A 110,798-nucleotide genomic window follows, 5' to 3' on the forward strand; every position below is an offset into this window, starting at 1 on the left:
CTCGGGGTGTAGGATTGTGGGGGACAATACAAACCTACGCCGTTGCCTGAGTACCATCATAGTTCAAAACCTAAAGCAGAAAACATTTCAGTGATACCAATACTGTTGTAAAAATTTAGTGCCATGCTTATTTCTAGGCAATGCAACATATTTTAATGTCTGTGCATGTTTTACACTGATATCATCAGCAAATTATTGACTTTGCTTGCTTTTAAGGCAAACAAATAATATATAAATATATATTTCTAATATGAACTATATCATTCTCAATATTGAGAGCATTGAACAAAATCAGAGCGTAGAAATGAGGGAAGAAGAAAGGTATGGGGAGCTGTGAACTTGTGACATATGGTTGTCCTGTCCTGTGACTCCACAGAAGTGTAGTGTGAGATGGATGGAAACAGAGCAGAGTAGGAGTGAAGAGATGGGAGAAGGAAATTTGGGAGGGGGGGATTTCTGCTGTATTTTGCTATGCCACTGGACTCTAAAACCAGTTCCTTCCAGAGAGAGCAAACAGGCTGTAAGAGGAAATATGTGGGCCGGCAGTACATCGACGTCACTGCTGTCCAGCTATTTTGGAGAAATACGTAACATAACTTCTCAAACACATGCACACACGGAGGCTTGCACACACACACAAACACACACACACAATAACCAGGACCAGGAGGTGGTTGTACGCTCTGTATAGACACTGTCACCTAAAAGGGAAAAGAAAACAAGCAAATATAAAAAAAACTCCCAGAATGATTCATTGAAGTATTTGACTAGTGTACTTTTTGTATAACTAAACCCTAGCAGTCCCAACACCCCAGCAAACATTAGCTTTTTATTTATCAGACTTTTATCTTCCTGTCCAGTCACTATAGATATAGCCTCACTATGAAGTGTCTTATATTGTTCTGTTCAGGAAGTCTGGGGCTACTTGCAGAACTAATAACAATCTGACTAACTGCTACACTGACAAAGTTCAAATACAGATGTATTTATTTTTTGCTTGAGTCCCAGTCTTTCATGGATTTATTTAAATAATCTTTAGCTCAAACCATTCTGTCTTGACAAAAGTCTTTGTAAAAGACTTCTTCCCGAGGCCCCTTTGGGATTTGCGCTTGTCTCACAGACACAGCTCTTGCTCAGCCCCCGTTAATCACATAGACTTATGGTTATTACCAACAGATGCACAAGAAAAAGACAAATCCAACCCAAACAACTGTAGTTCAAACATACAATGGTTAAAAGTCCAAATCATGCCACCACCGTGATGGATTCACTTGGTTAATGTGACCATCGAATATTTTCTGTTTTGGTTTCCACACACATCCGTATCTCTCCTGAATAAATCACTGAATGGCATAACTTGTCTCTGTCTCCCCACTTGCCTTGCAGTTCATTAGTAGTGCCCCGTTAAAAACATGGGAAGTAAAAGAATGCCAATGTGCTGGAGTTTCTTTTTGCCACTGAGTGCCCTGGCCTTTCTTTCACAATGGGCAGTGGAAGGTCTCCTGCTGGGTTTGCAAACCTTATGCGTTGGCCGAGGCCTGAAGCCACAGGAAGGGAAGTGGCACGGTCTTCCCGTGCTGTATCCTGGGCAAACAGCAAAGAATCACCACTTTCTTTTAAAATCTCCTGCTTAAATGTGCCTTTCACAGTTGCCCATCACAATTAAATAATTTATGTGGAAATCACTTCAATCCATGCCCATGTCCTTGCTGAGCTTCTGTTACTGACTCACTTTGTTTCACCTCTTTCAGCACCCTGTGAAAGTGTGTCTGTATGATCCTATGTGTCCTGGAAGAGACCAGAAAATGCAATTTCTATCTTTAGAGTTAAGTTTAGGAAAACATACAATTGGGCATTGTTTTAAAATGGGGGGTTACTATACGTTTTAGGCAGTAGGGTTAGGAATTTGGGATAAGTTAAGTTTAGGCAATACATTTAAGTTGTTGATGTTAAGGTTAGGGTTAGTTTAAGGTTAGGTTTAGGGCCAGAGGATAGGAGACATAAATTAATGATTCTCCCCACAAAGATAAAAAGACAAACGTATGTGTAGTGCTAATCCTTTAATTTCCAATTGTTGTTCATTTAAAAAATTGCTGACTAAATTGTCAATAAATTTTACTGCTCACCACTGAGAGTGTTAAACATGTGACCATGTTCACTTAATGTAAAAAAACTCTTTAAAGTGTTACCTTTTAGGTGAATTGTATCAACATTCCCGTAGTTGCTAGTGACATAGACATTGGTTATTTAATTCATACGTTTTAGGTCATACGCACTTGAAAACTCCCACACTAAGCAAATATGATTTTTTACATAATACCAAGCACATGTTATACAGCCTTATTTTGAGGGCCTAGTTTTAACCTAATATGGGGCAGAGTTGGCCGTGGGTCTGCCAGGAGGGTCATTCAGAATGTTCTTTGCTGTTGAGCAACGCAGGGTTAGCAACCTTTTGGAGGAGATAAAGAGTGTTAGAGAGTTCCTGGAACCTGTCCTGACATTTGTAACCACTTTCTAGAAGGTCCTGCATTTGAGTACCTCAAATTGGACTTGAGGCATAGTCTCTACCCAGCAGATGGAGCCAGTTCCGTCCCTCTGGAAGGTGCCCCCCAGCTGCTTAAAGGACTCTGACAGGTAAAGAGGTGGTTAGGGTTTACCTTTTTTATCACCGAAATGTTCACTCCTACACTGGTTGACGAAGGTGCCAGTCTTGACACAGTAGTCCTCTATATCAAACATGCTCCTTGAGGTCATCCAAACACAGTATAGTGGAGATGAATCGTCCAGCAGGTTTTCTTCTAGGACTTCTCTGTACTCTCCAATTTCTTCTGTCATTCTCTGTACTCTCTGTTTTCTTCTGTCATTCTCTATACTCTCCATTTTCTTCTGTCATTCTCTGTACTCTCTATCTTCACAAGCTTTCAAGGCACTGGTGCAGAGAAGTATTCCAGATTTACTTAGAATTTTCCTTTGATTTCATGATGTAGTTTCTATTAGGAATTGTACTAAACAACTATGGCAGGTGTATTTAACCTAAAATCATATGCACTCTGGTGGACTCCATTCTAACACTAAGTGCATAAATACTCACGCAATCAATTACTTTCTGTTTTATCTTTGTAATTAATTGTGAACAATTTGAAGATCATGTTTTACACTTTGACTTAATAGTCCCATATTGAGACAGCAGTTCTTTGTACAACCTGCCTTTTATTAAATATTAACACAATAGTATGAATTTAAGGCCTCTGTATTTGGAATAAAACAATAACCATCCAGATAAGGTCTTATGACACCAAATGTGTGGTATTTATTAAATATAAACAGAAATATATTTGCTTAGGATGTTATTTGACATAGGACCAAAAAAAACAACAGCCATTTGTTTGTGACTATCAAATAAGGTCAAATAAAATCGAAGTCAAAACCAAACACAGACACTAAATACTGGCACACTTAAAAAATAAACGTCTAAAACACTACATTATTACAAGCCTTATACAGCTTAATAATCACAACTCAAATGGGTGTAACAGCACAACTGTACATCTGTGGGCTAGCGGAACTCTTGTACCACTTTGTAGTTGACTAACAAAAAGAAAATAAATATTCTGTCCTTCAGTCATCCTCCTCTTCCTCCCTGTGGTTGATATCTCAGCCCACCCCTTGCTTTGACAGATGTTCTCTATCTGGTTTAGTTAAGGTCAAAGATCATAGTATAGCCCACGCAAATGTTGAAGGAGTTGCCTTACTTGTCATGTTCACCCAAAACGATGACCAAACGATAAGCCAAATGTTCATTAAGATGTTTATTAGGATATTGATATAGACAATCACCAGTAATAATTCAGGACCACATACACTTATGACACTTTTGTGTGTCTTACCAATGTAGAAGAGTGGTAAAATAGAATGTTTGCTAAAGCCAGTCCTCCCTCCAATTTGTATTCACAAAGGTGCTTTTAACCATGAAAATATGTAAACTCATTTTGTCAGATCTAGGAGAACACAGTTTAAATTTGGCTGAAGTTTTACCTGGCCTAAATATCAAATCATAAATCTTTTTGTAATTTGTCTAACTAGATCCTTGGAAAATAAGCATGAACCATAATTATGTGCTCTTCCAAATATTTATGGTTTCTGCAATAAGAATATCACATACTGTACAGTGAATTATTAACATATATACAGATTATATATACGGACCTTATTCAGATCAACAACAAATAATATGCATGTCAAGGATTCAGATTAACAGCTCTTTCACAGTTTATTTATGACAGATGTGATAGGTTACTTTCAGCTTCTAAGGAAATGATTGGTTCCCGTAGTGATTCATCAAAACGGATAGTAAAGGAGGGAGATCTCACTAAAGATGTAAGATGTCACTAATTGGGAAATAGCCAGAGCAGTGGTTATTTTATTATGAGAACAAATATGTTCCTCACTTGCTTAAATTATCCCAGCAGAATGCTGTAGTGGAATTTTATAGACTCTCTGTTCCTCTGCCGCCTGGCTGTGGCTGCTGTCAGACGGGTCCTTATAAGGTTGTTCCTGTCTGTATGATGTCAACATTGTACAAACAGGACAGTTAGATTGGTGGTGGTGGTGTATATCTGCACAGTTTGTTCGAACAAAGTTCATGGATATTATATTGGTCACAACAACATTGCTTCCCTCAGCCTTTTACCATGTGTTGCTGCTTGGTATAGTGTCATGACTATTACACTATACAAGTTAGTTCAGACAAAAAACATACCGGCTTCAAAAGGTTTTGGTCTACTTGGAAAGTAAGTCGATAGCTCAGTTTTAGAATGTCATAGAGACCAAGCAAATGAATCACTACTCTAGTCTTTTGCTGTGTTTATTTCAAGCTTGTTTCTATCACGAGCCATTCCAGAACTTAGCCTGCTGTATGTACTGTAACCAGGATCAAAACACTAACAATAGGTAGGCTAGTTTTATTTCACCACATACCCATTTGATTTCTTACATATTTTTTAACCAAATTATTTTGACAATAATGGATTTATGGTGACAGTATAAGAGCTTTTGTCTAGAAATCAATGGATAGCATACAATATTGCGTGTGTCAAACAGGTAGGTCTCCTCTTCCACTTTGTTAATAAAAAGAAAAAATGGTTAAAAAAATCCCTTCTTGTGGTTAGTGAAATACATTTTTGTAATACATTTTGCATACTCCTGTTTTCAGCACCATTCGTTGTTCACCTCAATTTGATTATGCCAGGCTACTACTACAAAGCTATCCCTGCTTGCCCTAGTTGACAGTATGCAGCATGTTTCCTTTTCATGAATTTAGGTTAAAATTTTGTTTGAATTATTTGGGTCGAATATGTTTTTTCCTGGGGCATTACTTTTGGGTTATTTTAAGTCCCCAAGATTAAGCTATTCTAATTCTTACAATTTATATAATATTAGACAGGAAGTAAACAAATGCAGCACAGTTTCGGCCCGCGGGCCCGGTCTTGCTATCCCCAACTGTTCAAGGCTATTGAACAGTACTGTTTTGGATAAGCATCAAAGAGGTAACTTGGAAACAGGCACTGGTCACTTTAAGAGAAAAGCCCGGGTGGAGCTATGTTCAAGCATTGACCCATGCTTATAAAATGATAAGGAACCGCAGCAGAGCAAAATAATTTCACAAGCGATTGTTGTTATAGTAGATAGCACGTGCGAGTTTTGTTGTCCTCAAGAATCGACTACACTGGATTGACATCGTAATATACAAACCTAATTTAGTTTACTGGGAATACCTATTATTTACGCAGTTGATTACTGTAAGGGTAAGTAGCCTTTTAAGTTGATTTACGGTGACTGTAGCTCAATACAACAACATTAAAATACCATTTGTTTATTTTACTATAATAGTGAATGCAAGCTTTATATGGCCGAAGTCAAATTATTGTGTCAATGAAACAATACATTTGCATACGACATAATGCGTATGATAAATAAACTTTGAAAACGGGAATACATTAATGGATTTATGTAATTTAGGTGTGATTCGTAATGAGTTACGGTTCAGCATAGCAGGCCGAGTCTGTGACCGTGTGTTATTCTGTTCGCCTGAGGAGAAATATCATTGACTGGGTGGGAAAATTTGACCATGACAAAATTTGATTTTTAACACAGGCACACGTTTGCCTTCTTTATATCAATATAAAACAATAGAAAGGAATGCGTTATTGTTATTTGTTATTATTATTTCAGCGTTGTTATTATTTATTGTTATTTTCCCGACATGTTAATAGGCTAAATTATAATATTAAAGTGCCTTATTGTGGTCATATTTGAATAGGATTTGGAATTTTTCAGTAATATGCATTGACTTTTTGTTTCTAGACCTGCTAGGCCGCAAAAATCACAATAGTATAGGCCTACAGTGTTAAACGTGCTTTGAAACACCTAAACTAGTGTCAGCTGTGTACTCCCCAGTATCCCATGGTTTGTTTTAACACCACGGGATGGTTTGAATGCTGATTGGTTTATAGCCGTGGGTTTACTATGGGTACACCATCACATCGCTTGGAGTGCTCCTTTTGCATTGATGACCGGTTTATAAGGCATCTTGAGGGTTTGTGATACTATTCACAGGCTATGTGCTGTGTCCAGGCACGTGTCATACCTAAGAACAGCTTTCAGCTGTGGTAAATCGGACATATACCACACCTCCTTATACTACATCCCATTATTGCTATTATGCTTCTGAAAATTGTCTTAAAATATTATATTGGTGTGATATTGCTCAAGTGACAGTACCACTGTTCTGCACTTTTCTCTTTTCTGCTTCCTTTAATTGGTGCCATAGTTCACAAATGGCTGAATGCCACAAAAGTGTGAAATGTGATTGATAGTATAGATGGTACCTGTATCATTAGGTATGAACAGTTTATTGTTAACAACCTCAACCCCTGCCACTTGTCTTTCCCTGGGCTGGACTACAACTCATGGTTAAAGCCACGGATTAACAACAAACACCTCTTCTACGTGGTATCAATGCAAACTCTGTTTTAGACCGGTTTCCCTTGTTTTAGGCCAGTTTCTAGATGCCAATAGTGGCAAAACCATACCGGGAGCAGCAAGTACTCTATCTTAACCTCTCTCTCTCATACCTCGGCCATTCCTGGATGTATCCATGGCATGTCTCTGGCCTGACCTCATGGGAGAGTTTGCTGGGAATCTTAGGCCTAAACAAAAACAGCTATTCATGGCCGAGAGTGGCCCCATTCATGAACACTGAGTTATTTGCTGGTAGAATTCCTTATTGTTTGGTTTCTTGCATCTCTGTGCTCTCTCCTGATGGAAATTACACCAAAGGTGGTTTCTTGTACTTGTAAAAGGCAACATTTATGTAAATGTTCAGATTTTGGTTTATATCTTGTGTAGAGAGTTCTTCATGTATGGTGCAGCCTTAAAAGTTTAGAATTATCAGTGGCGTATGAGCGTATTTCGCAATTTTGGAAAATTGAATGGAAGGCTCACAATATGTCCTACGTAATACTTCAACTCCAATGATTAATGTCCGTTTGGTTAGCTTTTGTAACAGCCTTTGTTACTGAGAGTAAGCATTCTAGCCAACACATGCTGTATATTACAAAGCTCCACTTATAGTCAAAACAACATAGCAAGCGTAAAGGATCACACAGTTTTATATATTTATTAATAGTTATTTATTTTTTCTCACTTTCCACAACTTTTGATTCTATTTTATATTACCTTGTGTCATCCAGACACATTAAAAAGAAGAAAGCATCTTTTTGCTAGACCATTATTTGTCTTATCATGAGGTAAATATGGTATAAATGGTCTGTAATAAAATAAAAATAGTTCTAATTTGTATGAGTAATGATATGGATGTCAAATACATTTGTGAGTACAGGGTTGGGATTTAACAGCCTGGGTCAATTTGACCCTCTAATATAATGTGTAACCAAATTGTTAACATAACACAAGGGTTAAACCAGGTGGACATATGCACACAATTGAGAGGTGGGACCGTAAATTATCCACTCTGACCATGCTGGCCACAGACCCCAGACATTTGCAGATTTTATTTGAATAATTTAATTTAAAATTATACTTTTTTTTTTTTAAGTTTTTTTTTAATATCATTATATTAATCGTTGTCACACCTATTCAGGATTTAAAAACATAAAAAACAACTGTGGAGATGGTTAAAAAGGTATTGTTTTTGCCCAAAATAACTTTGGTAGATTAAGGTGTTTGTCAATTTTTGCATTTTACACACACACACACAGTGTTGGCACATTGTCACACTGTGGTAGTTTGTCATTTCGGAGCTTGTTGCATAATGGCCACTGTTGAAAGGGCTCTGTTGAGGCCCCTTGGTGTGGGAACAATGCATTGAAGCATGACTACTGAGTACAGAGGGCAACGCACGGCTGGCCCATCCTCACAGGCCTGGGAGGATATGAGGGAGTGGAGAAATGGATCAGCTCCGCCCACTGTTGACCCAGAGGTTGTGCAATGCAACCTTCATGCCTCAGTCAGACACAGCCTTAAGCTCAGTAAACCCACTGTTAGTTGAAAGAGTATTGTGGTTATGTCATGGTTGAATCGGTTATGGGGTTATTTTATTTTACGGTTCATTTAGTTGGTGTTTGCGGAGACATTATGTTGTGAAATGGAAAGTACATAGTAAATGTTTAATAAACAATTTAAACAACTTTGTTGTTGAAATACCATGCAAATGGAAAACTGCGAAAATTTGAAATAAAGCTGAAAGAAATGGTTAGCACACTTCAATGTTTGCAAATTTTCTCTTTCCCTTTCTCTCATATGCATGCAGCTAACAATGAAACAGGATCACTACTACTGGTTGGCTGGAGTTCAGTAAGCAGATGGATAGTGTTTCTGGGGATACTGGGTGTTTTGTGGATCGACATGTACACAACCTTTAAGGCTTACTAAGAACACATGACATGAACAAGTGAGTTGGTGACCCTTCACTGTAAGTTACACTTACAGAGATTATTAGAATTTGATGAACAATTCCTAATTATTGAACCTGTGTAAATACTTAAACATTTGTAACTCACACATACCTAATTCATTCAAATTGTGGAATTGATACCGTTATGTCAATGTTTGTTTTAATATTTACAGTATGGTTATTTTGACCCTGTTCATGAAAGTAGTCAAAAACAATATAACGAAATGCTTGAATTAAAAAAATTATTGATAGGCTAAGTCTATGTACTTTAACAGCTATCCTGATGGTCAAGTGCTAAATTCAATAATTCTTCTTGGTGTCATTGTTTTCCAGCCTGGCTTTTAGCCTGGATGCAGATGACCCCATGCAGCGCAGCCTGAGAGAGTTTCCTCAACACCACCCGGTATCACACTGCATAGACAGTGAGTAAAACAGTTTGTGTGAGGACATTTGTAAATTTGCATTAGCAAACACTGTTCATGTCAACTTGTCTTAGGCTGTGTTTCCACAGGTTGTCCAATTCTGATCTCTGATCCAAAGCCATTCTCTGACCACTGGAGATTTGTATTTGCTTCCGTGTTGATACTGGAAGGTGGACTTGATTGAATTGAGCCAACAGTTAAATTGAGTCCCTGAATAGATCAAGACTGAAATAGTATGTAGTTATCTTCAAATTTCCCACCAATGTGGCACACGTGGAATGGTCCCAAAATAAATGTTTGCACTTTTGAAACAACTCCATTGTTTCCTTATGCCGTGTCAGCTTAAAGCTAAATCATGTGCACCTAAAGAATTTGACAGAAAAAAATGAATACTACTAAGACCCAGGTCTGCTGTAGTCTTTTGGCCTCAGGGATGGGGGAGAGAGGAAAGCAGGTGTATATCTCTGTCTGTCTGATAACTGGCTGTTCCTGACCTCTGAATCGGATGTTTCCTTTCAGGGTTGTTCTTCAGGAAGCTTTAGAAGGTTATGTGACACTTCTTAAAGATTGCCACTTGCACTGCTGATAAATGTTTTTTCATCTACTCTGAGTGTTGTTGTGGCTGATGTTTTTCAGAGAGCTGAGTGTTGGTGATGGGGACTGTATTGGTTGTTTGTTTCCTCTCAGAGAGTAGTCTCTCTGTCGAGGACATTTCCCTATAGTGTGGTTGTTTTACTTTTTATAATCTCTTATCTGTTTTGTGGGAAGAAAGAAGAATTCAGGTATTTAAATCCTGTGTCTTAACTCTCATTTATATTTCTGTCAAATTTGACTGCACATTGTGAGTATAATTGTGTGTCTCCAGGTATAAACAAATGTGTGGACAGACATTTTAGTGATTTTTCTGTTTTATCTTGCTGCTCTGCTAGTTGTTTTGGCTTTATAGAATAACACCATGAGTTTCTGAAAATGTCCAGGAACTTTGCTGTGGAGATGTAGGGATCATTGACTTAAGGTAGGGACTATTTTACTACTCTGTAGACAAGCACTATGGTCTTGTAGTGGATGCAAGCTTCAACTGAAATCAGTGGAGTTTGTGGAGGAGGACGGTGATATGTGAGAACTTGGGAAGGTTGAATATCATGCAGGCTGCCGGTTTTGGATACATTGCAGGGGAGGAAACATGCAGGGAGCCCTACCGTGAGTGAGTTGCAGTAGTCCAAATGTGAGTTATTATTACTACATGTGCTACCTGTGATGTTGCTGGGTAATGATTATTGTAGACCATGAACTGCAGGAGCGAGTCACAGCCTTGATGTTTGCAGAGAATTACATGGTGTTGTCTAGGGTTACACCAAGATTCTTTGCCCTTTGGTAGGGGGATACAGTGCAGTTGCCAACAGTGATAGAGAGGTCTTCAAGTGGACAGGCCTTCCCTCTGAGGAAGAGCAGATCCATTTTGTTGAGGTTGCGCTTTTGGTGTTGGGCCAACATCCAAGCTGAAATGTTGGCCGGACAGGCAGAATATATACAGTGGATATAAAGTTAAAATTGTTAAAATGCCAGGTTTTTGTGATGATTTAATGTGACCTATAAAGTGAACAATTCAATTGAAAACCAAACAGAAATCTTCGAGGGGGACAAATGAAAAATAAAAACCTTACAACAACCTGGTTGCATAAGTGTGCACACCCTCTTATAACTGGGGATGTGGCTGTGTTCAGAATTAACCAATCACATTCAAAACTCATGTTAAATAGAAGTCATTACACACCTGCCATCATTTAAAGTGACTCTGATTAATCACAAAGTTCAGCTGTTCTAGTAGGATTTTCCTGACATTTTCTTATTTGCATCTCAGAGCAAAAGCCATGGTCTGCAGAGAGTTTCCAAAGCATCAGAGAGATCTCATTGTTGAAAGATATCAGTCAGGAGAAGGGTACAAAATAATTTCAGAAGCAATAGATATACCATGGAACACAGTGAAGACTGTCATCATCAAGTGGAGAAAATATGGCACAACAGAGACATCACCAAGAACTGGACGTTCCTTCAAAGACAAGAAGAAAACTGGTCAGGGAGGCTTCCAAGAAGCCTACAGCAACATTAAAGGACCTGCAGGAATTTCTTGCAAGTACTGACTGTGTGCTACATGTGACAACAATCTCCCGTATTCTTCATAAGAATGGGGTATGGGGTAGGGTGGCAAGACGGAAGCCTTTTCTTACAAAGAAAAACATCCAAGCCCGGCTGAAGTTTGCAAAAACAAACATCAAGTCCCCCAAAAGGAAAATGTGTTATGGTCTGATGAAACCAAGGTAGAACTTTTTGGCCATAATTCCAAAAGGTATCTTTTGCGCTAAAACAACACTGCACATCACCCAAAGAACGGCATATCCACAGTGAAGCATGGGTATTGTTTTTTTCAGCTGGAGCCGGGGCCTTAGTCAGGCTGGAGGGAATTATGAAAAGCTCCAAATAGCAGGCAATTTTGGCACACAATCATAAGGCGTCCGTTAGAAAGCTGAAGAAGAAGTTCACCTTTCAGTATGACAACAACCCATAGCACACATCCAAATCCACAAAAGCATGGTTTCACCAGAAGAAGATTAACGTTTTGGAATGGCCCAGCCAGAGCCCAGACCTGAATCCAATTGAACATCTGTGGGGTGATCTAAAGAGGACTGTGCACAGGAGATTAGGAGCGCTTTTGCAAAGAAGACGTGGCAAATATTGACATGTCAGGATGTGCCATGCTAATAGACTCCTACCCAAAAATACTTGAGGGCTGTAATAAAATTAAAAGGTGCTTCAACAAAGTATTAGTTTAAGGGTGTGCACTTATGCAACCAGGTTATTGTAAGGTTTTTATTTTTTATGTTCCCCCTCAAAGATTTCGGTTTGTTTTTCAATTGAATTGTTCACATTATAGGTCACATTAAAGGTGGAAAAGGTTCTGACATGATTTTTTATCATCACAAGAACCTGGCATTTTAACAGGGGTGTGTAGACTTTTTATATCCACTGTATAACAAAATCCCATTTGTGCTGTATGTCAAATATTACCTTTTTTACTGATGGATGTGATGTGTTGAAAGTTATTTTTATTTGTCTTTACAGTCGGGACCTCTGGGCCCCACCATCCACTGGATGCTAGCAGCCATAACTTGACATCTCGCCCCATAATGCCCTGCACACCTGAGGGGGACCAGGTGGTCCCGTCCTTCCAGAGATTATCAGTGTATGAACAGGGTCCATCTCGCACACCTAAGCCGCTGCCCCCTCTCCCTGACCTGGGGGATATCTCTTCAGATGAGGCAGCAGACAGCGAGGTGGAATTCTTCATTGACGAGAGGAGCTGTCTTCTCCCACCGCGCTGCTTCCCCAAGGCCCCGGCTCTTTGCTACGGAGCCCCCAGGCAACGCACCGTCAGAGCCTGTGGTCAGGTCAACTATGCATTACATGATCGATCCCCTGGGACTAGCATCTCAGCTAGCTTTGTGGGTAGCAGCTCAGCAGGTGTAATGGCTCACAGCATGGCTATCTCTGGGGCTAGCAAGTGGGCAGGCAGTGAGGCTAGTGGATGGGCAGACAATGGAGGTAACCGTGGAGACCAGGAGCAACAGATGCAGTTTATGAGACACCCAGAGCCAGGGTCAGTGGTGCTAGCGGCCAAGGACATCACCAGCAAGCAGCCTGATCGGCCTCAGCGTTCTAGGCTGCGGCGCTCTCACTCCGGACCAACTGGCTCCTTCAAGCCTTCTGGCATCCGCATGTCGTGTCACCTTCACCACCAACATGGCAGCTGCAGGGGTTATCCCCAGTTGGACAAGCCAGAAGTTCCTCCCCGAATCCCCATCCACCGGTACCCAACCAAGATTGCAGATGGCCAGAGCTGCCACGTTGCCGAGGACCAGGACAAACCTCCTAAAGTCCCTCCTAGGGAACCGATTGTTCCACCTTGTGGTTCCAGTTGCACCCCGAATCCAAAGACCCTCCCCGTATATGTGAATGGAGTGATGCCCCCTACGCAGAGCTTTGCCCCCAACCCCAAGTATGTTAGCCAGGGCCCCCAAATGCTGCAGCAGCCCAGAGGGGGCCAACCAGAGAACTTGTTGGGCCCACGCTCCCCCTGTATTGTGCCCATTATGGAAGATGGGAGGAAAGATAGTGCCACGCACTATTTTCTGTTACCACGACGGCCATCTTACATGGACAGGTTAGAGCGGTTCTTGTGAGGTGTCCAGCAAAAGACAGAAACACTTCAGTTGATATAGACCTTCAGCATATCTAGAAGCTAACCCAACACACTAATGTCCATCTGCAATTAGACTTGATCCCAGAGTGCCCAGGTTCAGAGTTGCCTACCCCTGCACGGTAATGGGGGACTAGTCCGCCATTTCTGATGTACCCTTAATTCAGGCTGGAGTGCATCCACTAAAATTCACGTTTGCCACCTTGCTGTATATGAAAAATGTTTCTGCAAAGAATACTGTCTGGAGTGTTTGTGTTGCGTCTGAACTGTCACTGTATTGTGCTATGTGAGCAAGTTTTTGTTAAAATGTTTAAACTATTGTTTGTCATTCTTTTGCTTTAGCCCTGACTGTGTTGCTAGTTGACAGTGTCTTGCAAGCCCCATGGGTGATGCAGGGATGTTCTGGTCCCATTATGGCCTTGAATTTTTTTACTGTTACATCAGAAAGTTACCACTTAATCTACAGTGCCCTCCATAAATATTGAGACATTAAAGGCAACATTTTTTTGCTTAATTTTGTTTTTGCTATGCACTCAAGGCATATGAAAATATGATTGAAAGAGGAATATGAGGCAAAAGTGCAGAATAGCTTTTATTTCTGTCCATTACCAACTAAGAATAACAACACTGTCCGAGTTCCATTATGTGAGCATAACAGTGGGACATCTGGCTCACAGGGGTTTCTAATTTAATTTATTGTTCGTACATAAAAGTGAATGTGTAGTCTGTTCCATACTTTGCTTCTACATTTGGAGTCAAGCATGAAGACAGGAGGGCTGTATATTAAAAAAAGCTACTGATTTGGATGCTAAAGAAACAAGGAACCATATAGCAAAAATTTTGACATGGGCAAATCAACAGTTTGGAATGTCTTGAAAAATAAAGAATCCACTTGTGTGGGTCAGCCAATGAAAACGACCAGGTCGGCCAAGGAAATCAACCACAGTTTAACACTTTGTGACAACTGCTGAAGTAAAAAGGGCTTCATGAAATACATTTCATTGATTGATTGATTTATGACCAGCGGTGAAACACAAGCCTTTCATTTGCTGAAGAGGAGAATAAAACTCCCCAAAACAAGCAATGCCCCTGACGCAAGCCCGGCCCTCCCTGACGCAAGCCCGGCCCTCCCTGACGCAGGCCCGGCCCTCCCTGACGCAGGCCCGGCCCTCCCTGACGCAGGCCCGGCCCTCCCTGACGCAGGCCTGGGCCTCCCTGATGAGATTCTGTTTGTCGCTCGGTGGGACGTACGTCATTTGGGCCGTCAAACATATGTTGTCCATTCATGCTCGAGGTTGACTCTGGTATGTGCCTCCCCTTGACCATGCTATGATCTCTGTTCTTTGAAAATTGGCAGTGATTTGGTTACCCACTTCCTGCCTTTAACAATATTTAAAGTTTTGCTCTTAATTTCAGTATTTGAATTGTACATGATTCTGAAAAGTATTGCTTTGATGTGATATGCTAAGGGTGTGATATTAGTTTGGGTTATACTTCCATTTATATGTTTTCCTGACATTTAATAAGTAAATGCTGTACTTGAGTTATGAGTTAGTAGGGCTTAATATAATTGTTGCAATAACATTTTGTATAGTTATTGATGTACTCTACAACTTGATAGTTTGTAAGATTGTATTGCGCTATGCATTTATTTTGACGAGCTAGAGCTTTGATATTGGCCAATTCCCTCACTTAATTATCTACTATATTGTATCAAATTAATATAGGATATTTACTCCTTATTTTTGAGGTATGAAATTATGGTAAAAGAGGTTTACCTTTCATTCTGGAAGTTCCAAGACCTGTTTACATGATGGTACTTGTTACATTAACAGACGGTGAAGCATTTAGTTATTAGGGTTGTTCTCATTGTTAGATACTGGAGAAAAATGTTGAATTATGTTGTCTTTATTTAAAAAATATATATATATTTAATAAATGTTTTTGTCAAAGGGTATTCATTGAGAGTTTATGACAAATTATTCCACTAATACATGAAATGGATCTATAATATGAAACAGTTGTAACACCATACACAGATCTTTATTAAAAGGATAGTTGGCTAACATTTCTACCATAGTAATGGCTCATATTTCTTCTGTTTAACATTGCTTACAAACTAGCAAAGTTGGCAACTTAAAATAGTCACAGGACAGACACCATTCTTACAATGTATGAGCTGAAACAGGAAAGATAAAATGTTATCACAGCATTAAATGAAACAAAGACAACATAGGCCAGAAAAGAGACAGTGTGTAACATTTGTGTGTTGTCGTACCAACATGACAAGTTCTCATAGTGTTATCATTGTTTAATATAAACATACCTCTCCTATCGTTGGTGTTCCTGGTAGCTGTACTGCAATCTGGCAAACTGATAGCAAGAGAGCATCACTTCCTTTTGGCTCTATTTAACCCATAACAAAATCTGTCCTGAAGACTGCTAACAAGTATGGGGTTATAATGTTATAATAATTCTATACATGTTCATATACATAGGTTTATGTATCCAATTAAAATATTTAAAACCTGGAAAGGTTGAACCTTTTCATTGTTTCATACTGTACATCTATAATGTATCTGTTCTGACAATTTAAATTTTGGAGGACAGTACCTATAAGAGATGTCACTTTAAGAGAAGCAGTAGTATTATGGGGGGACATGTTTGAAGAGTATAGGTTAGGACTGTTTATAAAAATGTCAATTTGCAGATAATGCACACTTTCATACTCACACATTTCTATCTTGCTTTTAGTGCTGTCGAATGAAAACAGTATTTCTTTGATCTTTATATTTGTAGGATAGTTATAATATTATTTATTATTGTTCGCTACAGTTTACTTATCTATAAGCAGGGCTGTTGAGTGCTTCCATTAAGCTTCATGAGGCTGATTTGTGCCCAGTTTGCAAAGAATTAATTCTTTTTAAGCAAATATCCAAGAACTGTATACTGAGTAACTTCTCATAAAGACTGGTGAATCACTATTGTTCAGTAGAAAGTCAAGCATATTTAGGCTGCTGGTGAAGTCCGAATAGAAAATCTTTCATCACAAATGCCCCACCAGTTGCCCACCTGATGCCACGATTCTATAAATAATTTATTTTAAATGTTTTCAAACCAATTAATCTACAAACTGCAATGGCTTTACTGGTCCTAAGTATGCTTTTAACAATGAGAATAAAAGGTTTATTTGTGTGGACTGGGATGGTTCAGTAGTCTTAGACGCTGAATCCAGTACGGCTGGAACATTAATTTGAATCAGGCTCACTGCTCATTCAGCAGAAAAACTCTTCTCTGTTTTTTCTCACTTTCCTGTGCAAAAAGTATTTTAAAAGAACTGAACTGAAAGGTTCACTTGATTTTAGCATTTCAGATTTTGAAATGTCTAACTGAGACTCTATCTTAAGCACCATCTAGTGGTCAACAGTTGACAACGACAACCATGGAAATTGAACTAGTTTCTTAATTAAAACCTATCGTTTTGGTATTACCCTTGAACTAAATGTAAGCCCTAGAATTTAGTATTCCCCTGTTAAATGGAGTTCTAACCTAAATATCGCTGTGCTGATTTTTTAAGCTATTGGAGTCCCTTGTGTGTGAAAAATTTAAGGAGTTTATATGTCAACATATGACATAATGGATGGCATAGACAGGAAACACTGTGTCTCACCCTTCAGGTAGTCTCATGGTGAACTGCTACCTGGCCGCAAATTATGTTTCCAGATTTGAACCCTTGGTGCAGCTGTACATCGGAGATAGTGGCTTTGAACGTGGGAGGGATTGCCAAAGGACCTATGTTGTTCACCATCTACGTCAATAATGTAGGTTAAATGTGTCAAACAATAGTTTTCAGGGGCCCCTAAATTGCCCTGGAGCGAAGTCACTGAATTGCAGTTGGCTGTGTCACTGCGATACCAGGGTTTAGATCCTTGAGCCTAGGGGTCCCACAGAGGGTTGTGGAATTGGCCAACATGTATGGGTTTGGGTGGGTTATTAATCAAATATACTTGCCTTGTCACTGCACACTAGCAACTCCTTGTTTTGGTTTTGGTCCCTGTGAGCTCAACCAAGGTAGAATACCATAGAATTTGTTGCTTTGGGGTGCATAAGGATTCCTGAATAGACTTGGTAGTGGTGTGATTAGAACCAACGTGGTTGTCACCAGACCCGGAACCAAGGTATGTTTTTGGGTCATTATAGAGGAACTTTTTACATGCATGTACCATGGGGCCCAGAGTTATTTTTATTAACTCCAAACTCTCATCTATCACTGTACCCTCTATTGGACAGTGGGCTGGCCTTCCCTAGCTCACTGAAGAGTTATCCATTGTTACATAGTCCCATTATACATTGATGGGTGGTAAATATTGCCTGCACTCTCACATCTGTATTTCTTTGGTAGTGCATATGCCCTGTAATGGGCAAGGGAAAAATGGTTCAGATGGAACCCATTAAAAGTACAACCCAGCTAACTACTACAAACAGGTTGACAGTCCTCAGTGGTCCTGCCCATACGGCCATAAAGCTTTGGTATACTAGAGGTGTAAAACCCTTTGTAGCCTTTGAATGCAATATACTGTTAGTCTTATTGGAGCCTGTGTGTGGAAATGTATTGGTTGCATGTAATATATTTTTGTTGCACCTTGGCCAGCCATGGAATTGCTTTTTAAAATGTTGTATCAATAAATGTTACTGTGCTGAGGAAGACCGTTGAGTATGTTGAGTAAGCTTGTATGCTGAGTGAGTGATCTGTGGGTAGGAACTAAAGGGAAAGCTGGAAAGAATGTGGGTCTCTGTTGAGAGAATGCTTTAGACTTAGACAAATCGTTGAAAAGAGGGGCATAGAGCATATTTTCGTAAAATATGTATTTAGCCATTGTGATTACATTACTCCAGACAGACTCAAGCAAAACTATTAAAAAAATTTAGCAACCAGCCTGCACATTAGCGATCAGATTTGTTTTTGTGTGATAAGCAGTTGTAACAGTGTCTTGTCTAGCTCATTGTGTGCCCTGTCACTGTAGCTATGGTCAAGGAGTTAATAAGGGATAGAATTAGATTTTTCAGACTTGGGCCAACTAGTTAATCTAAACATTTCCAATCTAAAATCAATAAATGGAATGAAACACAACAGCTGATATACATTTTTGATAAGGCCTACTGTCGCCTAGCACAGGAAACAAGCCTGAATGATACTAACATAAATACAAACATTAATGACCAGAAGACAGATCTTCGGTTATTGCTTTGACTTAATATTTCAAATATTTTTCCCTACAAAACTTTGCGTCTGAAATATTTCCCATTTAAACTTTCTTGCCGGTCCATCTCAGTTTGCATTGACTTGTTGCCTCCTCATACTCTCTTCACACACTCACAGTATTTTCCCTTCCACCCTAAACCACCCTGGACTAACTAATCCTGTTCTGGTCTTTTTGGGTAAGAGAAGAGGAGGAGACAGGTGCTGTAATACAGTGTGATAACTGTTAGTCAGGAATCTACAGTGCCCCATTAATGAAGTAGACAATGTCATATGGTGAACAGCAGGTGGCAGTATTATATCAGAAACCAAAAGAGTTACTAAAGACAGTTAAAAAGCACACTCCAGTCACGTGATTACTCTGTTCAAATTGCCACGCTCAACACACACACACACACACACACACACATTACCATCAAATCACAATTCAAGTCCAAATGAGGTTCATGCAGCAGGCCAGGAGGGTTGGTGAGGGGGATGCACTGCTCTGTTGATTTCAATAGGCTAACATCAGTTATCCGTCTTCATTTGTTGTTGGAACAAATCATTGGGGTATGACTCACAAAATTGTGACATCACATGATACCAAAAGCTCCGGGGATGGAGCGTGCCTTTAAATGTTTGCATTTATTTTAAAACATTTGTTTTAGCAAGTGAAACCAAAGATCTCTTTTACAGGTGACTTCAAAACACACAATATGGTCAACACTTTACCATTATAACAGCAAAACATTTTTTTTTACTTCAATTGGTTACTGCTTGAATTTGTCTCAAATTAAAAACAACAACTTAGTTGCAATTTTTATTTCAATTTCAATTTTCTGTTCTTCCTCAGCATTAATTGCAACCTGGGACCTGCACCAAAATACACTGTCAAGCTACTCAAGTTCGCCAGCGGACGCCCGGTGGTCGGTCACATCCCTTCCTGCCTGGTGGGACCTGTCCAGGGTTGTCTTCCGACAGGGTCACAGTGTCTCTGGCCTGCCCCCATCTCAGTCCCTAATTCTACCCTGCAGTAGTTCTTGCCATCTCAATCCCTCTCCTGACGACTAGTAGGACTGGCAGCACTTCTACACCTGAACATCCTAGCAAGACCAAATTTGTTCCAAGTTAATTCAAAATCCAAAGACAGTAAATCCAATTTAGCATCAGTCCCTAAGTCAAATATATCAAAAGATATAACCACTGCTTTGAACATGTGTGCCAAATGATTCAACAATACAAATATTCTTGACCATGCTTTTTTCGATACTAATCTAAAACAGTTTGGTTTATTATAGATTTTTAAATAAAGTTTTGTACATTCGGTGCAAGAACAAAAGCATTTTAAGTGTTTTCTCAGAAAATGCTAAATCCATCTTTGCAGAACCCATGGGTCCCTGAGCTACATATTGTAGCATATAAATACCCACATTAATTCATTTAGGTATAACAGAGTGAAGCACATACTCTTATAAATGCATTTTCAATTGTTACATTGTTTTTATTTTTGTAAATGCAGGAACTCCATGGCAAGATGCATCATTCACGCAGGTTTTGCATGTGATATACAGATGTACAAATGGAGGCACATCCACAGATCACTATCCAATTCCATTATGAGAGACACTAACTATTTTACATTAAGGATTTCACATACTAAGTACCAGCATCCATCAGTGCAGCAGGGGGACAATTAATCCCGGCTATAAACAAGTGTGTATTTAAGCTATACAAGGGTACATATTAAACCAAACATTGTAACTTTATGAGACAGTGACACTTAGAGAACATGAAGCTGCAAGAGCTGATATTACACACATAATATGGAATGATCCACCCCTTTTCACTGGAAAATATTTTACTTATAAAGACCAAAGTGAAACTAAACCCTGTTCTACTATAGTAATGATTCAGTGGTACCCACAATTACCCCAATTAATTAGGTAATGGGTTATGTGTAATAACAAAATGGTATATTTATGTGGTAGTGATTCACACCAAAGATTGGAAGGCACTGCTGGGAAGGCAGCTTTCAGCAGACACCCTGCTCAATCAGATCGGGCCTTCCGTTCTCATATCAGACAAAATTTAAATAACAGAGGTACCCCAGATATAAGATACCAGGTCTCTGTGAGAATTATAATACCATGATTTGTATCATGCATCTAGACATCAAAAAGGCCCCAATGCTTTGAAAACATTTGTATAATTATTAGAAATCATTGGTTGATGACAGAAATGTCCTGTCCCATCATGTTTTATCAGAGAATCCATTAAGACAATCTTCACAAAATGTTTGGTAAATCCTCAAACGTGTGAGCTAGCAATAAGAAACAAACCCAGATTACGTAAAATGTGAGTCTCTGAGACAAGATTATGTTTTGCCTGGGCGTTTCACTCGCTTTATAAGTTCAGATTTAATCACAGGACATGATATGCAAGAATTTGTCTTCTTTCAAGATCAACTGTCACAACCAACTGAGCCACAAGCGATTCTTGGAAGAAAAAGTCTTGTTACGCACACATGCTTCTGAGAAGATGTTTGAAGGTAGAGTAGGCATGACCTGCATAGTTTGAAGTGATTCAATTACTAATAAAAGCAAGAGAGTAAGTACCTGATTAAATATGGAGAAGTACTTCATTTGCTTTTTTATACCTTTCAAATACAAGAGATTTTAACATCTCGATCATTCATGTTAAAAAAAATTATATCTAATTAGCCACGTATAAAAGCTTAATAAAATCTGCTCATACAGGGAAGGCCATTTTAGTGTTATATTCAAAACCAATTCATATGTTTTGTAATACTTACAGAAGTCCTAAAATTCAATCACATTTTTAGAAGGACAATCTAAAACAATTGTAGACTATATATTAGCTTATAGAAATGAAATGAAGGGAATGAAGGGAAATTACCTTGGAAGATGAAATGCTTCGCTCTAAAGTAGATTGACAGGCTTTCACCCACATTTTGCACTTTGCAATTTGAAATAGCAGCCTTTCAGATAATGACCCAGGGCTCTAGGTGCTGGACAACCTATCTGACTGTAAGGAATTGAAAAGATGCAATTGTCAAAAAAAAAAAAACACTAACTGAAAATTACATTCAGTAAGTGTTTATCCAAATACACTGCTAAAGAAAATTAAGGGAACACTCAAATCACACGTCGGGTCTCGATGAATGAAATATACAGCTCTGGAAAGAATGCCCAGACCACTGCACCTTTTTCTTTCCTTTCCAAAAAAGTTAAAAAGGAAAGTTTTGAGTGAGGAACAGAAGCGTTCAATTTACAGTGGTCTCTTCATTTTAACCCTTTTGTTCCTTACTCAAAACCTTCCTTTTCGACTTTTTTGGAAAGGAAAGAGATAGGTGAAGTGGTCACTTAATTCTTTCCGGAGCTATATTAATTATCAAAATTATTACTGTACATTGTGTAATTCGTTGAGAACAAAATGATGTAACAACAGTCAATGGAAACCAAAATCACCATCCTACTGAGGGCTGGATTGAAACTCACACCGAAAATCAACTTAAACAATTGAAATCACACACACACACACACACACACACACACACATATATATATATATATATATATATATATATATATACTGTATATATATGTATGTATACCGATCAGCCGTCACATTATGACCGCCTGCCTAATATTGTGTGGGTCCCCATTTTGCTGCCAAAACTGCCCTGACCTGTTAAGGCATGGACTCCACTAGACCTCTGAAGGTGTGCTGTGGTATTTGGCACCAAGACGTTAGTACCAGGTCCTTTAAGTCTGGTAAGTTGTGAGGTGGGGCCTCCATGGATTGGACCTGTTTGTCCAGCACATCCCACAGATGCTCAATTGGAATTAAATCTGGGGAAATTGGAGGCCAAGTCAACACCTAGAACTCGTTGTGTTCCTCAAACCATTCCTGAACCATTTTTGATTTGTGGCAGAGCGCATTATCCTGCTGGAAGAGGCCAATTACATCAGGGAATACCATTTCCATGAAAGGGTGCACATGGTCTGCAACAATACTCAGGTAGGTTGTACGTGTCAAAGTAACATTCACATGAATGGCAGGACCCAAGGTTTCCCAGCAGAACATTTCCCAAAGCATCACACTGCCTCCGCCAGTGTAAAAGAAAACGTGATTCATCAGACCAGGCCTGCTTCTTCCATTGCTCAGTGGTCCAGTTCTGATTCTCCAATGCCCACTGTAGGCACTTTTCGGCAGTGGACAGGGGTCAGCATGGGCACCCTGACTGGTCTGTGGCTACGCAGCCCCATACGCAACAAACTGCGAAGAACTGTGTGTTCTGACACCGTTCTTTCAGTACCAGCATTAACTTTTTCAGAAATTTGAGCTACAGTAGCTCGTCTGTTGGATCGGACCACATGGGCCAGCCTTCATTACCCACATGCATCAATGAGCCTTGGCCGCCCATGAACCTGACGCCGGTTCACTGCTTCTCCTTCCTCTGACCACTTTTGATAGGTACTGACCACTACAGACCAGAAACACCCCACAAGGGCTGCAGTTTTGGAGATGCTCTGACCCAGTGGTCTAGCCATCACAATGTGGTCGTTTAGATCCTTACACTTGCCCATTTTTCCTGCTTCCAACACATTAACTTTGAGGACAGAATATTCACTTGCTGCCTAATAAATCCCACCAACTGACAGGTGCCATGATAACAACATTATCAGTGTTATTCACTTTCCCTGTCAGTGGTCATGATGTTATGGCTGATCGGTGTATATACAGTGGGGAGAACAAGTATTTGATACACTGCCGATTTTGCAGGTTTTCCCATTTACAAAGCATGTAAAAAAAAAAACTAACAGGTCTTACTGGTTGGTAGGTGATCAAATACTTATGTCATGTAATAAAATGCAAATAAATCATACAATGTGATTTTCTGGATTTTTGTCTCTCACAGTTGAAATGTAGCAACCATAAAAATTACTGACCTCGACATGCTTTGTAGGTAGGAAAACCTGAAAAATGGGCAGTGTATCAGATACTTGTTCTCCCCACTGTGTATATACAGTATATATATATATATATATATATATATATATATTTATATATATATATATATATATACACATACACTCACCTAAAAAAACTGTTAAATTTCTCATGAATGCAATTATCTAATCAACCAATCACATGGCAGTTGCTTCAATGCATTTAGGGGTGTGGTCCTGGTCAAGACAATCTCCTGAACTCCAAACTGAATGTCAGAATCGGAAAGAAAGGTGATTTAAGCTATTTTGAGCGTGGCATGGTTGTTGGTGCCAGACGGGTCGGTCTGAGTATTTCACAATCTGCTCAGTTACTGATTTTTTCACGCACAACCATTTCTAGGGTTTACAAAGAATGGTGTGAAAAAGGAAAAACATCCAGTATGCTGCAGTCCTGTGGGCGAAAATGCCTTGTTGATGCTAGAGGTCAGAGGAGAATGGGCCGACTGATTCAAGCTGATAGAAGAGCAACTTTGACTGAAATAACCACTCGTTACAACCAAGGTATGCAGCAAAGCATTTGTGAAGCCACAACACGCACAACCTTGAGGCGGATGGGCTACAACAGCAGAAGACCCCACAGGCTACCTCTCATCTCCACTACAAATAGGAAAAAGATGCTACAATTTGCACCAGCTCACCAAAATTGGACAGTTGAAGACTGGAAGAATGTTGCCTGGTCTGATGAGTCTCGATTTCTGTTGAGACATTCAGATGGTAGAGTCAGAATTTGGCGTAACCAGAATGAGAACATGGATCCATCATGCCTTGTTACCACTGTGCAGGCTGGTGGTGGTGGTGTAATGGTGTGGGGGATGTTGTCTTGGCACACTTTAGGCCCCTTAGTGCCAATTGGGCTTCGTTTAAATGCCACGGCCTACCTGAGCATTGTTTCTGACCATGTTCATTCCTTTATGACCACCATGTACCCATCCTCTGATGGCTACTTCCAGCAGGATAATACACCATGTCACAAAGCTCGAATCATTTCAAATTGGTTTCTTGAACATGACAATGAGTTCACTGTACTGAAATGGCCCCCACAGTCACCAGATCTCAACCCAATAGAGCATCTTTGGGATGTGGTGGAACGGGAGCTTCGTGTCCTGGATGTGCATCCCACAAATCTCCATCAACTGCAAGATGCTATACTATCAATATGGGCCAACATTTCTAAAGAATGCTTTCAGCACCTTGTTGAATCAATGCCACGTAGAATTAAGGCAGTTCTGAAGGCGAAAGGGGGTCAAACAGAGTATTAGTATGGTGTTCCTAATAATCTTTTAGGTGAATGTATATATTTATACAGCTCTGAAAAGAAATAAGAGAACACTCCTAATCTTTCTTAAATCAGAATGTATGGCAGCCATTCCACTCCAGTGTCTGTTAAATTCCAACACAGGCACACTTCAAACGTAATGAGGTACTGATGAGGTGATTACCTGAACCAAATCTAATTTAACGAGGAAAAGTATAAAAACCACTGCTGTGGTCATCACAATCCACTTGCAATAGGACCAGCTGGATGGCAAAAACAGTGCAAGTAGTAACTCAATGCTAATTTAAATAAAAAAAATAACTACTCAGCATGACAAAAGTGTTGAAAAGAAAAGCTTTGAGTGAGGAAAAGAAGGGTTCAATTCTAGCTTTACTGGCAGAGGGATACAGTGAGCGTCAGGTTGCTTCCATCCTGATAATTTCAAAGATGGTGGTTTATAAAAACAAAATCAAGCAACAGACATTGGAGACAACAAAGCCACAGACTGTCAGAGGGTGAAAATGACTGTCCACTGAGTGAGATGACCGTCAACTCAATCAAATGTCACTCAACAACCGTAGGATGACATCAAGTTACCTACAAAAGAATGGCAAAAGTGCACGTCGAGGACGGTTCGAAAAAGGCTCCAAGGGACAGGGCTGAAGTTGAGCAAAGCTAGAGAAAAGCCAATGAGACAATGAGTCAATGAGAAGCAAAGAAAACCATAAGGATTGGACCGCAGAGGAATGGAGTAAGGTCATCTTCTCTGACAAGTCAAATTTTCAGCTTTGCCCAACACCTCATTCTCTAATGGTTAGACTGGGACCTGGAGAGGCCTACAAGCCACTGTGTCTTGCAACCACTGTGAAATTTGGTGGAGGATCGATGATGAACTGGGGATGCTTCAGCAAGGCTGGAATCGGGAAGATCTCTCTTTGTGAAGGATGCATGAATCAAGCCAAGTACAAGGTTATCCTGGAAGAACACCTTCTTCCTTCTGCTCTGACAATGTTCCCCAACTCTGGGAATAGTTTTTTCCTGCAGAACAATGCTCCACGCCACACAGACATGTCAATCAAAGTGTGGATGGAGGACTACCAGATCAAGACCCTGTCATGGCTAGTCCAATCTCCAGACCTGAACCTCATTGAAAACCTCTGGAATTTGATCAAGAGGAAGATGGATGGTCACATGCCATCAAACAAAGCCGAGCTAATTGAATTTTTGTGCCAGGAGTGGCTTAAAGTCATCCAACAGCAATGTGACAGACTGGTAGAGAGCATGCCAAGATGCATGAAAGCTGTGATTAAAAATCAGGGTTATTCCACCAAATATGAATTTGCTTTCTTTGAGGTCTGAAGACAATGCATGATTTTTTGGTTATTTTGACCAGTTGTTATTTTCTACAAATAAATGCTCTAAATGACAATATTTTTATTTGGAATTTGGGAGTAATGTTGTCAGTAGTTTATAGGATAAATAAAACTGGTAATTTTACTTAAACACATACCTATGAATAGTAAAACCAGAGAAACTGATAATTTTGCAGTGGTCTCTTAATTTTTTCCACAGCTGTATATATACATATATATACTGTTGTGCTCAAAAGTTTGCTTATCATTCGAGAATTGGTAATATATGTACCATTTGTAAAGAAAACATGAGTGAGCAGGCAAACACATGTCTTTTATTTCTAATGGGATTCACATTCAACTCTAGGTCATAACAGAATGGCACAATCATGAAGCAAACATGGCAACAAAGAAAAAAATTAACTGACCCCTGTTCAAAAGTCTGCATATCCTCATTTCTTAATATTGTGTATTGCCCGCTTTAGTATCAATGACAGCGTACAGTCTTTTGTAATAGTTGTCTACGAGGCCCCGAATTCTTCCAGGTGGTATAGCTGCTCATTCTTCTTGGCAAAATGCCTCCAGGTCATGCAAGTCTTTGGTTGTCTTGCATGAACCGCATGTTTGAGATCTCCCCAGAATGGCTTGATGATATTAAGGTCAGGAGACTGTGATGGCCACTCCCGAACCTTCACCTGTTTCTGCTGTAACCACTGGAGGGTCAACTTGACCTTGTGCTTAGGATCCTTGTTGTGCTGGAAAGTCCAAGAGTGTCCCATGCGCAGCTTTCGTGCAGAAGAATGCTTATTGTCTGACAGTATTTTCTGATAAAATGCTGCATTCATCTTGCCATACATTTTCACAAGATTCCTCGTGCCACACATTTTCACAAGATTCCACACACCCCCAAAACATCACTGAGCCACCACCATGCTTCACAGTAGGGATGGTATTCTGTTCACTATAAGCCTTGTTGACCCCTCTCCAAACACAGTGCTTATGGTTGTGACCATAAAGCTCTATTTTGGTCTCGTCACTTCAAATTACAGTGTAACAGAAGGGTGTGTCAAGGTGTTGTTGGGCATATTGTAACCAGGCTTTTTTGTGGCATTGGCGCAGTAAAGGCTTCTTTCTGGCATCTCGACCATGTAGCTCATTTTTGTTCAAGTATCGTCGTATTGTGCTCCTTGAAACAACCACACCATTTTTTTCCAGAGCAGCCTGTATTTCTCCTGAGGTTACCTGTGTCTTTCTTTGTATCCCGAACAATTCTTCTGGCAGTTTTGGCTGAAATCATTCTTGGTCTACCTGAACTTCTTAATAAGTGATTGAACAGTACTGACTGGCATTTACAAGGCTTTGGATATTATATTATATTTTTGTATCTTTATAAAGTTATTTTACCTTGTTACACAAGTCATTTGACTGTTCTTTTCTGCTCCCCATGGCTCAGTATCTAGTTTGCTCAGTGTGTCCATGTGAGAGCTAACAAATTAATTGACTATTTATACACAGAAACTATTTGCAATTTAATAAGCCACATCTGTGGGAAATTCCCCTTTAATTGCAATTTTAACCTGTGTGTGTCACCTTGTGTGCCTGTAACAAGGCCAAACATTCAAGGGTATGTAAACTTTTGATCAGCCATTTGAGTGATTTCTGTTATCATTATGATTTAAAAAGGAACCAAACAACTATGTGATAATAAATGGCTTCATATGTTCAATATCCATAAATAAAAGACATTTTTTTGCAAATTGTCATATTTTCAAAATCAAAATCTCACAATTTCTCACAATCTCACAATTTCTGTCAGGGTATGCAAACTTATGAGCACAACTTTATATACAGCTCCGGAAAGAATTAAGAGACCACTGCATCTTTTTCTTTCCTTTCCAAAAAAGTTGAAAAGGAAGATTTTGAGTGAGGAACAGAAAGGTTAAAATGAAGACACCACTGCAAATTGAACGCTTCTGTTCCTCACTCAAAACGTTCCTTTTCAACTTTTTTGGAAAGGAAAGAAAAAGGTGCAGTGGTCTCTTAAGTTTTTCCGCAGCTATATATATGTATATATATATATATATATATATATATATATATACATACATAGTGGAAATGCAAAAACCCAAAGCATGCCTAACATGCATAGCACAATTTGAGAAGCAATGTGAAGGTCCAAATCTAAATAATACAAACTTTTGCCTGCATCCTGTAGTCTATGAGAACAAGAAACCAAAATAATATCTGGAGGAGGAGCTTCAACGATAGCAATCAATAGACTCAAGAACTTTAATAACCTTGTTGTTTGTTCACCCACCAAAATGGGGATGTCCAAGCAGACTTGAGCCTAAAATCAAATTGAGGAAGAGTAGGGAACACCACAGCAATAATATAATATAACACTGTGCCAAATAAAGACTTTAGATCTTATTCAACAAAACAGCGTCATCATCACACTGTCCACTTTTTACTGTGAAAAATCGTGCAATGAATAGGCACTTCATATAATTCCTTAGCAAACAAAATGCATCTTCCATGGTGGCTCTGCATTGGTTGATCAACAAAATGGCGACCATTGATCCCAGAGGTGCCTCATGCCCCTCATGTAGGTCCCATGGTCTTCTAGCCTTTTTCAGCAGTAATCGCCTGTGACAAACAAGTTAGCGATGCTTGGATGAAGTAGATAACAAGCCGGTGAATGTTAAAAGATACACCACCATAAGAAATTAGTTATGTTTACAGTACTGGCCATCTGCAAGAAACAGCTTTGTGGTGGTTTAGAGTGCTCTCAAATGGCAATGAGATATTTTGGCAGTGTCTAACTGAAGTCCTGTGGCCTTGCATAAATCTGCCTGTGTTAAGGGTTTAACATGAAATAGATTTGAGGGATAGGTTTTTTAAAGCATCAAAATGGTATTACTGTACTTCAGTATGTGCTTCAAAGTATTACATATAATGCTGGTTCCATAAGTAAATTTTGATACATATTTCTAACTGTTTTACTAGCTCATCAGTTTTCGAACCATGTAACTAGATTCATCAGTGAGAATGTATGTAGAGTGTAGAGATTAAAGTTGTGGAAAAAGAAATAGTATCTGTGGAATAGGTAGTAGTAGCCATGGTAATGCATCAAGTTCTTGCAAAATCACAGATCTATTACTAAAAAAGTATGGTAAGTAAGGTTGAGGTCCAAATTGTTTGACAGTTGGTATGGCAGGGTATATGGCAGCAGTCCTGTATCCAATTCTCCACTCTTAATTAAAATTACTGGGCTATTGTGGCCACAGACACAGTGGTCCCTACATCTACCAAGCTCCTCATTTAATTGTAGGGGGAATCATTCTCTCCATTTTCAATCGGATTATCCATTTGTACTAACATTTATGTTTCAATTCATTTACTGAGACCTCCACGCTGTCTAAAACCAAACGGTCATGACGAGAGAACCGAGAGATTGAGAAGAACGATTTTGCTGAGTAAATTGTTCAGAAACAAATGGATTACTTCCTATCCAAAGTCTGCCAACCCATTTGGGCAAATGGTGGAGAAAAGTGTGAATTTAAAACATGTTGCGTCTCTAATCATCTTGATAAATTGATGAACCAGTGTTTTGATTGCAATATCCATTTAACCAATCATACTCACTACGAAGGAAACCCTTCAGCTTTTTCAATCTAGAAATGGTATGTGACCATGTCCAGTCTGTCAATTGATAATCAATTGTATGACTAACAGGCCACATCAATTATTTTCAAAAAACATTAATTTGTGCATTTATTGCTGTTGAAACAAATTAGTGCAAGTTGTGGCAAGTTGTCTCACTTTGTATATGCAATATGATACTGTAAGAGAATAAAGCAAAAAGGACTATGAGTCTACCCTGCTGGGAAAAACAGCATAGACCAGCATACATTTTAAACTGCGTTAAGTTGTTTCTTCACTGAAATAATCTATTAATGTACATTCATTTCAGTGGTGTGTAATCTAATTTCTAGTGTAATTTTAAATGTATTTAGTTCTTCCTCTGTGTGTTACTTGTCTGTAGATATATTGTATGAAGTCATGTTTAATGTTGTGTGCTATCTAACAGACATGGCTTAGCTGGTTATGCTGGTTGACCAGTATATAAAAGCTATGCGTTGTCAAACAAATGGCCAGGATGATTTGCACTGCAAAGGGGTTCAATCAGACCCATAGGTAATAGAGTTTTATGACTAAAGTCAATAAGCCATTTTCAGTGCAGGCCTCCAGTCCTTACTGAAAACTGAATGCGGCCCACAGTTCAAACTGAGTTTTTCTAGCTCTAGATGGACAATTTGGACTGACTAGACTAGCGAAGATTTAATGGGTAAGGAGTGTCTGTTGGTCCAAGTTGGTTATGCTTCTAACAAATCTTATGGGGTTAAAGTCCCTCATTTTAGATCAACAAAAGTATTTGGGCAGATTAACATTATGAACATTATGTACAATTATGTAGTTGTGTTTAGTACTTAGTTGCACATACAGTACTTTGCATGCAATGATTGCATAGATATCACAAGACAATATGTTTTGGCACGCTTCAAAACTCATCTGGCAGCTGTCACCAGCAGCCACACCATCAATGAAGACAAGTGAGCCAGTTTCAGTAGCACTCATACATGCCTTAACACTACTAATGTATGGATCAAAGACAGTTCCTTTTCTTTCTCCGAATGTCCCTCTTTCCATCACTCTGATGCAGGTTCATCTTCATCAAATCTGTCTATAAGAACTCTACAGGCTCATTTAGTCACTTTCTAGCAAAGTATAAAACTGTAAATTGACATGTTGTCAGACACCAGCAACTGACTCCAAATGAAAATGCAAAGCCTTGTCTCAAGACTACAGATTAACAGATCTCTTGAGCATGCACTACTGATCCAAACAAACATAACAGCCTAATAAAAAAGATAAACCAAATGGGTGGACTTTGTACATATTGTGCTGTAATTTTTTAATTGGATGGAAATACCCTCAAAATAAAGCTTACTGCACTGTTGGAATAGCATCCTTTGGAGTTCACTGTACATTTTCTAAACAAAATGTAGATACATTTTCACATTTGGGGGCAATAATCATCTTTTCAGGATAATTGTCCTGTCGAAGCCCTAACACTGGAATACCCGCAAAACAAATTGACAAAATACTGTACATTACATTCTTCTTTAAATATTTTCATGAAAATACATGTTTTTTTGTTGTTCTTTTGTAGTTTTTTTTCTTGTTGTAACTCATTCACCCACACAATAATACAGGGGCTGAAGATGAGTTGGGAGGCATATGAGGGATCAACTGATTCACTTTTCATGGGTAGGTCACCCAGATTGATTTTGTGAAACCAATTGAGGCAGCATGCAAAATTGAAGTTGTAACTTTCATCTTGGTTTAACAGAATCCTTTCTTTCTGACATTTTGTAAGGCACTCTGTGTTAATTGATTATGGCAAAACAACTAACCAGTCTATCACATGCTTTATGTTCATTATTTTTATAGTCTTCATTGTAGCACAGACTTTGCTGATAGCTACTTCTCTGAGTAGGATCTACTTACTAATACTGAGTTGTGCGGTTGTTCCATCTAGCATCTGCTAAATGTCAAATACATTTTTTATTAAGACTATATTTAATTACTTTTATTGTTTTATGACAAGGGTGTAATTGACAGGTTGAGTCAGAGGGAATCAGGTGAAGTGGAGACAAAGAGGTGAGGGTAGGTATTGGTCTCCAGCAGAGATATCCAGTGAGGTCTCCAGCAGAGATATCCAGTGAGGTCTCCAGCTGGGATATCCAGTGAGGTCTCCAGCAGAGATATCCAGTGAGGTCTTCAGCTGGGATGCGCATTATGCACATTTAGCTGGGAGTTTTACCACAGGAACACAGTTCCACACCTAAAATGTAAATGTGATGCAAGTGTCTGGCTTGTTAGTAATGGGACTTCAACTATCTTATGTAGAATATACATGAGAACAACATGTTAAATATAACAGAAATAGAATGAATAAAAAGGAATTTGAATATTTTGGCTACACTTTCAGTTGCTGACATGGTGTTGTGATTATTCATATCCATGGTTGTTTGGAATATTCTAAAGTTCTGTTGATCTGTTTCTAAATTAAAGAGGTGTGCACCGATTGTTGAAAGGGAAGGGGTGAATATATTTCAAATGAAAAATGTGTACATTAGCTCTCTAGTGTCAAAAGGGGAACTGCAGAAAACATATTAATGCCCCTAAATAGCCAAAGCACCAAACTAGACAACTATTGAGCTTGGAAGTCTAACTGATCTGATATAACATGCGGTTTCAAATTTCCATTGATTTAATTCCTATTGATTGAATTCCCTTTAGCCATAATAGTGTAATTCTCCTTCAATAAATTTCCCTGATTCTACTTGGATCGTTATGTACATTGATGTATAGCTTACCGGTTGAGCACAAATATGGCCAACAGCTAGCTTTTCAGGTTAGTTCAGCCTGTGTATTCTTCTGCTAAAAAGCAAAGTCTGTATTTATTTAGATTTTTTTATGAGGCTTTGTGGCTGTTTCTTTGGACTGGCAAAACCACAAGTAGTAACCAGAAAACTATTTATTCATGTTGTCTAATGAATACAAATCAAAATAAAATATTGTTTATCAATGTACTATCTTTCCCAAAACAATTATATTTTACATGATTTCTAAAGATATTTCTAAAATCATACTGCCTTCAATATTATGGGATAAAGGTGCAACATATTATAGGCAATTCATTACAGTATTTGAGAAGGAAATGGGTTGGCCACAAGCACTCTGCCCATTGATGGTGGACATAGGTCATGATTTCCATCCTGCACTACATACACTGATGAGCCAAAACATAATGACCACCCTGCCAAGGCATGGACTCTATATGACCCCTGAAGGTGTCTTGTGGTATCTGGCACCAAGACATTAGCAGCAGATCCTTCGTCCTGTAAGCTGCGTGGTGGAGCTGCCATGGATCGATCTTGCTGATCCATCACATCCCACAGATGCTCAATTGGATTGAGATCTGGGGAATTGGGAGGCCAGGGCAACACCTGAACTCTTCATCTAGTTCCTCAAACCATTCCCAAACAATGGGTGCAGAGTGGCAAGGTGTATTATCCTGCTGAAAGAGGCCTGTTCCATCAGGGAATCCCATTGCCAAGAAGGGGTGTCCCTGGTCTGCAACAATGTTAAGGTAGGTTTCACGTGTTAAATTGATGTCCACATGCCAGAGCATCACACTCCCTCCACCAGCTTGTCGTCTTCTCACAGTGTACCCTGGTGCACACGTACATGGCCATCCACGTGATGTAAAAGAAAACGGGACTCATCGGACCAGGCAACATTCTTGGGAGCACCCCACAAGCCTCGCTGTTCTATCTGATTCTCTGATTCTCTGATCCAGTCAGCTGGCCATAACAATTTGGCCCTTGTCAAAGTCGGTCAGGTCTTTAGCCCATTTCTCCTGCATCCATCACATTGATCATGAGAACTGACTGTTCACTTACTATCTAATCTTCCCAGACCTTGACATGTGCCCTTGTTTGAAGATGATCAACGTTATTGGCTTCATCTGTAAGTGGTCATGATGTTTTGACTCGTCAGTGTTTATGTAGTTCATATGATTCCACTTGCTTTATACTCCAGAGAAGTAACATGATATCCATAGTTGATATTGGCTGCGGGCAAGATTAACATGTGCACTTACAAGTTTTGATCAACTACATTTTTGGGGTCACAGGGCAAAATGTTGGAGAACCTTTGCTGTATTGTATGGCTGTTAGGCTACGGATATCATTTCGCCTTTTTTTAAATGATGTGATGGCTCTCAATTACTTGTGCCTTACTCAGTGTGGTTGTAAATGGCATTTTACAAATGTCTCAATGTCGCCTACGCAACCCAGTAATTGATTAATTTAAAAAGTGTAGCCGGTGATTAAATCTCTCAGGGACAGACTAAATTGTAACGTAGTTCTGTCATTAAACAGCGGTTAGGTTTAAATACTTGCTGTATTAATTCTGGTGCCAGGACAAATCTTGTTTCCGCAGGTGTTCAAATGTCAGAAGAGAAGGCGAAATAAGGCCCACAAACGTCCTGTTACTTTTGAAAGAGAGAGGGGGGACCTTTTTGTTCTGGTTCTGAAACACGGACCCAGAACTTAATCAAACCTTTTTAGGTCTCTTAAAACATGGACCAAGAATCTGACCAGCATCTGTCCAATTGCACAGTGCTTAATAACATACTCAGTAATATAGATCTGGGTCAACTGAAATGAAGGGGGTCTAGCGGTCGAAGCAGCTGTCTCCAGTGCACATGTACAGTTGGAGTGTGGATTCATATCCAGCTCACTGCTCTTTCAGTGGAAACTCTCTTTCCCCATGTTACTCTGTATTAAATAATTAAAAGTATATACATTCTCTGTCAACAACTAATTTATTTCAGAAGCTATTATTGCTGAATCTTATTTGAGTAATTCAATATTGTTTTCAGTTATTCCTTACAGATACATAATGATCAGACATGTGCTTTTTTTTAACAGAGTTCAACAGCTTAAATTATAGATATATGAAAGCCATTTAATAATACTGAAATGAAATACATGAGAGCAGCGTTTCTTTTTCTCCATGACAAGAAAACCATTTACCTATTAAGGTACATTGTTTTTGAGTTATGTAAATGTTAAATTTTTTCAAGCTCATATTTTTGCAGATCAAACATGGGTTGTTGAATTAGCTGCAGTTACTGAAAATCTGACAGTCTGTAGGCTGTGGTAAGAATGTTAGGTTAGGATAGGCTATGATAGGCTGTAATTCTAGATCAAACGTCGTGGCTATATAGTTGTTACATTGTTTTTTGTATGGGACGTAGCATAGGCTTTTATATAAACTAAGCTACTACATTGTTAAAAAGGTGTTTTTATTCACATTTCTGTCAATTCCACTATTCAAAACTTTTATGACATTTACTCCAGAACAAAATCATCTGTAAACTAACTCTCCAACATATTATTGTAATAGACTTACAATAAAAAAATTGGGCCACAAGTCTACACAAATAACAAAATAATAATGATGAGGTAAAAACATGTAATTAGAAATGTCTCAATCCATTGGAAATGAAAAACAAAAATATCTCACTTATATTAGTATTCAGACCCTTTCCCATTACACTCCAATCTGAGCTCAGATGAATGCTCGTTCTTTTGATAATCGTTGAGATATCGCTAGAACTTGAGACCACCTGTGGTAAATGTAATTGATTGTACGTGATTTTGAAAGCCACACATCTCTTTATATATGGTCCACAGTGCATTTCAGAGCAAAAACTAAGTAATGAAGTCCAAGGAAATCTGTATATGAGAATTATATACAGCTCCGGAAAAAATTAAGAGACCATTGCACCTTCTTCTTTCCTTTCCAAATAAGTTGACAAGGAAAGGTTTAAGTGAGGAACAGAAGCGTTAAATTTGCAGTGGTCTCTTAATTTTAACCCTTCTGTTCCTTGCTAGCAACCATGGCTTACCACCTGTATGTTGTTATGCTAGCTTACATTCAGGTTGTTTGGCATGTTAACTAGCTAGCCAGCTTATTCAGACCAATTATAAGAAGGATCATGTGTACCAGTACTCTTTGTGCTTTTGTGATCTTCTATGGTCACATACACAAATAATTGAAAACCTGGTAAATAACAATGAAATTCATACCTTCAAGGTCCATTGTTTTCCTTAAGACAACAAAGTACAACAGTGCCTAGTAAGGTCAAGTTGAATTTTGGATTGGTTTAACTTCTGATCTGTAATGACATCACTGTCACATTATAAAGTACACCCTCATTCTATCACACACATTAAAGGAACCCTGAGAGAATTTTTGAGGTTGCCTCCTCTCAAATCGCCCTTCATTTTATTAAGACTCTGGTTTGTCTTATAAAACCACAAACATGTTGGAAAAGGGCATGTTTTATTTCTTACAACTAAGTGCTATGGTACAGTATTTCTTACTAATGTGTTTGCTTTTGCCTCATGTCCTGAATGAGGTCATGCATACAGCTAAACCAGATAATATTTTGGTTACACAGAACTATAAGACACATCAGGTGTTTAGCCACCAGAGGGTGCAATTATGAAATGAGACTGAGGCTCTAACCTGGACCTAGCAATCTTGAAGAATCTAGAAGAATCTAAAAGGTAAACAAAAAACTGTTTTGTGTTTTTCTCCTTCTGTCACCTGGTTGTTGCCACTTGCCAGTTTCAGGGTGGAGAACCAGCTGACCCCACTCAGTGAACAAGTCAACTGGGATATAAGACTTCGAGGGTCTACTGCTTGGCTGTACAATGATAGAGGCATATTTCACAATAAAAAGAGCAAATACATTTAAACCGTTGTCCTGAGGCTCTGATTAAATGCTTTCCAGTAGACCTGACGACTTGTAAATCTGTCTGCCTCTCATCAAACCAACTGCTGGTTTTGTTGGCCAACTCTAAAAGAATGTTTAGAGGTTCCTCCATCTGGTCGTTTCCCCAACACTACCTGCTGGTGGTCAGTGGACTTCCCTGTGGCATGCAGACTTGATTAAGGTGCTCTCCTTAATGATCTGCATTTTAACTGTCTACTCTAAATGCTAAATATCCCTATCACATTCAGAGGGCGAATGACCTAGGTCAGGGAGGTGATGTAGGGTGGCCAGAAGGAAGTAACTTGGTATGAGACACTAAAAGAGACACTGCGGGCTGTCATGTGCCTTTTTGGCCACTCTAGCATCAAGGCCTGATTGGTAGAGTGCTGCAGAGAAGGTTGTTCTTCCGCACAGTTTTCCCATTTCCATACAGGAAATCTGGAGCTCTGTCAGAGGGATCATTTGTGTCTTGGCCACCTTGACCAAGGGCCTTCTACCCGCATTGCTAAGTTTGGCCAGACGGTCAGCTCTAGGAAGAGTGCCTGTAATTCTAACCTTCCATTTAATAATGATGGAGGCCATTGTGTTCTTGAGGACCTTCTTAAGGACCTGCTGCAGATCTTTTTTGGTACCCCAGATCTGTGCCTTGACACAAACCTATCCCTGAGCTCTATGGATATTTATTTTGACCTCATGGTTTGATTTTTGCACCTTATATAGTGTGTGCCTTTCTAAATCAATCCCAGCCAATTGAATTTACCACAGGTGGACTCCAGTCAAGTTGTAGAAACATTTCAAGGATATAATAAGATGCACCAAGACATGAGCAAATGATTAGAAAAATGTTGTCTTAACCATTTGGGTTTGAGTTAACACATCACGTCAAGATCAAAAGACCTAGCCAATACCCTCAGAAGATTACTGATGCTCATTATTCTGGGATGGGTTACAATGTGATTTCCAAGCAATTCAAAGTACATTATTCCAATGTCGATGGATGATCTACAAATGAAGAAATGTCCAGACCACTAGCAACCTCTATGTAGTCCCATCAATTTCAGCCCAAAAGATGCCTGAAAGGTATTCATTGAAGTCTCTAAATACCCAACTACACAAAGCTGGCCTACCTGGGGTGTCAGGAAGGAAAAATCCTCTGCTCTCAAAAATGAATATGGAGACATGACTGACGTTTGCCAGACAACACCTGGTTAAAGACCAAAACTAATGGAACATGCTCTAGAGAGATGAATCAAAGGTGGAGTTTTTGGCTGCAATGCCAGATGCGATGTTTGGCAAAAACGAACAACTTAACGTGCATACCTTTGCCACGTTACGTTCAGAGCCAATTGAAAACATTCTGTAATGAATGTGTTACTCGTGTATTTCAGTTGTTAAGAACAAAAACCCGTGCCCTGACCATGTTCTCATGCACTCAGACTAAAGACCGTAATAAGACAAAGGCAGCGTCACCATGTGAATCTAAAAGCCAATATTTCATGTGCTTAGGCCTAGATGAAACAAACTAGGCTACACGGAAATCCTGAAGTGAATTTATTTATAAAACAAACTGTCGTTATCTTTCATTGAAAGAATATTAGAAAAAAATACAAATATGTATCTGAAAGGTTTGTTGGTTTAAGCGACACGCAATGAATAAGAATACCCAAAATATGTTGTACCGAACATTACGTTTTTTGTGATTGGTGGAAAAAACTTGGCTGTAGGCCTACTTGGCTTTCCATCTCATGAATAAAATATATATCTGAGCCAATCCGCGCGTGCGACAACCCCCTACGTCGTGGACCAAAGTTATCCCACCTCCATGCAGATTTTGTCATCAAGAACTACCCCAGAGCATTAAAGAAACCACTGCAAAGAATTAGGTCTAAGTAAACTTTACCCACTTCAGGGGAAACCTCCCTCCGCATAGGCACACTGCAGCTTGTTCGCAGCAGTTCTGTTTTGCTCATGCCCGTGCGAACTCCGAAGTGTTTTTATTTTACAGTTTTGGGGTGTTTCGTTTTGCGAGATTTATCCGTTTGGATTAGTATTTTTCCCTTTTCTCCTTTAACTGAGAGGACTGCATTGGTTTTAAATATACAAAACAATTACCATATTGTCTGGACTTGGGTTAGCCGATGAAATATTGGCCTCGTTTTGCCTGCTCTTTACAACTGTAGAATGCAGTCATCTTTGCCAGGAACAGTACCTCGAATGATGCGTCCAGCCCCTGGACAAAACTATCCCCGCACCGGCTTCCCTTTGGAAGGTAGGTCACTAAACATTCAGAATTTTGTTGTCGAAATTACTGTATCATTTAAGGCAACATTGTTTATCAATGGTTTCCATTGGGTTTTGGCCTTTATCATCAGTCACATTATATACAGCAAAATGTTAGGCTAATTCTAGCTACAGCTATATACAATTGACATAATAGGCTATTTGGTATTTTATTTCACTTTTGGTCTTCCGCATAGTAACTCTGTAGACTACAATAGTTATTATGAAAGCCCAACTTGTATTTCACTCTGGCCGTTTCTAGGCCTACGTGAATATTTACAGAAACATGTAAATAAAATGTACAGGCAGAAATAATTTGCATTTATTTATCGTTCGCGGGAGCATCTCCCAGGCAAGGTTCGTGCTCAAGTGGCTCCAGTAAAATCCCAGAGAAAACGAAGCTCGCAAGTAGCCTAACTCACGAACCGGGATTTGTTCAAGTGTCCTGGTCCTGGAAAGTAAAGCAAAATACACAGCAAAACGACGAATCAAAGGATTACATCAATATTTGTACAACATGACGGTGAATAATGAAGCCGGACGAAACCATGATTCAAAGCCACTTCAATTACGGATGGGACACTACAAGTGCTCTGGCTAATAATATATTATGCCTTCAAATTAATAAGTGTCATATCAGCGAAGCCCAGTCGATTATGTTTATTTTTTATTTGCAGTTTCAATAGTCTACAGAATAGATTCGACCACTTCATATATATGTTTGTCCAATTTGTTTGTAATAACAGTGGATTGAATTTAGGCATTTTGCATGGCTGCATTTAATTTCTGAATAAGACCTTCTAACTACACTGCTACATTCATGTATGTGTATACATGAAGATTATAGAATACCTGTGTATAGGCCTACCCCCTTATGCAAATATTCCACTATAGACGAATAACTTAATGGAAATTATACACACCTACTAATTATTTAAACGTATTCTAAATATCAAACTACATACATTCTGAAACAGGGGTTAATGCCAATGTTGCATTTGATGTACATGTTTACATGGTGTAACCTACAAATGTGTTATTTAGGCCAACACAAAATGTTTTCACAGTAGGCCTTCTTTCTTTTGTACAGTGTCAACTCCCCTGGGTCAAGGTCGGGTGAATCAACTTGGTGGAGTGTTCATAAACGGAAGGCCACTGCCAAATCATATTCGACACAAGATAGTTGAGATGGCCCACCACGGCATCCGTCCCTGCGTGATCTCTCGACAACTACGTGTTTCCCACGGTTGTGTGTCCAAAATTCTTTGCCGGTATCAAGAAACTGGATCGATCCGACCCGGGGCAATAGGAGGAAGCAAACCCAGAGTGAGTTAGAAAAATGTTCGATCTAAAAAAAGAAAAAAGAAATAATATTCATAATATGACTCTTGTAACACGTTATTATAAGTAGTCCATAAGAAAATATTTATAATTATAATGGGACACATTTCTATTGCATCCCATTCCATGTTTGTTGCATACTCTGTAGCCTGCAATTGAAATTGACAAAACATTACAAAAGCCAGTTTCGTAGTCTATAATTCCTGTACATTGAGACAGTACACTACCAATTAACGATGAATATAATTTTTTATAAATAGAATTTTCACATTTAGGTAAGATTTAACAAAGTCTGCATTCGGCCTATACTGACGTTTGTTTCCTTCTCTCTTTTTTCCTTTTGAAATGTTCTATGGTTTCCCTGTCTTTCCGGCTCTCGCCGTTATATCGTGCTGCGTAAATTTAACCCAAAAGCAGGTAGCAACGCCTGATGTGGAGAAACGAATTGAGGAGTACAAGCGCGAGAACCCCGGCATGTTCAGCTGGGAGATCCGAGACAAGCTGCTGAAGGACGGGGTGTGTGACAGAAGCACAGTTCCTTCAGGTGAGGCTGCATCTGGTAAGCAACCCTTTTTAATAGCCAACACGATTCATATTTGCTTATGGATATTTTTTTTCTAGTTCTTCATAATCGTGATCAGTATTGCACTATGTTTATAAAACGTTTACATAACGTTATATCCGCCAAAAATGTAATCTAGGCTTAATTGTAGGATATTGTTGATGTTGTTGTTGTTAATAATAATATTATTCCTCTATTATTCCTCTTGTTTTTTCTTGTAGTGAGTTCCATTAGTCGTGTTCTGAGAGCTCGATTTGGGAAGAAAGATGATGAAGACGATTGTGATAAAAAAGACGAAGAGGGGGAAAAGAAAACGAAACACAGCATCGATGGCATTCTTGGTGATAAAGGTATTCAGTTATTACTTTCGCTTTTAAAAACATTGCTAAGAGTCTATGAGGATAGGATTCCACTTTGGCAAGTCTAAGTTTGTGATTGTTTCCCCATTTTCAAATGGACGTAATTAATCTTTTTTTACACATCTGTGTTTTTTTTCGTACTGTTAAGCTGTTGGCAAATACAAGCTTAACTAGACTTGTTTAATTATTTATACGCGCCTTGACGGAGGGTATTTGAGACTGCATTAATTTGCACAACAGACTCCTTTGGTGCTGGTAAATGGTCCCTTGAAACGAGAACTGACAGATGACCGATGTGACAATCAATATCAATTACTACCAGCAGGTTGCATAGAGACTTGATCCAGGATATTATATTGTCAGCGCGTGTTCACTTCTTGAAAGCAGAATGTTCTCATATCGGCTGAATAACGTTTTAAATAAGCAAGGCAGTTAATAATACTTGCCCCAATTGAAGTCTAATTCGTTTTCTTATAATATTTTAATTTGTATAGATCTATTTGGAAATATTGTCCGTTTCTTGATTCGTTTTAAACTTTTTTTTAATAACACCTCGGCCTTACCTTATCAAAATATTATCAAAAATGAATATCAAAAAACCAATTAAATTATGAAACATGTTATAGGATGCTAACGTATGTTGTTTAAACGGTCGCACAAAAGCCATTCTCTCAAGCGACTGCCTCTCTCTAAACTTGAAGATGAACTTCAGTCCTCAAGACTTCCACTCCATTGAAGGCAAGGATTCCGAGGTACAAAAGCAAACCCCCAAAAGCAGGGCAGCGAAAAGAGGAGTGGGTCGTTTTTTCACAATCAAAACCCCATAAAGAAAGGGGAAGAACACTTTGGACAAAAGGCCAAGAGTAGAACTAAAGGAAAATGAATTATTCAATCCACCCTGCTGGTAGATAGTTTTGTAATATTATAGAATCGTCTGTTGGGATAGATTAAGCAATGGACTAGTGCAAAATGTGTTTGGATTGTTGTTCAGAAACGCATGTCGTTTGGGAACGAAGTACTTTGTGTTCTGAACCCTTACTTAAAGTGTGGGGTAATTGTGTCTGTAAGTGAATGTAAACTACAAAACGAACTATAATTTATTCCACAAAACCATTAATGAATGTGTATGAAATGTATTTTGCTTGGTTAGTCCCGAGCATGTGACCTGCACCTTGTCAGTAAATTTGTAGGCTGACACTAAAGCTCAATTTAACACAAATCTTCTTTGGAAGTCTTAAGAAAGTATAACCAGGTTATGCAACCTTTTATGTGATTAAGGCGACATGTCAGATAAAAATAGAGACGAAAAGACAACCATTAGCCTACTGGGCAATCAAAGTAATGTTTAAAATAAAATCTACACATGTCAGACGGAACTGGGCAATTGTTTTGCTCAACAGACTGACATGTTTTAAGGTTGGTAGAATGTAGCCTATTTTGTTAGAAATGTTGGTGAAAATACCTTTATGTGAAAATGTTGATATAATTACCATAAGATTGACGGAAACAATTGGAATGACGCGATGATTGGGGTTGGTTCTCCCACTATAAACTAGGAAAGCGGGAATTTTATTAGTCTATAGATAAAATAAATTACTGGTATGATTACCTTCACTCCAAAGGCTAGTGAAAGTACACGTGTCTTATTTAAATTGATGTTAGGCTACCGTTTCACAAGTAAAAATATCGTTACTTTTCGTAATGTAGTCAAGTGTAGCCTACCTGCGCTGCCCTTGTAAGCTGTGGCAGGCTGTTTAGACCGCATTTGGGAAAACTGATGTGGGCAGACGTGTTTTGTAATATAACCTTTTTTGTGACATAACCATTTAAAGATTTAAAATTATAATGAATGTCCCCTTCGTCATTATCTGCTAATTACATTTGCAACATAACTATTTCCCTTATGCATATTTTTGTCCACCCGCATAAACATCTGCGTTAATTCGAATGACCCAATGTTTTTAGTGTGTAAAATAGAAATTACCGTAGAAAGAAACGCTTTCTGTTGACATGGACAATAACCATCACACTGAAGTAAACTTTGACTCATGCGATGCAATTGTGTGGTCCCTCCACTGGGACTCCGGAAGCATGCAGTTTAATAGGCTACACTTGCGCAATGTTGTGATGAATTTCACAGTGTTGTAAAATTGCTCGAATAGGCCTATGGTGCCCCTTTCCAATAAATATCGATACTGTTATTCTGGTGATACTATGATCGATGCTTACCTGCCGTCTGACAAATACAGTGACTATGGTTATATATGGACCAGATAGTGTAATTTACATTAATCTATAGCCCCATTGTAGGGTTTGTTTTATTTGGAGCTCATGCTTTTGGAATATTATTGGTCTCACAATACCTCGGTAAATGTTTTGCCCACGTTTGGCTTTTGATTTTGACGTATTGAAACCTGAAAACCAACTGCCCCATTTTTTTTTATTCTTAAAAAGATTCGTCTCTGCGCTTGTTTCATTCTATCATCCGGTTGGCATTTAATAATGTTAAGACTTAGCCTATTACAGCTCGTAATGAAACCGGTGTCTGTTGAATGGGCGTCTGTGTTTGAGAGTGGTGTAATAGCTCGCAGGCATAGTAAGAATGTATTTATCCCCTATCAGTCCTCACTCTTGGAGTTTCGAGCACAAACGTTATGTTGGAGGGTTTTAGAGCAGATTAAATTGAGCCTATTATTTCTTTTCACTTTCATCTCTAAACGGCTCACTCCGCGCCTAGCCCCAGGCAAATATTCATCCGATTTTAGGTTTCTTTTATGGGCTATATTGTCGAGATTGTATTCGTATATTTTATTTTGTTTCATTTTTATTTTTAGATTGCACTGGTGCATAACTTTTAACAAACCATACAAGGATCTGGTGATGGAAAATAAGTAAATTGTGCATTTTATGTTGAAACCAAGTTAGGTGTATGGGTCAAGAAAGAAAACGTCGAATCGACTGCAGTAAGAAAGTATATGCTGGCTATATTTGGACGCCGCATTTTCAGAGTGGAGTTAAGATTGCTTTCTTTTTTCTTAAGCATTTATTCGATTATCTAGTTCATGTTCAGATCACATACATGGTGAAGTTTAATTCCGGTTCCCTGTTGCACATTAGCTTGAGCGTGGTTTCGGGTTTGATTTCCACTTAGGGTCAGTATTAGAAAATGTGTAATTCTAAGTCTGCAAAATGACTTTAATAATACATGTAAATGTGTCTACATAGTTCATCCCATTGGCGGAGTGACCTAATTTCAGCTGATTCATTTCTTGATATAGAATGCATATAAAAAGGATGGAAGTCAATTCATAAAGAACAATAGTTTTTGATTAAACCAACACCCAACCATCTTCAGCCCTCATATGATAAGAGGCGGATGGATAGGCTACTTCAACAAACGGGCGGATTACCTGACGTTCTCAATAATCAAACAGAGGCCAGGCAGGATTTATGGCTGCTGTGAGTGGGATCAGAGGAAATGATAGAGGCCACGGCGAGATACGTAACGAGATGTCAGTCAGCCGGAGGCCTCAGACACAGCCTCGCTATGTATTACATTTAAAATGTCGTTGCATACTTGTCTTAAAAGTAGACTGGAAGGCCGACGCTGTAGCATATCAAACGCATTGGACAGTAGACCAACATTTTACAGAGCGGTCAAAAGTAACTACAAACGACATCTCATTGTTTACTCTTTTTTATTGCAATAGAATAATGAGAAATTAAATTCCTTGCCTTGAAAAAGTATTCAAACCCCTGACCATATTGCATATTGATTTTAACACTGACATTCAATGTCAATTATTTTAAGGTGACATTCATTTTATTTTAGGAAATATGTCTATGAAAAATAAAACACTGAAATATGTTGCCTCCATAAATACCCAACCCCTATCCATATAGATTTGGTAGAGTCCCTTTTTGCTGCAATAACAGCTTCAAGTTTTTTGGTATGTACCACATTTCCACACAGTCAATTTGTCCCATTCTTCTTGGGAGATTTGGCTGAAGTTGTTCATGTGGGAGGGTGGTGCCCGTGCAATGCAATTTTTTAATAGTGCCACAGATTCTCAATTGCATTGAGTTCAGGACTTTGACTGGGACATGGTGAGATATTCACCTTTTTGTTCTTGAGTCATTCCAATGTATATTTGGCCTGGTGCTTGGGATCATTGTCTGGCATTTTTTTTTCTAAAACTGAAGCAGGTAGCAGTTGTATTTCTCTGTATTTTGCTCCATAAATGATTCCTCCATAAATTATTCATAAAGATGACGTCCACACTTATAAGAAGCATCCCCACAGCATGATGCTCCCACCACCATACTTCCCTGCAGGGATGGTGTGTTTTGAGGCATGGGCAGTGTTATGTTTGTGCCACACACAGTGCTTTGAGTTTTAGTCACAAATTTATATCTTGGTCTCACACAGGCCTGTTTTATGCAGAGCTCTTGGTATGATTGATTTGTGCATCATTACTCCACTCCTAGCCAACAAACTCACTAGCTCTTTTAAAGTGATTGTTGGCTTCCCTGTGGCTTCTCAAAAGCTGTTTTCTTGGCATTGCCTGGGTGATGGTGATGCAGCTTCCAATTCTTGGTTATTGATCCAAGAATACAATTGTCCTAATATATGCATTATTTTGTATTACTTGATCTCTAACTTCTGTGGAGTGCTCTTTGCTTTTGAAATTCATTAAAATTCACAGCCTGACCAGTGATCCTTCAAACCTGTATTTATTCTCCAGACAATGTGACAGCAACTTTAATGGTTGGCAGATGGAAGGCCAATGATAAGATTACAGTGTTTTTATCAAAGCAATTTCTTTCAACTGTGTTCACTGTGAGCTTCCACAGCACAGGTTTTGAACACTTATTCAAGCAAAATATTTCAATGTTTCATTTTTCTTACAAATATTTTACAAACATAAAACCAATGTAAGTTCACAGTAATTGATTTTGGGTGTTACAAATGAAATATCAAACAGATGAACATTTCTATGTACCATTTTTAATTCAGTAAAATTAGAGAATTGGTCAGAGGTTTGTATATTGATGCATTTTGAGGAATAATAAAATAATGAAAATAAATAGTTCCATATCCTATATTCCAAAGCATGCTCTGACATGAAGGCTGCTGTTTCTCTGAGACAGTTGTAGAAAATAGACAATTATATTTAGGAGTCCAAAATTAGCTTGATGAAAGAAAAAAGACGCCAGGATGAGTCGAGAGACCACTTCAAACAAATTAATCTAGAATGGTGAGAGAGATTTAGTGAAAGTATGGGGAAGTTATTTAGCTATTATTAACATTTTTCCTCAGGCATTGAGAGTGACTCCATCTGCACTTTCTTGCAGCTATTTGGCTTGGTTGAAATTGAGGGAGACCCAAATGTTGGGTAGAGATAACACAATCATCACAGCCTCGGTCCTGTGCAGAGCATCAATGTATTAAACTCGGATTAACCTCTCCTTCCCCCCGCTGCCTCTCGCCAAATTTCATTGGAATTTACATTGCGCGAGATTTTAAAGAAATATAACCTTTATTAAAAATTTGAAAAAAAAGTCTGCTAGGAATATTCTAATGCAATTCATTAGCGGTCATAAAAAACGTGGATTGCCTAATATAACGATATATAGGCCTAAGCATATTATGAAAATGTGTTGTTTTTTATATTATATTTTATGTAGGCCCTATTTTTTAATTGTAGCCTAATAGTATGCTGATATATATTTATATTTTCTACTTTGGATTGAGATTATTATCTGGAAATAATAAATGTATTGTTAATTGCGCACGAGACAGAAATAATAGTTAGGTATTCGTCATTTAAATCTACGGTTGGAGCAAGAAATAGCTTATTGTTCTAATAAACGTACATCGTCGACAAGTCGGATCCCTATTACAATAAATCCCGATAAATCAAGTGACGTAATTCGTGGAACAAATCAAATTAACTAGACCAAGAACAAATGACCATAATTTACATTGTAAACTGCTTTGTCAAGTTACGTCTCGTTAATGTTAAGAATAATACGATTTTAATTCCAGGCCTTATGCTATGGTTTTCGTGCCCCATCTTCTAAATATAAACATATAGTGACATTTTAAAATGTATATTTGAGTCAACATAGTTTTTCTGTAATTTCTTTAAATTGGGTGTGATAAGTAGGCTTCCTACAAATCCAACAATATAGGCCTATACATTGAATGAATACTAGGTTATGGTTTACATGATGTTGTGCATATTACAGGCAGCCAAATACCCAAAATATTTTTAGATTTGCTTTAAATGGTCATTATTATTGCAATAAAACCCATAGAGAGTAAATACAGCACTAATAAGTATTGGCTTTCAACATACATAGGCCACCATCAACGTCACGGGAGTTCAATGTGTTTCAGAATGGACAAGGAAAAATCTTACATTGGTGACAAATCTTATGCTGTCAATTCATTAAGACATAAGACACTGAAAAAAACGAATGTAGCGTAATCCATTAATGCGCAATTATATACCCCAACGCTCCGGTGACCTGTTAACCTGAGGCGGACCTAGTGGTTGTCATGCAGAGGATTTCGTGTTGTATTTCAGAAATTGTAAGAGAAGAGTGTATGAAAAAAAGTAGGTGAGGAAAAGTAGAAGCGGCTAGAGGAAATTGAGAGGCTTATAGTCTTTGATCCGTGGGTGCTTTTGCTTATCAGAAACATTTGTGGTGACACCGCCACAATGGGAGTTCATCATTTTACAGACTGCCAGTGCTGCTTTTAAGCCTGCCTGTCTATTAATTAAAGCACTTTTGTGACATGTGGGACAGGGCCTATCTGGGCGCACAAGCTACCAGCACTGAATACTAGGCTACTTCTGGAATCTCTGGTGGGTTATTTAAAGGGGCAATCTCCCTTTTTGGGTGACTTTTAAGTATTTTCTCCTCAAACTGTATACAAAGACAACATAATCCTCTATACTAAATAACTTTAAAAGAATTAACTCCCCCTTACCCAGATATTCACTAAATCTCAAGGTGTATAAAATTTCAATACAGCTGTATGGAGTTATTCACATTTTACTTTTTACAGTCCTAACTTAAATTCCATTCTCTTTGTCATTGACATAAATTACATTGAAAATCTGTTTTAGTTGGTCGGGGTTAGGGATCCACTGGGCATCTTGGTGGGGGTCATTTAAGGAACAAATCGTACAAAGGGAAAACTCCCGCAGACATCAATACAAGTATTTACATCCTGGCTTCTGTGTGTCACAAAAAGTGTTTTAATACGAAGGACCCCTAATCAGCCTATCATTGTAAGTTGTGCAATAAAATTGGAAAGCAAAATGACTCTTGTTGACCCTAAATGAAGACATCTTATTGATAAAGAAATGGGTGTATGTCAAGTTGTGTATTGTATGGAATTTAATCAGATAACTCAAGTTAGGCGATATGGCCTGTATTCATTTCTGATATCACATTTGAAATTACATTTTGGTGTAGCCTACACCTTTTACAAACCTAAATGTTGGAATGTACATACATTTGTCTTTTTTTGTCCAGTGGACATTTACAAAAAACCTTATAGGTTCCTATTTGAGGTGTATTTTTAAAGTGTTTAAAAATCTAATATATTATGATTGAACTTGTTTTGCTTTAAAAAATATTTAAACAAATATGACGAAACTAAAGTGCATACTAATAAAAAACAAACACACGTCTCATCCGTCTTTGGGGGGATAGCATAGACTACTTGTTGATTTAGCTTTATTCTTCTTGTCACTTACTGCTGCATCAATGGCGTCTTTGAGAAAACAAATATCTAAAGAGGGGCTACTTAACTGGATGCGTTTTGAAAGAAAGAATAGAAGCCCACTTCTTTGGAGTGTTCAGTGGCCATTCCTTAATCCTACTTTCATTTTGCCGACAAATGCCAAGAATCTTCCTTAGCGACCCAATGAGAGAGACTGATCAGCAAACAAAAGGGAAGAGTTCCACAGAGCAAAACGAGGTTCAGGGCAGTCAATATCATTGGGCAACTATTAAGCTCTTTTTGCAGTGTAATCCATTGGGACAAAGACTATACAAATATGGCTAAGCAAATTAATGGCGAAAGTCATTGTATTTATGTCATGTATTTATGTTTTTTTAAGCACTTGTTAAGATCCATGGTGCTGGAAATGTTTGATTGTGCTGGGTCATATAATATCTATACAGTATTTCACCAAACACATCACACATTTTATCAAAATGACATAGGCCAATCTTAACCAAGGAATATCCATTGAAGTTAGCTCAAAGGTGGGATTTAGCTGTTCAGTATTACATCAGCATTTTGCAGTGCTTAGGTTACTTAGTTTAGAAAATTGATCTGGATCATACCTTGGCTTAGTTTAAAACGTATTGCATGAGCATCATTCAGATCAGTGAATAAGACAACAGAAAACACATCAACAACAAGATGGCCTATAGCCAATGCTGTAGGTCAGGGGTGTCAAACCGGTTCCACGGAGGGCCGAGTGTCTGCAGGTCTTTGGGTTTTCCTTTAAATTGGTTCCCAGGTCAGACCTGAACAACCAGGTGGGGGTAGAAATTAACCAATTAGTGAACTCATTAATCAATCAGGTACAAGGTGAGAGCGAAAACCTGCAGACACTCGGCCCTCCGTGGAACCGGTTTGACACCTGTTCTGTAGGTGGTAACTACTTAATAAAGTGCCGTGATATCCTTTTCCATTTCTGATGGGTTAACGTGATGTTTTGTGCATGGCTAGGTTATTATTAACTGCTGTGGATTTGAAGGCGGCTCCTGGGGTCTGGATACCTTGAATTTAATCCAACAAATGTTGCCCTCCTGTGTAATTAATACAGGGCATCGGCCAGAGTATGAGAAGTATTTTAAAGCCTTGCATTTTAGTCTGTGGACCGTAAACAAACCCTCAAATCTCAGGTTAAAGCCATACCATCTTCATCATCATCATCATACCATGAAACTATACCAACACGTGGTTATGTTCCAGACTGCTGAATTTACTAGAAGGCCTAACATAGCAGACCATCCCCTATAGCCTACTATTTTAAATGATACATTTACTAAATAATTATAACAACAGTACTTTATTAAATAATCATATTATTATGTTATTGAGACCTTTATGAAAGAGGTGCACACTGTTTGACAAAATACAACCTGACACAGATCCTGCATATCATAGAATTTTCTTATGTGTGATACTGGAAATGGTTGTGTATTCGAAAATCTTAGTTCACCCTGTGAACTAGTAATAGTTTGCTATGGCCCATTTCCAAGAATGTAGATCAAGTATTTCAAGTCTAAAGGATTGAAAGTTCCTTTAACCACTGGATGTCTATATTGTCAGTTATTCAAGAAGATCCCCCATAAACATCTTGTCATTTTGCTTAGGCTAGTTAGTGTTGGGTGTCTAACTAACTTTCTGGTTACTGGACTCAGTAACATACTAATGGTATCCCCAAGTTGATCCGGGGATGAAGATATAGGCACTTATTGCAAAAACTCCTTTAAACCCCTATTTTGTTATGTTAATAAACGTTTACATTGTTGAAAGATATGAAAGTGGATACATGGTTGCATTAATGTAATTTACATTAAATCTTCAATTATACTGTATACCAGGTATATGAGAGAGAGACAGAGAATATGTATTTAAACAAATAACAATAATCCAATCATTTGAACTTTAAACACAAGGATGTCTTTTTATTCATAGTGTTTTCATTGTAGGCTACACTCAAAACATACTAAATAGCATGGTTTTGCACTTTAGGCCTCTAATCTTGCTATGTCTTCGTCTGTTTACATTAAATATAGCATACTTTCAGTTAGACACTTAAACTTAAAGAGTTGTTGTAAGTTCTGTTGATGTTCTATGTTATTATAACTCCCTCTGTCAATTAGTTAGTGATGTTAAAAGCCCTTTTGAACCAAAACAATTGTTTTTGGGTTTGGCTTGAATTCATCCTGATGTATTACTAACCTCTCAGTCTATAGATATTTAGTCCCTCAAAAATGGAAAGAAATAAAATAATGTACATTGGTATACAAAACCTTGTGTTATTCTGTGTATTTAGCCCACACCCTTGGCTATTCAGGTGAGTTGATGAACTCTTCCAAGTTTATTATGGTAAAGAAACAATATGAACCAAAGGCTTCAGACAAATGGGCTGACAGTTTATATTTTGCATAAAAGGCAGATACGTGAATACCTTTTAATGGGCTCCCACAAACTGACACAATTGAGTTAGACAACAGCCATGTTAAAAAGGAGGGGTTCTCTCTCTTTGGTTCTGCTGTGGTACCGATTGCTATTTCCCTGAATTAATCGGTAGTGGGAGGGCTCCAGTCTGGGGGTTGCTAGGTCTGTTTGACTCAAAGCGTCGTTTTTTTGCTGGCCTTTTTGCTTGTGTTTGAAGTAAAGCCTTGTGTTCCGCACGCCCACTCTGGGCAGCAGGTGTCTCCACACTGAGAGAAATATGCTAATTTCACTGAAAAAGCAAGTGCGAGAAACGTTTTACTTATACTCCCTTCTTTTTCATGGTATGAACTGGAGCATTTTGCAGGTTGAACGAGCGATAAGTGTTTTTTTGTTATGTGTTCTTTTTTCTGATAATGGTATACCTTTCAGCTGAAGCAACTTTGTTCTCAGTTCAAGCAATAGGCCAGGTTTGTATTTCCTATGCTTACTTGCCAGAACAGACAGTTGATTCGCTGTGAGTTCAGTTGTAGAACACAAAGCGATGAAATACACTTTATGTTTACCAGCCAGAACACAATGAACAACATATCAAGCACAGGTTGCTCTTACAGAATGCATATGCTAAAGTTTCAAAGCACCCTCAACCCAAAAGAAGAGTCTCTGAACCCAAACAAATTTGTATTAATTTAAATATATTTGATATATCTAAATTAGAACAACTGAAAAGTATTTACCGTAACTTTAGTACAATTTTTGTATCATTTATGTATTTTAAATACATTAGTATTAAGAGTATCCAAACAATTGATATGTCTGGGTCCGGTCTTGTACTTGACTTCTCAATCACTTTAAATACCCAAATAAGTGAAACATGCATGGTTTGCATTAAATGTATATTCCCATTGAATATATATTTAAGATAAATTCACGTAAGATAAATTCATGTTTGAATATGATGTTTTCTTTTTCCGCCTGGGAAATGCGCTGCGGACACTTTGGTGTTCAACCTAGCCATGTAAGGAGGCCGGGAGCCAGTGGGACAAAACAAGGAGGGGAACAGAGAGCAGGGACAAGATTTAGGGCTGATTACCCCCTGAAACAGAGGGGATGGAGAGAGAAAATACCAATACAAAAGTGGAGGAGAAAATACCAATACTTCTTTAGTTTCTTGAAGAGAAACAGACCATTTGGTTATTCTTTGCTCTCCAACATTTCTCAATCACAGTGATCGGGGGTCAACTGTCAACTGTTGCTGTTTATCAAAAATCTACTGGCAGTGAATTGGAGGTTCTCTTTGTGTTCTCTGAACATTTTTCCCTCTGTTTGTTTAACGTAGCCTTGTTGTCATGGTCATGTGGAGAGCTGACAATGCTATGTTGTTGGAGTCTGAAGCCTGGGGGAATCAGAAATAAAGACAGAAAAGCAGTGGGGATGGATTTTGAGTGACAGCCTGGTTGGTTACTGGGTTTTGAGTATATTTCTATTTGAGGAAATGAAAATGTTTGCAGCCCTTTTCACTTTAAGAAGAGTACTTTTTGGATCCACTGAGACATACATAGTGCTTCTGTTATGCTGTAGCAAGGTGGTGTCCTTGAATGATATTGGATCACTTTATATACTTCAGTGTTGTGTGAAATACATTGTGTATTTTTCTGTATTGACACAATTTATTTTAAGATAATTGTGTGCACTTTTTTTGTATTGTGATGTATTGGTTAGTGTTTCAGTTCATCAGATAGGAGTGCAAGCAGGCGTGTGAAATTAAAAGCCACTTTAAACCTGCTGCTTGTTTGTGGAGTTGGTCAGTCATTTTACAAGACCACTGTAAAAAGATAATGAAACCCAAGGACAAATGTCTGTCTCTATATCCAAAGATTACAACGAGGTCATTAAGAGAAATAGAAAAAGCTTAGTTCATTGTTTTAGGCAAATAGGACCCAGGCTTTGTAAAATCCTGACCCACATTAAAATAACTATGAATTACATGCTTTCAAAATGTTTTTTTTATTAAAATAACACTTTCATACAATGTAATTTTTCCTTTAACAATAGTATTATTGTTAAAGGACTAGCTTTTCAGGTGCCTTAAACGATACCTTTTCAGTTGTATATATTCACCAACTATCAATTCCTATCCCTTTTTTCCCATATTTGGTTTTATCACATTTGTGGTTATGATCATTGTTGTGACTCCCAATGGGGCATGAAGAGTAAAAGATCGAAAATTGTATCTTCCTGAACATGCCTCACCAAGCCGTTCTGCTTCTTTTCACACTGCTCACTCAACCAGCTAGCCAGCGAGATCAATCAGTGGGAGGACACCCGTTTAGCCTGCAGGTGCCTGACCCGCCTGAGGAAGTCTCTAGAGCGTGACGAGTCAAGGTCATCCCTACCTATGACCCCTCCCCCATTCTGTGCAGCACTGGGGCCTGATCCCTCTGACATTTTTATATTTTTATAATTTTATAACATATATGTAGAAACCCCCCCCACCCATCTTTAATTTTATTGACTTATTTCAGCTATTTTAGTTTGTGTTTTCAGTACACTTGTCTACTGTGGGTCAGGCATATTCTTTATTTTTAAATTTCTGAGTGCATAGTTTTATAGGCAAAATAAAATAAAAAACTACACTAACATGGTGGCTTAGCTTGAAGATTGGAATGCTGTGAACCAATATGTTAAGAAGGTGAGGACGTGTGCAATAGTAACGTCTGCATGAATTAAATGTTGCTTAAAATATAATCTTTGTATCAGCGTCCCTAACACTGCTAACAGAAGAACGTTTTGAATGAATCAGATGGTCACCAGTCATAACCTTGGTGACATTTTTTCCTTCCGACGATCTAAAACAAGCTAGAAACTAAACAGAAGCCACCGCATACCACAACCGATCGGATCATAGGCAAGTAAAAATCATTCAGAAACACAATTCCACTCAAAGAAATTGAAGTGGTCATCAGTACTTAAAAATATACCCCTATCTGAAAGCATATACTCAGTGCTTGACTTGGGCTGGAACGGTACTTCTAATTTTAGGCCAACAGTGTTCCGGTTCCTTTTTTAGGCAAATTATATCTGGGATTAGCTACTTTAATGGAACAAACCTCTTTAACACATGCATGTTGATGAACATATACTGATGTGTGATTTGTCAGTTCCTGTACTTATTTTATCCCAATTCAAGCACTGTGTATACCAGTCACTTACATCAACTGAGAGGAATCCTTGCCTATTCTTCCTTACAGAACTGCTTCCACAGTGTGATTTGAAGGCTAGTATATGTATGGGCCACTTCCAGTCCATCTCAGCATTTCTAAAGCAGAAACATCTGGGTTATTCTTTTGCCCTTCTGTTGTGGATTTTTTGGGAGTGTTTTGGATCATTGTTCAGTTGCAAGTTACTTCCTCCAGCTCAGCATCAACTTTTTGATAGATATACTCTCATTCTCTAATACAATATGGTATTCATGGTTGTGTCGTTGATGGCAAGCAGGCTTGGTCCGGTGGTAGCAAAGCAGTCTTAATCTGTAATGCCTCCACTGCCATGCTTCACTGTTGGTGTGGTGTTCTTCTGTTCAAAGGCTGTGTTTTGTCTGGCATTTTGCCTAAACAACTCCCCAGTTTATGTCTGTCTAGAGTACATTGTTCCATTATTCATGTTGTAGATCCAGGTGGTGTTTCTCAAACTTCAGTCATACATTTCTATACAATTCTTTTTATTTTTTTGGCGGGGGGGGTTCTTCTTTTCTGACCTTTTAATAATAAAAAAATAGAATAATTTAAACATACTGAAAATTATAGAATTTCAAACATCTTATAACACTGTTCACATATTGAATCTCTGCTTTATACATATTGTGTTGGGCAAAATTAATATGAAATTATCTCAGTTGGGACTCTTCCAAAATGAGTAATAATGTATTCACCCTAAATGCTAATGAAGCACTAATGATGGCTCATGTGTGATACAGCATGGCTTGGAATGCTGCTTGTCCAAACGCATTAAGAAATCAAACAATCCATTTCCCATTTGATATTGTGCCTGGCAGCCTTGACTACTTCACAAAATGGCTGACATGCATTTAGTGGCAAAGCTTAATTTAGTTGGCAGTGTTCACAGGTCACTGTGGTACTGACTTTTCTTTCCTTTGTATATTTCCCACAGTGCCTTTTGACTGAATTTACCAGTAACTGGGTGACCAGTCAACGCATGATTGGTTTTGTGAGTGACAGAGACATGGTTGTTACTACATTCATTTCTTGGAGTCACTGGTTGTGATATAGATTACATTTATAAGGCCCTCTCATTTCATGGTAAGTACAATATTAGCTCTTTTATGAAGGACAAACTCATTTTAACCAATTTTTTAAGTTAATTATTAAAACATAGCTTTCATAGATTCTCTGTATTCAAGTAGTGAGTAACTAATCCTATATGTTCTGCCCATTTTATCCAAGAAGTGTGTTTAAAATGCAGAACATTCACTCAGTTTAAAGCCACTGCTATGGGTCCATGACCTGATCAGTAGTTAACAGCATGGCCCAATTAGCAGCTTCAACCCTATCTCCCCTTTGTGTTTTGCTCTGGCACAAAGACAATAAACATGTTCCCGGATTGTTGCAAATCAGAAACCTGCTCGGATTTGTGTAGTGAATGCTATGACCAGTGTGTGAACATGAGTAAGGCGGACCAGCAGCAGAACGAGGAGGTATCCTCCACTCCACCAAACCAGGTTCAATTGAGAATGATGCCATAAAGGAACCCTTTTAATTTCACTGGAGAAAATCAGTGAAGTTGAATGAAATCCCAAAGCAAACCCTCCGTGCCTGGAATTAAATAGATCTGCAATAGGTTTGCCTTATTTGTATATTTCTTAGGTGCCTTTTTGACTGAATTTAGCAGTAACTGGGATTCCAGTTGACCCATGACTGGTTTTGCAAGTGACAGAGACATGGTTATTGTAGCAATCATTTTCAGCACTATGACCTGTCACCAAGTGAGATCCTATGGGAATTTGTTGTCAATAAATATATTTTTTACAGTGCATATTTATATCCACCCTAAGGTCTGCTAGTGAAATTATACTAATTGGCAAAGTGATATGTAATTCCAATTAGATTTCCAGCCTGTGTGGATATATCCAACATTTGGTTGTGTTTTTCTGATTCCACAAACTGGAATCAGAATGGCTTCCGGGGTTGGAAGGAGTCAGATATAAGACTTCCACAAAACTTCTAAACTGGAAAAACTAGTAACGGATGCGATAAGTCCAAGTAAAAAAAGGACTACAGACTACAGTCTTTGTGTATATCCTGAAAAAACACATTTACACTAGTTAGAACATCTGCAGGCTTCCATACATTTCAAGAATTTTTGAAATTCTGAAAATCTGAATTCTGAAAATCTGTAGATGCCAAGTTAGTAACCCTACATTTAACTCAATACTTCTGTATCAAAGAAGAGTTCTCCGAAGTACCTAAGATATGAGGATTCATCCTTATTAATAACCTTTTTGTTAAAAAATGTTTTCATGTTGCATCAAACAAAATGTTTTTTTTCCAAAGTCTTCAATATACTGTTAACATTCGGACAGTTATTTATATCATAGTTTGCTTGAAAGAGTGTATTTTAAAATTTTTTTTATGATTCCTGGACAAACTCATAACCTGTATGTTTTTCATTATAATTAAGTTAATAACTGAATCACAATAGGATTTGAGTTGCGTGAAACCCATTTCTTGTTGCTCTTGTTTAAGACTGAATTTGACCAGTGTTTCACCCAAGCTATCTGCTACACTGTCCATTTTTCATCTTCTTTTTAAAAGGCTGCACTCGTAATAGAATGACAAGGCACCAGATCAGGCTCTCAGCTATCTCTCCTCTTTCACAAAAACGTATCGGGGTTGCATTTCAAAGCACCTTTAACTGTAATCTTTAAATAGACTCAACAAGCCGAAATCACTTATTTTCTTTGCTGGGGGAGAAAGCCCTCTTCTGTGATTATTAATCTGCTTTTATTCAAAATAAGATTATTCTTTGCTCTTAAAACTTTTGGCATTTGCTTTTTTAAGCCCTGAGCTGTCCACTAAACGGCTGCATTTGTAGATCTCTTGTGGCTCTGTCTTCAGCGTTACACTTCCCCCGTCATAAATCTAAATCAGTGGTTATATTGACAGTCGGGATTTTTGTTGTTTATATGGCCTGTTTTTTATCAGCAAATAAGACACATGCATACCAGAAAGGGAGAGAGAAAGAGCAGATAAAGACTTTCAATTTAATAACCACTAGTTTCCTAAGACGTATGCCTTGATAAAGCATCTTTGAGGGCTGGATTGAGTTCATACCATTTCCATACAGTATCTGTGTATGTGTGTGGGTGTGTGTATTTTTAAGCTATGGATGACTTTATAATTGGTATATTTTAAGAAAATCAAATGCATTGTTTCTTATAAGCTTAACACCAGGTATGTATATTTTGGTGGATATTTTGGTGTAAATACATTTCTGTATGTTTTTACCTAATAGTGGCCATGTTTGGCACTCATTATATAATTATACAAGGTCCCAATGGGACATTTGACCCTTTTGACATGAATGCACAGGGAGCCATTAGAGTGAACTGCCTTGCTCAAGGACAGAAAGTCTGATAATTTTTTTTTCCTTACTGAGTCAGTGATTGGATCTATTAACATTTTGGTTACTGGTCATATGTGTTACTGCCCCCCCCCACCCCCCCACCCCCCATAATATACCTGCCACTGAGCTGATTTAAACAACGTCAATTGTCAGTAACACAATTTCATTTAAATGAGCTTAAAATAATATTTAAATGCAATTTTAGATTCACACTATAGCAACAAGATACTCTCACTGTGCCGTAAACACGTGCACACGCAATGCGTTGGCCGTGCTCCTGACATGGGAGGCAACTCAGTTATAATGTCATTTACCCGGTACTAGCACGAGGCTCTCCGCTGAACAAGTGCTTGTTGCTGGCAACAGCAGAAATTGCCGATGTGAGATGTTCTTAGTTGCTAAAACAAATGTCGTTTTTGTTGTTTATGGAGCTGGAAGGACTTACAGAAACAGACCTCATACGTCACCACTAATTCCACTCCAACACCCAATGAGCAAGACATTGTCTTTAGAGCTCAGTAGCTGAGTGGAGTATTGGTCGGGAAGTGTCCCAAGTTTCCATATTCACCCTTTCACATAATAAAAAACTTGGTTGCAAATCTGGCATCTAGGCTCATTCATCAAAATAAAATGATATTCCAGTCTAAAAACGATATAATACTACCCTTCACCACCCCACTCCGCTTGTGCAACTTGTAGGAGTCTAATGAAGCTCCTTTCCAACCCTTTAAGGCCACATATGCAGGCAGCACCGTGGTTTACTGCTTGGCTATGGAGAGTCAATATGTCAGTGTTTATTGATGCCCCATTGAGCTGTACAGGGTTGTGAGGCTCTCTTTTTAGGGCCAAGTGACCCCCTGAGGTGCTGCCTCTATTGGTGCTGAAAGGACCGGGAGGCTCTGAGTCCCTCTGTTGTTTAAGGTGAGCTCACATTCACGCAGACACATTCCTTTTAAAGAGTTCTGCAGAGCCTTCAGGCACATGACTAGACGCCTAAAGGGCCATCAATCCCTGCTTCTCAATACTTTTTATAATTCTCGACCCTGTGATTTTTCTTGAATGCTGTAAAAAGAATGACTGGAAGCCTTGTTGTTTCCTGTGAAGGCAAGCGTTTACAAAGTCTTTCTCCATCTAACAAGTTTTTTACTATTATTTTCTTATTATGGTTCATCCCGGGTCCTCCCTAGGTTACAGTCCTACTTAGGAGTTTTTCCTAGCCACTGAGGTTCAGTAGATTTCTGTGGTTTTGGCTCTGTCTGTAAAAGCACTTTGTGACTGCTGACGTAAAAAGGGCTTTATAAAAAACATTTGATCGATTGATTCTGGTTCTGCTTCTTCATCTTCTTCTCAGCCAAACAAAGAGAAAAATGTGAATCAAAAGAGAAAACGTTGCAAATTAAATATTAGCATTATTATATTTGTAAATTTGGTTCAATGATCATTGATTTATGTTTTGAAGTCCTCCTGAGCCCCATCAAACCTCTCCATCCCATTCACTGTGGCGTTCCATAGACAGTGAACTGCAGATCTCTTGCAGGGAAATGGGGGAGGGGGGGGGTGAATCTAGTCCCGAGGCCTGAGAGACGTTGGAAGAACAGATGCATGTCAGAGATAGCACGGCATAATAGCTTGTTTGTACAGTTTTTTTTCTCTCTCTTTAAATTGTCTGACAAAGGGAAGAGTTGCATAATGGCAACAACAACAAAATGCATGCATGCAATAGCATGAATATGCTCTCGTAATAGTCGGCGACAGCACAAATGTTTTTATTAACAAATCTTTTTTTTTTTTTACTATTTTGAGAATGAGGGTGACAAATGTCCTGGTATTCAGTAAGGTGAATCTGGTGAAACTGCCAAATGCTTTTGCAAAACTAAAAGCAGACCTTGATTATTCAGGAACTAATATCTGCTTTTCTAATGAGTGTACTCAGGCCAAAACTGTGTGGCTCTCTGTTTTTCCTGGTCATCATCTGTAGAAAAATTTTGGTATTTTAGCAGTCATTCTTTCCTCTAACTGTTCAACTCCATGCCACTGACATTGGTGCTATAAGGGAATTGGAATCTCAAGCAAAGGCTTCTGTATGAAGTAACCATACATATGGCCTAGGGTTGTCCAGTGGCCTAAGCTGCTACCTCGGGTGCACATGTATTACAACGTGGGCTTGAATCTATCCCTCTGCACTTCTTTCTTTCCCCACTGTCTCTAATAAAATGGGTGTGTGCTTACTTGGACCATGACCATTTGTCATTCATAATAAGCAGCTATGGATTTACATGTCTAAAACTAAAGTCAGCCTACTGCCACAATGTTTACAGATGATGTGATGGCAGTATTTTATTAATGCTTATTTAACGCTGCATTTCCCCTGCTATGTGAAAGCCTGCATTCTCCCAGTCAAAGTAATGGTGATACAACATGCTTAAATCACTCAAGCAAACAGCAAAATTAGCTTTTACAACTGTTAAAACAGCAAATCACAGAACAATGCAGGACCTTTATCTGGCCCAAACATCTTTGTTTATGTACTGATAAGCCGGTGTGAATAGTAGATGCTGCTGGGTTTGGTTATGGCGTTCGACGATGAGGATGGAAATGCAAGAAATATTCGTATGGACTGGCTCATTGATATGGGATGAAGAGAAGCAAAAGGCTGTCATAATTTCATGAATGGTCATGTGCAAATATACTAGAGCTTTAATCTGGGAAATCTCATTACAATTAAAGGAACTAATTCCAGAAGATATACAGTTAAACTTTTATAGCATTTAACATTATCTCAGAGAGCTGCTGTGGGCAGTAATGACCCTTAAGTTAACCTACCAATTATTTAAGGCAGTATCATACCTCAGTTAGCCATGAAATTCCAAGTTTGAGACCAAGTGATATTGTGGCACAGATTGGCACATATTGGGACAACAGGACATAGTTGTTTACAATATAATTTTCGGGGGTCTGTCTTGGCTCGTCGATGCCACTTTTACAACCTGTGGCCAAAAACTCCAGAGAGCATGTTTAAGACAACAGATGAGAAAGCAGGGTGAGTGCTAGCTGATTTCAAACCTTCTCCTATTAATTGAGACAGGTGGATGTTGCATGTCATGATGAAGTAAAAAATGACTAATTATAGACAATATTTAAATAGTTTTTTCTTGTCTGAGACTATAAGAAAAATAGTAACGTTCTGTCTCCCTCTGGACATCACAGTAATGGAATGTTAACCGGAAGCGAAGTAAATTTTATCGTGATTGAATGGATCCTATAAAAATGCCAAAACGTAGTATCCTCTGAGGCACAAAACGCAAGCTGCCAGCTTACACTATATCCTGACAGGGAGCAGTATCTCCAGTTTATTACTGTTATCACAACAAGATGATCCCATGTGGAAAAACCACCCCCCAATATAACTAATTAACATGCTTATTGAATTAGAGTCAAGTGAGACAATTTAGTTAATTTTCCTTTTGATTCAATTTTCTGATGATTCCTCAATTAGAGGGAAGGTTGCAAATGTACTTTTTTGTTCAAACATATGGCAGTGGAGAATGCTGCGGACCCCGGAGGAGAGTACACACTCTCAGATAGTTAATTAGCCTCTAATTTGATGATAAACGCAGAGCCTCCTCAACACTTTATCACTCTCCCCAGAACTTTCACATGGAATTACAACTATTGTTATTTAGTCATCCAAGTGTCCCCAATCACTTCAACAATAGAGAACTGCCTTCAATTTTGACCATAACGTTTTAATGAGATTAGTTTTTGTTTGTGCGTGTTTGTGCGTGTGTGCATGTACAGTAGGGTTTCTTGTAAACAATGTAGAATGGGATATTTCTCTCCAACATCGATCCCATTCAAAAGCTGAATAGTCATAACTATAACCGGCCATACCTGTGACTTACTGGCACGTCCTAGGGAAACCAAAACACCAGGAGGAGGCAAAGTATGTGTTAGATTTATTCTGCGGCACATTCACCCCGTTGTTCTTCTGTACGTGGGGGAGCTGCTTTTCTGCTTAGCCATGGTCCCATTCGCGTGATAAGACCTAGCATGGCAATCGTGGGATCTGGCGGAGACAAAGATTAGGTCCAGGTTGAGCCTCTCTATCGGCGAGCAGCGTCTGCTACATTACCATAATCTCCCGCTCCATTATCGGCAAAGAGGTGCTGACCTTCCAGTTCCAGCGGACTGCTGTCAAACTTTGTTCTGTTTCATTCGGTTTTCATTGTTTGCTACTGTCATCTGATACTGGGGGTAAAGCAGCGTTGAGGTTGTCACCTTTAGAACACAGTGGTGGCTAAACACCAGTAAGACACACAATAACATAGAAAAACACATTTCAAAGGGAGAGATGGAGACAGAGGGTGAAATATGGGTGTGTGTGGGGTGGTGGGGGGGGGGGGGTGCTTGGTTAAGTAAGGTGATTCCGAACATGAGGAATATCAGTCTTTGACATCGGACAAAATCCTCTCTTAGATAATAATTTGGGATGACAGAGAAGGAGAGAGAGAAGGGTCGTATGCTGAGAATAAAGAGAGGACAGGAAAGGGAGAGGGTGAGAGAGACATAGGGAGGGGGAGAGAGAAAAACAAAGTGATGCAAAGAGAGGATGGATACTGTGCCATCCCCCAGCCCCCCCCCCCCCCCCCCCCACTAAATCCAACAGCATGCAGAAGAGAACAAATAAATTCCATTCCGTCTGTGGAATGAAAAGCTGCAGACACCAGCCACAAGGTGCCTCTCGGACTGATCTGCAGGCCCACTGCACCAGCTCAAGGGTTGCCATGGAGAGGTAACGGGAAATGGCTTTGCAATAGCCTCCCTAAAACCTCGCCTTAAACAACACAAGGGATGTATGATGTACAGTCCGTCAAGATTTCTAGTATGTTTCTAATGGTGTGGTACGTGGGCCTTTTATAGAACTTGTATTTTTTTAATGGGAAGAAAAATTGGCACTAGGAATTGATTTAATTAATGCGGCCTCATGTCCTGCAGCCACATGTAATCCGCTGAGAATTCTCAAGCATGAGCGTTTTTTTTGAGAGAGTGGGGGGTGTGGGGTAAGTAAGGGGAGAGACAAAAAGACATCCACCGCAAGACTTCTCCAGTGGCCTGTAATGAGAGTCTCTATTTAATCCCATAATTCCTTGTTTAATTAAACCACTGAGCAGGCCCAGACTCCAAACCACTTTGATGAGCCTTTTATTATTACATTTTTTTCCCTGCTTAACTTAACTTGAATATGCATCCACCCACACGCTCCTATGGCTAATGCCCAGAGTTGCCTGCATCATTTGCGTTGTGATGACAGTTGTATTCAGAGTAGGACAACTGTAGTTACTTTCATATGTTTCTTTATTTACATGATACAAGTGTAACTTTAATGCTCCATGACAAAGTGACAATGTGTTAGTCTCAATAGACTAACAGTCAGTAACTATTTCGAAAGCATTATATTATTATGTCAAACATTCAACTCATACATACAACACAAATCGAAACTGAAGGCATACAAATATAACATTCATCAACTCTGCCCAGCGTTGTCCAACTTACTAATATCACTGAAATAACCTAGGCAGGAAGGATGTTTTAAGAAAAAAGATTCATAAAGGGCTTTGTTGCATTTCTTCTTCTATAGAGAAAATTAGACATTGTCAAGTGCCACCCTCTAGAATTTGTAAAATACTCAATATTCCAGGTGAAAATGTATTTGACACCACTGTTTTAACGTTTTTAGTTATATTAACACACTCATATAATTAAGGCTAGTCAATTAAACTTAAATCCGTAACATTCAAAAAATCATGAACTGATTTAAACAAACATGTTAAACATTTAAGGAACAATGTTAATTTCTTGTGCAGTTGAAGCAGTTCAAATGATGTTAAGACTGGAAGACGCATTCATGGTCTCAGTGGGATCCAGCCAGTTGGCTCTGTATTGCTCATTTGGTAAGACCCAGTGCTAGCAAAGCTGGGGTTGTGGGTTTAAGTCCCACAGGGGGCCAGTATGAAAGTGTACTCCCCATGAGCAATTGTAATGGCAACCAAAACAAACATCCCTTAGTGAGTATAGTACTCTTTCCATCAAAATCCTGCCATTTAAAGATCAGTCAATAACAACTTAATAATTGGTAATGTATTATAAAAATACATTTAGTTCTACAACCCTGTTTCCAAAAAAAGTTGTGACGCTGCATAACATGCAAATAAAAACAGGTTTGCAAATAAAAACCAAATGGTGTGCAAATTATTTATCCCTGTATTTAATTGAAAACAGTACAAAGACAACATATCAAATGTTGAAACTGAGAAATTCTATTGTTTTTGGAAAAATACATACCCATTTTGATTTTGATGCCAGCCACACGTTTCAAAAATGTTGGGACAGGGGCATGTTTACCACTGTGTCGCATCTCCTCTTCTTTAACAATACTCTGTATACATTTGGGAATTAAGGAGACCAATTGCTGTAGTTTTGAAAGTGCAATGTATTCCCATTCTTGCTTGATATATGATTTCAGCTTCTCAACAGTTCAGGGTCTTGTTGGTCGTATTTATTTGTTTCAAAATGTTTTCAATGGGTGACAGGTCTGGACTGCAGACTATTTTACTATGGAGCCATGCTGTTGTAATACAGGCAGAATTTGGTTTGGCATTGTCTTGCTGAAATAATCAAGGCCTTCCCTGAAAAAGACGTCTGGATTGCAGCATATTTTGCTGTAAAACCTGTATATATTGTTCAGCATTAATGGTGCCTTCACAGATGTGCCAGTCACCCATGCCATGTGCACTAATGCACCCCCATACCATCATTGATCCTGGCTTTTGAACTGTGCTCTGATACCAAACCGGATGGTCCCTCTCTTCTTTATTTTACATACATTTTAGCCAGGAGATTTCATAAGATATATTGTGTTAATTAAAATAGTCTGAATCGAGAAAAAAAGCAGTAAACCATGTTTCAATTTGGAGACCTTCTGCTACCCAGACAGGTGAGCTACCCACTGCTCCAGGCAGGAACCTGTGACCAGTAAAGGCGAGAGATGTCGCAACATAAATATGTTTGAAGGGATTTTCTTGTAATCCTAAACCCAACCCCAGTGCTGTGATACCTAAACTTAACCCAAACCCTAACCTGAACCCCAGAGCTATGAGACCTAACCCTAACCAAACCTTAACCTAACCTTTTTTGTTTCCCAACCGTAGCCCAAACCTTAACCCTAACGTTAACCCCAGTGCTGTGATATCTAACCTTACCCCTAACCTTAACCCCAGTGCTTTGATATCTAACCTTACCCCTAACCTTTACCCCAGTGCTGTGATATCTAACCTTACCCCTAACCTTAACCCCAGTGCTGTGATATCTAACCTTACCCCTAACCTTTACCCCAGTGCTGTGATCCCAAACGTTAACCTAACTTTAACATAAAAATGCATTAATAACATATTCTAACAACCTTGGTGTTGCTGTTACTCAGTCTACATATCTAGTGTGGGGCAATGGGTAGGGTGACTGCCTTCTCATCCAAATGTTGCTGGTTCAAAATACAGGCCAAATATCTTGTTAAAATGAATAAACATTTATATGTTTTCTTAGCGTTCGTAATTATCATACGTTTGTCTGGTGTTCGTATGTTATTTTATGTTTTAATAGCGCTCATAACAATTTATACGTTGTAATAGCGTTCGTAATATATGTTACGTTTTAGGCATTTCGTAATGTATCATACGTTTTGGTGGCGCATTGTAATGTAACCTAATGTAACGTCACATAACATACGAAATCAGGTGCCATGGATTTTCATAGAATTGTCAGCGTAGTGTTCTGAGACCACGTTGGGAGGATGCAGCGTCCATGATTCCCAAAATGTTTTTAAAATTTTGATTCGTCAGACCACAGGACACTTTTCCACTTCACCTCTATCTATCTTAAATTAGCTTGGGCCCAGAGAAGGCGGCGGTGTTTCTGGATCTTGTTTATATTTGGTTTCTTCTTTGCACAGAGTTTTCACTTGCATTTTTGGATGCAGCGACATACTGTGTTCACAGACCATGGTTTTCAGAAGTGTTCCTGAGCCCATGCAGTGATTTCCACTACAGAATCATGTCTGTTTTTAATGCAGTGATGCCTGAGGGCCTGAAGATCACGGCCATCCAATGTTGGTTTTCAGCCTTGTCCCTCCAGATTCTCTGAATGTTTTAATGATATTAAGTACCGTAGATTATGAGATCCCCAAACTCTTTGCAATTTTACATTGAGAAACGTTATTCTTAAATTGTTGCATTATATACCCACGAATTTTGACTGGTAATCTACTTTAGATTTTCCTCGCTATAACATTGGAGTTAGGATTTTCTCTGCTGTATGCTAATTAGCTGCCCTCTCCCCTCTTGAGGCACATCGCTCCCTGGCTCTGGTGGCTAACTCAGCCCTAACTCTTTTACCACCAGATGGGCCCCAACAGTCAAAATGTAAGTCCTTGCTTACTTTCCTTTATAATCTGCAAGCAAAAGTGTGCTGCTTAGCTGTATTCTGCGGAACCAGCTTTTTCTAGGAAGGTTGGCTCTGGTTTGATACGTATGCAAATGGCGGTGGTTTGCTAGGTGCCCCTGGCTGTCTTACTGGCTAACATGACTACATTGCATTGTTTCATAACTGGTTGGATGGTGTTAGGTCATTGGCCATTTAAAGAAGGGGTTGCCTGTGGCTGATTTTAATATTGGGGTGCTTGGGCGGCGAAGAGAAGTGAGTCACAGTGGGAGCTGCCCTCCGGTAAATGTGGGGCAGCCAACAGACCAGAGGTGGTAGGGCTCTGGAAGGGAAGAAGGATTTGACCATTGCCTGATCAGGGTTTGATGACCACATGGGAGAAGATTGTACACAAGATTGTACACAAGGGGTTTGGTGGCACAAACAGAGACTCCTACCAAAAGTGAGTGGCAGCAGTCCAGATCTGGGATGACAAGTTCCTGGATAATTACATAAGCCACCTCCTTTGCGTGGTAAGGTTGTACTCTACAAATGTTGGCGAATCACAGCCTTTATATACGCTGAGATTGACAGGGTGATGTCCATGGTCACACCAAGATTCTTTGCTCTCTAGGAGGGGAACAACGTAGAATTGACAGCTGTGATGAAGAGATCTTCAAGCGGACAGGCTTCCCCGAGGAAGAGCAGCTGGGGTATACAAGTTGTAAAAGCCTCAGATACAGATCCTCTTTACCTGGTAGATGTAGCCAGCCAGGTAGAATGCCATCCAAGAGTGTGCTGAGCCTGAGATTCCCCTGCCCAGGTGTAGCAGGACAAGAAGCAATAGAAAGAGTTAGCTTGGGCAATGCAAAGAGCGTATGTGACACCGAAAAGTGTAATCTTTGTTGAGTGACCCCTTTTTTAAGCTTAAATGTTTGAGGAGATTGTTGTGAGAGAGATAACAGAAATGCTGGTCAGAGACAGCACACAGAGGAGATGTAGTTTTAGTTTTTTGTGTTACAGTTCATTAGGATGGCATTATGGCAATACAATAGCTAGAATCTGAGGATTCTGATTTCAAGAACAAGATTTTGACTTAAATGTAGGTTAATAGCCTGTCCTGAGAAAATCCACATTTAACTTCTGTCACTGCCTGTTATTGAAGAGGTATGATTTGATTGGCAGTTATCAGTCACGACTCTAACATTACATTACATGATAGTAGTAATGGCATGGTAGTTGACTGTATTTGCTTCAACTTTCTGAATAAGAAGGCCAACATGTTTTATGTGCGCATGTGTGTGTTGTCTAGTCAGTTAGTGCTTTTGACTCGGTTATATGCAGGGTTTGTACCTTTTGTATAAACCAAGTTGCCGGGTGTGAATCTTCATTCATATCATGCTGAATACTTCTGACTTTTCATTTCAGTTCATGTCAATTCACCCTAAGCCTTCGAAGAGTTATCAGAATGGACTGGTCAACAGATGATTTTACAAATAAAAATCCTTGCCGGTAATGTTAATCCAACATTGAAGTTCATTATGATTCCAGTAAAATGTTTTAACTTGTTTTAACACCTATGGTGCTGAGAAAGGTCAAAAACTGCATGAAATGTATAGTGTCTGTCAGACTCATGGAGATTATTGAACAACGTTAACATTATCCTGTCAGAACCACCTGGCCAGGTGGTTCTGACAGCAACATATACAGTGCCTTTAGAAAGATATCCGACCCTTTCACATTCTCTAGAGTTATGGACTTGATTTATAATTGATTAATTCTTTTAGCGATTTATCTACACACACAATACCCCACAATGACAAAGCAAAAACATGTTTGTAGAAATCTGTGCCAGTTTATTTAATCCCCCCCCTCCAGGAAATATCTCATCAAAATAAGTATTCAGACCCTTTATTCTGTACTTTGTAGAAGTCCCTTTGGCTGAGATTATATCTTTGAATCTTCTTGGGTGTAGCTTTTTACACCTCAAGCTGGGCAGTTTAGTTCTCATTCACCAACCATTCTTAAGAAGAAATTCCTTCTTAAAACACACGCAACTTCCACAAAGATTCTTACATTCACCAATGTTTTCTTATTTGGGATTGTTCTTAGGTAAGAACAGAATCCATAAATATAGGTGACAATAACTGACTTTTTCGTCAAGTGAAAAGATGAGAGAAACATGGAAACCCCTCCTTTTTTACAGCGCAAGTGGTTGTGGTCTGTATTACCCCATAAAGCATGCATGGATGCATACTTCGAAAATCCACTAGAAACAGTGGACCATCTGGGAACTTTATGCATACTATTTTGAGCGTACTATGGGACATACTAATCATCTTGCATACTAAAATGGCATACTAGATAGTATGCAAGTATACGATTTGAGATTCAGACTCTGTGTGCACATGGCCCTGCAGCTTCATGCCCTTTTTTGGGGAATGGCAGGGCGTTTACCTATGCTAATTAGGAACAACTGGCATGAGGACAATGGGATTCATCATTATAAGAACATAGGTTTTAACAATTCTGAAGTTAAAGAACATGTCATGAATCTGAAATAGACTTTTCTTAGAACCTTTCTAAAGAACATATTTAAGAAAAAACTTAGGAAGGCATTGGTGAATGAGCCCCATTGTTCTTGTAAAATCTCTGGTCTATCCGATTGGATGGGACCATTAGTGAACTGCAATCTTCAGGTCTCCTACAAATATCCAATGGTATTCCGGGCTTTGATTTTACTTCTCAAGTACAATCACAGACTTGTCCCAAAGCCACATAGTCTTAACTCTGTGCTTTGGGTTGTTGTTGTTCTGAAAGATGAATCTTCACCCCAGTCTGTGGTCCTGTGTGCTGTGGATCAGGTTTTCTTCAAAGACCGTTTCGTTCACTTCCTATTATATTTAAATTTTGACTCGTACATTTTGGGAGAGTATTTCACTGTCATTCTTCAACTGTTGTTTACAAAGCATGTGAAAAATAACATATGATTTGAAGTGGAAGGCTGTGGAAGGAAAATGGGTCTGAGGCACGGTTACAAAGCTTCTCAATGCTGAGAGGGTGGCAAGAAAAAGGGACATTGATCTCTGTCATCTATTCTGCTCTCCCCTCCCTCACTCCAAATGTTCCTCATTCCCTTCATCCACTCTCGACTCGGCTGCAGAGCCAGCACTGCCACCAGCCGCAACTCCCCCATAATCGCCTGGCCACAGATGGGGCCGTCTGGGACCTGCACCCCTCTCTTCCCCCTCCCTGCCTCTTCCCCTGCCCTCTATCTCCCCCTCCCTGGGCAGGCACATCTCTCCTCTCCTCTCAGATCCTCCTCTTTTCTTACCTCATCCTCCTCTATCCTGAGCTCTGTACATATCTAGGAGAGCAGTGAGAGGCAGCTGTGCAGCCATTCCTAATATGGAATGGCTTTAACATAGGGAGAAGCCATGGGCTGGATTAGTGGCCTGTGTCTGGAGAACTGAGCCTCTTCAGGCAGCTGGGGGTGTTGAGGGTTATTTGGAGAAGGATCAGGCCCCATGCACACTTACTGTTCACAGAAACTGTCAATAAATATGCAGGGCCTTAAACATCCAGGGAATTGAGAAGATAGGGCTCACGAGGGGAGCAGCAGTTTAAAGGACTGCATCGCAGCTGCATGGTTGCAGCCCAGGTTCTTATCCTTGTCATTGCATACCAACAATGTTCAGGAGTAATGCAGATTGGCTTGGCACAGTCCACATTGGTGGAATGGAGGGTCTGATAGGAAGTCCTTACAATGCAGGCACGCTTGTGGTGGGTTAGGTGCCTGCTACATAGTTTGGTCGTCAACTGAATGAGTGCTCTCATCCAAGCGAGGTGGGTCCAGCTTCCTTCCTGGTTTAGTAAGCAGTGTGATAAGCCAAATTGCTTCACAGAAAATACTTCAGAGAACTCCTATCCTGATCTGATTTGACTTTGCGGCGCCCGCTGAACCTGCTGAAATGTATTTTGTCACTGGGTACATGAACACTGATCAGACTGACACATTACTATTTCTAATTCCTGCGGTGACACAGTTTTTGCATGGGTATAGGTATGTCCAATAGAGCCTAGTAAATGATGTTGTAATTCTATGGATACGGCATCATATTACCAGTTACCACTTGCCCTATTTCCACCCCAATTTCCACATCTCATTAGAGACAATGGCGTCAGAACTTCACATCTTTACTGTAACCCCCCCCCCTTGTGTGGCTCTGATTTCATTCGATCCACTCAGCACAATAATATATTGACAATATTTACATCCTGACAGTTTTGTTGTCACATTGCGCCCTGGGCCATGGTGGAAGAATAATGCTACACGGATCGCCAAGGTGGTCTGGAGAGATTAGCGCCCCCTCCATTCTGAGCTACCCGCCCCAGGGTGTTCTGGGGGTTGTGTAGTAATGCCAGATTGTATTGACAGAAAAGACTCTCACATAAATTACCACACATGGAAGTAAACACAGCCATATTCCTTACAGGGGAGCAATAGGAGACCATGTCAGTGGAAGACACCATCATCCAGTCCCCATCCATCTTCCACTCGCTCCATCTGTGAACAACATCTGTATGGCTGTTATTTACACTCAAACCCACACTTGTCTTCCAATGGTGTTGCAGATAATGGCTAGTTAAAGTGCTTTCATTTGGTTTAACTGTGAAATGTATTTTGTGTTGACTACTGCACTATAGTGATTGGAAGTTCTTTTAATTAACCCATATAATTTCATGTCGTTTACTTAAAAGAATGACTCTTTCTACAAATTTGGTTAATTTAAGTCATTAACGCCCAGATCACGCAGAACCCCTACAGGGGAATGACAAACTAAAACTCAAACCAGGCCTGATAGATTATACATGCCTGTCGTTTAGAGTCAGAGGCTCATTGCTGTCATTTGTTGTGCATGCGCCTGCCACTGGATTAGAAGGGGAACTGCTTCTGCTCGACTGATGCGAGGATGATAAGCACATATCATTCACTACTGTACTGTAGCAGCTCCACCAACTATTTCTTCTTGAGTTTATTGAGCACAGGAATCATTGCCTTTACTAGCATATGTTTTAGTTCAATAAAAATATGTCTATCGTGACACTGAATAATGAATTAATTGCATTATTTTAGCACCATGTCCCATAAGTTCTAAATGTGAATATTTCTTCTCTAATGCTGCAAGAAGCTTGACCTATTTTTCTCTACGCTAGTGAAACAAACAGTTGTGGGACAGCACAGCGATGGAGGACCACATATGAATCTTGCCAGTGATCCTGTTCTAGAACACTTTACTGGTAGTTGTTCATACAAACAATTGAAATGAACAAGTGACTCAATAAACATATCATGACTCTTGAGTCAATAAAAAGAGATGCTCAAAAAGGAAAAATAATTTAAAAAGTACACATCACAACAGCTGTTAATTACTAAAGTACTTGTAATGTACAAATAAAAAATAAACTGAAATATTATGTAATCCTGTGTATTTTGAGGGTTTTTCTTATTTCACATGCATGCATACAGTGAATGCAAATTAGTCTGGTCAGGAGTGTCTACTAAATCAGTAGTTCTTAAATTTAGGGTGAAGGATGTTTTAAAAATATCTGTTTTTGTTGACAATAAAACATGTGGGAATGTTTTTCCTCTGCATAATATACCTGCTATATTCACTGTTCATTTACTCCCAATAACCATTCAGGACTTGAGGCAAAACCAGACTAAAATGTGAATGTACAATTTTGTATAGTAAAATGTAACCTACATTTGAATGCACTTTTGTTGTCATCTTAATGCTTTCACAACCTTGATATGCTCCCTGCTTTAACGGTGAATTAGAGTTTTTTTTTTTTGTATTACAGGGGATGTGACATGGCATTGTTTAAAATAATAATAAAGAATACATGCTACTTTTCAATTTCAAATCATATGTATGCCTAAATAGACTGCATTCATCAAAAGCACTTTAATTTTAATGGTACTTCCAGACACTTAACTATATTTGTTACTTACAAGTGGCGGGGAAGCCTGGGGTATGGGGAGGCCTGGGAAAGGGGGAGACCTGGGGTAGGGGGAGGCCTGTGGTAGGGGGAGGCCTGGGGTAAGGGGAAGGATGGGGTAGGGGGAGGTCTGGGTAGGGGGAAGGATGGGGTAGGGGGAGGTATTGTTAGCAAGGATTTTCTAGTCTCATTGTGGTCTACCGACTCTGCCAGGCCGCTCAGGCACCAGCCAAGCTAACTGAGGTTGTCAGGTGAGTCTGCGTGTCGACACGCGTTGACCCATGTGACTTCCTGGTTGGAAGAGCAGTGCAAGAAGAAAGCTTTCACACTGCATATAAGGGCTTGCAAAGCTTGCCAGAATCTTCGTCTCTCACAAAAATCTGTTGGTAGTTGCTATGAGAGAGGGCCGTAGATACTCTTGGACATGATGGAACTGGGGAAGGTAGAAAACATGGGGGTGAAAAGGGGTTTAATTAAATCAACCAACTGTCTGTCTTTATCCCCAATGCAGGCAGCCGCATGGACGAAGGCTCAGATGTGGAGTCGGAGCCGGACTTGCCCCTGAAGCGGAAACAGAGGCGTAGTCGCACCACTTTTACAGCCGAACAGCTGGAGGAGCTGGAGAAAGCCTTTGAGAGGACACACTACCCTGACATCTACACCAGAGAAGAGCTGGCCCAGAGGACCAAGCTCACAGAGGCCCGTGTACAGGTAGGACATGCTGTGGACGCACGCACACACACCAACACGTCCAGGTAGTATGTCCTATCGAAAGCTTTCTCCAGCTCCTGCAGTTGCTCACACAGGGCACACACACACCCACACCCACCCATACAGGCATGCATGTACAAGCACACACACACTCTAGCACGCACACAGCACATCTCTGGACTTGTACTGATCTCTGGATCAGAAGTCCCACGTGGCAATTCCTTGTCTGAAGTTGTATGGGTCAAGAAGAACAGAGAGCGTGTCAAAGCCAGCACCTACTCCTCAACACTTGAGGGAGAGAGCACAGCGGGATGATGAAACCCCAGGATTAGTCCTCTCTGTAGGGAGTGAGTATGGGTTTCAGTGTGAGAGCACAGCCAGAGAAGTTAGCCATAAGGAGAGATGTCTGTGATCACAACACAATGTCATCTGATCTACTGTAATGCTGGGGTGTGGAATGCAAAATAGCTGTGCAAGTGCAAAAAACAAGATTTGTGGTGTACTTTCTTACAAAGTTCCTAATTGGCTGTTCTAAATATGTAGTGGAAATACAAACTGTATAGAAAATTCAAATTTGAGATACAGTTTAAAGCTTTAAATAAAAACTAGCCAGATGTCTAGCCAGAGAAGTAGACCTTTGAAACATAGTAAATGTTGGATGTTTAAGTTTCCTTTAGTGTTTTTAAACTGGCTGGGTTTTTATTTTGTTTGTTGACTTTCTTTGGCGTGCAGTTGTGATGAGTGTTACTGAAGGATTATTCGGGCGTTTTCCCATGGATATCAACAACAGCAACCATACCCTTGTCAGTAGTAGGGAGATTCTCAGACAGGATTTGCACCACTTTTGGCATTTTCTGGCACCGTCCTCCCTTCTTGCACAAGCCCATATTCTCAAGCCTTGGGTTTTTGCTCACCTGTTTCATATTTATCAAATGCATCCAATTTTGTATAACTCAATATGTAAAAGGGTCTTGCAAGGCTTCAGCTGTCCCAAGCCGGCCAGCAAGCACTTATTTCTTTGCACTTGGGTACATTTTGACACCTCCTCTGTTCTCTATAAGGTCCTTTTCTTCTCTTAGCAAAACTGAAGGGAAAATACAGTGGAGTTACAGCAACAGCTGTTGGGCCCAAGTGAGGAGAGGGCTTCGGGGGGATCGAGTGAGTCAGGGTTGCATTCCTGATGGATTTCTCACTCTTCGTACACTTGGCTAGGATTGTTTCTTCCCACCACATTCAAGCCCACCGCTCCTTGTAAAATTCACTACATATTAGAGATGATCTCTCACCCTCTCTGGGGTGCCCCTACAGTCCACCACCAGAAACATGAATCAATCAAGGTCTTGTAACAGAAATAAAAGAAAAGGAGAAAGAACGGATCAGGAGTATCTCTGCTGTAGCCGTATGTATGGTCCCCACGCTCTGCTCACCTGTTTCTGTAGACATGTTTTCCGTCTGCAATACCCATTTACTGTGTCAAACATCAAACAGTTATTGGGCAACAGATATTTCCATGCTTAAAGAATCAGCATAGAACAGCACAAGGCTTGTCTTGCTGGCCACAGGGTTTTTCTGTGTTTTGCTTGTGACCAGCCTTTTTTGAGTTTTTGCTGGTGGCCAGTCTTAACAGTGTTGGTTTTCATTAGTGGACTAATGATTAGTGGACACTAGTGACAAGATTGTACAGATGCCATATGTTAGTTTTGATAGTCACATTTTCCTGCACAGTAGAAAATATTAACTTGTTGTGTATTCAGGTTTCGTAGTAGCCCATACAAAATGCTTCCTTAAAATGCCAGACTTTAACAAAAATATACACTGATCAGCCATAACATTATGACCACTGAAAAGTGAAGTGAATAACAATGATAATCTTGTTATCATGGCATCTGTCAGTGGGTGGTATATATTAGGCAACAAGTGAACATTCTGTTCTCAAAGTTGATGTGGTAGAAGCAGGAAAAACGGGCAAGTGTAAGGATCTGAGCGACTTTGACAAGGGCCAAATTGTGATGGCTAGATGACTGGGTCAAAGCATCTCCAAAACTATAGCCCTTGTGGGGTGTTCCAGGGCTGCAGTGGTCAGTACCTATCAAAGGTGGTCCAAGGAAGGAAAAGCTGTGAACAGGCGACAGGGTCATGGGTGGCCAAGGTCATTGATGCACATGGGGAGCGAAGGGTGGCCCATGTGGTCCAATCCAACAGAAAAGCTAATGAAGCTCAAATGGCTGAAAAAGTTCATGCTGGTACTGATAGAAAGGTGTCAGAACACACAGTGCATTGCAATTTGGTGCACATAGGGTGGCGTAGCTACAGACCAGTCAGGGTGCCCATGCTGACCCCTATCTACTGCCAAAAGTGCCTACAATGTGCATGTGAGCATCAGAACTGGACCACGGAGTAATGGAAGAAGGTGGCCTGGTCTGATGAATCATGTTTTCTTTTACATCACGTGGATGGCTGGGTGCGACGCTAACCTAGAGAACATATGGCACCAGGATGCACTATGGGAAGGAGGCAAGCCGGCGGAGGCAGTGTGATGCTTAGGGCAATGTTCTGCTGGGAAACCTTGGGTCCTGCCATTCATGTGGATGTTACTTTGACACGTATCACCTACCTGAGCATTGTTGCAGAACATCCCTTTTATGGCAACGGTATTCCCTGATGTCATTGGCCTCTTTTAGCAGGATAATGCACCCTGCCACAAAGCAAAAATGGTTCAGGCCTCCAAATTCCCCAGATCTCAATCCAATCAAGCATCTGTGGGATGTGCTGGACAAAACAGGTCCGATCCAAGGAGGCCTCACCTCGCAACTTACAGGACTTAAAGGATCTGCTGCTAACGTCTTGGTGACAGATACCCCCGCACACCTTCAGAAGTCTAGTGGAGTCCATGCCTCGATGGGTCAGGGCTGTTTTGCGGCAAAAGGACCTACACAATTTTAGGCAGGTGGTCATAATGTTGTGGCTGATTGGTATATCAACTGCTATTTAAAAAAGATATTCATTATAATCCATATATTTCCTGTTGGTTAACAGGATTACCGTGCTGATGACCAGCCTTTGCTGTGTTTATGAACAAAATAAATTCTAGTATCACGTCCTATTATGCTGGCTTGGAAAGTCATTTTTAATTCCTGTTGGAATCCTGTGGGGATACTAAATTATTTGAATGTTTGCAATCTGCAGACAGAGTGAATGCTAGATTTTGACAGATGAATAAATTAGATGATAATTTTAGTAACAGGTGCAGTGAGTCCAACTAACAGATTGGATTTATCTTGGTGTAATTTTAAATGAATTAATCAGTGAATGTACATTCAAATAGAAGAAACAATCAAAATACTAAAACAAACAATTTAAAGAAGCGGGATTGGTTTACAAAAGGTTATATGATGTGGTTGTTGTTGACAGACCATCTTAGGCCTTATTGCCTTAAAGCTCTCTGCTATGTTAGTAGGTCATCTCCAAGTCCCTTTGTCTTAGCACAACAGCTGTAGGGAATTTGGCCATTCTTTGTATTTTTGGCTTACTGACTGATTCAAGTTATAACATGACGAAAAGGGAAAGATTTTTCTTTTCTGGCAATAATAGGACTAAATTGTGTCATGTGAAAGCCTGAGGTATTTGAATCGTGGCAGTTATTTCGTTAAGCGACTTTCCATGTAATCTAATTCTGAAACGCTGTGAAAAGATCCTAATAAGGTCAGTTATAATTTAATTTTGTTAAAGGTCACTGGAAATGAAATACGTTGTACTTATGTAAAGCTCAGAGAATATATAGTATGTTGTTCATATAGACATGGAAGCATGCAACATAAAATCACAGAACTTCGGAAGCCATTTGAAATAAATTATCTTGGTCCCAGAATCATGGATGTTTCAAACTACATTGACGAGATTACTGCTTTTTATTTTCATGTAAAACCATGAAAATTGGGCCTCCCAGGTGATGCAGCGGTCTCAGGTGGTTTTGTAATACAAAGCAGTTGTCATGCTTCTAAATCTCAAAAGTGATGCTCCTAACCAGGGCTACAAATTAACATTATTACATTTAAAAACTACTGATTACAGTTTTTTCTGACAGCTCCAATAGTTTACATTTTGCCCAAATGTAAACAAAGTGATTCTAAAAACATATTTCTATTTTCTCAGATTGCTTGCATGCTCTCTTTCACAAAGATGGATGATAGAGTTAATGAGTTGGGGTGAGGTATATGAATGGATGGATAGATACAGACAAAACATCTCGTATTTTCTGGATTTGTTCACATTGAACTGAAATCAATGATTGGTGTAGATAGGACTAAGTCTTCCACCAAGATTCGGAACTCTTTTCCATTGCACTTGACCATATACAGTATCTCACAAAAGTTTGATTATACCTTTTCATGTGACAACACTGAAGAAATCCAAAGTAAAGTAGTGAGTGTACAGCTTGTATAACTGTGTAAATTTGCTGTCCCCTCCAAATATCTCAACACACAGCCATTAATGTCTAAACCGCTGGCAACAAAAGTGAGTACACCCCTAAGTGAAAATGTCCAAATTGGGCCCAATCAGCAATTTTCCCTCCCCGGTGTCATGTGACTCGTTAGTGTTACAAGGTCTCAGGTGTGAATAGGGAGCAGGTGTATTATATTTGGTGTTATCGCTCTCACACTCCCTCATACTGGCCACTGGAAGTTCAACATGGCACCTAATGGCAAAGAACTCTCTGAGGATCAGAAAAAAAAATGTGTTGCTCTTAAAGATGGCCTAGGCTATAAGAAGATTGCCAAGACCCTGAAACTGAACTGAAGCATGGTGGCCAAGACCACACAGCGGTTGAACTGGACATGTTCCACTCAGAACATGGTTTACCAAAGAAGTTGAGTGCACGTGTTCAGCGTCATATCCAGAGGTTGTCTTTGGGAAATAGACGTATGAGTGCTGCCAGCATTGCTGCAGAGGTTGAAGGGGTGGGGGGGTTAGCCTGTCAGTGCTCCGACCATACGCCACACACTGCATCAAATTGGTCTGCATGGCTGTCGTCCCAGAAGGAAGCCTCTTCTAAAGATGATGCACAAGAAAGCCTGCAAACAGTTTGCTGAAGACAATTACTAGAACCATGTCCTGTGGTCTGATGAGGCCAAGATAAACTTATTTGGTTCAGATGGTGTCAAGTGTGTGTGGTGGCAACCAGGTGAGGAGTACAAAGACAAGTGTGTCGAGCCTATAGTCACGCATGGTGGTGGGAGTGTCATGGTCTGGAGCTGCATGAGTGCTGCTGGCACTGAGGAGGTACAGTTCATTGAGGGAACCATGAATGTCAACATGAACTGTGACATACTGAAGGAGAGCATGATCCTCTCCCTTCGGAGACTGGGCCACAGGGCAGTATTCCAACATGATTCCAAACACACCTCCAAGACGACCACTGCCTTGCTAAAGAAGCTGAGAGTAAAGGTGATGGATTGACCAAGCATGTCTCCAGACCTAAACCCTATTGAGCATCTGTGGGGCATCCTCAAGCAGAAGGTGGAGGAGCGCAAGGTCTCTAACATCCACCAGCTCCGTGATGTTGTCATGGAGGAGTGGAAGAGGACTCCAGTGGCAACCTGTGAAGCTTGGGTGAACTCCATGCCCAAGAGGGTTAAGGCAGTGCTGGAAAGTAATGGTGGCCACACAAAATATTGACACTTTGGGCCCAATTTGGACATTTTCTTTTTTTAAATTTGGACTCAATTTTGTTGCCAGTGGTTTAGACATACATTTCTATGTGTTGTGTTGTTTGGAGGGGACAGCAAATGTACACTGTTATACAAGCTGTACACTCATTACTTTATATTGTAGAAAATAGTCATTTCTACAGTGTTGTCACATGTAAAGATATCATCAAATATTTGGAAAAATGTGAGGGGTGTACTCACTTTTGTGAGATACCGTAACTCACCAAGAGTCATTTAGTGAACAGCTTACAGGACACAACTCTGCCAAACATAACAGCATGATCCGCCTTCAGGGTCATTTCAGTGGGGAACTCCCCAGCAACAAATGTGCCTTCAGAGTAAATCACTCCAGCATCACTGGGAATTGGAGAAGAGCAGGACCAGACACTGAGCTCCATTCACTCCCAGTTATGACTGCGTTTAAAAGCACATTTACTTCAGCAGTTAGGGAAGACCCAGGTTGCCGGTGCATTGGGGGACCACCTTGACCGGGGGACCTAGAGCAACCGGGGGCCCTTGATAATGGTGGAGGTGGCCTGACCCCCGGCTGATGCGCCTTGTAGCCTGGTTGTTGACCTGAATGGGCGCAGCTGCTGCATGCCTGCCTTACACAGTGTCCAGATGTCTGAGAGAGGGTGAGAAACAGGGCTGTTGAAGACTCTGTGTGTGTGTGTGTGTGTGTGTGTGTGTGTGTGTGTGTGTGTGTGTGTGAGAGAGAGAGGTGGCGGGCGGGGGTGCTACGGGTGAGGGCGTCCTAAGCATCAACAGATTTCTCCTTCCATGTGATTCTCATAGTGAGAGGGAAACACACAGAAAGAGAAAAAACAGGCCATCTGTCTTCATCAACCACCGCCGCTCCATAGTTGCACACTATCCCCTGTTACAAAGAGAGTGAAGGATGCTGTCTGTCAGTGGACATGCCGGGCCTGTGAGCCTGGAGTGGTGGCTCTTTTCCAGCAGTGTGAATGGTTAAATGGAGACAGGGAAATTGAGAATGTACACTAAATCAATGATCAGCTAAACCCCTTAAAATCTCCAGATTTTCCCACACTTGTCATAGAACTGTAACTCCATGTTACCCATTCACGTGATATAACTGGTTCACTGCATCACCGTATTCCATGCACTGGATAAAGTATGCAGTGTGAAAGGGCTAAATCGGACAATAATGTATTCCTTGATACCTTGACTCACATGACCTCTGCAGTGGAGCTGGCTGAGCTTGTCATGAGCTACTATCCAGAGTCAAGTCAAAGCGGCTCCTCCGAGTCATTTGTTTTGTGCACTACAAAGGAACAAATGGGATTTGTGTCAATTGCGGAGTCAGAAGCAATGGCAGTGTACCCGTGCTGGTGTTCAAACAGAAGGGTTTATTATTAGAATTTAAATGAATTTCTTTCAGTCTCTCTCTACCCCTGATACTTATCGGCCTAATCCGCCCCTCCAATCCCCGATTCACACTCCCAGCTACTTCAATTAGCATAGAGCCAACCTGGGTAGCAGACGCGAGATCGAATGTGTGTGTGTGGGGGGGGGGGGGGGGGTTGGTTAGAGGAGTCTTCAGCCTAATTGGGAGAATCCTCTGTATTGGTCTTTTGTTCTGATCTGTGATTACCGTTGCTAGGTTACTAGTGTCACTCACCCACTGTTTTATAATGGTCTGTCATTCTATCACAGCTATATCTGGGTACATTTGACCACCATACTTTTCCAAAAAGACAAAGGAATTGACATCTAAAGTAAATATCTGGAAATATTAAATTACTTAAAGCAATAGTAAGAACAAGTGCATGTTGAACAAACGAGTGTGTATGTGTTTGTGTGGGAACTCATGAGCCTCACTCCTGAAATATGCCGCATGGACTTTTAGAAAGTTCCCAACACGCAAGGATTACCCATCAGAGGTGACGGTGACCTCACTGACCAACTGGATGGAATCCCAGCGGTGCTTGGGTATACCATTGCTCTGTAGCAGCCGGCATCAATGCCAAAGAGGACAGAGAAAGTTATGCAGGGGAAATGTGCTTAGCTATGGTGACATTGCAAAACTTTAGACATTTACATGATTCTCAACAATCCTGCGTACCCCTGCTCTACACTCGGAATGTTTATTCATGTGTAAAGTATGTACACCCCCTGGAAAGTTCTCTTTTTTGTATGTTTTTGGACATTTATTGATGTCCAAAAACAAGGTAACCCAGTTTAAAAAATCACACACAATTTTTTTTTGTTGATACCATTTATGGTTTTATCAATAAAAAAACTACAGAAATGCAATTTCCTTATGTGGAAAAGTATAGTACAACTCTATCCTTTACCGTTCACAGGCATTTTACACTTATATTTATAATATTCACTATTTCTACCCTTATTGTTCATATTCCCCTTTCTGCACTCTTTAATATTGCTGCTACTTTATATTGTCATGTATATTTTTACTATACCTTTACTTGTCAATAGTATTGAAGGGAAGATTACATGTCCATGGGTCCAAATATGTTCCAGGGGGTGTTTTTACTTCTTCAAATGACTGTACAAGACTAGACCTCTGACCATTTTCTAAAACGTTAGAATTGGCTCAGAAATGTCCACATCATTAAGAGCTTAAATACGAGTATTCAGACCGTCTTGTTCTGATCAACCTTTCTGCTCTACCTGTGATCATGACGCTGGAGTCTGTGTGAAAGCTTGCCCTGGCAATGACTCAACATCTGTCCCAGAAATAGTAATGAGGTATATTAATAGCAGCGAGGAAGTCTCTATACTTTAACACACCAACTTTGACCTTATTTTCCTCCTTTGAGTGTCCTGAATGTTGAGTAAATTTACAACTACAAAAAATATCCCATTTAGGACCTGTACATAGCTAGACATGACTGATGTGTAGATCTGTAAGGTATCGAAGCAAGACTGGAAAATGTACGTACAACACTGATCCATAAACATTCTTGTACAAGAGGAAGTAAGTTTGATGGTGATCTCTGATTTATTAAATATGCTCGATATGGTTGTTGTGGAGGAGGCGGCATTCCATTAATTCAGGAAGTGGGCTTCTAATTTGACAGCTAAAAGGAGCAGACCTATATGTTTACAAACAGCTTAACTGTCACCCTGTTATGATCCACTTCAGCTACCTCGGTTATCTGTGCAAACATATATTCAGGTGTCATGGTCGTGTGTTCAGGCGTGGCTTTCAGATTGCTGGCCTGTATAAACATAAGACACCTGGCAAGGTTGGCTGTCACCAGCCACATTGATGTGTGCAGAAAGATGTGCTATCTTTCCACATTTGTGTACTGACCTGCAGAAACCTCCTTAATGTTTTAGTCAATCTTGAAATTTACATTTTGTGTGTGTGTGTCTGTGTGTGTGAGTGTGAGTGAGTCATATAATCTTCACACATTTTAACACCTTTGCTCTCTCACCTTCAACCTGAAACCTAAAACCATACTACTATTTCTAGTTGAAAGACACAATCTGTCACTTTCAGCCTCTGAAATTGTGTGAACTTTAATGCTTGTCTAAACTATGCAATAAAACTTAATTGTTAAACATAAATGTTACTGAGAGTTCTCAACCCAACACCCACAGATGTACAGCTTGTTGTGTGGTTATGGGGTTTGCTCACAGGGGCTCTTGTAGGGTTATGTTTTGTGAATGTGAACCCTCCAGTTGCCAGATCAGATCTGCCCTTTTCGATGAAATTGAACCAGAGAGCTTTCCGCTACTGCAGGTCCAGCTCCTTAGAGGCTGTGCTCCCTGCTATGCCTTCTGTCCATGCACATCTCCCCTTCTCTTTGAGTGGAAACAGAGAGAAGAGAAACAGTCAGACAAAAAGGGGGAAAGTGTTAGGGCAAAGAGAAGAGGGAGGGAGAGGCTACTGCACGAGAGAAGAGATTGATGTTAGTCTTTTTCATGCCTTTCAGTCACTGTTATGCTGGACTTTTTGGCTGTGAAATTCAATCATGTTATCCAGGTTTTACTCATCGCGCCCATCTCCTGGTCATTCCCCCTGCTCGCATGCCAGACAGTTATTCCAGGGAAGACATCCAGACGTATCTCCCCAGCTGGAGAAAACACAAGCACGCATGCACATGCACGCACATACACGCGTGTGCATGTTGGCAGGCATACACAAATGTGGCGAGAAACAAAAAAGCTAAGACGGATATGGGAGAAGTGCATTGAATAAAGGGAGGGTCAGGGTTGGAATGACACAATCAAACACACATTCTTTCAAAGATACATGCATGCATGCATACTTACATACATTCATACTATACATACAGTATATATAAACACACACAGTTAGGTTTATGGGATGGCTCTTAGAATGGTTTGTGATATTTGCTGGCCTAATTACTAAGCTATGCACGATTATAATATTACATTAATTTCAACCTTGGGCCTTGTTCACTTCTGATCAAAATGTCAAATAAATTTGTGAAACCCTTAACAAGTTCCTCTAATCAGATTGTGTAACTAGCATTATGGGGCTCTAAATAATCACAAACAATGAGTAGCTGTTAGATTTTAACAACATTTTGTTGCTCAAACCTAAACAGGTATAATTATGAAATTAAGCAAGTTAACACCAAGTTATCACCTGTGATTGCATGTTGACCTTATCAAAGAATAAATAAACAAAGGCTTGCCCAGAACAGAGCTTGATGTTTAGTCATTTTGGTATCATGTATTTTAATAGACTAAGTTTGATCTTAACAACATACTAAACACAAAATATTAATAATGTACTCATGCTGGTTCAACTTTAAACCAGCAACTTTAAATAAAACAGATTTCTTTCTTTGATTTAAAGGGGCACTGTTTATAATCCTGCCTCTAACAATTACAAGACTGAATTTTAAACAACGAGAGACCTTTTTCCTCCTCCCTGTCCCTTACTGATCGAGACTGGAATAGTATAAGCTAGTTCAGGGTGTTCTAGGGTGGGGGAATAGTACTGACAGTGACTGAAGTGAGTATAAAAATACTATATGTCAATAAAAACTTATAGAAGGACAAGCGAGAAAGTTTGAATGGGAAATGTTGCAGGTACTTGGAACAATTTTGTAGATCTTTTTTTTGTTTTGTCATTTATGCTTGAATTTCTGATGGTAGTACAGTAAAAATCTTACATATGCTACTGTCTTTATTAGGGCTGTAGGGTGCTGCAGAAAGAGAGAGAGAGATAAAGCGTGAGTCTGAACAGAGAGGAAACAGAAAGATAAGGAGAGAGCTAAAGAGAGAGATGAGCAAAAGAGAGAGAGAGAGAGAATCTTTGTTCCAAGGTGACATTGCAGTCAGATTCCAGAACATAGCATCAAGTCATTCTCAGTGGCTGGGGGTGCTTAGAGCAAGCCTCTTAGGAAATCCACTGAGCCCTGCAGCCGCACTCACACAGCGCACTCTTACTGTAAACAGGCACACACACACGAAGAGAAGAAGCTTGTAAGTTGGTGAATTGAAAAGTGTCTTATTTCATTCCTCTCACTCTTAGCACCTAGGGGCAAACACTGCCTAGTCTAATTATTAGAATCTACACTTGGAATGTAGGACTCAAAATAATATTCTCCACTTGAAAGGCATGTTTTTAATTTGCACAAATGTAAAACTTCAAATGTAGTCGGTGAGTAGTGGAAGAAAGTGGGTGGCCTGTGGCAAAGTACAGGTGGTGTGTGTACCTCCACTCACTTTTATTCTTACAGTAGACAGTTCCCACAAAGGCAAAGTCTTATTCAGACGTTCATCCAGATTGAGAAAACTGGCCACTAGGGGCAACTCTGAGCACTATTACATTTAAATACTGGCAGTTTCGCTAACAACTTTCACACTAAAGGTTGTGAATTAGAATTCATGAATTGTCAAATGTTATTTTTACTATAGGCACTGCAACATTAAATTTAAGTATAAAGTATTTCCATATGGTACTTTTCTGGCCCCGCTATAAATGTTGCAAAACTAATAAAGGCTTTAATGAACAGTACATGCATGTGTTATAAAGCATCTATAAACATATTCCATGCTTCATAAATACATAAATGTGTCATTACTGGATGACATAATCCCCAAATATGGAATATAACAATCATTTCTTTATAAAGGGTAACATGTTGGGCTGTACGAAATCACTGTACACTCATGTTAGAAAATTGCTTCACCTGCTTTGATAATAACCCTTAACGTAAGGAAAGTTAAATGGTACACAAACTCACGCAGAACATTATAACAGCACATACCTCAGGTTACTGGACTCAGTCAGGTCTTTCAAACACTCACCCAAACCCCCGATAAAATGTTTAGCCACAAAATCTTGCAACCTTTGTAACAGGTTGTATTTAAGCCGTGGTCTTTAGCATGGTAACAGAAGAGAATACCTGGCTGTTGGGTAGGTAGTCTCAGGTAGGACTAGCCTAAATCAGCTCTAACACACACAGACACACACACACACAAACAAACAAACACACAAACACACACACTCTCATGCTTTGCAGGTCCCTCACTCCCTCCACCTAGCCTTTTTCCGCTCAGCAATAACCTGTAAAAGACCATAAATTAACTATTTTATTAACACTTTCAGTGAGACACCTCCTTGTAACACATCCATAAAGACTCTGTATCACATGACTTTCTACTTAATCTGAAGTGTAACCCCTTTGGTCATTCCTAATAAAAGCCTTATATCATGTGACACTGCACTTTGAAGTGCTACCCCTTGGTCATTCATAACACATACACAAATACCATACTTCATTAAAAGTGATACTCATTCAAAACGTATACCAAGCTTAGTTATCACCAAGAGCTAGAGCACATAAATAGGTTCCAACCATAACGGATAACATTTTTCAAGTAGTTTGTCCAACTCTGAATATTATGTCCTGTCACTTTCAATTGATTCCTTTTAATCCTCTCCCAAACATAAAGCTTTACTTTAATGGAATCAATACTTATCTAAACACCAAACCCTAACAATAAGCCAAGTATTAAACCCAATCTGTAACCTTTTGAGGTTTCACTTCACCTATATCCAAGTATCTTCCCAATCACAAAAAACACTGAAGTGTGTGAAACCAGGTTTGATTTTATTTGTGTGTGTCTGTGTGCATGTGTAGACCTATATATATATATGTATATGTGTGTGTGTTTCTGCTTGCATGTGTAGACCTATATATTTATGTATGTGTGTGTGTGTGTGTGTGTGTGTGTGTGTCTGTGTGCATGTGTAGACCTATATATATATATGTGTGTGTGTGTGTGTGTCTGTGTGCATGTGTAGACCTATATATATATATGTGTGTGTGTGTGTGTGTCTGTGTGCATGTGTAGACCTATATATTTATGTATGTGTGTGTGTGTGTGTCTGTGTGCATGTGTAGACCTATATATTTATGTATGTGTGTGTGTGTGTGTCTGTGTGCATGTGTAGACCTATATATTTATGTATGTGTGTGTGTGTGTGTCTGTGTGCATGTGTAGACCTTTATATTTATGTATGTGTGTGTGTGTGTCTGTGTGCATGTGTGGATATCTATACAGGGTTGTGCATGTTCAGTGCTATCCATGTGTGTGTGTAGGTTCGCAGTTGAAACAAGGCTTAAGCTTTTTGCCATGTTTAATTAAGACCTAGCAATTAGTGTCCTGTGGAGTTGAAAGGGAGGTCAGTTGTGCCTCTAGCGATGTACTACTCTTTCATTTACTAATCTCATTAATCTGGGCCTATGAGAGTGGCGGCGGATGTTGAAGTCCCAAAAAATCACTTAAACTGCCGTGGCTCCTAAAACCTGCTTTTATGGAGGCTCATGGTGGTCAAATGTCCTGCTATTTAGACTCTGTGTTTGTGTTTTTATGATTTTGGCATTTCTTGTGGTTTCATTTGTAATTGCAAATGTAAGCATTATTTATGATTTAAGGTCAATGGGAAAACGGTGTGTAAATGTGGAGTTTGATACACATTCTCTCACAACTAATGTTGTTCAGGAATCAAACAAGATGCATGAGTGAATGTTTGTGCGCGTTTGTGATTGTATGTACATTTACATCAATAGCTGCATGCATGCATGCTTGGTTACACATATATTTGTGTGTGCAGTATGTGTGTGAGGAGTGGAACACAAATGTGCATCCCTGTTCTAGGCCAACATCCATTGATCCATCTGAGCTAGCTGAAAGGTGGCTGTGCAAATCCAAGAGAGAGACTGCATAAAAAGGCGTCTTTGTGGCCCATTCAAGCCAAGCCTCCATTGTATCCTTCTTTCAGTGGCCCTGTCAATGGGCCAGCCCATTTGGAAGACAACAGGAGATTAACTGCACAGGCAGTTTATTAGGTGGTGATGAAATGGCCCCAAAAGCCACCGATCAATGACATAAGGCTACAGTCTCCTCCTTCACATGCAACTCAGTCTTGGTTTATATTAATGAGAGAGACACCCACCACCCTCACCCCAATAATCTGAGGGCAAATGTTTCTTTTGACTAATTTAGTTCAAGTCAGTTACACACAGAGCACACAGGACACACGACTGCAGTGATAAACTCTTTATGATTTATGATTCTACAAGCCTCTCATTCGCATCTTGTCCAGCATTTGCTGTCGTTTCTGAATGAGACTTGTTAAAGTGTGTTTGAAACAATATACATTTGTGACTGAAGCTTGTTAACGTGTGCTTTAAACAATATACATTGGTGACTGCTAGACTGAGGCTCTGTGTAAGTGCAGAGGCTTTGTGTAAGTGCAGAGGCTTTGTGTAAGTGCAGAAGCTTTGTGTAAGTGTTGGTTCTGTAAAGCTCTGTACATCATAACATTCCATAATGGATTCATCATTATTGCCTCATGAATCCAATCATCATTCTTACATTTTTTTTTTATTTTCTAAAGTGGCCTGCTGATTGATTATTCTTTTCCCTTTACGAATGTGAAACAAACCCTTGTTGGTCAGAATACTGAAGAAAATAATGAATTTCTTTCAACTTTATAATGTGTTTGTGTGTGTAATCCAAATTTCAATGTATGTATGGGGGGAGTTACTTTTTTGTGTGGAGACATCTAGTCCCCAAAGGTACACATTAACTTTGATCATACACAGACACGTTATGAAGTTGAAAGAAATTCAATCTTTTGCTTCTGGGGGGAAAGACCCGCAGACTCTCCACCAAAACTGGCCCCACATAAATACAGTTTTCTTAAAGAAATGACTAAGCGTCTGACATGTTATGGGCATACATATCTACCATCAGCACAATACCGTATATTGACTACTGTATGCGAAAACCCATTTGTACTAATGTGTGCCAATTTCTTGACAATGCAAAACTGAAATATCTCATGTACATGATACTCCAACTTAAGCTCAGATGCATCAAATTCTAGATGTCTAGATGGCATGCAGCCTGAAGGACTCTGAGAGCATGAAGAAAAATACTAATATGGTACTAATATGGTCTGATTACACCAAAATTTTACTATTAGGCCTGAATACCAAGTGCTGCGTCCTACGAAAACAAGGTAAGACCACCCCACCTGGCTGATACCAATCAAATCAATCAATCATAATACAGCAGTTGTTACAAAGTGCTTTTACAGAAACACCCGGCCTTAAACCCCAAGGAGCAAACAACAGTAGTGTTGAATTTCAGTGGTTAGGAAAAACTCCCTAACAAGGCCGCATTTTAGGAAGAAACCTAGAAAGGACCCAGGCTCAGAGTGGTGACCAGTCCTCTTCTGGCTGTGCCGGGTGAGATATTAAGAGTCCAATTGGAATAATTAATAAAGGCATGTGGGCTAAATCCAGAGTCTATTTAAATTTAGACTAGGTCAGAAGTATGACCAGATGGACAAGGACAGGGACAGCAACGGGCCCCCCAAACCAGGTACTCCGCAGGTGTGGACCAGGACCTCATGTCCTCCTAGTTTAAAATGGGAGTTTAAAATGGGAGGAGGCTGGGAAAATTCTGAAAATGCATTCCTCATATCAACAACGATTTATAATGGAGAAGGAGAACTGACCATACCTTACAGTGAAGGATAGTGGTTGAGACATCATGCTGTGGGGATGCTTCTCAGCGACAGAGACTGTGAGACTGGTCAGGACTGAGAGTAAGGGGAACGAAGCAAAATACAGAGAAGTAATTGAAGAAGATCTGATCCAAAGTGCATAGGACTTTAGATTAGGGCGAAGATTCATGATTAAACATCGCTAGGGATAACCCACAGATGCTTCGCAACCAATAAGGCAAAGCTTAAGTAGATCTAGAAGAAAGAAATGTGAAAAAATGACAAAATCCAGGTACGCAAAGCTGGTGGAGGCATAGCTTTGAGAAAACTCAAAGCTATGATTACACAAGGTACTGAATAATAGCTCTGAATACTTACATGAGATATTTCAGTTTGTGGTATTATTTTCTATAAAAAGGCACAAATATCCAATAACCTGTTTTCACTTTGTCATTATGGGGATTGTCTGTAGATTGATAGAATTGTTTTAATTCAGTGATAGATGTATATCCCAAAATAAATTGGAGAAAGTGAAGGGGTCTCACACACTGTATACAGCCATAGTAAGTAGAGTTCTCACATTGATGGTGGAAGCTAACGTTTTAGTGTATTTGATTAACATGTTAGCAATTATCCCCCGTCTCTTTTTCTGCTCCCTGATTCAAATTTAATAATCCTTTGCCTAGGTGTGGTTCAGCAACCGAAGGGCCAGGTGGCGTAAACAAGCAGGAGCCAATCAGCTGGCAGCGTTCAACCACCTGTTGCCAGGTGGGTTCCCAGGCAGTGGCATGCCTACGCTACCGACCTACCAGCTCCAAGATTCCGGCTACCCGACAACCACACTTTCACAAGGTATAGACATGTCTACCAACACCTGCAAACCCATGGTCATGTACCGCTGAGGTCCAAGTGCCGTTGGTTAGCCACAGAGTCCTTAGCGTGACATAATGCTAGTTTATTTTAACACGTCTATTTTTGGACATGTTAGAAAACACTGTAGTTGACATTACAATCCTATGATGCGTATGATGACATCCCTCCTGCCGGTGCCCCTTCTGTCCAAACCCCAGACGGCAGTGGCACGGTTCACCGCCCCCAGCCATTACCACCATCCACCATGCACCAGGGAGGGCTGTCGGGTGGGGACAGCGGCTCGGCCTATGGCCTGTCGTCCAACCGCCACAGCTTCCCCAGCTACTCAGACTCCTTCATGAGCCCGTCGACACCCAGCAACCACATGAACCCGGTCAGCAACGGCCTCTCCCCACAGGTAGGAGCCGGGGTCTTTGTTTCACTCCTCTGTAGGTGCGTGCTAACACGCGTGTGACGTGCGGACGACCATTTTGAAGGGAGTACTTCCACGCCCCTTTCAGTTATCATCTCAATGCTGTGTAGGAAAGCAGAGCCGTGTCGTTTTTACACCTGCTGCAAGAGTGTCGACGGATAGGCAGTTGACCTACTTCTCATCCCACTGTTTACTGTTTCGTGTACGATCTCTCACACCTCCAGAGCATGCATTCTTGCGACTGGAACTTTGTCTTATTTTGTTGAACTCAAATACCCAGTATCCGCTGTTGAATAGCACACAGGGGTTTGCTTCTGATTAAGTGGGTCTCCTGTGTCTTCGACGGTAAGTGTTTTATTAGTACAGAAGATGAGAATATCCTTGTGTTGCGGAGGGATTTTGAATGATAACATTTGACAATTAATTTCATCTTGCATCCCTGAGCCTCGAATAAAATGAGAAAGATTGTACAACATGGATTCTAAATGAATTACTGTTTAAATGAAAAACCAACAGGGCAAATCCTTTGCTCGACTCAGTCAGCACTACAGGAATACAATTAATAGGAACGTATACTACAGAAGAAAAGACATAATCACACGAAACGAATGAGTCCTTTCAGGCAGTTGTCGACTGCCCCCATAATGTTCCCAGTTAAGATTGTCCTAATGCATTGTAACTGATAAAACAATGCTTAGCAACGTCTCTTTCAGGGAAAATTATGTAGGAATGCAATTTATTTAAAATATTAACATATTTAAAAATATTAACATATTTAAAAATATTATATACTTAATGTCAGAGTCTATGTAACAATTTAATAGGTGCTGAGGTTAGTACTTGAATCTTGGATTGGGTTTCTCTTCTTGGTCATCTCTTATAGAGGGATAGTGGACTCATTTAGGGACTGTTAGACTGCTGTAATTAATTAGTGTCAAAGGCATATGTCCTCGTCTTATTTTTTTTTTACAGTGCAATAGTTGTGTATATATGTGTGTGTTCTTGCATGCTTGCATTTGTGATTTGAATACTGATGAGCAGGAAAATATACACAATTACTCACCAAAACTGGGCAGTCCAGGCCACACGGAGCAACCAGATCAGACTAACAAGCATAAAATAAGATTGAAATTGTGAAAAGAGTTGAAAATTAAATTCAATGCTGCATTTGTTTGCAATTACCTCTGTGTTCACACATTTTATTGCACCCCCCCCCCAATTTTTTTTTTCTCAAAGCAGATTGTGAAAACTGGTATTACTTCCACTCTCTTTTTCCGGTGGAGAAGAGAAGAATTAAGGATTTTGGTGACAAAAAAGAGATTTTCTCTTGTACTGGAGAGTTGGGGGATAAGAAGAGCGTTCCTCAGCATTTTCTGATTGTTAATCGTAGTGGTAGGGCTTTGGGAGGCTCATACTTAACGCTGCAAACCTGCATAAATATCAGGGACATGGGACAGCTTTTTTCTTCTTATCAACATGACTCCTGCTCTCCCTGGCTTGTTCGTCAGAATAACAGATAAAATAACAAGACTTTCCTGTTTTACATTAGGGATTACGACACCATAGCTCTCAAGCCTACTGTATGGGAAAGAAGAGATTTTTCTATTAAGAGAGGCCTTCACTTTGATTTTGCATATACGCATATGATTATGTATTAACAATGGAATTGAAAATGTATTTATTTTTCTAATTGGAAATGACCAAATTAAGAATATTGCAAGTTCTCATTACCATACATAATGACAGCGTGCTGCATTTGCAGTGACAGACAATATAGATGTTATAATGATTTAGTTCATAGAATATGAAAAATAAGTCATATGTAATACAGTTCAAAGCCAATCCGTTTTAGTAGATCTAGAGTGAAGGTTTGTTGTCTGTGTCAACTCTATCCAGCCTCCCTTCCCCCAGCTTTCTATTTTTCCTTCCCTCTTTCTGACTCCTTCACCCTGGTCCACATCTGACGTGGCAATCCCATCAGTCCTCTCTGACAGCAGGACTGTCACAGTGCAGCCCTCCAGACCACACTCTGCATTGCACACTTAAACCCTGGCCATGCCCTTCCAGACATAAATACCATCCTCTCCCCCCTCCTTGTCTTCTAGTCCATCTCCCTCCTTTCTGCAGGGTGGCTTCATGGCATCTCATGAAAAAGCTGACCCGCTTTTTTTCCCCCAAAATGGAAATTCCTCCTCTTTTCGTTTTGTGTCTTCCCCTCTCCTCTCCGTAAAATGTTCAGTTTTACCCTTCTCTTGTTCTTTCTGTGGAGTTTTTCTTTCTTTCCTCAATGTAAGCTACAATTTTCCCAACATACTGTAGGCTTATGCCTTTAATAAAGCATTCTATATGCGCACAGCAAAGAGAACATTTCCTTTAAAGCAGACAGGAACATATTGGGGGAGGGGAGCTTTCTCCAGCACGATTAGCCCATGCAGCCCGTTTCTATGTGTGTGTGTGTCACACAGGGTGCAATGGGAGCTAATGATTAGTCACAGTTCAACTGATGAGTGACTGTAGATGTATGCAAGAGGACTATTTTATTCCTACATTTTTTTCTTAGTTTTTGTTATTGTTGTTTGTTATTGGAAATGTCAGGGGGAATCGCCTTCAGCCAATGAAGCCTTTTAAACTTCTTCCCCCAAATGCCAATTTCTGTAAAGAAAGGGAGTCTCTGTGCTATCTGGTCTCCTTTTGAAAAAGTTCAAAGGTAATCCAGGAGAGGCAGAGAGTGAACGTACATAAGGAAAATCTTTTAAAACATTTGCACCAAGAGAAAGCACTTGATCCAAAGCTCATAAAACGAATGATTGTTCATCATTTATTTGCTTTTATTAAATTTTTAAATACTTTTTAAGAATGTACTCTGTTTGGGGTGTGCAGTTTATGATATTTCATTATGAGATCAACAAACTTGACCCCTCCATCATGTTTCCAATCATTTACATGAGATAACAATGTTGCGAGAATCTCCACAGAATGAGCTAGAAAATAGCCTAACGTCTATTCCATGCCCTGTGACAGGCAATAATTCAATTTGGATAGAGCATATTGCTTCTGACATCTGATGCACACACAAGACATTTTGTCTCCACCACCCTCCTGCCGCCTTTCAGATTGGCTGCAAAATAATTAGACTGACTTTTATGTAGGAAACCAGCAGCAGAATGCAGTCAATTCCAAGTCCTATTGAAAGAGAGAGAAGAGCAATATGAAAATGCTAGCCTTGTGATGGGAAAATGCATTTGATATGTACAATATGCAGCCGTATTTCTTCCAATCATTCTGTTACATTCTCAGATACTTCATGAAATAAAGCTGATCTTATTGAACCACACAAAAAGAAAACTAGTCACATGTTCTTGAAAAGTAGGAAACATTATTTTTTAGACTTGGAAAATTATTTGATTGCATTATTTTAGCAAACAATATTTAAATCACCATTGGCACAAGTACGCACATCCATAGACCCAACTGTAAACTGTCGATTTAATCTCTCTGTCTTTCTCTCTGAAAGTTTAAGATGAACTACCCAGGTAGCATACATATGTACGTCTGCCAAACTTAGAGATGCACAGTATATTATACATGATACACCATATTAAGATATACTATGAAAAGCAGTTGCAAGCCGCATATACACTTTTCTTTATAGATATATCTGTACAATACCAGTCTAACGTTTGGACACACCTACCCGGACTTACCCATGAATATGTAAGTCTGTTCTAATGTTTGACTGGTACTGTATATATGTAAAATAAATATCTCTGATCAGTGGCGTATTTATATGTAAAAAGTTTGTGGGGCACAAACCATTTCTAAATATAGGATACATACCAGTAAAGCTACAAAACAACCTCTTGCTACTGATGTGTTTACTTAACACATCAACAAAAAGAGTGGCTCCACAAAACACTTTTAACGACAGAGCGGCTTGCCTCTACCAGGTGTTGTAGTACACCATCGTCACCATCTATATCAATCGATCCAGCACAAGAATATGACCAATGCACAGCCCAGCACCACAAAGGCAGGATGATAAAATATGCTTTCACTCACCAAGGCTGAGGGCTCACTTGAAGAGAAAGGTGGCACAGCAATTCTTCCTCTGGGCAAACTTTTCGATTTATTTGGGAATGAAGTCATGGAGCTGCTGAATCGAAAAAAGGCTTTTGATGGACAACATGGCCAATGCGTTGAGTTGCGGCTGTCCCATGGTATTGCGAGTGAAGGTTTTTACCCTTTTCAAGGTGGAAAAGTGCCTCTCTGACTCGGATGTCGTCATAGGTGTTGTTTTCAACAGAGTGACGGTCTCAGCAAAAGCCTCTTCTAGGTTGAGACAGGGCCGTCTTACCAGTGTGGCGGTACAGAGTGGTCAGCTCAAACTTCAACTTTTCCTCGTGTACTAGAGGCCATAGTTTCACCGCACAGCCAAGCTCAGACGTAGGGAATGACAGGAGAAATTGTGGGAAGAGCGAGCTGTCAACCAGCTTGGCAGTGATCAGGTGGTCACCTCTGCTCCACCTGTGAGATGACTGTGTCGCATGCCTCCTTCATCACCGGTGCTGTGTTGGTTACTTGTCGATCTGGCTCGTCTGTTCAATTGTGAACGGTGGCAGCCCCTTCATCAGTTTGCTTCCACATATTCTGGACATTCTCCTTGAAACGGGTGAGCGCACTGCTAATCCCAGATGCATCGATGCTCCGTTTTTGCAGAATGTTGTATAAAACATCAACTTCTGGCATAAGGAAGAAAAACAATTCCAGCAGCTGCAGAAAGGCTCGGTCCCGGAGTTTTTTTGACAGGCCGTATGCCTCACTTATGGTGGCCTCATCCCATCCTGGTTGTGTGCGTATGTCCTCCATACACAGGAGCAGCGCGGTTTTCCCAAACTGCATTGACAGTTCTACTTTTAAAGTTCCATCGTACAGCGGGTGGCCTTGGAATGCGTCTCTGTGTTGCCAGAGAAAAAGGTGTCAGAAGCAGTTAAATCTGTAAAAAACACCTTCAGGATGCTCATCCTTGCTGAACAAAGTTGCTGCAAGGTCAGGTTCAGCTGGTGAGCATAGCAGTGAACAAACTGGGCATGTAGGTATGTCTCTTTCATTAGCGTCTGTCCACTTCAGTACAGCTGCACCATCATAAGTCTGAGCGATCAGCTTTTTTCCCAGCTTCAGTGGTTCCAGCGCACCCTTGATGCTATTAGAGAGGCCAGTTTTATTTTTGACTTCCACAAACTCCAAAAACCTCTCTGTCACTGTATTGTCAGGCAACATGTATCGCAATACAACCACCATTTGTGATTTACAGGAGACATCAGTTGTCTCATCTGCCTGTATGGCAACAAATGATGTCTCGTCCACTTGCTTGGCTATCTCCTCCCTGTACACTTCATACATAAAGTCTAACAGTTCGTTTTGTACCGTGCTACATGTCCCTTTGAAGATGGGCTGAGCGTCATAGTGCCTCTGAAGTCTCGAATTGTCCTCACACATAGTCTTGAAAATGTATCTGAATATTCCAGGATTCAGGGAGTCCTCCGACTCGTCGTGCCCTCACAGTGCGGTTTCACATTTTCCAACCAGTTTAATACATGTTCTGATCTGACTGAGAACGTACCTGTTTTCCTCCACCCGTTTGTTATGCTGCTCAATGGAGCGCCTGTATGCAATGTCAACTTGGGTGGCGACATTTACCCTTCCAAGTCAGCCCAATTTCACAGCATTGTCCAGATGACTCCCGCTGCTCTCATGTTTTGAAATCCTCTCAGAAAGATGTTTCAAATCTTTGTAACCCGTCCTCGACTAAGTACCATCTCCACTAAATAGCAGACATAGAAAACAGAAGAGTGCCTTCTTTTGTATGTTAACCGTTAGCCACTTTTTCTTCAAAAACCACTCCATGTTACTTTTACCAGCAGTTTGAGTAATGACAATATCCTGTGGCTGATGGGCACCAAGTCGCTTTACTTCAAGATTATTGACGCTGTAGTGGGGCTAATGGCTGTCAGCCCCACTTGGCATCAGATTTGTATGATCTACATTGATCACACTAACATTCTGAGCATGCGTATTAATATTTTCACACGTACAATGTACATTGCATTGCGAGAGAGGGGCTAGTCCCATATTCACGCTTATCCTATGGCCTACTACTGCGAACTCGAATCAGCAGAACGCAGTCTGAAGCAGCAAGGCAGGGACCAATGAACATTAATTAAAATCCTAACACAAATGATATGCAATTTAGGAAGATGCTATATTCATAGATAATAAATTATAGGAAGTAATTTTCAAGAAATAAAAAAATATATATTGTTGCAGTTCTTTCTGTTGACAACAGGTGGGGATGTGCCCCACCTGCCCCTAATGACCAATCGCCCCTGTTTCTGATCAGGGATCACTGTAGTAAATCTATATTTGTTTTATTTCAGTCACCCTGTTTGTACCTAATCCTTCACTATCAGGACACAGAACTTGTTGACCCAAAAACAAACAATTACCCCTCAGCAAACCTAAACTAAAGTCAGAAATTCCTCATAGAAGTCAATGAAAACACACACAAAAAAGAGAATTTCCATTGCTGTGGTGTTGGAGGAAGATTGGTGTTTTGGAATGGTGGAAGAGCTCTGGCTAGCATTTGATGTCAGAGTTTGTGTACTTGTTGGTGAGTGTGTGTGTGTGCATTCTGTGCATGGTATTCATTTCAGTGCTTCCATGTGTGTGTGTGCGTGCATGTGTGCGTGTATGAATAAGGCTGGGGTTTCAGCACCAGGGGATCAGAGCGCTCCCTGGCTCTGCCTTTGATCCATATCCCCAGGCCTGCCTGCCTGTGCCGTGCGCTGCGCCGTGCGCGCTAACTCAGGCCTCGCTAGTAATTCCTGACAACTGTCTGCCCGAGATAAGGGGAGGGGGCCCTCCTCCCTCCCCCCTCCCTCCCCCTGCCCTCCCCCCTCCCTCTGTCCCTCCCTCCTTACCATTAGCACAGCAGCCACTTAAACCAAACAAAAACAACAACAAGAAACGGGAATGAATTATATTTAAGAAGGCTGCACAGGGGTTGCCAAAAAAAAGAAGAGTTACCAGGAGAGAGGAAAACCTTTTTTTTTTGCTCCCCACTCTCTCCCTTCCTCCGTTCCTACCACCTTCTCGCTTTTGACAAGACACTGTGCACCTGAATGTCAATGAGAGAGAAGGAGAGATAGACTTGCGCCTCCTTAGTCTGAAACTTGAAACTTGGGTATTAAGCTCCTTCACTGGGCACCATGTCAGCTGGCAAGCTCCAGTGTCAACAAATCAAAAAGGATAAATGCATATATTTACATCACTTCCATTACTTAGAGAGAGGAACAGCGGGGGAGGGGGAGAGGGGGCTACATACTTGTTAATTAGAACTCATTCTAAATACAGATGCTGTTTCAATTTGGCAAGAATAAAAAAGTAAGAAGCTTTAGAAAAGAAAAAAAAAATAGACCTGCTGCCAAAGAAATCTGGGAAATTTTAATCATATCCACTGGCGGAATGTATTTTTATTTGGTTTTATTTTGCATACATTTACTTATTGATTCATTTTCTTCTTCTTCATGGAAATTGGAAAATAGGACTCATGTTGGTCTGATAATACTAATTGTAGGTAGTAGTAGTGTTTCATTGTTTCCACCGAATGGAAAGTCCTCATCTTCTCTTTTTGGGTTGCTCCAATGGAAGTACAGCCTCAATAGCTCTAAAGCACTTTAGGTGTTTGAGTTTTCTCACGCCGTGCCTCCTAGTGGATTGACAAGACTATTGCCCAAACCAAGTACAATACTGAAAAATGGCCATGTAATCACATTCCAAATATAGACTATTGATGCGAAGAGTGGCTAGACATTGCAGTTTTGGCAGGTGCGTGACAAAATGATAGGGTGTGATATTATTAATTTTTGGACTCGTTGGCTAACTTGGTTAATTTACTTTGATTGACTTTCCATGGAGAAACATCACTTGGCATCATTGGTGCTCCTTAAATCTTAATCTACTCTTCATACTCCTGACCTCAACATACTATTATATCCCTCTCCCATTCTGTGCCCTCACTCTCCGCCAAAAAAGCAACATTATTCCCCCTCTCATACTGCAGATGAAAGGCTAGGGCAGACAATACAAATGCTATTTAAATGCAAGGGTGTTTGAATGCGGGTGAGAGATATTTTTCCTGTAGAAAGTACGGATGCTGTTGCATCCAGATAAATAGCAAATATGAGGGAAAGCGATTTACAATTATCTTGCAGAGGCAGCCAATATGAATTTCAGTAAATCCTAGAAGATGAGGATTTAAGTGGGGTAGACTGAAATGCACACTGTGGGACCCACGCAGTGGCAGATACCTATAGGATCAGTAGCTGTGTTTCCTCATTACACTCTATGGACTCTGCATGACAGTAAGTTGAATACTGATCATATAGACATGTACTATACAGTATAAAGTATGTATAGAAACTGGGTTGTTTGACCTCTTTATGCTGATTGGCTGAAAGCTGTATTTCCATGGGAATGATAAAAGTTATTTTCACTCTTCTAGTTACATGGGTAACCAGTTTATAATATCAATACAGCACCTTAGGGTCGGCGCTGAGCCATTCTCCTGCCTTACTTTTGATTTCGCTCTGACTTTTGAAAGTAGAAGAAATCTAGTCAAAGTTCAGTGCCCAGGCCCGTTCAAAGATCGAAAGGTTAGACATTTGGCAAATAGAATCATGCACCAGACATCCAGAAGTGTATGGTGAGATGAATGCATGTGTGTTACCTGTTGGCTACAAATAGCATGTTGATAGTTGTGGAAGCTAAGATTCATTAGCTTGGATGGTAAGTGAAGAATTCAGTCCGCTTCAGCCAGATGATATCTCTTTGCGTAGCAAGAGACGAACACTGCCTCCCTTTTTCGAAATGTATAGAAAACTTCAGACACTCTAAGTAACCTGTTTTTTCAGGGATTTGACATTCTCTCTTTGTCTCTGTCAGCGGTCCCCAGCTGGCCGGTGCTAACGGCAGCCCTCTTCCACTCTGTATCCTGCTGAGAGCCATTTCACTGTTTATTTACATGTAATTATGAGTTCCGACGTGCCTATATTAGCACTGTCAAGAACAATTTGACCTGACATTCTCCACTGGGCCAACTCCCCACTGCTTTTAGCAAACAAAACTGCCAGCGCCTCCCCCCACTCCACCCTACCACCTCCTTCCCTCCCTTTCCCCTCGCTTCAGTGAGTTCCCACTTTCAACCATCCGGTTGCAGAGCCGTCTCTCGTGGGGTGGTTGGGAGAAAAAGCCCACTCTGGCAAAATCATTAAAGACCGCAATTTAATTTGGTCGAAGCGATGGAGCAGAGTGGAGAGAGGCAATTCAGGGAGTGGATGGTACCCCAGGGGAATACAGGGTGGGGTGGGGTGAGAGAAGAAAGCTTACCATGTTCCTGGCATTCCTGAATCTATCCCCATACTATTCATGTCATACAGACAAGGTGAGTGGACCACTGCGACACCTTCCCAGATATGTGAGTTGCATGGGAAGAATTAACCTTTGGTTAGTAAAGGGCCTTCTAACACTTTGGGGTGGTTAGGAAGCTCAGAACGGGTGTCTAAAATGACACGGCTTCGCTCTTGTGAGTCAAGTTCTATGAATAAAGACCAGCCAGCAGTGCAGAAGACAAATCCGAATGTAAAACAGAGATTTACATTTATGAGATGAATATTGAGAAATGGCACTACACTAGTAGAGGGTATATGGTTTTATTGTTAGCTAATTTACATCATTTCATTTCTAAATAATAATCTATATTACTTCCAATTACTTTTCCAGTCAGACATGTCGGGTGTCCTTTGAGACCTGTGCTACAGACATGCGTGACAGACCTCTGTCCTTTTGTCTCCATCTGTCCTTCTCACTGGGGTAGGGGGAAAAGCGGCAGAGGGGACCGAGGAGCATTAAAGGAGACACATCGACTGCGTTAACCCAGAGCCAAAACGCGTTGTGGCAAAACGACAGCTTGTTTGCACACACACTATGAGCCGTCATCTGCGCCTGTCCCATCCTTGTTCAGTTCCTGCCACTGTCAATCAAGCGCTTCATTTGAATCAATTACTGGATACCAATGAAGGCCCCGTTCCTCCCATCCTTCATCCCCATATGTCTTACTTCAGTCCTCCTCTCTATACTTCTATGGAACTGCTGCACTCTCCTCAGTTGCGCCATTCCTTCCAATAGTCCGCCTTTCACCATTCCTTCCAATAGTCTGACTTTCACCATTCCTTCCAATAGTCTGACTTTCACCATTCCTTCCAATAGTCTGACTTTCACCATTCCTTCCAATAGTCTGACTTTCACCATTCCTTTCAATAGTCTGACTTTCACCATTCCTTCCAATAGTCTGACTTTCGCCAGTTCTTCCAATAGTCCGTCTTTCACCATTCCTTCCAATAGTCCGCCTTTCACCATTCCTTCCAAAAGTCTGACTTTCACCATTCCTTCCAATAGTCTGACTTTCGCCAGTTCTTCCAATAGTCCGTCTTTCACCATTCCTTCCAATAGTCCGCCTTTCACCATTCCTTCCAAAAGTCCGCCTTTCACCATTCCTTCCAATAGTCCGCCTCAGCTCCAGCTACTAACCGTCCACATTTCTCCCCAGCCTCCCAGTCATTTTGTTTTTTCTCAGGCCAGTGCTGCTTTTCACTTTCAATTAATGTGCTGCGGCCAATGAAAGCTCTGAAACACAGCCATGAGCCCCCTTGTCATCTACTTCCTGTCACCCTGCCACCACACTTGGGTCTGACAGAGAGATGGAGAGTGAGAGCTCAAGATGGGGGGGGTGAATAGAGAGCAGTCAGAGAGGGAGGAAATAAAGAACTGGAGGTACAGAAAGAGGGATAAAGGGAGGTAGACAGTGAGGAAGAGACAGTTAGAGTTAGAGAGTGAGAGTCAGAAAGGGAGGGATCGAGGAAGAGAGAACTCAGATTTAGACTACCAACCTTGACTGGAGACGAGGATACAGGTGTTAATTAACCAGGAACTAAACTGGAATATCTATTATATTTGTGCCGTCTTTGGAGGCACACATTTAATTGTTTGACTTGATCTAACATGCTTATCATCGTGCAGAAATAGGTTCAATGTTTTCAATTTCAATGTTTTACCTAATGTTCAACTTTGATCGGAAATATACATGTTTTCACGTGGTGCTGGTGAATTATAAAAAGAAATTTAAATAGAATAGCAGCTGCTACAACTGAATACAGCAATAAAATCTAAGGTCACCATTATCTGTTTTAAGTTGGCTTGCTATTGCATAAGCTATACTGGAATTATCATTTTATTTTTATAACAGCATTGCTCAACGTTTGGGGTTGATTTGTTTGCATGCAGCACTGCCTTCGTGAACATTTTTTTTTCAATGATGGGGGAGTTGGAATTTTCAGGATTATTGTCTTTGACAATGAACCCATCTGGTTGCCGTAGAATGGCATAAGCTGATCTAGTAATTACTGTTGATTTCATCACATATTCTCAATTTAATACTGCCATGCTTCTCAATTAGCTTGTTTCATTTCTGCGTCATCTGTGGAAGAATGTTGCACCACTCGCTGAGTTAATTTTCATTTCTATATGAGCGACATACTCTACATTTATGTTACGTTAATGAGATTTCAACCTACATCGAAAAGCCTTCAACAAAGAACTCAGTGTCATCTGTTGACAATGGGAGATGTCTTTTTGTGGCCATACAGATAAACTGGAAACATTTGGAGGTCTCAACCTACCACAAACATTATCTATCTAGATTGAAAAGACTGCAACCCACACAAGAAGGTTTTGACAAAGATCTTAAACCGCCATAAGCTGGTATCAGGGTTAGAGATCTGGTAGCAAGTGGTAGATGTCATTCTGTACATTTGAGATATATTTGGAGTTTTCAACTTAGTTCAACCTACAACCATAACAACATTAACCTTGAAATACCTGGACTTGGAATCTAGAAACCTCCATGAACTGGTTTAACTCCTGGAGATTTCCTGGTGAGTGAGAGGTGTTTTACTGTGGTGTTCAGATAACCCGGTGACATTTAGAGGGCTCCGTTATTCCTATTATGTCCACTGAGCCCTGGACCAATTAGGGAGCATAAAGGCAACACTCTAGGGCATTTGAGTCAGGGTAAAATGAGCGGCTTATCACACACTCCTGTGTGTGTATGTGTGTCTGTGTATACACATGTAACTATAAATCCCTGAAAGGATAATAAAACAAGACATTTTACCATGTGTAGAAATGTCGCAGGTCCAAGTGATGAAAAAGGCAGTTTTTGGCAAAGGGGTTAGGTTTAGGGTAAAATATTGAACTGGGGATAAAATTATTAAGAGCGTTACGTTTGGTGTTTAGGAAAAAAATATTATTTTGAATACCAGTAAATATTGGGGTCCCCACAAGCATACTAAAACCAGGTGTGTGTGTGTGTGTATAGGGAGTATGGAGTGAGCTGATGATGATGGGGTTGGCTTCAGACCAGGGTCATGTCCCTTCTGTTGGAAGTAAATCCTATAAAGCAGTCTTACATATGCCTTTATAGATCCATCCAGTCCTCCTCTCTCCTTCTCTACACTCCACTTCCACTCCTCTAACCAGGTCTGTGCTTTGAAGGGAAAGAGGAAAGGAGAGGGAGTGAAAGAAGAAGAGCCAGTTGAGGGCCAGGTGTAGAATGAAGGTTCCCAGTGGTTTTGGGTTGGCTGTGGGGGGATTTTCAGTGCGCAGTGGGATGTACATGTACTCCCAAGTGTGTCTCATTAAGACGTTTTAAACCTCAGGTCTTCATCAGCGTCAATTACACCAGCATACAGTAGCTCACCCTAGGCAACTCCTGCTATGAATGACCAACTGAAGCCTTGGGTTGAGTAGTCTGTCATACTCTGGGAAACATTGTTGACAAGGACAATGAGAATTCTTCACAACATTGCAGAACAGGTAATGAATGTGTCAAAGCTGGAAGATTCCCAACAGGATAGAAAGAGATTCTAATTGTTTAATCGTTATCAGCCAACCTTGAAATGTGTAATGCCACTTTAGATTTCAGACTTTGTTTTTTAGAAGTTAAGAGGGCACAGCTTGATGTCACGGCATACTGAAACCAGCAACGTGTTTATTTCAGATTAAATAGGACATCTCATTACGATGCAAATAGTGTGTATCAGTCCCAGTCTTGTGAGAATACTACTCTATTTTGGGGTCTATTAGAAAGAGTGGTCCATTACATCGGTTCTATCTCCGCCTCCGTAACATTTCCAATTCGCTCCAGCTGCGGAAAAAAACAGTCGGGTTTGTCTGTCTTGGTGCCGAAAACCCAACAAAGAGCAAGCTCCCGTGGAACAGTCATACAGAGACAAAAAATATAATTTAACAGTTCAGGAAATTAGGATTGTATGAAAGGCGTCCTTTTTATGTTGCAATTGCACTATTTATTTATCTGAAAGGATGCACATTGTATCAATTTACACTTCTCCGTTTACATTACCCCAGGCTAGCAGGCTCAGAAGTTGAGAGAATTAATTTCTTGTTTCATTATTATTTATAAAGTAATCTAGCCTATATGGTGTGGTGTGTGTGTGTGTGTGTGTATGTGTGAGAGAAAGAGAGAGAACGAGATTGAGGCAGACTGAGGGAGGCAGGGAATGCCCTGAGGCAGTGTCCTTTAAACTAGGTGCTGGCTTACATTATCTCCCCTTCCAGAGCTCGCATAGACTGACGACAAATGAAAACTGAGCTACTGAAGGGAATGTTTCCCAAAATGAGAGAGCTCCTCTCTCAGAGGGAAGGAGGAGAGGGGTGGAGGGGGATAAAGGGGTAAGGAGGGAGGGAAAGTAATAGGGTCCTGAGGATTGGTAGTGCTGAAGAGCCACTGAGGAGGAACACATTGTTACGAAGAGGGGAAAAGTTAAGTGTGTTTTTTCAACCAGGGGGTGTTTGCACCACTTGAGAGGAGCTTTGTCCCTCTACCCCACTCCCTCCATCTCTCCCCCCCGTCCCCCCTCTCTATGCCCTTGTTGTGGTCTTGTGGAGTTGGAGAGCCTGGGGATATTGTTTGTCAGCCTGGGTGATTGGCAAACGTTCCCTGCTTCCTCCCAGCAGTCATATCAGATACTAAGAGGTTACACTCCAACATGTGGAAAGAATATTGATTTTGACTTAGTGATGGTGGTACAAGTGCGGCAGGAAATAATAGATTATTACTGCAAGCCCATGGCTGAGGTCAATGTGACTGCCCTCCTGCAAACCCCCAACTATCTCCATCTCTTTCTTTCTCTCCTCCTTTCTTTTTCTCTCACACTCTCTCTCTCTCTCACACACACACACACACACACTCATTGCTCTCCATCTCTCAGACCACTACCCTAACCCAAATCCTGAACCTCAATTACCCAACCTTTATACCTAAACTTAACTTAGGCATAAAGCCTAACCCTAAACTGGTAATGCCTAACCTAATACTCAACCCAATTCTAACAGTATGTTTAGTTTTCCCTAAATCAATCCCTAAATCGTAAATCACATTTAGGTTGTGATTCTTCGGGTTTTACTATCTTTGTTGGGACTTTCATTCTCCACATATACACACAGACCTTCATAGATCACACACTCATTAGTTTTTATGTGCTCATGGGAACCAATGAAAATAATGTATAGTGTATAGTACACTGTGCGTATAGTGAAACCATGATCACACACACAAAGACAGAAATGCATACAAAGCTGGTTCACAGGTAGTATATCTAGGTTAATAGCAGAACGTACCTCCACTCTGTGGCTTCCTCAACTGTGACAGAGACAGAGGCAGCCTTAGAATGCTTCTTCAGCGCTTGAAGAAGCTGGAGAGACTAAGCCAACAATATTCCACCAAATCTCTCCCTGAGTCTCACATAAAGGCCTTCACTCTACCTCTTGCTTTGCTATCCAAATATTCCCTACGATTTGCTGATTTAATTGATGTCAATAAGGTTATGCTAAATATGAAGATTTGAATAATTTGGGCTTTGAAGACAACAATGAGCTCGCCATGGCGACAGAATGCTTACCCGCCACCCTGAATAGAGGTGTCAGACCCCCTTACCTCATCCACTTCGTCCCCCACACAGAGGCTTTGACACCTCCCGGGTCTCCTTTACCCCTCTTAAGGCTCTAAAGCGCCTTCCTGGTGAGACCCAAGCCTCATAAACGCTCCTCAGACACACACTAATGCCCTCACCGGGCCATGGGGGGATATTACCCCAAATTAAAGAGAAAATGGCGGCTTGGCTTGGATGAGGATTACAGGTACTTTACTAAAATAATTCTTAGCATTTCGTTACAACATTTCCTCTTGGAAATTGACAATTTCATCCTTGGCCATCATTAATGACTTTCCTCTCTCCAGGAAGACTAAAAACTATGAGATAAAAAAGAAGTATCGGCCTTTAAATACAGTATGACACCATTAAAATAATTGGCCCTTTTTTAAAAGGAGGGCCATGACTGTTGAAGAAGTGTGTGCGGAATGCGGCGTGAATTCTAATTGGAAACATATTTAGCAGAGCGCTGATAGCGCTACGTTTAATTTAAGGGGCAGATTAAAGAAGAGTATAGGGGGAGGAAACTGTAGTAAAACCTTGTTATGTTTCTCTCTCTTCCCTCCAGTGGCTTGCCTGGACCCCCCTCACTGGGTACCAAGGGTTGGACTCTGTGTCACCTGTCCCCATATAGATATGTTTATTCTAGTGCACCCATTACACTATATGTCATGTCCCCTTGTCCACTACACTCAGTATGTGGTTTATACTTGACCCCTACACTCTATTTGTAGTGTATAATTGTCCCCTACACACTATATGTAGTGTATACTTTTCCCCTACACGCTATTTGTAGTGTATAATTGTCCCCTACACTCTATATGTAGTGTGTACATGTTCCCTACACACTATCTGTCGTGTAAACTTGTCCCCTGCACTCTATCTGTAGTGTATTCTTGCCCCTACGCTCTTTATGTAGTGTATACTTGTCCCCTACACTGTGTAGTGAATACTTTGTGCATCCTACACTCTAGGCATTTGTTTGCAGTGCACATAGAAACGTGTGCACGTGTGACTGCCTGTCTGTGCACGCTGAAGATCAGAGGTTAACAACATATCAGAATGATCTTTGTAATGTAACTGGTGACCTCACTGTCCTTCGGGGACCTCCTGTGGACCTGATTTAAAATGGCCCGGTCCTCTCCGGGGCCCAGGGTGCATGTGGACCTGATTTAAAATGGCCCAGTCCTCGCTGGGGCCCAGGGTGCATGTGGGCTTGATTGTGTGAACCACTCTATTATTGGCTAATTGGTTTAGCAGCAAGAGCGTAGGGGAGCCAGAGGGCATCGGAGCATAGCAGAGATCCAACAGGAACCGCATGTTATAGCTGGATGGGGCTCAGGGTAGGGTGTGTGTGCTTGTATGTGTGTGTGTGCTTGTGTATTTATGTACGTATTTATTAATGTAATAAATGCTTTATTCATGTATTACCGTCCTTGTGAAGTACAGCTATATAGTAATATAGTATATATATATTATAGTAACCCATGCCGAATCAGGTGAAGCTGATAAAAGAAAGAGTGAACAGGCTACAACTCGCTCCACAGTTTTCAGGACAATAAGACAGAGAGGCATAAATGCTGCCCATGAAATGATACCAGGCAGCACTGGGCAGTTTGGCATCATCAGCACAGTGTTGATATCTGCACCAATCTGGACTGAGGTGTAGCTTCTGTAATCGTCAGAAGCATCTTATTGAGTCTCGTTAGGATCTCAAACACTATGAATCATTAATGAGCTCCGGGTGACAGAGCTCCTCTCAGAGAGAGCTGCGGGGGACACTACAGATTAGGAGCGCCTGTTGTTGACCAGACACTGGTACCAGAGGTGTGTGCCTGCCGAGGGAATCCACTAAATATCTCCCACTATTTCGTATATTATATATATATATGTATATGTGCAACTATATAACTATCTCTCTCTTTCATATACTGTATATATATAATGTGCAACTGTATATTTTCTCAAGTTTATTATGGAGATGTTGAACCTTTCACAATTTTATTGATCTCAATATCACTAACTCATTAATCCATAGTACTCTAAACTAAATATGTACTCCCCACTTGCCCTTCCCTGCCCCCCACCTCCCCCCCTTAGGTCATGAGCATCCTGAGTAACCCCAGCGGAGTGCCCTCTCAGACCCAGCATGACTTCTCCATCTCGCCCCTCCACGGCAGCCTGGAGGCACCCAACTCCATCTCTGCCAGCTGCAGCCAGCGTTCCTCGGACCAGTCCATCAAGACGGTGGACAGCATGGCTTCTACCCAGTCCTACTGCCCGCCCACCTACAGCACCACCAGCTACAGTGTGGACCCCGTCGCCGCAGGCTACCAGTACAGCCAGTACGGACAGAGTGAGTAGCAGGCGTCGTGTTTTTCCAGAAACGCTGTGACTTCTTCTGTCAGAGCGCTTTAGCCTTGCGCCATTAAAAATCGCTATGTGTGCGCACTTGTTTATGTTTCGGTGTCTGTGTCTACCTTGGAAGAGGCTGAGAGGGTGGGTGTGTATGCGTGTGTGTGTGGGTGTGTGTGCATGTGTCTGTGGGGGGGTGGGGAGTTTGAGACTGGGATTTATTTAAGACATATAGCCTGGTTGACAGGAGAAAAGAGCTTCCCTGGAGGATGTGGAGTTAAATGTCTCCCACTGACACACACACCTCCCTCCCCAGCTGTCAGGGTGACTGACAGGTCGGCGGACATCCTTCCCGCCCACAGGTGGGCCTCTCCCAACGTTAGACCTCCACCTCTGACAGCTTCCTTTCTTCATCACTCTAACATGCTAACTGACAGGCTAACAACACGTGTGCTACTTAAAGTCAGCACCACTGACAGCAGTCTGGCACGGCCTATAGTAACTAAACACACAGACACGCATACACATGGCCCGAAACACACACAAATTAGTGTACGGCAAATATGTACTCACGCACACCCTGCCTCTCCTGTCACACTCCATCCACTTCCTTCTCTTTCTACAAAAGAATGGGTTCAAATCACCTGCGCTAAGGAGGGGCATCAAAAAGAGACAGAGACAGTCCAGACATGCTTATAAATAGAAGGAAAGACGTGCCAATAAGCTCTAATGCCAGCATGCTAATATCCACCTTCAGCAGCCTGGCTGTCGTTGCCATGTCTAAGGCTGTATAAGCTGGCCTTCGGTTAGCGCCTTTGTTAGGCGGTGACACATTTCCACCTAATATCAGTCATTTGAATTGGACACAATTTCAAACGAGCCATCTGAGGCAAGCACATAATAGACAGACCGAGACACAGACGTCAACGCAGACGTGTCCATAGAAAAAACAGATCTACAGAACTATCTATGCTTTCCTCCTGAACGTCCTGTAACCTGGTTCCCAACATGGCCCATGTCTAGGAAAGCAGGGTTAAGCGGGGGTCCTTCTTAGTCCTGCAACTGTGTTCCTTCCTATTTCTTGGCCTGTCCTCTTTTACCCGCCTTGACACTCCGGCTCATTGGTTACACCTCTACCCAATAGCCCGTTTTCAAAGCTTCAACTTGTGTGTGGAAATTGAAACAGTGTGAGAGGTTTGCTGGGCCATGTTTTGTCATGGGGGAGGTAGGTAGTTGGGGTTTGACCCCATAACCCAGTGTCAGCCCGCAGGTGAGAGCACACACGTGCTCTTAATAAAGTTATATTCTAGTAGTCAGTCAGTCAATTCCGAAGAGCGGAGATCTGTCCAGTCACAGACCTGCCTGTTTGGCTAACTGGCCGACTGCCCCAGGGGGCTGGGTTAATTAGTTAGTCACACTCTGGCCGTATTGGGCAGGATGTGTGTTTGTTGGACACACGGGTACCAAAGGCTAAAAGAAACCAATTGCCGAAGGGGGAGAACTGCTGCCCCAAGATGCTTCTAAAATAAAATCAAACTGTACTGGAAAATACCGTTGATTGCTGGATGAACTGTACTGATTTGCTGAGCATATATTTTCATTGCGGTACATTAATTACCTGTGCATTATTCTACAGCTGCCGTGGACTACCTAGCCAAGAACGTGAGCCTTTCCACCCAGCGAAGGATGAAGCTGGGAGACCACTCAGCCGTCCTGGGGTTGCTGCAGGTGGAGACTGGACAAGCCTACTAGACCGGTTCTCCATCTCCCCAACACTAGCCCCCCTGACAAGCGCATCTCTCACCCCTGTCTCTCACACAACCAACTCCATTTTAAACTGGACAGCCAAAAGTGTGTGCATACATGTTCCTGTACGTGTGTGTGTGTGCAGCAGTGAGAGACCAGACAGAAGATTGAGAAACACTTGAGTCTTTGTAATGTTGAAGAGAGAAATAGAGTTGAAGAGAGTCTGAAGGAGCCGTTCCAGGAAGAGGAGCCGGGCCTTGTAACTGCTTTATTGCTCCCCGGCTTCTTTCCACCGTTCCACCATTCTACAGAAGCTCACTATTCCTTGTTTCCTTCTCAACCGCAATACACTCACAGGAATATGGAGAGTTAAAGGGGAAGAGGTCCTACTGTCTCTGGCCCGTATCGAAACAGTACCATATGGTTCCTAAGCTACCAGTGTTATAATTACTGTCAGTTGTCATTATAATTCTGTTCGTTTGTATCGCTGTTCAAAACTATCATTCTTGTTACGATGTTGTTTATGTTCTTTTCATTTTGTAGATGATTTCATTTCCATTCGCTGGTATTATTTGAAGGCTTAAACAGAATGAAGGGAGGTGGAGAAGGAGAGAAAGACAGGAAGGAGGTTGAGAAGGTCCTTTCAGCAGCTTGCTACTATTCGTCTATGTCATGACTTTGACTTTCCCACCCAAATCTTGCTTCAAAAATTAAAGGAACTTAGAGGCTACATTGTGGGACACCATGCTCCTCTGAATCAGCTGAATAGGAATAGCCAATTGGACTCTCTCGATTCCAGCAGTCCCCTGCTTCCCCTGATCATTGACTGGCTACAGGGACCAGAGGATTGTTTTGAGAGAAATTGTTTTGCTAAGGTTACTCGACTATTACCTGACATTGCCATTTCAAGCGTGTTTGGAAGCATTTTTATGCTTAGTGGTGATTTTAGTCTCATACTCTTGACCAAAATATGACCAGTATATTGGGATTTTTTCTCTTTAAAAGAGTGGCACACCATTCCAAACTTGCAAGCTACTTGAACT

The 110,798-nt window shown here is 40.3% G+C and overlaps 2 protein-coding genes across 5 annotated transcripts; both read left to right on the forward strand.

Annotated features, from left to right (window-relative positions):
• The first annotated feature begins 5,618 nt into the window (after positions 1-5,618).
• Positions 5,619-13,723, forward strand: LOC105013842 (ERBB receptor feedback inhibitor 1). Of its 3 annotated transcripts, none has more exons than XM_010875656.4 (4): positions 5,619-5,804; positions 8,831-8,992; positions 9,308-9,396; positions 12,517-13,723. In XM_010875656.4, exons 3-4 carry the CDS (start codon positions 9,339-9,341, stop codon positions 13,632-13,634), a joined length of 1,176 nt encoding a protein of 391 aa, XP_010873958.2. In that variant the 5' UTR covers positions 5,619-5,804; positions 8,831-8,992; positions 9,308-9,338; the 3' UTR covers positions 13,635-13,723. The 3 variants fall into 3 exon arrangements, with proteins under 3 accessions (XP_010873958.2, XP_010873957.2, XP_019907685.2); XM_010875655.3 differs by having other exon boundaries at positions 5,621-5,804; positions 8,831-8,971; XM_020052126.3 differs by lacking the exons at positions 5,619-5,804; positions 8,831-8,992; positions 9,308-9,396 and adding exons at positions 9,411-10,411; positions 10,570-10,621.
• Positions 13,724-38,825: 25,102 nt separating this feature from the next.
• LOC105013841 (paired box protein Pax-7) lies at positions 38,826-110,546 on the forward strand. 2 transcript variants are annotated; one of them, XM_010875652.2, is made up of 9 exons: positions 38,826-39,222; positions 40,324-40,559; positions 40,989-41,133; positions 41,358-41,486; positions 73,346-73,545; positions 89,934-90,099; positions 90,318-90,517; positions 107,755-108,010; positions 109,646-110,546. In XM_010875652.2, exons 1-9 carry the CDS (start codon positions 39,135-39,137, stop codon positions 109,759-109,761), a joined length of 1,536 nt encoding a protein of 511 aa, XP_010873954.1. In that variant the 5' UTR covers positions 38,826-39,134; the 3' UTR covers positions 109,762-110,546. The 2 variants fall into 2 exon arrangements, with proteins under 2 accessions (XP_010873954.1, XP_010873956.1); XM_010875654.2 differs by having other exon boundaries at positions 40,989-41,118.
• The last annotated feature ends 252 nt before the right edge of the window (positions 110,547-110,798 follow it).

The sequence above is a fragment of the Esox lucius genome, chromosome 12 (assembly GCF_011004845.1).
Source record: "Esox lucius isolate fEsoLuc1 chromosome 12, fEsoLuc1.pri, whole genome shotgun sequence".
Lineage (NCBI taxonomy): Eukaryota > Metazoa > Chordata > Actinopteri > Esociformes > Esocidae > Esox > Esox lucius.

What these genes read in the sequence shown, in the direction of transcription:
- LOC105013841 (XM_010875652.2), top strand. Translation starts at nt 39,135, where the DNA reads ATGCAGTCATCTTTGCCAGGAACAGTACCTCGAATGATGCGTCCAGCC. An exon ending in TCACAGAGGCCCGTGTACAG is followed by an intron (nt 73,546 to 89,933) that starts GTAGGACATGCT and finishes TCCTTTGCCTAG; the next exon opens with GTGTGGTTCAGCAACCGAAG. An exon ending in GCAACGGCCTCTCCCCACAG is followed by an intron (nt 90,518 to 107,754) that starts GTAGGAGCCGGG and finishes TCCCCCCCTTAG; the next exon opens with GTCATGAGCATCCTGAGTAA.
- LOC105013842 (XM_010875655.3), top strand. An exon ending in GGTATCACACTGCATAGACA is followed by an intron (nt 9,397 to 12,516) that starts GTGAGTAAAACA and finishes TTGTCTTTACAG; the next exon opens with TCGGGACCTCTGGGCCCCAC.